General features: G+C 44.5%; 7 protein-coding genes across 9 annotated transcripts; 3 read left to right on the top strand and 4 right to left on the bottom strand.

The window, feature by feature from the left end:
- The first annotated feature begins 1,377 nt into the window (after positions 1 to 1,377).
- On the top strand, positions 1,378 to 9,864 carry LOC144125759 (zinc transporter ZIP1-like). Of its 2 annotated transcripts, none has more exons than XM_077659430.1 (4): positions 1,378 to 1,538; positions 1,919 to 2,145; positions 5,510 to 5,711; positions 6,309 to 9,864. In XM_077659430.1, the coding sequence occupies exons 2-4, from the start codon at positions 2,024 to 2,026 to the stop codon at positions 6,981 to 6,983; spliced, it is 999 nt and encodes a 332-aa protein (XP_077515556.1). In that variant the 5' UTR covers positions 1,378 to 1,538; positions 1,919 to 2,023; the 3' UTR covers positions 6,984 to 9,864. The 2 variants fall into 2 exon arrangements, with proteins under 2 accessions (XP_077515556.1, XP_077515557.1); XM_077659431.1 differs by having other exon boundaries at positions 1,379 to 1,722.
- Positions 9,865 to 14,450: 4,586 nt separating this feature from the next.
- On the bottom strand, positions 14,451 to 47,755 carry LOC144125758 (uncharacterized). Of its 2 annotated transcripts, none has more exons than XM_077659428.1 (6): positions 47,594 to 47,755; positions 33,996 to 34,385; positions 30,518 to 31,381; positions 25,624 to 25,774; positions 22,729 to 22,818; positions 14,451 to 14,748 (listed from the first exon to the last, which is right to left on the bottom strand). In XM_077659428.1, exons 2-6 carry the CDS (start codon positions 34,347 to 34,349, stop codon positions 14,546 to 14,548), a joined length of 1,662 nt encoding a protein of 553 aa, XP_077515554.1. In that variant the 5' UTR covers positions 34,350 to 34,385; positions 47,594 to 47,755; the 3' UTR covers positions 14,451 to 14,545. The 2 variants fall into 2 exon arrangements, with proteins under 2 accessions (XP_077515554.1, XP_077515555.1); XM_077659429.1 differs by having other exon boundaries at positions 30,518 to 31,375; positions 47,594 to 47,746.
- LOC144122831 (uncharacterized) lies at positions 19,582 to 21,375 on the bottom strand. The gene has a single exon (XM_077655825.1). It carries the CDS (start codon positions 21,373 to 21,375, stop codon positions 19,582 to 19,584), a length of 1,794 nt encoding a protein of 597 aa, XP_077511951.1.
- LOC144125757 (myotubularin-related protein 10-B) lies at positions 41,604 to 46,866 on the bottom strand. The gene has a single exon (XM_077659427.1). It carries the CDS (start codon positions 46,591 to 46,593, stop codon positions 44,422 to 44,424), a length of 2,172 nt encoding a protein of 723 aa, XP_077515553.1. The 5' UTR covers positions 46,594 to 46,866; the 3' UTR covers positions 41,604 to 44,421.
- A 417-nt stretch (positions 47,756 to 48,172) lies between the features above and the next one.
- IntS3 (integrator complex subunit 3) lies at positions 48,173 to 87,911 on the top strand. The gene is made up of 29 exons (XM_077659426.1): positions 48,173 to 48,335; positions 49,112 to 49,195; positions 49,296 to 49,379; positions 50,424 to 50,537; positions 52,898 to 52,982; positions 53,739 to 53,805; positions 54,970 to 55,111; positions 56,752 to 56,881; positions 57,355 to 57,500; positions 58,022 to 58,253; positions 59,455 to 59,534; positions 61,283 to 61,374; positions 61,473 to 61,567; positions 61,688 to 61,810; positions 63,289 to 63,424; positions 65,270 to 65,327; positions 66,154 to 66,257; positions 69,189 to 69,233; positions 70,096 to 70,315; positions 71,852 to 71,911; positions 72,086 to 72,154; positions 73,660 to 73,735; positions 74,156 to 74,269; positions 75,288 to 75,336; positions 77,174 to 77,338; positions 78,991 to 79,082; positions 81,651 to 81,723; positions 84,661 to 84,856; positions 86,739 to 87,911. The coding sequence occupies exons 1-29, from the start codon at positions 48,261 to 48,263 to the stop codon at positions 86,811 to 86,813; spliced, it is 3,081 nt and encodes a 1,026-aa protein (XP_077515552.1). The 5' UTR covers positions 48,173 to 48,260; the 3' UTR covers positions 86,814 to 87,911.
- A 1,542-nt stretch (positions 87,912 to 89,453) lies between these two features.
- Snx1 (sorting nexin 1) lies at positions 89,454 to 114,223 on the top strand. The gene is made up of 9 exons (XM_077659425.1): positions 89,454 to 89,595; positions 90,275 to 90,296; positions 91,701 to 91,909; positions 94,640 to 94,889; positions 95,779 to 96,053; positions 102,618 to 102,711; positions 103,304 to 103,533; positions 105,734 to 106,006; positions 113,730 to 114,223. Exons 1-9 carry the CDS (start codon positions 89,506 to 89,508, stop codon positions 113,778 to 113,780), a joined length of 1,494 nt encoding a protein of 497 aa, XP_077515551.1. The 5' UTR covers positions 89,454 to 89,505; the 3' UTR covers positions 113,781 to 114,223.
- On the bottom strand, positions 110,180 to 112,142 carry LOC144122830 (uncharacterized). The gene is made up of 3 exons (XM_077655824.1): positions 112,109 to 112,142; positions 110,709 to 110,924; positions 110,180 to 110,622 (listed from the first exon to the last, which is right to left on the bottom strand). The coding sequence occupies exons 1-3, from the start codon at positions 112,140 to 112,142 to the stop codon at positions 110,318 to 110,320; spliced, it is 555 nt and encodes a 184-aa protein (XP_077511950.1). The 3' UTR covers positions 110,180 to 110,317.
- Positions 114,224 to 118,658: the final 4,435 nt, after the last annotated feature.

Here is a 118,658-nt window from a genome sequence, read left to right as displayed (position 1 = left end):
TTCCTCCATAAAAACGCAGCCGCCGCGGTCGGGTTCGAACCCGGGAACTCCGGATCAGTAGTCGAGCGTCCTAACCACTGAGCCACCGCGGCGGAGCGAGCTACCGACTGCAGAACCACAACTTTTGGCCAAAAATTAATAAAAAACAAACGTTGTTCAATAATTAAGAATGCCTATAATTCAATATCTTGTCTATAAATCATAACAAACGAGCAGAAAAGCATGTAAGTGCAAAGTTTGCTCTAAATAAGCGATAGCTTGCTCTCCTATTGGTCAAGCATTGCAGACCACAAAAGCCAATATTTCGTGCTTAACAAACGCAGTTTTAAAAAGAAATATGTTTTAAAAAATTTTGTCGCTTCAACATTTTAAAAAGTTTTTCTACAGCATTTTGAAAAACAAAAACCTTTTATTGGCGTCGTGTGCTGTTGCGTTTTCGCTACTATAGGTTTGCACACTATTGTTACGCCGAAGTCGTCTGCGCGCGCAGCGCGCCATGGATACGGAATTGAAAATCTTAGTAATGACACTCTACGTTCTTGAAAAAAACCTACTGTCCCGCACCAAGTAGGTCATCGCCCCATGATGCTTTGCGCAACCAAGGAAGTTCAGGTGCAGCGCCGCCAGCTTTCCCTCTAGTTAATAATAAACTCTATGTATCGAAATTGATCAAAATACACCAATTTGAGGTGGCCGCGGCGGCTGCGTTCTTATGGAGGAAAAACGCTAAGGCTCCCGTGTGCTGTGCGATGTCAGTGCCCGTTAAAGATCCCCACGTGGTCGAAATTATTCCGGAGCCTGCCTTGCGCAGCCCCAGCCTCGGTGACCAACTCTGGTCCGTCCAGCAGGCCCGCGAGGCGACGGCGAGGCAACACCTCGACGTCCCCACGTCGGAGACCTAAGGCCCCGTCGGCGAAAGCTCTGCAAGACATTTAAATAAAGTTGTTACCAACCGAACCCTCCACTATGACACCTCTTTCTTCTTTCACTCCCTCCTTTATCCCTTCCCTTACGGCGCGGTTCAGGTGTCCGCTGATATATGAGACAGATACTGGGCCATTTCCTTTCCCCAAAAACCAATTATAGAGGTGGCCGAAATTCGCATGCATCACGATCTTCGTGAGCGTTGGCTTGAGAACGCTGATTGCGTGACGTCACGCTCTCTCTCGAGTTTTTTTCTCTTCGTGGATGGATGGATGGATGGTTGCTTAAATTAAATTTTTGGTTTTTGATTTGCAACTATTTGACAATATTACAGGGTTATTTTGTTTAAATAATAATACTTGAACGTCTAGCGAGTTATATTTCTATTTTTTGTTTGTAAGCTGCCGTCCCCACCGTTAACGCAGATTAACGTCGACGTCCAAAAACATCGTCTGCCTTCCGGGGCGGGCCATGAGTAGACGTTCGCTTCTTGCAAAATTGTCACCGTTAAGAAACAAGGAGTGATGACCCGAAGCGGTCCGACAACAACAAGTCTGCCATGGGACGGCGAGGAAGTTGCTGCTAGTGCGTCCTACGGTGTCGCGGGAAGTTGTGTACGCGAAAATTTTAACGTTTGCTACGTTATGCTTGCCCTGACTGGCGACGCGACTCCATGCAAACTGCGCTCCTCCGTCGCCGCGCTAACAGTGCTCAGCTGCTGCTTTGCGCCGACTAGTTTCACTGTTCGAAACATATGACCGTCATGCGATTCTCACTTACAAACGCATATTACACGAAGTGAGCTATCATTATGTTTCAAATGTTTTCACGTGTCATAGTTTTTGCGTTCAACAGCGCTTGTTTCTGACTGTTTCTGAGGTGACATATTACGCACACCACTTTGCTGCATTGTACGCGTCCGACGTTTCGTGTGCAGAAGCTTATCGATTAGTCACGCGCGCAAGGCATTCAGTGTCTTCATCTCTTCACACAGGTGGCAGATTTCGCGCTTGGTTGCAGTTCATAAGCGCGCCCATTTCCGAGTCCGTGTCGTCCTGGTCGGTCATTCGGAAGCCGCACTCCACTCCGGTTCGCAAAGATGGAACTTCGGCCGCTCAAGTATCTTATGGTCTTCGTGTTTTTCGCCTTTTCGGCGACAATGGTATTCCTACCTGTCAGCCTCTCCCACCGGATCCGTCACGTGCGAGACCCGAGGCGCAGGTGAGTCAAGTCGAGTGAGTCACATATACATCAAGAGAATAGCTGCACCTAATCACTGCCAACTGAATCTCGTCGCAAACAAACTTGCATGTTCAGCGCGCACACAACGCATGAACTTGCCTGTTGTTCGTGTGTAGGAAAAATGAAAGTGAAATCTGCATGTTGTGAGGTGCGTTCAAAACTATTCACATATGCGCAATAAGGATTTCGATTCTTGGGCTTCTCATCATAGGTGTGCTAGTTTAATAATGCAATAATATAATGCATTACTGATCAATTCAGGCAACATTATTCCTTCCGCATTACATTTAACATATGTTTGAAGTTGAACATTCTTCGTTTAAGGCGAGAAGAAAAACTACAAATAAAATGACTGAATGTTTTTATAGGCAAAACATATCTTGCGCGTCCCTGCTATTTAGATGTTTTTTACTTAAGAGTAGTAAGTTACAGCATGTCCTCAAACCGCCGGTCTGAAAGAGTTCCATGCTGTAACAGTGCTTTAAGCGAAGCAAATGAAAAAAAGCCTCTCTGCAGGAGCACACTAGTATATAACTGTGTTGTATTTTATTATGGTGCCTTTTATCAAAAGATGAGATTGAAGCATAGCTACATAGACTCCAGGATCCTCTGTGTACAGTTAAACTGAAGTTTCACTAGCGCCTCTTGAGAACTACGGCTTGTTGTAACATTGCTCCTCCAAAGGAAAGGAATTTGTGAGTTGATGCATTTGGCACTGCCGGAGCTGATGACCTAATTGAGCCACGTGTGGGAGAGAGTGTTGCCTTTGTCGTACAGGGTAAGCAACAAATGTCTTGTGTAAGATCTTGAGCATGACTGCAGAAGTTTTACATTTCTGTTTGCAACCACTGCAACTTGAAATATGAGTAAAGGAGTGTTGTTTCTACCATAATGGTGAGCGTGTCTCCTCACCCCTTCTGCCATTGAGTGTCAGCAAACAATGAACATAGGAAGAAAGACAACTGACTGGGCCAACAGCACTGGCATCATCTCTTCTTACTTCTCCCCCTTTTTCGGTTTGTTACCATCTGAGTGAGCGCTGCCGGCCCAAAATCTGCTGCACACTTTTTTTTGAGTATCGAGTATTGTTAAAATACATGATACACTAAAAATGTATTTCGATACCCATACACCAATACTTTCATTTCTGGCAGGTGATACCTAATACCGATACACAAAATGCATCGAAAAGTAGTATGGAAGATACATTTATCTTCAATACTGCCCATTCCTGCAATATAGTAGCTGTAATTTGTCAGTTTATAGTCATTAGCATTTGCAGTAAATGTAGTGCTTGTTGAGAACTGAAGTTCATCAGTTGTTCAAATGCTAGAAGTGGCTCATCTTCTCTTCACATGATGACATGGGCCAAATACAATATTTGGATAACAGCTCAGAAGAGATAAGCGACAAGTTAAGAATAAGATAACAGTACAGGTCTACTCCACCTTGGGGGATTCCCCTAAGCATTAGACCAATAGCATTCCCACTTCGAGTTGCTGATGAATTCGCTCTCGCCTTACCATCTTCTAACCTTTCTGGTTAGCTCGGTTGGTTGAGCGATTTTCTTGGACAGGCAGTGGTCCCGGATTTGTACCCCACACAAGGACAAATTTTTCTTGAGCTACAAAGTATCTGTGAAAGCTGTATAGCAATTGCTGCGCTTGAGTGGATACTAATGTGTAATTACTTCCTTGTTACAAATCTATTCCACCTTTTCGAGATTCCCCTAAACATTGGATCAACAAGGAATAAAGTTCGCCATTACAAGTAGAGCGCATCATGATGCAGCCTGAGGTGCTTCACATGCCTTGAGGAAAAATATTTCGTCTGTCGTGAACTTGCATTTCCTTCTGCTGTTTGCATGGGCATTAGGAACAAGTCATGTTTTGTCAAGTAAGTAGCAGTGTGGCTACTTGCAGCTTTTGTCAAGGCGGGCATCTCCTCCACATGCTGTCTGGGTGTTAGATTCTGAAGTTTACTTGTTCCTCACATGAATAAAAATGTAACAAAAAAAAATGAAGCTTCGCTACACTCCGAAAGCACACAGAATAAATACCATGTGTTAAAAGGGATCTCCAAAGGTGGAGCAGCAGCCGCTGCGGTGGCTTAGTAGTTATGGCACTCGGATGCTGACCAGAAAGATGTGTGTTTGATCTCAGCCGCGGCAGTTGAATTTCAATGGAGGTGAAATTCTAGAGGCTCGTGTACTGTGTGATATCAGTGCACATTAAAGAACTCCAGGTTGTCGAAATTTCAGAAGCCCTTCACTACGGCGTCCCTCATAACCTGAGTCGCTTCGGGACGAACCAAGGAGGAGTAGCTTTTCAGTAAGAGAATAATTATAATTTGATGCACAGTAGCTTGGTTTGGACTAGTTGGTAAATGTTTTTGAAAATAATTGTAATCTTTTGAAGAACTAAGTCAGCTTTGAGAAGCGCATTTTCCCCATGTAGGCAGGTCGATGTTAATTGTATTGTCTTGTTGTAACTTAAATGCATACTAGTGGCATTTGCTCAGGCAGCTAGCAGCCTGTAAGAGACTGTACTAGAACACCATTTGCAGGTAATGCTGCTGTAGTGTAAGAGCTTGGGCTCAGTAGCTAACATTACAAGTAAAACTATGTGACCAGTACAACATCAGCAACATCAGTTGAGCCAAATGTGTCTATGGATTGCATTGCTATGCATTGCGTGAGGCAGAGTAGCTGATTACCTATCCTCCATACTTGATTGCCCACTAATCAAACAGATGCAACTCTGTACTACAGCGGTTTCTCCATGTATGTTACAGCATAAAATGTTGTCACACTGCTCTAGGAATCTATTGGTTTGATTAACAAGACATGTATGCATGCATGCATACATGCATTCTGACATGGAAGACCAAAGCAAAGGTTGGGTCCCTAGGAATAACTGCAACGATAGAAAACAAATCTTACTGGCTGCAAAGGCTGCAGCATTGCCGCTGCTGACAAGTTATTCCAGTACAAGTAGCACTACGGTTATTCCTAGGGACCTATACTTTGCTATGGTTTGCCATATCAGAATTGTCTAAATTTTTGTGGGATAATTTTGCACTGTGACAAGACAGTTCCAAGGGGCATAGGCCGATGACTGTCTGATTTCAGTGATAAAGTGGAATAAATCTTACTGGTCAGAATAACATCTGAAAGTCTTTCTAGGGTTGCACAATTCGATCCTAATAAGGTATAGTCCAGTTGTACGTAAGTACTGTCTTATATAAACTTCAATTGCACAAACACAGACTACAGCCACCTATATAAAGTTCTGCTTCGCCTAATATAACTCTACATTATTTTCTTCACTGTTTGTTTTTCCAGGCGTGTTTATGAGACTGCAGTGTCTTTGGTAAGCTGCTTTGGTGGTGGAGTCTTTATTGCCACGTGCCTGCTCCACCTGCTTCCTGAAGCACGCACTCAGTATAACAAAGGCATCCTCGACCATTGGGGGACGGTTCCCGACTTCCCATTTATTGAGTTCCTTTGCATCGTAGGACTCCTTATCGTCCTTGTGATTGAGCAGGTAAGTGTTCAACCTGAACTTTCCCTCAAGCTTTCAGTAACCATTGACTGCTAATGAGCACCATGCAGTACTGTTCCAGTAAGTGACCATAATTTCAACGATCGCTGATTAAGGGTAGGTTTACGAAGCTACTCCAAATAAACCCCACCTTACACTAGGAACCATAATGCTGATAAATGTACGAGGGTCATTTGCTGTTTTTTGGGTGGAGAATGCTGCATGGTGATATCTCCAGACCGTGAAGAATGAATTGAGATAAGAAATATATGTGATGGTACATAAGGTTGAACATGCAGTGCAAGGACAGAAAGGAAACATAGCAAGCTCCACCCTAACCATGCCTTTTACATCACTAATGTGAGAAAATTGATGTGCGATTCGTGTCAGTGCACTGTTGGCATTTGGCACCTGTTAAGTGTATGCTTCAATCTTACAATGAAACGAGTGCTATTGCTATGGCACCCTGCAAAATTAGCCAGACCTATATTTACTGGGATTTGACACATAGTAAAAGTGTGTGAATGGATGCCTCATCTGGCAGCTGCCTTTGCAGCCAACAAGACTACTTGTAAGCTAAAACATTGCCTCACTTCACAGGTGACACTTTTCTGGAAGGAAGCCCATTCAAGGGCCTCTCCTGCATCTGATGCATCAACTCTATTTGGCTGGGATGCACCTGTTGCAAATTATGGCAGTGTAGAGCAGTCGGCCTCGAATGGTGACAGTCACGAGCATGATGTGACCGACGACCATGGTGAGGAAGACGAGGACATGGACGAACGTGCCATTCAGTCAATGCACGGTGACCCCAACTCCCACTCCAGCCTGCGGTCTGTAGTGCTCGTGCTGTCTCTCTCCCTGCATTCTGTGTTTGAAGGTGTCGCCATTGGCCTCCAGCCGAGTGTACAGTTGCTACTGCAGATCCTTGCAGCTGTGTCCATCCACAAGAGCATCCTGGCCTTCACCTTGGGGCTCAATTTGGCCCACAGTCGGCTTGGACGCTGTGGCATTGTTGTGAGTGGGCTGGCCTTTTCAGTCATGGCCCCGCTGGGCATGGTGTTTGCCATCGTGCTCATCCAGGAGGACAGCAGGGAGGCGGCACTTCTGAATGGTATCCTGCAGGGACTGGCATGTGGGACATTCCTCTATGTGACTTTCTTCGAGGTGCTGCCCCACGAAATGAGCCACACACGAAACAGGCTGTTTAAAGTCCTCTGCATTGTCTTGGGTGTTGGTGTTGTCACTGCATTGTTGTTGTGTTTCCCTCTCTGATGATGTCCTGTGGACAGTGCGCATCTTTGCGGAGGGCACGGCTGTTGCAGAGTGGCTATTAGCACGGTGCATTGCAGGTGCTTCCTCGGCCAGACTTTAGGGGCCAGCATTACTCCAGTGCTATCCTGCATTGCCACTACTATAGCTGCTTAGCAGTTACCCAATTCATAGTTAAGCACCTGTAAGCTACCCACAGATTTGCAGCTGCGTAGCAGACCGAACCGCATACTACCTGTATGTGTCAAAGAAGAGAAATGTTTGAACAGCTTGCACGTAATCTGAGCAAGATCAGTGTTGTGCAACTAAGGCTCAGAAATATGGGCTTTTTTGGCTGCTGCACAAGGCAGAGCTCTCCTCAGGTTAGGAGACTAGTTGGCATCAAGCAGTTAGCTGAACTTGAAAAATTTATCATGGATAAGCGTAGGTTAATGATGCAGTATATTTTAAGAAGCGAATCATTACCTCTTAAAATGTGCATGCTGGACTCATGTTTAATTCATATACTTTCTGGATAATATGCTTGACAATCAATGCAGCATCATGAACAATGGCATGGTTGGTTTGGGGAAACAGTGTTGATAGAAGCAGCTGTGGGTTTTTGTAAGTTCAGGTATATGGGCGATATGAGGGAATTCTTCATTGATTATCATTTTTCGCCATGTTGCATTGCACCATTATGTACCGTTTCACCACAACATTTTTACCATCCCATCTGTGCACCACCCCTGGCAACAGGGCAGAATGGAGCACTTTACTGTGATGCAAGCTCAGACAGCGTGGCAGTTGATGTTCTATCTAGCTGGCCAACCACTTTGCTATCATCAAGCCTAAGCTTCTGTTTGTTTGTATGTGCACCCCTAGTCAGAAATATGCAGGTTGTGAACACTTTCCTGCACTGTGATATTAGTGTCTTGTGTTTTTCTGCACCTGCTGTAGTCCAGCAACTCTTCCTCACCATGCTGAACATAACCGGGCATGCATGCTGATATGGATGCTCCAGCCCTGAGAAAGTTGTAATATAATTTTTTTTTTTATATGCGACTACGTGCACATACAATGGAACCTCAATTATATGACTTTCAGGCGACCGCATGAAACCTTGGTATAATCGAAAATCTCGCACAAGTTACGCATTCGCGTAATAATCGTGTCCGCTACTCTGGCTTTCAAAAATTAAAATCCTTCTCGCCACGCGTTATCAAAGAACCAATTTTCGTTCTGCAAGCATTAGTTCCGAGACCGCGTGCAGCGAGGCTTTTCGGCGTCGAAGAGACATCTTTAGACGAGGAGTGCATGCGCTCCCTGCCCTGCGCGTTAAGCAGACGTCACATGCAACTCGAAAACGACGCGCCAGAAATATGGTTGCTCTGACTTTTCGAAGACATTTTGCGGCGCACAGTACGACCGTGCCAGCAACATGTAGTTAATTCTGTTCAGACTTCCTCTAGACCGCTGTCATTCCATGCCAGCAGGCAGCAGTGTCTCTACTAAGAATTCGCATCATAAAGGAAAGAATAAAACACTATGGTCCGGCGCACTTTCAGCAGCTATGTGCGGCATGCCAAGTGACAGCGCGCCGCTCACTTCTGGTGTATTGCTAGGCCCAACGTGCTCCGCACAGAAGCTGCAACTGACAGCGCTTTCGAACCGCCAATGATCATAGAAGCGTCTAATGTTGTTGCCTGTACAATAACCTCATTTTGGTATAAATGTACGATTGAGTTCCCTAACGCCTTCGTCAGTGAAGCGTGCGGAAAAACGAGCCGTCTCGCACTGACGGCCATGGGTTGCACGTGCGGAGTCAGAGTCTGACCCGTTGGCAGAACCGTCATCACAGGCTGTCGTGCGCTGGAACCGGCTTTCTCATCCCGCACGGCTCTCGCCAGCCGTTGTACGAAGCGCGGCAGTGTCGCATCCCATGAAGTCTCGGGCTTGTATATTTTTTCGTCGTATAACCGAGGCTTTTAATGCATTATCCCTGTTGGAGATTCACCGGTCCTGCGCCAATTCGTCGTAACATGCGGGCCGTCGCATGAACGGGGGATGCATAATCTGGCTCGGTTCCATTATATACTTCAATGGCTTTCATTATCATAATCACTGACGTAACTGGTGCCTTCAGTCATCTCTGCTTCTTTTTCAGCCTTTTTTTTTTCTACCAATGATTAACACAAAATGAAATTAAAAAGCTGTCTTGCATAAAGTTGCTTGGGATAACAATACCAGCATGGGTATTGCTTCTGCACGATGCTCTGATAGCCCTGCCTGTCGAAATTAGGGCTAACTAAAAAAGTGTTGCATTACTTGTGTTAGCTATATTCAAAGTCTAGTTATTTTGTAGTGAACAGTCTGTATTGAGCAGTCTACAGTACTGACTGTACAGAGCCAAAATCACTTGGGCACTGCACCAACACGCAGTCAAGTTACACAACCTTCACGACATGTAAAATACCTGTTGGAATTTGCCTCTACAGTGAAAACCAAGGTTTACAAAAAACCAAGTGCTACAGTGAAAACCAAGGTTTACCTTTTGCCAATGAGAGTGCAGAGTGCTTTTAATTTTGCAATAATATGAGCTTTCCTTACCTCTAGAGCTGTACGTTTTTCTCTTACTTTGAGCAGAGGTTTTTTAACCAGTCATGTTGTCTACTGTTGTAGTAGTGTTGTAATGAAATTGCATGATTTTTTATTACTCTGGCACAATTGTAGTGTTTTACCATAAACTATACCAATGAACTTTTTTTCAACAAGTCTGTTTTGTATTTTGTTGCTTAGTTAGCTGAATGAGTTTCATGTGCAGACTTAATTCACATGGCAAAATGATTCTGTATTCAGTTTTTTGACAGTTGTCCTTTTAAACAAATAAACATTAAACTTGTTAGGTGCCGACTTTACTGCTGGACCTTCAGCTTCCACTTCCTTCTAATTGCTTTTAAGGACAACTCAATTGGAGTGCATTACACAGGCACTCCCTAGCTATGAGCAACAACTCAAGTCTTAAAAAAAAAAATTGCATAGTTAAGGAACCATACTAGTACTCATCTGTGTGGCTAGAACTTGTAAATTAGCAGAAATGTTTGAAATAAGACTGGTGACAGTCATAGAGTGAGCAACAAAAGAAAACATATGGTGTAGCACTAAGAAACTGAAAGAGGGCAGGCTGGGTTGAAGAACAAGAAGTTGGTAATATTTTACAAGCTAAGTTGAGGCCAGAAATATGTAGGACAGGGCCAGTACAATGCCCTGTCAACAGCTAACTGGTGGTCCATCTCTGGAGTGCGTGAGCAGATACCAAATTTGCTGCGATAGTGAATATGGCTAGCTCAAAGCAGGTAATTGAACCTCACTGGAGAGGCATTTGTACTGCAGTAAACTTAACTCCGATGACAGTGATGAATTTTACTACACAACAATGACTTCGGATATTCTGAAATGTTTTATCTCCCTGAACAGAAAGGGGGAGAAAAGCGATTTACTCATTTGCATAATAAATGATGCCATCAAGCAGTTTAGCAGTTTACGTTTTAAAGGTACACAGTGGTGAAGTGACCATCTGAATGATGTGAAGAAGTAGTGCTGTGCTTCTAAAAGGAAAGCACACTGCCTTCTAAACTCTACACTGTCTTGCTATGTGTCTAAACAGGAAACTGGAGCTGAGTTTAGGCTTGTGTACGTGTCCTATGCCCTGAGCTCCACCTGGAGATGCAGACTGATCAACTAGGTGCACCGACCAACACCAATTCAGTGGAAGAAAAACCACAGCTAATTCAGATGCTGCACATTTTATTTCCATGCACAGCACGTGGTTTGCTTGAGGTCAGCAAGTTTTGTGCGGAGATCTCAAGACACCATGAAAAAAAACAATTTACCTGGCACCCTCTGTACTGAAATTCTGAAAAGCTTTTTTCAGGCTAGAGCATTCACTTATTACAGTACAATTTGTGATGAGCAGACTGGCTGCCAAAATAATGTGCTAAGAAAGCTTGCCTTGCTAATGCTGTCGCCACATTAGCCATATCCATGATGCAAAATGCATAGTACTACTGCAAATGAGAGCACACTGCAAGCTGCGGCCGCAAGCCAATGCCACAAGCTACTGAACAGGGGCCATGATCACAGTATCATCCATTGGCCAAGCAATGGAACAGGAAGCAGGAACAAAAATACAGGTGAGTTATTTCATTGCCGCAGAAGCCAGACGGTCTGCTTGCTTTTTGGTGTTCAAACCGACAATGAAATAACAGGTCTCAAGCATTCACTTCCTTGGTGCAAACTTGAGTGCGCCTGCACTCTGCACTGCAGTGAGGGTCTGAGTTAGCTGATTTGCCGGCAGCACAAAGCACACTCCTCGCTTGTCTTACTAACATGCCACAGTATGGCATTGCTGTCATCAGCCTTAATGGATTAACATCTCTTTAGGGCTAGTTGGTGCATACTTGAATTGGTGAAAAAATAGTGCGAAACCATGCAAACCACAAGAAAGAATGCCTGTGTCTCGTCTTCGTTCTTTCTTGTGGTTTGCATGGTTTGGCGCTATTTTTTCACCAATTCAACCCTTTAAAGGGATGAATGTACAGCACATGCTGTTCAATTGCACATGTAATGCAGTTGCAAAGGTGTGCTGATGAAAACAGGTTGCCTGTTGGGATGGTATTGCTTTAGTAGCTTGATGCATATTTTCAAAGCAAGAGAGCTTGCTAGCAATATTTCTGGTCATCTTGGAAGGGGGAGCAAAAGTTTTCAGGGAAAAAGGAATTATGTACGTGGTATTTAAGTGCCATGGCATTAATAAGTACATTTACTGAATGTTACATGTACAGACAACCACCACTGGCCAGAAACTGCATGATGCAAACTTTTGTGAGTAATGAAGTAGTGAAAGAAGACTGGGGGAATGTAAAATTGTGCTTAATGATATTCATTAGTTACCCAGCAGGGATGGCATTATGCACGCCACATTTGCGTTTCGTTTCTACACAGTTACCCACTAATTGGACATAGAAACGAAATGCATAGAGTAAGAAAGCATGCCAAAATATGGAATTTCTTGTGCATGTACTATATATGACAGCATATTTCCATTACGAAGCCTGTGGAACTGTGAAGCTCGGACACACAGTCGTAAATACAAGTCCAGCAAATTTACACATCAATGAAAACCCACAATGGTATCTGTACAATCACATAGTGGCAAATAACAACCCAAACCGCTCTCAAACGACCACTGATTTATGTGCATTATTCAATGGCTACAGGAACCGCACATGCAGGTGAAAAGAAAACCTATAGCACCGTGCAATCGTTATGAAGAGCCAGGAGGGAATGAATGTCAGGCAAGTGTGTAGGTCGAAGTAAGGGCAGGAAGGAGCAGTACCATCACCTGCACGAGCATAGATTGCACTCACAAGCATGAGGACCAGTGCATTATGATGGTAGGGGATGAATCATTACGGTGCTTGGGTAACTGGGCAGCATGTCATCAGTACGTATCTAGTGCATGGCAAAGTAACATGCAAAAGAGCTCAAGTTCTAAAACATTTCATGCTTTATGGTTTTCTGTTCGCTGATAAAGCTATATAAAATAGAAATAATCTGCCAGATTTGGTGTCCAGTCCAGTTTTTGATGCCTGCCTTTAGCGGTCACACTCACACGTTTTGATCCATTGCCAACTCGTCAAAACTTGCTATTTTGCTCTATTAGTATGTTGTATCATTAAGCAGCATAAATATAGCTTCATATGAAATGTGGGCTCTGATCTAGATAAACAGCTCCACAGGACGGTTACATTGTGTAACGCGAGATTTTCATTTCGCGACATATCGAGGTAAAGAATTTAGAGTGATTTGCGGCCGTGGTAGCTGAAAGAATCTAACCCATAGCCATCTCTGAACTGGTACACGCAGGATCGGTGTGACAGAGCAGGGTGTGAGCATAAATAAGTCGCCGGAAAGGACTTGCCAACTTTCGCGCACGATTGTAGCTTCTCTGCTGTGGATAGGTGTATGTTAGCTCAGGTGTTTATGACAACACAATGCAGTGATTGAGTGAGTTGATGTGCTCTCCTCGAAAGGTGTTTCAGAGCCCCTTCATAGTACTATTTCCACCTGGTCTGTAGGCCTATGCGGCTGTACTTCCATTCAAAGGTTGCTTCAAGAGCCAAGCAGCTGAGGCAAGGTGTCACCTTTATTCGGAGCCTAATGCGCTACTAAGTGCTTTAACACAAAGGTGACTCGAACTGTACCTCCTGCATGCACATGCGCTGCAGTAGCTTTGCTGCTATATCCTTGTCAAGGAATTAAGACTAGAATGTCGGCCTACCACCAGTTGCTCATCCGCGGAAAGTGTCTTTGCAAGGAGCACCTGACAGCGCTGGAGAGCGTAGAATGTGGCTTGATGTGGTCTTCCATCCACAAGGGACTTTTTAAAGAAATAAGCACCACTTCTGTCTGACTGCATTTTTTGGCTGTAATAGGGCATGTCCACTCACTACAAACATCAGGTACAACAAACGCAATCAGCATGACTGTCAGGTTTGTTATAAGTGGGCTCGACCTAGATGTTCAGTCCCGAAGGTCAGCGCGTGCCATAGTTCTAGCTTCAAAGAAGCACACGAAAAACCAAAACAGCTAATCTGAGCGCAGCTCAGATTTCAAATTAGGAAGTACCGTAATTGTCGGCGAATATTTTTATCACACACGTGATTCTAATGGAAGGAGAAATGCAGTGAAACCAGCGTTCCAGTGACACCAATCTTGCCGTGAGAGGCAGTGCAAAACCCGAGCTATCGCACTTGAAAGCTGGCTATTTTCGTGGAGATTTCGGCGTTTTTTTTTATACCTACGGTCACAAAAATATTGCCCAGTCATTTCTGGACTGTTTTTGGAAAAAATTCTTCGAGATGTGATTAAAAAGACCTTACAGGCTTCCGGTATCCTCTCGGGGTTTTCTGCAATTCTATCCTCCCTTAAGGTTGCAATGCTGTGCCTGTGATAACCTGCTGTGTTGACCTGCTGCAATATTCCTGAGCTGCCCTATGTAACTTCGCACTGTCATTCGTTAGGCTCAGTGGTATCAATTTCATGTCGAAGGCCCAATGCCTGCTGCAGACAATTTGGTGGACAGTAGACAGCTGAAAATACAGCCATGGATAGTTTTAGATGGAGAAAATGATGTAGTACTACTCAAAAACTTGGAATGCATATGGTACATCCAGAACACTTTTATCAGACCACAGTGGTGGCTTAGTGGTGCTGCGTATCCAGTGCCGCTGGATGCGCACCGAATTGGTACAAGCTTTCTCCTGGTCTGGTGCTCAGCTTTCCTGGGGTGAAATGGTTAGAAAATGGGTCCTTGGCCCCACCTTGTCGAGACGAAAAACACATTGTGCCATCGCGCCATGTTTTGCGAAAGTCTAGAGAGAGATTGTCATCGCCACTCTACCAACTCTTTCAACGTACTTGGTCATGTTGAACCAATAATTTAAAACCAATTTATTTCCAAAGCTGGCAAAACACTTTACATAACTTTGTGGCTACCCTTTGTGGGCTTTGTCAAAGGAGCTTCAAAAGCTAACCACCTTTGCCTTCTTCCCATGGCTTTGTTGCCCCACGGATGCTATGTTTTCAGCATCAGCACTCTGGTCCACGCTGGCTATGTCAGCTGCAACCTCACTTTCCTCGTTGCCTTTGTTCTTTTTGTTTTTCTCCATTTCAGGACATTCTCTCTTGAAATGGTCAATAGCTCCACAAAAGTTGCAGTGACCTCCTGTATGAGACAAAGTAAAAGGGAAAAAAAAAGCATTTAATAGAATGCATGACCTCCTTTGTTCCTGCTCATGTGATTCATCATCCACTGCGTCTTATGTGTTGCAAGCCTTAATGAGTGCAAGCACTGTAATACATACCAGGTGTCCTAGCTAATTGTAACCAAGTTTTTAAAAAAGGCTGTTGCGGTTGAGTGAAACCAGTTGAGTGTTGTAGAGTCGTGTGGCCTACTCTGCAGTAACTTTTTTTTTTCATTCCGCAAAGGTACTTGATTAGTAAAGACTGATAGCGAAAATTTTAAATATTGGCTTAGGGAAAAAAAAAAATGTAGGCTCGGAAGTTGTAGATCGTCCTGAAAAAACAGCACTGAAATGTTTACAACAAGGTACCATTTATGTAAATTTTCTTACCAGCTTAAATGGAAAGCTGCATTGGGGACAGCGCTCCAGAGGTGAGCTGATTTTGTTCTCTGCAAGCAAGTCTTGGGGCTCTGAAGTAGAACCACTATCATGTAGTAGTTTTTGTATTTTGTGGCCTTGTATTTCGAGGCCAACAAAAAGATATACATAAATGGTACCCTGTTGTTAACATCTCGGTCTACAGTTTGTCAACACGATCTGCAACTTATAAATTGACACTTTTTTCCCCGATGCTAATATTTAAGAAGTTAGCTCTACTTAACTAACATTGTGGAATTAACAAAATGTTGCAGACTAGGCCACACAGCTCTCAACAGCACTCAGTTTGTTTCACTTGCCTAGGACACTCAATCATTTTAAAAGCTTGGTTACATTTTGCTGGGACATCTGGTATATGCACAAGGTTAACACTGGGAATCACAGCTGCCTTTGTTTTCTTTCTCTCAAAAATGGCATTAAAAGGTCTGGGATATGCCAAGAAAAGCCTCGTCTCTTGATCTTGTTTCATTTGCCTGCCATGGCAACACGAGTTTGAACGCCCAGAGTGCGCACAAACAAGAAAGCACTGCAGCACAGTTAGATATCGGAACTTGGTTCTCTTACTCTTCGAGACACTTAAACACGTTTTTTTTTTGTACTCACGTTTTCACGACCAGCCATAAGCAGGAGGGAATTAAAGGTGCACTAAAGAGGAATCTGAACTCATACTTTTACCACAGGAACTCAATGTACACAATCCGAGCATTCTTAGAAACTTCAAATTATTGTCGTGTGCGGCCGATTTCCCTAATTTAAATTGGGTTAAACGTCCCGGCTCCCGCCTTTTTTTGAACTCACCGCTGAAGGTAGGAGTCAACCAATGCGTGGCGCCAGTCCCGTGGCGGTCTGCCAATCTGCCATCGGCGGAGTGATACGTAAATCAAAGAGTCCATGCGTATTTTTATTTCCGTGGGCCTAATTTACAGCTATGTTGTCTGCGACTGAAACTATTTATTCACAGAAACCTAAAAACAAAACAAAAGCTAAAGCGAAGCCGCCACAGGACTGGCTGAAAGGCACTCCACGCGTTGGTTGACTCCTCCTACCTACAGCATTGAGTTCAAAAAAAGGCGGGAGTCGGAATGTTTAATCTGATTTAAATTAGGGAAATCGGCCGCACAGGACAATAATTCGAAGTTTCTAAGAATGCTCGGAACGCGTGCTCGGAACACTTGTGTATTACCGCGGTAAAAAGATGAGTTCAAATGCCACTTTAGTGCACCTTTAATATTACTCACACACATGAGGCGCCTACTAAAGAACCTTTACGACTGTGACTGCCACCTGACATGACCAGATATCTTATTTTAGACCTGAAACCTGCTCACATCTATTAATGCTAACTGCAACAAAAACAAAGATGATGCACAGTTGCTCAGTCATGCGCGCGAAAGCTTGCATGGCAGACAAGCATTTGTCTACAGGCTGGCTTGGCTACTGCTGCTATGTCACATTGTGGATGCTGCAGGCTACTGCTAAAGCACCGCTATTGAAAGATTCTACTCCTCATAAATCACATCACTAAAGCATCTACATAAAATATATTGTGACGCCCATGAAGAGGCGATGCTTGTTCTGCATGGTTGGCATCGGCGACTACGCAGAAGATAGAGAAAACGTTTTTCCGATTACTCATCAGCAAACCAGACAAGAAACACAATTATCTCCCCTCAAAATGAACAATTTCTACAGTGAGGTTCCACTTCAGCGAATTTTTTCTGAGTAAGCAGCACACTTTCTTTTTTTCGCATCCACATATGCCTATATCTTGTTAGGTTTCACCAAAAATAGCTGTCGAAGTCAGTTTGCACTTCCAGTAGCACAGCTAACACTCCCTGCGCAAACACAATGTGCAGACATGTGCGCATGTGCGCAGACGGTGCGCAACTTCCTGCAGCAGCTTTGCTGATGGCTAGGGCTCCGCGCTTTGCAAACCGCGTCATCGTGTGAGGCGGCTCTTGGCTTTTTCGCTCGCTTTGCTGATGAAGGCATAACAGAGATCTGTTCTGTGTTCATTTCAATCAGACATTATTGTATCGATGAAAACCAGTGAAAACGAAGTTTTATTATAAGCGGTGGCTAATTCCAAAGCTGAGGCTTAGTGCAGAGCACCTTACGCCTAGTGACACCTAGCAAGCGGCACGGTGGGCAGCACGTCGTTGCAAGAAGCCTGACGTGGTAGAGTGCACTCTAGTCTTGCTTTTGCGCCGCAGGTGAGCATCGTTTTAATGTGTTTTTTTTTAAACCTTTTGGGTGAAACTGTACACTGACTTTGTACAGGCATTGCTGCTAAATAGGAGTGTGACAGTGGTTCTAGGCAGTCTCAACAGAATGACACTTTGCCGGTAAGTTCGTACCATGCGTCGCAAACAAAGAATCGGAACAACCACATTTCTGGAACGCCATGTAAAGCATCGATTTCGTGGTTCATGTGACCCCCATACAACACGCTGTAGCGCAGGAGCGCCACCTCTACTCTTGGAGAAGAAATAAAAGTGAGATAAGCCTGCAATGAGGTCCGACAGGGGGAGCCACGGTCACCAACAACCCAATCTTGAATTTGACGGTTCCTTTTACTCCCATGGTGCAAAATATTAAACTTATTTTTGGAAATGTGGCGGAGTGCTTGAAGCACTCTGGCACGGGTTGGCCCCGTATTGCTCTACCACCGGCATCGGCCCGGGGCATAATAGCCCGTCTTTTCTTCCCATCTTTGCTCTCCTATCTTTCAACTCTCCTACTTTCAGCACGTGGCAGCGATTGTGGCTTAGCTTGAGCCAGTGGGCAGGCCCGTGCACTTTCCTTTTCATTCTTCCTAACAACAGCAGCAGCGACAGGAGGCAGTAGTCCCCGAGCTACAAGGGAGCGATGGCCCTACCCCTTTCTTCCCTAAGCTTGCCGTGGACCGTTGCAGTCAGCGTTGTGTTACAGGTGCCCACCAGAAGCCCTCACTGATCCGATGGTTCCCGGCCAAGGCAGTGTAGATACCCCACGCTCGGACCCGCAGACTTAGCGTTGCAGCACTGGTTGCACAACAGAGCCCTCGTTACTTCCACGACCTCCAATCAGCTCCCCTAATCGTTCGCGGTAGCGTTAGTAGTTTTCCCCCCTCTGTCGGACCCTCAAGCAGTTGATGGACTTTTAATCAGAAAGCCCTAGCTCTGTTCTCTGGGTTCCACACACCACCGTCGCAATCAAGAGTGCTCCCTACAACTCGCGACAACGCAGTGATGTGAGTGAATGTGTGCCTAGTCCACGCCAAAATGCCTCCAGGCAGCGCAGTCGTCACGTGCAGGCATCACTTTTCTTAGTATTCACAAAAGCGCACAAGAACACGCAAAAATGCTGACATTATTTACGGTGCATTGCCTTTCTCGCACACCTTACACTTGAAAAAACACTGCACCCTGCTTTATTAAACAAGTCAGTGAAATTAATGCAAAATTACAAACAGGGAGTTGAATTAAAAGATAAAGCTAGTCCAGGAAAAAAATTTTTAATCATGAAGTCGCAGTTCTAAAATCTTCAGGCGCCAATTCTAAATATGTCATTTAGTTTCATGTAAAGCAAGCCCTTGTGCACTTATGTAATACGTTATATGTTTTTTGTCAAAGGCTTGTAAGAAGTTTTACTGCAGGGAACTTGCTGAATTACATGCCATTGGTTTGTTCCGAGATCAAGGAATGCACTAAGGGCAAAATTATCATCCTGCCTATCATTGAAGCTAACTTATAGGGTGCTGAAGATGACACTTTATAAACGGGAAGAAAAGTTGGTATTTAAGGGGGGAGGTGGGGATCGGAGTCAATTTCCTTATTTTTTGTAGTAGAGCAACAAAATTTGGCATGGTTATTGGAAAGTGTGCAGAATGACTAAATACAAAGTTTCATTGATATATCTTGAGTAGTTTTGATATTACAAATTTTTATTTGCACTCAACTTGCAGAAAGCCTGGCATGACAAAAAAACATGGTAGAAGCCCACAGTTGCTTTTATATTTTAGCAAAATGAATAGTTCATGCAGTGACATTCTCCAAATAATTTTTAAACTCTTAATTTTTTTTACATAGGACAACATATCCATGTCTGAAAAATGAGGTCGTTATCAACGTGCTAATTTAGCTAAGCAGTAAAAAAATGAGATAGTTATTAAAAAATATAGGAATGTCACTGCACAGAGAATTTACTAAAAAATACAACGCAATAAACCTCATGCAAATCCGACAAGGCATAGTTGTTCTATGCTTTCTGCAAGCAGGACAGTCGGCTCAAAACTCACTTCTGAGAAAACTGGCTCTAAAGTTGCACAGCTGCCACATGTTCTTCAGAATGCCCCAGGGCTGTAATACTTGGTGTCTTTGCTTGCAGGGATCTTCTTATGCCTTTGCTCTTTCGTTTTTTTCTGCACTGCATGCTTTTCTTTTTCGTTGTTTGTCCTTCTCCTGAGCTCTCTCAAGGGCAAGGCTACCGGGTTTGATGCCCACAGACTTGCATACTTCAGTGTAGGCACGCAAGTTACCAAAGTTGTAGCGTGCAACTGCTTCATGGACTGCAGTCTCCACTGCAAACAATGAAGCATGCTGATCTTTTGAAATCATTGACCAGATGACAGAATGTAAGCTTTCTGCAGCATTCTGCGTCTTGTTGCCCTTGCAACGCTCCAGCAGTTGCGGGTCAGACAGGCATTGGTAGACAGGTAGCAATGCCTCTGCTACACGTCTTGGTAGCTTGTACTTATGCGGCGGTGGTGGCTCCATTTTGGCCTGTGCTAACCTATGTCTGCACCAACTGTCAGGGCCAGGTGGGCACAGCTCATGATGAGGCTCGTCATCTGTAGATGTCACATGGTACAATGTGGCCATCACGGCCCTTTGCATGTCACTGACTTCGGTGTTTCTGCGCAAGGCTAAACCATAGTAATTGGTCAGTTTTTTAATTAGGTCCTGCGTGAGTCCACCTTTCCCACCCAATGGCTCCCCTTTCTTTGCTCTTGCAACCAGTGTGCGGAGTGCAGCGCCCATCCTCTTCTGCACATGGTTTATGCAGTCCTCCTTAGTCAGGGGTATGAAGCCGTATACCTCATCTTTGCAGAGTGCAAGATATGTTCGGCTGTCACCATCACATATGACATTCGTGTAGCGAAGGCCACAGCTGCTGAAAGAACGCCTGAAAAGCATTAGTGCAGCTTCCACCTCCATCTGACCTGAGGCAACATCTGTGTTTTTCTGGCACTGATGCTGCTCAATCCAAGTGCCATAGCTAGGGTCACTCTCCGCTGGTTGCTGACAGCACCCTAGGCAGAAATTTGACAGTACGGTGCAATCCAGCACAAGCCCGGTATAAAATTCGATAATACATCCTACACCAATGTGAGAGCTGTGGCCTCGTGTAAGCCAAGTGCCATCATACACAACTGTTATGTTACTTGGGCTGGATGGTTGCATCTTGCTGTAGACGTCTTTTACAGCAAGTACAGCATCTGCAAAAATGTTTTGTGCAGCTTCCTCTGCTCCAGGTTTAAACAATTTTTTTAGGTGGCCCTGATAGGTTTTTTGATGCCGCCCACGATGTGAGACGTTCATTGTGGCCCAGAAGTCGTTCAGGGCAGTGGGCCCTTTTCCAATGGTCTTGATGGCTTGCATAGCTCTTATATTGACCTCAAAAGTCCTTCCTTCAGACTTCCTTTTTGATGACCAATGTGAAGCAATAGGGCCGCAAGCACCACAGGAAGGCACCAATTTTACTGCTAGGCCCAGTTTAGTCTCGTGCTTCACTGACAACCTCTTCTTAGAGCACTTTGGGCACAGTAAAGACCCTATTATCGAATTCATTACACTAGCTTGAATTAATGTGAATTCATCTTCATCTGGGGCCGATTCTTCCTCTGTCTGCCGCGCGAACCCGAACTTGCGCTCCGTTGACGACACCGCGCGAAGTGTAGCACGGACGCTGCACGCTTGCTTCTCAGCTGCTTCCAAGGTCACAAAACGTGGTTCCAGGTGCACCTGAACGGTGCGCTTCTGTTTTGGAAAAAGCTTGCTGTCATCCCGTTGAGCTGGCATCGCATCGTCACTCGCCACCGCAAAAACGGAACTTTGCCCAGGCCGGTGCTGCACTGCGATGTCACGGCTTGTGGACGGCGCCGGGACCCCAGATTCACAGCCGGTCATTGATTCCGAGGGCAGGTGCACCTGAACGGTGCGCTTCTGCTTACGGAAAACTTCACCGTCATCCCGTTGAACCGGCACCGCACCGGCACTCGCCGCCGCAAAAACGGAACTGTGCCCGGATCGGTACTGCACTGCGATGTCACGGCTTGTGGACGGCGCCGGGCCCACAGATTCACTGCCGGTTATTGATTCCGAGGGCAGGTGCACCTGAACGGTGTGCTTCTGCTTAGGCGAAACTTCGCCGTCATCCCGTTGAACCGACACCGCACCGCCACTCGCCGCCGCAAAAACGGAACTGTGTCCGGGTCGGTACTGCACTGCGATGTCATGGCTAGCGGACGGCGCCAGGCCCCCAGATTCACTGCTGGTCACTGATTCCAAGGGCAGGCTTGCTTCCGACGACACATCGGCGTGACTGGATATCGGAGCGGACCTCCGTTCGTGCGGTTCAGTTGCTGCTGGCCGCTTCTGTTTTGGAATAGGAGGCTTGCGCTTACGCTTCCCGTAAGCATACTTCGTCCTGTACTTCTGGCCCGTGCGACGCTCCATCGCGGGCTCACATACGAAACCACACGCAGCAGATGAGTTGACAAAAATGCAGAACGGACAGCACGAGTTGAATCGCAAACTATCGTTTTCGCGCAGCGCGCGCACAGCAGACAACCGGAGAAGCGGCATGCCTTTCGGCAGCCAATCGCAGGGCGCGCTGAGCACCACATGACTGGCGCGGCCAATCGGCGCCTAGCTGCGGCTTCGCGGGTGCCCTCGTATTTTTCACGTCTGTGCATTTATTTTTTATCGTAGATACGTGGTTCCACTGGGAGAAGAACCGCGGTGAAGCAAGCTTTCCAGTGACACCAAACTTGCCGTAGGCGGCGGTGAAGGTGCGGCGGTATCGCGCTCTGAAATCGGCCGTTTTTGCGCGGATTTTGGCCAGTTTTTTGTGACCCGCGGTCAAAAAAATATTTTTTAGGTACGCTTAGAGACTGTTTTCGGCGGAAAAAAATTTTTTTAGCTGTGATAGAAAAGGTAATGCAGAATCCGAATCTGCCGCTTTCCAAAAATCAATTTTTTCCGCGATTTTCGCGATCTGATCCTTGCGTCCCCCCATAAGAACACACACTATGACTACTTCTTTGGAATCAACCTTTCATGTCAACTGTGCAAGCACAATCCCTTAAAAACATAGTAAACCTATACATTGACATTGGCTGTAACCTCCAAGCATCTAGTACAACACACAGTATATATCCTAACTTGCAATAAATGTACTGGAGTGCACTTTGCACCAAGTTTTTAATGTGAACTAGAAGAAGAGAAGAGAAACAATGTCTCTAGATAATCGGTGCAAACCTTTTGGAAAGGCCCCTTTTTCGTTGCGTGGGCATTTTCGACTGAGGTGTCCCTGCTGCTTGCAGATGAAACACTTGGCAAATGGGAACTCTGTTGGAAAGGAACCATGAGAATTGAACGCTAGGGCTGGGACAAGAACACATCACTCTGGGTTATTAATAACAAAAAAAATCACTTGTATAGGTAACTTAAGAGTTTCATCATAAGTCCCTGACAAACATCAAAACAATATACCAGGCCAACGCAACTCAGTCAAGTAGTAGTTAAACATACCTCGGCAAAATCTCGAGTGCTCACTCGGGCTCACTCACAAAAGCTTGGTCAACCTACGGGCTCACTCAGACTCACATTCACAGAGGCTCGGGCTCACTTAAACTCATGAATTCAAACTCATTTAGGCTCGCAACTCGCTTGGGCTCACTCAGTCACGTCACCAGTCATCCAGGTTCAACCATACGTAGCGAATCACATCTCATTCAGACTCACAACTCATCTAGGCTCACTCATTCCAACTGGCGACTCATTCGGACTCTCTCATTTCGACTCATGACTCACCCAAGCTCACCTTGACTCAGGAATTCTATAAGCTCGCACATCAGGCAGCTGAATCGTTTTTACTTCGAATAGCCCTATTTCCATGCCTAAATGCCAACAAAGATGCTAAGGCAAAACTAAATTCCTCAACAGCGATAGCTGAGGCATTTAGTTTTGGGGATATTTTGAGGTAGAAAAGATACAGTGACCTCATATCGCACTGGTGTAGTGGTCAGGTGATGCACCCCTGCATTGGCAGGCGACCATAGGCTTATGCGATCCAGGTTGACCGCGACATAAAGTGACATCCACCCACCACCGGTGGGTGTATTACTGACTTCCATTACCCATCGGTGGTGGGTGGAAGACATTAACACATTAGCGCAAGCTAGAGACAGGCGCCTCACAGCTATCGCTGTAAAACACGGTGATGTGATGAGCTCTTAATTGCATCTAGCATGTAGCCAGACCTAGATGAGAGGCTGCTGCTCACGGGACGTAAAGATCTAAGGCCGCTGTATGCTTTCTGCAACCAATTAAAAATAACAAAGGAAGAACTAGAGCAACCACGATACAACAAGCCACAGCTAATATCCAACGAGACCAAGCGTACTGACTAATCAACTTTTCTCACCTTTAGTAATGTTCTCCAGCGCAGTAACAACAAAAATTACACACCACGAAGCAATGAAATTGCTATACGTCATCATCTCGACCAAAAGCACATTCAGTATTACAAATGCACAGAAAACTCGCATTTATCAACATTACAACTCGTGCCCAACCAGCATCATGGATTCATTTGAGATCATGGGACTGTTCGACCTCACATCAAGGACTTAAAAATTTGATTTGAACGCCAACACTCTACCGCACTGACCAGGAGGACTCGGTGGATGCCAACCTACTCTCACCACGACTCCGATCATGATCTGAATGTGAGCCCAGACTCAACGCTCAGATTTAAATCAGCATGCGAGTCAGAACTCGCTCACGACTCAGATCATGATCTGAATGTTAGTCTGAACTCACTCATGACTCAGATCATGAACTGAATGCGAGTCCGGACTCACTCACGACTCGGATCCTGGTCTGAAATGAGCCCGAGTGAGTGGACGTATGAAGCTGAAAGATGAAAAACGCCTCAGTTGAGGTTACAACCACAGTGTCTAACAAAACAACTGTTGTAATGCAACAATAAAAGCCAAAGTTCCAGTGGCTGAGAGCAGATTACAATTACAGAGTGAAAACAATGATGAAAAATGTTGAGCCTCCGCTACAGTCGCGTCTTGTACTAAACAGTGCAGCAGTGAATGGCCTTCCTTATTTGACAACCACTGTGTCTAACAAGGCAACCTTTGTCACGTTGCAATAAAAGGCGAAGTTTCAGTCGCTGAGAGCATATTATAATTGCAGAGTGACAACAATGATGGAAGATGTTGTCACTCTGACTTATGAGTTGCCAGCCATACAAGACATGCAAACAGTGCAAAAGGCATATTAGAAAATGAAACTGCTGCAAATAATACTCATTCGCACAGCTCAATGCAATACATGGAAGTGGGGCATTTATTAAATGGCTTGCCCCACTGCACTTTTGCATCAAGAATCCATCTTTACACAGGTCAGATGAACTGCCTCCTGTTTTACCAGTGAATATGTACTACAAACATAGAATATGACAGCTCATTATTTGTTACTTGAAAAAATGTGAGAAAATAAGTGCAGGTAAAATAAACAAGCCTCAGATGCATAGGTGTGCGGCCCCCCTCCCACATGTCATCTAAAGGGGGCACCAAGTCTGTCCATACGATTACTCAGCAGAACCTGTCCAGTCATTATTTATAGTGCAGTGTTATGGCCATGCATGTTTTTTTACCATTCTGGCTGCCGAGGACCCGTGATGTTGTGTTCCAAGAACTGTTTACTTGCCTCGTCACTTTCAGGCAATCTTTTCAGATTCTTTATCGCAGCTAACAAAAAACAGATGTGTCGTATATTTTCTGTGGTTTAGTGAGAATGGAAATTCCTTCGGAAGTGTTGCTACACTGATGCCTCAGCAGCAGAGGGACTACCTGTTACACGTGAAAGTAATAACTGCTGCTCAACAATATTTTATATATTTTGCAGTTCCATCAGATTGAACTAAATGTTTTATAGCCAGTCCTCACCTCTGCGCTGTGTTTTGACCAGTGGGCAGTGGGGGCCTCGGTGGGAGGGGGTTGGGGGAGGTGGGGTGTGCGCTGCGGTGAAACTTAGCTCCCCAATGGAGAACCTTGCATACACCTATGCTCAGATGTAGCTACTGAACCAGGCACTTGATTCTACTGCAGTGTATGCAAAGATCTATCATGCACATACCATTGTCTTTGCTCGTCTGAACACTGCAGACAGATGAGAAGTGCTCTGTTGACCCACACTTGAAGCAGATTCCAACAGCCTCGCTGGAGTCCTGAAGCATCTGAGGACAGTCAGACACCTTGTGGCCAGGCTGACGACACTTGAAGCATAGCTGCAAGAAAAAAAAAACACACTGGGGAAACATAAGCGATGATAGCAACAGAGGGCCTACTGCACTATCATCATCACCATCAGCCTGGCTACGACCACTGCAAGACAAAGGCCTCTTCCTTATCTCTCCAGTTATCGCTGTCCTGTGCCAGCTGCAGTCACCCTATCCCCACAAACTTCTTAATCTCATCCGCCCACCTAACTTTCTGTTGTCCCCTGCTATGCTTCCTTCCCTTGAAAGCCAGTCTGTACCCTCAAGGACCATCAGTTATCTTGCCTTCGTATGACCTGCCCTGCCCTAGCCCATTTCTTCCTCTTGATTTCGACTAGGATGTCATTAACCGGCATTTGTTCCCTCACCCGCTCTGCCCTCTTCCTGTGTCTTAATGTTACACCTATCATTTTTCTTTCCATAGCTCGCTGCGTTGTCCTTCTTAAGTTGAACTCTTTTTGTTACCCTCCACATTCCAGCCCCAAACGTAAGTACCGGTAAGATACAGCTGTTATATACTTTTCTTTTGAGGGATATTGGTAAACTGGCCGTTGCGGTGACTCAGTGGTTATAGTGCTCGGCTACTAACCCGAAAGAGACAGGTTCAATCCCGGCCGCGGCAATCGAATTTCTATGGAGGCGAAATTCTAGTGGTCCGTGTGCTATGCAATTTCAGCGCACGTTAAAGAACCGTAGATGGTCGAAATTTTCGAGGCCCTTCACTACGACATCCCTCATAGCCTGAGTCGCTTTGGGACGTTAAACGCCCATGAGCCATAAAATATTGGTAAACTGCAATTCATGACCCGAGAGAACCTGCCAAATTTGCTCCACCTCGTTCTTATACTTCTAGTTATTTCACTCTCATTACCCAGATCTGCGGTCACTACCTGCCCGAAGCAGACATATTCCCTTACCACTTGTAGCACTTCGCTAGCAATTGTAAACTACTTTTCCCTTCTGAGACTGTTGAACATTACTTTGGTTTTCTGCATATTAATTTTTATACCCACCGTTCTGTTCTGCCTCATTGATCATGTTTTGAAGTTAATATTTTGCAGTGATTTAGCAAGGCAATGTCATCAGCGAATCGCAGATTGCTAAGGTATTCTCCATTAACTATTATTCCCAACTGTTCCCAATCCAGGCTTTTGAAAATACCTCCTGAAAACAGGCGGCGAATAGCACTTGCGAGATCGTGTCTCCCTGCCTGACACCCTTTCTTATTGGAATTTTATTGCTGACTTTATGGAGGACTGTGGTAGCTGTACACCCGCTGTGTGTATCTTCTAGTATTTTTTATATTAGGCTCACTACACTCTGATTCCGCAATGCCTGCATGACTGCTGAAGTTTTGACTGAGTCAAATGCCTTTGCATGATCTATAAAGGCTATTATAGCAGTTGATTATATTCTGCACATTTTTCTATCACCCGATTGATAGTGTGAATATGATCAATTGTTAACAGATCACCTTTTATGAAAGCTTGCCTGATCATTTGGTTGATTGCAGCCTAAGGTTCTCCTGACTCTATTAGCGATCACCTTATTAAATACCTTATAGGAAACGGACAGTAAACTGATCAGTCTTAATTTTGCAAGTTCCTGAAATCTTCTTTCTTATGGATTAAGATGATGTCAGTGTTCTTCCAAGCTTCTGGTACGCTCAAGGTCATAAGGCATTGCTTATACAAGATGGCTGGTTTTTCTAGCACAATTTCCCCTCCGTCCTTCAACAGATCTGCTGTTAGCTGATCCCCACCAGCTGATTTTCCCCTTTGCATTGCTCCTAAAGCTTTCTTTACTTCTTCTTTCGTTGCTGGTGGAATGTCCCAGTGCTGTGTTCTACAGCCTCTCTCAACCTCCTGATTACACTGGTTACTGTATGGATTTGTGCAGAACTATTTGGCTACTTCAACTATTTTATTAATATTACTCATGACATTGCCCTCTGTTTCTTAAAGAATACATCTGGTTTTTGCCTATGCCTAGTTTCCCCTTCACCGCTTTTAGGCCACCTCAGTTCTTTAGAGCATGCTCAATTCTCTCCATATTAAACTTCCCTATAATAAGGGAGTAATTACTGACATCCACCCGGGCGCAGCCATACGGCTACAAAGGAAAGCTATACAGCTTTCTCAGAAACTTCGTAGTAAGAAAAAAATTTGTCCCGGTCCAGGGTTTGAACCATGGACCACCGGTTCACCGCAGCAGTCGCTCTACCAATAATAAGTAATAAGTTTGTAATAAGGAAGTAATTGCTCCCGTATTACAAATCCACTCTACCTTGGAGGATTCCCCTAAACATTTGACCTGCTGCTCTCTCTTCTCCATCTTTTTATCCCCTCACCCCTTTCCCCCCATGCTAGGTAGCAAACCGGCTAACCTCCCTGCCTTTCTTCCTCCTCCTCCCTATGTCTGTTACTTTGTGCCTTATTGATTAGCTTTGATAGCTCTGCTAGTTCTATTCTGCTGGTGGGGCTAGAGGCTTTCATGCTTTGGCACTTTTTAACAGATCTTTCGTCTCCTGAGAGAGCTTGCCGGTATCCTTTCTTACCATCCTACCGCCTACTTCTACTGCGCACTCCGTAATGATAGCTGTGATATTATCCCTCATTGCTTGAACACTAAGGTCATTTTCTTTGGTTAAAGCCAAATATCTGTTAGGCAATGATATCCTGATTTACCCTACTTTCCCCCTAACAGCTAAGTCGTTAATGGACTTCCTCCTCACTCCCTCATTAGAACAGGATTTGACGACCATGGTGTAGCACTTGGCCACAATCTCTTGCATGAACAAACCAATTAACCCTCGGCTCTCAGTCCCCAGTGGCTGCGGAGCAACTGACCAAGGTAGCGGTCAGACCTGTGACGCAGCAGAGGGTGCTAAGAATCTCTGGCTCTGGACAGGCCACCACTGGAAACTGAACCTGGCAACGTTTAAAGCTAGAACCTTATCTAGCAAGGCTAGTCTAGCAGTGCTGTTAAAAGGGCTAGCGGGAATTAAATGGGATGTCATAATGCTTAGTGAGGTTAGGAGGACAAACAAGGCGTATACGGTGTTAAAGGGCGGGCATGTACTATGCTATCGTGGATTTCAGATAGATGAGAACTAGGTGTGGGATTCCTCATAAATCAGGATATAGCTGGCAACATAGAGGAGTTCTACAGAATTAACGAGAGGGTGGCAGGTATCGTAATTAGGCTTAAAGGGGCTGCGAAACACTGCTCGAACGGATGCCGACTATACTTCAGATGGATTCTTTGTGACACAGATGCCGACTCAAAAAGAATTACAGGAATCGATGCATAGGAACGGGAGTTATCCAATGAAGATTTTAAAAATACAAGGAAACAAAATGCTGGCCTCAACTCGAATTTCGCGCGGCTTCCCATTCCCATTTCACTCTCCCAATGACAACCTGGGGTGGGACCAATCAAAACATGGGGGAAGGAAAATTGAATCAAAACATAAATCAAAACAACCTATCTGAGCACATCGAGCAGGTTTGCACACCATGGTTGCCTAATCGCTTTAACTCGTTCTTGCCAAGGCTGGTAGCGCCGTTTTCATGGTTACAACAACCACGTGAACGTCCAGCTGACCCAGCGATGCTTCATCGTCACATCGACGGCGCAGAAGGAAACAATGATCTATGACGTTCCCTGACTTATAGATCAGAACGCGATCCGAACTTGAGCTCGAGATACTGCGATAGAGTGACGGTCTGCACAAGATGCCTCGGAGTGACGGTCTGCGCAAGATGCTTCGGAGTGACAGTCTGCGCAAGATGCTAGATACATTTAGCATATTGCGTACCGCTACTACTTACCGCCTACCAAGGCTCGCCGCTAGGAATGCGCTGATTGGTCACGGCGAGTAAGGAGCGCGCGCTGTTGATGGGAACGTGGCGCCATCTGGCACCGCCACTCGGTGAACCTTCACAAGCTGACGAATGCGCACTGCTAAATGTGAAACGAATGGCTTTTTCCTTTGCATCCTTCTTTGGGACCAACACGAACGCTTGTAGAGTGCAATGGCTGAATCGGATTGATTCCGCAAAGCTGTTCTCAGATACATAGAGAGTAGCCAGAAGTGTTGTGTGCTAGGTCGAAGAATGTGTACAGAGAGGCCCAAAGTCCTTCGATGCAAAAGGTAGCCAGTACCTCTGGTGGTGTATTTTTACTTGCTTTACAGCGCTTTTATCTAAGGCAAGCAAGTTGGTCTTGTTGATGTTATATAAAACGCAAAAACTTGGCAAAACGTATCTCTATTTATTAAAACAATTTGCAGTATATTTACTGTTTGTCCAGTTGTCAAGCTCCCACCCAGTGATGTCATATCCACTGCTAAAAACCGCCATGTATGGAGAGAAATAGTTCACGGATCATGAATACCTTCTTCTGCAAGCGAGAAAACAGGAAATGTACGTGGATGAGCCCCAATGGTAAGACTAACAATGAAATAGACTTCATACTATGCGCTCACCCTGGCATTATACGGGATGTGGAAGTCCTCGGAAAAGTGTGTGGTAGCGATCACCGGATAGTAAGGTCTCAAATTATTCTAGGCTTAAAGACGGAACAGAAGAAACTAGTGTAGAGGAAGCCCAATGCACTATATGGCTTACTTATTTGTAGTTTTATCTAGCCAAAGCTCTAGTGCAAAACACTTGAGACACATATGTGCAAGTAGGTCCAATCGGATATGGCTGTCTCTAAGAGCCTGCCAGCTGTAGTAGTAGCTCTCACCTTGGCTAGTTGCCGGCGGAAAAGTAGCTCCTCCTTGCGGCGCATTTTGCGCACAGCCTCCTTGATCTGCTCACCGGCAAGGCCCTTCTTGCGCATCGCCTTTTTGGCCAAGTATATGCGCCGTTCGACCTTCTCAGGGAGAAGCAGCATGCCCTTGGCCTCCCGTTCCTGGCGCAGTCGCTGCAGTCTCTCTGCCTTGCCGCCGCCACCAACATGGGGACTAGTCCTAGGCTGTTTGGGTGCTGGCTGACCATCTCTGTCATCGTCATCATCCTGCTCTTCATCCCCATCCGCAAGCAAAGGATTCCCCTCCATAGGCACAATAGCAGCCTCCTTGGAAAGAGCTTTCCTTTTGACTGCCCTTGTTTTCTTGGAAGGAGTGCTTGTCATCTTTCCTTCTTTTTCATCAGGAGGCGCAAGCTCTTCTGTGGCTGATGCACCGGCGGTTCTTTTAGCGGCAGCCATCCGCTTCCTCTTCTTCAGCACCACGGCAGGGTACTGCTCCTCCTTTGTGCCATCATGTCCCGCATTTTCACCGGAGACAGAGGGTTGTTTTTCTGCAGCAGACAGAGCACTTTCCACAACACAAGCATTCTTCTTCATTTTAAGCAGCTGTGTCTTTGATTTCATGCTTGGCGATCCTCCTTTCACAGTTTTCTTAGACAACGCGCTACCTCTATGGCTTCCAGCATTTGCTGCAGTCATACTCTCTTTTGATACTGTGGCAGGTCCTCCTCGAGAAGCAACATCAGTGACCTCCTGTACCGCTGGAACATTTGTTTCCACTATTCTGCGTTTCTTCAGCACTGCTTCAAGTTTTTCCGCTTCTTTATCATCCACTGTGACGACACTCTTGCTCTTCACCTGCGTTAATTCCATGGAAACAACAGACCACATTTTTGGTAAAGCTTGTGATGCTCAATTTAGTGTGCAGCACTACTATGGCACTTGTATCACATTTTGCTGCCTACTTGTTTTTTGAGCGTCTCCTCATTCTATACTGCATATATTGCTGTATCAATCTTCAAAGTAGAGTTTTAATATAAAAGCTAATGATGTTAATTTGCAATACAGCTGCAGAATCATGTTCAATAAACTACAATGAAACCTCATTAATTCGAAGTCACTTGGTCCGCAAAAAGAGTTTGAATTGGTTTTCGAACTAATGAAAATGAACCACAGAAAAAAAATTTACCCAGGTAAAAAATTCATTGCGGAAACACGCTACCTCTTCTGGACGAACTTTGCGATTAACGTATATTGCGGCGTAAAAGTCTACCGTCCAGTACGTAGCCCATGCTAACCAAAAATAAAATCGACTTCAAATATGAGTTGAAGCATACCCCCCGTGTGTGTCATCCTGCTGCTGCAATTTTTTTAGTTTCCCGCGGAATGTCATCGCAGCGTGCGCGTAGCTCAAAACAAAAAAACGCGCAACGATGCAATCACAAGGACAGCGATCTGAAGCCAATAGAGATGAAAAGCAAAAACGGGATTCCACCCGGTCTCTACACTCACGTGCAGCCGGCTGACTAGTGACAAACTTAACTGCAAATGGTCCTGTAGTTTCAAATTCTGACGCAACGCAGTTCCTGGAGATTCTGGGAATCAGAAGTTAGCCCTCACACTACTTGCTGCTCGTCTGAGGAGGCGACCGCCAGCGCGAACGGGCCGGGTTAATGCCGTGCTATTTGAATTTTTTTCAGCGAAACCGATCTGCAAAAGAATCGGCTTATTTTGAGGCATGGAGCCTCATGAGCCCTGCCGGGAACGGGCACCGGCATGGGGTGTGTACTACATGGCGCTCGCCTAAAAACAGCAAATAGGCCAACCCCAAACTTTAGGATGGTCGTTATTAATATTTTTTTTTTGAAGAAAGGTCAACCTAACCCTCTAACCATGGCACACTACTCAAGGAAATGGCGGGCTCATAGCAAGGATTGTCGCATCCAGTGCTTAAAGCCTGGCTCCATCTAAGGGGGGGTCTCAAAGATTTGAGCACAGGTGGAGAGAGAAAGGGAGAAAGCGACTGGCAGCCTGTTTTACACATAGTTTTGTACAAAGGGGGGAAATCATTTTTAAAGGTCATTGTTTGCTCAATTTATGACACAAACCTGAAACAAGCGATTCCCGCACTCTACCAGAGTGCTCATTCTTGCTGTGTAGCCCTGGAGCTGAGTGGCCAGATGATAGATTCGTGGTTTGAGGGCACGAGTTTCCCTTTTTCCTCCAGCCTTTGTATAGTGCTCTCAGCTTTTTATTTTTCTCCGTCTCGGGTTTTAGAAAACATGTTAATGGTTCTTACTAAAAATCACGGAGAAATTTTCGAAACAATAAAGAAGAAATGTTCAGACTACCACTGACAAGAAGAATAAAAAATAAACGGCCAGGCTGGAGGACTGACGAGCATGCACACCACTGCCTACAGCGAAGCACTGAAAGCGTGTTGCTTTGTAACTGGTATCCACATCTGTGCTGCGGTGAAGCATGTCTTCCCGAGCATCAGAATTACTTCGAGCATCTTCGAGCTTCAGTATTACTAATCAGTAGAGCTCTGCAATGCCACCTCGCAGCTCCGAGGAGCCGTCGCTTCATCAGCTTGCGACAAGATCGAGATTGGACATTCTAGCAGAGCACCTCACATCTTCGAATTATTCGGTCAAATTTACATTAGAAATTACGAGGACGCAGAAATTCTTCTAATTATTCGGGATTTCGAATTATCGAGGTTTTGCTGCATGTTACAAATAGCATTACTCCTATACGGCCAACTCTCGAATCACTGCTGGTCTGCCTAAGAGGATCCCTTACACACAACAACGTAAGAATAATGCGGAACCTCTTTAAAATAGAAAGAGTCCATCTGCACAACACAGCAGAATCTCCATGATAAGAAATCAGTCGATATGAATTTTGGGATAATATGAATTCATTAAATTCCACGGCCGGAGTGTATTGTATGCAATGTGAAGAGCTGTGGATGTTTTAAAAACTCTTTTGTGCCACTATGGATGATAGAAAACGTGCCAGCTGTGACCGCAACCTTGAGCACTACATGTCGCTCGTACATCGCTGACGCCGCGATCGCTAGTCATGTGGTACACACCGTGAGCAGTGAGCAGTGGTGTGCCACCCTCACATCACCGATGCTGTGATCGCCAATCGTACCATACCCACCAGGAGCAGCGAGCGGCGGAGCACAGCCCGTACATCACCAATATCATGACCACCAGTTGCACTGTACGCACCGCGAGTAGCGAGCTGCGGCCACGCGGCCTTAAATAAATCCCATCAGACGTAAACAGATCTGTGTGACACAGAACGCGTCCCATGCTTTTGCATATGCATTTTGTTCCTTTTGGATGATATGAAATTTAGGACGATGATAAATATTTTTCGCGATCCCATGAGATTCGTATCATCGAGATTCTACTATATATAAATTACCAGTAACATACAACAGCTGAACAGGCTTTACCTGGAATAGAGCCTTATTCTTGAAGCAACGCTGCAACGCCTGGGCAACCAATTTTGTTACTGTTCTTTCTGTGCAAGCTTCACCACTGTCAGCTGTTCCAACAATGGCAGCATTTGTACTCATCACATTCTTCTTGATGGAAACAGCACTGTTGTCCTTGGCGAGCTTCCCAGCAGCGTCTGTCAGTCCCAAAGTTCCGGAACTACCCTGTGCATCACCTCGTTTTGTTGCACCTTCCTTTTGCTGCCGTTTCGCAGGTTGTTGCCGCTGGGCCACAAACTCGGACCATGTTGTGGCCTCCCCCGGCTGCCGCTCATGCTTGAGGATGCTCTTGCTTCGTGCCCAGCGAGTCATCGTGTCCTATAGCTTGATGCCAGGCAAAGAGCTCACCTGCAGAAATTGAATGGCAGCGTTATTATGTGGAAGAGTTAACCACCCTTTTAATATGCTGTGACACCTCAATTCATGCATAAATCATATCCGATCGTCAATCTTCTCGAATATCAAGTGCCATCACGTTATGTGCTTCATTTGGCTCAACTCAGCAAAAAGGTGCCCTCATCTGCAAGACAAGGAAAACCTCAACCAAACTTGTCACCTGTAAAAAGGGATGAAATGAAGGATGTGGTCCAAAGGACTGTAGTACTAATCCTCTGAATGCAGCTGGCCAAAGTAGCAGCAGTTTTAAGTCAAGTAAAAGCTGCAAAAGTTTTCACCAGGCTTTGCATCAAAGAAACAAAAAAAATTGGCAGTGGCTTAACTTGGCTAACCCTGGAATTCAGCAAAAAGCAAGCACGCTTGCTAAGCGTCTGGGGCTCATCCATGGCAGCTCTGCTACACGCTCGTGACAGCCATTCTATATATACCCACACGACCACGTGGCTATGACGTGGTATCACATGGTCTGACGACGACCCCATTGGATGTCATCACGTGGCTTCACATGACCCCATCCGATGTTCTTAAGGTCAAAGGTTAACCCAAAGGTCACCCAATGTCAAAAGTCAACTAAAGATCATGGGTCGAGGTCACGGGTTTGACACCATAATTGTACGACATATGGTCATACATGGCTAACGTGGTTGGGCTGAAGGTCGTTAAAGGTCATTCTCCGGCCTACACAACGACTGTTTTGCCTAGTGTAGAGAAGCTTTTCATTTCAAAATGATGCAATATTCACGGTATTGTTGCGTAAATCATTAAATTGAGGGAGTGCTAGCATGTAGTGCACGCTGGTGCCTGTGATCCTTATATCCATGATATGATGCAACTAATCTGTCATATTTACAGCGCTGAGTTCATGCTTATGGAAACTCGTACGCACCTTCCCTTTAAAAATATGACAGTATGATACCTGTCTGCACGTTCACTGGTGCACAGAATACTGACACATATGCTGTTCACATCACCTCTGCATCTCCACTGCAGTCTTCACAATGCAAGAGCATTAGCTTCTCGTTACCTCTTGTTTGACTCCATCTGCCTTTGGGCTGTCAACAGTAACACAAGCACATAAAATCTGGCTATGAGTATAACAAACTTTGCTGCTAACAAGAGTTACATTCGGTCAAAATGGAAATTAACTAAGTAGAGACGCTGGGGGCGTTGATGGATAAGCAGTGTAGTTGCGCAGTTTGCTTACATGCCTCTCCGGAACAGGAAGCACCGCCTCCTCACCACCTGTCAGCTATATTCACTATCATCAGTTGCTTAAACCAGTTACTTCGGTGGAGTAGCTTTATCAAGTGCAAAAAAGTATTGCTGCTACCAACACGCAGACCACGATGCCCCGCCCTCTCACTCATCCCAGCACGACAGCTCAACGATAGCATGTCAACCTAGTTTTTGAAGTAAACATCCACTTGCATTTTTGTCTGCCGAATGCCGGCTGTCTCATTTAACTTGTTATTTTTTTAAGGACAACAGCAATTTCTTCTACAAGCACAGTTCCAAGTACTGCTATCTGTATGTTAATTACTGGTTAATAAACCGTTCATACTGACAAACTACAATACAATCACTAAGTGACTTTTGAACGCAGGATTGCCACACGAAATCCCTTAAAAATGTCAGTAATTCATTCGTTGAAACTAATACTTGGAAAAAAAAAAGAAACAAGTTCTGAAATAAACATTGAGAAAAAAAAAGGCTGCAGAGTTAAATATAAACAAAAACTAATAAGTCCAATACCTATCTATATCAAAGAATCGGCACAATACACAGCATGAGGTCTTCACTTGTTTGGAATATGCTGGAGTGTCTTCAAAATGCAAACAGCATGGTTAAAACCCGACCATGGCGGCCGCGTTGTTTCGATGGAGGCGAGGAGGCCGAACGCAAAAGCCCCCTATTTGCTGTGGGATGTCAGTGCACATTAAAGATCCCCAGGTGGTCGAAATTATCCTGACCACTGGGCATCTCTTTCTTCCTTTCTTCTTCTTTCACTTCCTCCTTTATCCCTTCCCTTACAGAGGGTTGGGGTGTCCTATGCAAGATAATTACTGGGTCAATCCTCAAAACCAATTTTTTTATGGTGCAGAAAATAAAGCAGCAATATTTTGTGTCTTCAACACCAATTATGTTGCTTTTTGTAGTTTTTTTGGAAGACCTAAAGTACAACAATTTCAAGAATTCACACAGAAAATGAATATTTATATAAAAAAACAATAAGCACTCCTTCATGTACAAGCATCTCTTTTTGCCCTCATGGCTAACATCCCACTTGAAGGGGAGGAATGGCATTCTTTCAGGTGTATGGTTATTTAACTATCCAGTTCAGCATCAGACTGACGCACCTAAAGGGACACTGAGGACAAATTGAAGCCGTCCCGTATCAACAGGGTACCCTGCTCTAAAAACAAAGGGACTGCTCTCAATAGAAACTGAGTTTTTATAGGCTAGAAAAGAACACAGAATGAAATACAGTCACCACTGTCGGCCAATTTCCGAAGTAAGATACGAGCACTGACACCCAGAGGCTATGCTCCACCACTGCTCGCTTCAAAAACGGTGGCAACCAGCCCTTTGATATGGACGTCCCGAGTTTGAATTGATCAAGTGACAGGAATATTTTAATATTCAATTTTCTCAGTCTTTCACTGCCGCACAATGTCAACCATTTCTGGGTAAAATTAATGTGCCCACAGAAAAGGCCAGAGCATTAATTTACCCAGAACAATAGCTGCCTTTCTTCTTTCACTCCCTCCTTTATCCCTTCCCTTACCATGTCCGTCTATATGTGGGTATTTCCTTTCCCCAAAAACCAATTTTCACGAAGTTGTCCTCAATGTCCTTTTAATCTTGTACTTTGCATGTGTCGATATCAAAGAGCTGATGAGGCAAATTTCGCAACAACTATGCTGGCACAAAGTGCACTGTTTTTCCCTAGCGTATTTTAAAGACTGCCCTATCTTTTTATTATGGTGTTTCCATGACATGTCTTCCTCCAGCTTGTAATTGAGACAGCACAATCTATTAGACAAGCAAAAAGCTTACATTTATGATTCACAACAGCGCAGCAAACACGGAAAGAAAAGAGACTTTGAAATGACAGGCTCTGACTTGTCTAAGTCTCCCTTCTGTCTTTGCTTGCTGCGCTGCTGTGAATCGTGAATTATACCAACTCGCCCAGATTTCTTCTCTGATCAAAAAGCTTGGACCTCTCAGTGTTGGTCAGTACCACGTATATTTTGTCATGTGCCTCTTGCTCAGTAAAACAGCATACTTTGACATAAGAATCCTAATTAAAAGCAATGACATGGGGTGCACTTGTAGTTAAGCCATTCTCATTTTCAACAGTGCCATGAATAGCCGCTTTTGAACTCAAAGCTCCACAACCCAGTAGCAATGACAAAGGATGAGTAGAGTATGAAAGATACATTCCAGCCCACTTATAAATCCGACATCATGAGCACAGCATTCATTGTATTAAAAGTTCCTAGTATGTGGACTCCCAATATTGAAGCCAAAAATACATAGTCAGACCAAAGTAGCATTTTTTTTTCTTTAAAAAGTGAATTTTCCATCTCTGCTTCTTCAAAACAGGCTCTATTATGCCACTTTCCAAGCTCTCTAGCACAGTCATGTGCTCGTTGCCAAGACCTTTGCTGCAAGTCTGCTTTAGAGACACGAATCCCTAATTACAGTTAAAGTGTTCACAGCCTCCTTGTCCCTATCAGATTCCTAACAGCCAGGTGTGTGCTTGTATGTCACATACAAAGGCATTGTCAGTTCATTACTTCTGTGCTGTGCAACCATGGTGCGATGCTACAAATGCGCATGGGAAAACCATATGGGTTTTCGACTGTGCTGCCTGTCGTCACATGCTAGACGCAGTGTCGCTGCCCTACCATGTATTTTGCAGATAGCACCACCATCGTCCTTAACAAGGCCTACTGAAGTACAGACCTGCACAGATGGCACTGCTCCAGCGTGCACGTCCTAGTTCATGACTTTTGTCACTAGGATAGAAACACTACCGGCAGTATGGCCCTAATACATACCTGACAGGATAATGGCTTCCTCCATTATTTTATTTCAAAAATTTTATCGTTTGTCCATATGATGATCATCATCAGTTTATCTATGCTAGGTGTGATGGTGCCGATGAAATGTAAGGGTGCAGAAGGGGAGACGCTTTTTTTGCTGTCCAAGAGCGGAAACAATGTAATTGTGGCCGTTTTCACTGCTGATATTGAAACAGCACAGAAACACAAAGTAAATGTGCTTAAATGGCACATATGAAATAGCAGACAATGACCATAGCAGACGAACAGGGCAACCGAGCGCCCTTAACGGCCAAAAAGCTAACGAAAGTTGGCGCACGCTGATCCATAGGACCCCGCCATAAGTGCAGGTCTGTAGTTCAGTAGGTCTTGGCTCATAATAGGCGAGCGCATGCGATAGTAGCGCAAGCGACACGCGTCACTTAGCTGGTGGGGCCAGCAAGGCATACCATGTGACAATCCCTTTATTGTACTTGGACAACTGAGAGAAAATAACAGCTGCCGTAACACTAGATACAAAGAAACTTGGATCACTCCAACACCAAGAACTTACTCTATGAACCAGTCCTTAAGTTACAACCTTCCCCTCTTGCTAAACAAACTAATCCATGACAATTTTGATATTACCAGAAATTCAAAACACAATATCCGTGACTACTGCCGAGACAATTTCAATCTGTGAAAGAAGCAGACATGATTTTGCACATTTTGTATATTTTAGTGATGTAAAACATTTGCTATGAGTACATGTGTGTATTGCGACTTTCGTTTTGCATGTGTGTTCGCGCTTCGCGTAAATGTGGATTTGCATCGGATACCCATGACATTACTAATTGATGTAAATGATGTGACCATCGCCTTCCTTATGTACTCCCACTGTCTCAAGGAGTCGGGACCTCCAGTCAAGCTGTTACCACAGCTTTTAGTCCCGGCTCCTCCTTTGTAAGAAAGGAAAATAAACTTGAACTTGAACAGGTATTTAAATCACCAACTGTATGTAGCAGTTTCACTTTCAACACTGCCCTCGTCTTGAGCTCACTGTGCTCCTGTTTTTAAGGCGCTTTGCCCAAATGGCACACAAACACACACTGGCTGACCTTGTACACCTTGTAGCCCATTGACACACACGCGGCCGGCAATTATTTAGTTTCAACGCTGCCTTCTTTGTTGCATTTCCGGGTAGCCAGTTTCTTTCCGAGGTTACGTCAGAGAGGCTGGGCAGCACGCACTTCAGACTAACCGCTTGTGGGAAGCAAGATTTTTTTGACTGCAGAGGCAAGTTTACCGTGCCTACTCATTCGCTCTAATCGAGTGGCAGAGTCGCAGTCGTTCGTGGCATCCGACACATTGCCCTTGCCTTATACATATTTTGATGGTAGCACCACTATCATTCACAATAGGAGAATGTTCCTTCGTGTGCGTGCGTGCGTGGACTTAGCAGTAACTAAATGCCTCCTGTTACTGAAAATATTCTCTTTCCCCAGGCCATATAACTTTAAAATACACTGGATGGGTCACTTCATGGATTGCCGCATGCTGAATTTCTTAATCTTTTGCCGAGTTGTGTGCAATGAATTCTTTCTTTGTTGTCGTTGAAAATGTTTATTCTCCAAATTGAGTATGAACACTGTGGTTGGAGTTATATCTGGACTCCATCGACCGAAGCTGCTACGGCGGCAATTTCTATGCGCACTGATTGTTGCTAGTTGAATGATTTTTCACGTACTCATTCCTGCAATGTCTTACTACGCAAATTCTTTTAAGGTGATTGTTTCCGCATGCACTCACTTGTACAATGTCTTACTTCGAGAGACCACAATATATGTGAATAATTATATATAACAGTCATCTCGTCGTGGTCCTTCGCTTCAAAATGGCGCGCGTTTTCTTGGGGAGTGGATTCCGAGCATGCAGTTGCTGCCGCCGACAGTGCGTTAGAGCGCTCAGTTTCGTGTAATTTTTCATCTTCCGTCGTTTCGTCGTTTGTGCAGCACAACAAGCACATACGCTGCCGTCGGCCACTAAGTGGAGCAGCATCGTTACTCTCGTCTCTGTCCGCCGCACTCAGAACTGAGAGCGTACGCGCCCCGCGGCACGTAGGCAGCGTGCTCCTCAGCATCCCGCAAATGCAGCCGGGCCTGCATCATGCTCGCTAATTCGAACGCGGAGCAGCCACAGATACCTGCCGCGGTGGTGCCGAGTTGTTGCGGGCGCCACGCCATTTCATGAGCGCCGCGCATTGAAGATGTTGTGCATTCGGGTGCAGACAGGCTGGCACCTCGATCTTGCAATGAACGAAGCGCACTGTATTGCATGTCGCGACTAGTGTTAGCGCGTGCTACAACTAATTAGGGTCGGTTTATCTTTGGAGCGCTTTGGGTGACGCGCCTCAGCTCACCCGCGGCTTTGCATCACGCACGAAGCGGCTGGCACTGAGACAATTTAGTTGCCTGGAGCGTTTTGGTCGTTTAGATAAGGGACAAATTGTCTGCCCGGCACTCCGAAACAGGCGTGAGTAACAGCAGCTGTAGAATTGGGCCGGTAGTGTGTGTAGGGAGGTTGGAGGGAGGGGGCTAAAACTGTAGCCGTTATAACTCTCGTGATAAAGTTTTGCTCATTCTAACAGTGTCCATGATTGGGCATCAGGAAATAAAAAATGCAGTAACTGTCTCACTTCTCGGTGGACACCTTAACCACACCTTGAGGGAAAGGAGGAAGGTGGGAATGAAAGAGGAAATAGAGAGAGGTGCCACAGTCGAGGGCTCCAGAATAATTTCGAGCACCTGGGGACCTTTAATGTGCACCGACATCGCACAGCACATGGGTGCCTTTATCATTTAGCCTCCACTGAAACGTGGCCACAGCCGGGTCCTACCCGGGTACTCTGGCTCGGTAGCTGAGTGCCCAAACCATTGAGCCACCATGACGGGTACCAAATTAAAAAAAGGACACAAAAGACAAAGAAAAACACCTTTATCTTCATCTGGCTTTTGTGTCCCTCCATTCTCATTTGCTATTATTAATTAGCAAAATGGCACCAACTTGCTCAAGCTTTGGCACTTCTCACAAATGGAGTGGTGGCGATACAAAAAAGCAGGTAGTCTACAGGCTTCCCAATCACTTTAATTCATTCCAATGTCAGACACGCTAACGTCAGACAGGCCTATATGAAGACACCAATGCCCAGCAAGCACTATGACATTGCACTTTTAACCAATAAAAGCATTTTGTACCACTGCAGGTATTTTCAAAAAGGTGGTGCATGTCAAATATTCACCGCTCCATCGCCAAGCTTGCGTGCACAGTGTACTCAGCCTGTGTGTGACCGCAACACTATATATAATACTCTCTTTTCTTGTGTTTATCTTTTGTTTATGCAGCAAGCTAGCAACATGAGTGACATTTCAAGGCACCTGTTACACCTTTCAGCTAACTGCAAGCAATTCTGCAGCCAATGGATATGCATGGCTCCTAAGCTGCATTCCTGATGCATTGCATGAAGTCAGCATCACTGTCTTAGGCGCTTCAACTGCACAGGCCTTGTCTTCAACATATATGCCAGCCAGGTACTTTCAACTGCTGAGTGCAAACAAGATAACACACTGGAGATGTGACATGATGACAAGATTTGATTGATAGCATCTTGTTTGCAGATGCATTTAAATTTGAGAATAACTAAAAAATGCTGCACTTCAATTGTAGTTTGACCACAAGTTCCAGCCATGTAATCTATTTTCATTCACTATTCAGGGACGTAGTTTCACACTAATCAGAGCCTGGTTGATAGCTAACACTCAACATTTCAGAAGTAGTTCATCCCCCCCCCCCCCCCCTTCCCCAAGACCCTTCTTCCAGCTGTCCAAGGAAACCACATCCACTTATAAGCACGAAACCAGTGGTATCACAACAAAACTGCATTTTCCATGTGCAAATGCCATGCGTGACAAACGCTACATGAACATGCATGTCAGTATATCAAAAGCCAGTTTGTATCAAAGGGCTCTAAAAATGCAGTAGTTGCACGTCAAGAATGGAACAGCAGCCATGGTTTGGGTATAGACAACACCGCCATCTCTGATCACCTTTCATGTTCACAAGAACCCAAAATATCCATACAGCTCATTTCTATCAAGTACGACCAAGTCCGTACTTCAATAAAGAGGGTGGAGACACTACAGTCAATGCAAATCTCAATAAGCTAGAGAACTGCAAGTGCAGTCCAAGTCCAGTTTCCCAGTAACCACATGAAGCTATACCTACACATAGCCTGCAATGCAAGGTTTCTAAAAAAAAATACACATGTAGCAGATTTTTCACCAGACTGAAGCGGCTTAACAACATTGGCGAACAAGCACGCTGTGTAATATAACAAAAATCCTCCCAGGTTACTTGCACCAAAAAAAAACAAAGCAATACCGAAGTTGGTGCCTAACATACACCAGCAGGCCCTTATGTACCGATTATAAAGAAATTTTCTCCACCACTACATGAAAGGCCCAAAGCTTACTTTCTTCACAGTATACAGTGAATGGGTGGCAAGGTAACCAGCAGATATACGCAGACCGGTACTACAACGGGGGCTACGTTTGCTTTAACTTTTATCCCCAACTGCAATAACTTTCTCGGCTCTTTCTGACCTTTTATAGCCATTGCCAACAGACGTTACGCACAGTTCCACAAGCAGAGTTTTCCACAAACCTCAAGTGACGTGACCAAGAAGCCCGTCCACGAGCTTCATGCTATCACAAAATGCAAGCATGCAGTCTTTGACGGACCGTTACGAACTGTGTTCCATACTCAAGCCTCTGGCATTTATCCAGTAGCTTTCACTACTCTAGCGGTGAAAGGGTCATCATCTCAGTTCAGAAAACTATGGCATGTAGGGCAATTCCACTAGTAAAATTTTGAATAGGTGCACTGCAAGCTGTACAAAAAGAAAGGAAAGCCCCTTTTCTCATTTCTGCTTAGAAATAATCTCTTACATTGGAAAATTTCAAAAGAATTCTGAATTCCTGAAATCCCTGCTTTGTCTGGCCTCAGAAGCCTTGATATTATGAACACAAATTTTAGTGTTTACAAAGAAGAGAAGTCTGGATCAATCAAGGCTTCACAATAGGCTAACTTCAGCGACGCCATGTTAACTTCCAACGTAGCTGTGGTGCAGGCAGAAGGACTGTGTAGTACTGCTTTCAAATACTGACAAAATTCACTGCAGATGAGAAGCAGGCTTTTCGGAAAACACTGTCAGTGTACCTTCCTCATGAAAAAGACCAGCATGGCATAGAAACAACACTGAACAGAAAGACACATTCTTTATACATATTAACAGCCACAACATACTGCCACTGGCACACAAACAGGAGCTTGGACAATTTGTACAATAAGTTACCGGTATGTTCCTTCTAGGAACAACAATGCCCTCTGCTAAGCACACTCAACGAGTCAGGGGCCATGAAAACACTGTGAAAGAGGGGGGGAGCACAACTTGCATGCAGCCTCTAGTCAAAATTATAACGGAACAAAATCCCTGCCCAACACTCAACAAGAATCTAATACAACTTTTAATAGAAGAAGAGGGTGGGAAAAAAAAAAAAGGAAGCCTCTTGTTTGGCTGCTGAGCTGTCCATGAGCTGCTATCAGAATGCACTGCACCAGAAGGCTTGTGAAGTACAATACCACATATAAATTTTACAAATGTATGAATACTTCTCAAAGCAGTAATAAGCACCTTGAGCTATCGTCAGAATTTTTAGTTACAAACATTCCCATACAGCCAGAAAAGTAATTTATAAACCCCTGAGGTGGCTTGGATAGCATGGTGACTGTGGTTAGTGCTCATTAAGCATTAAAAAAAATGCAGCACACCCGTGCTTAAGCCCACCAACACTGAAATACCTAAGCAAAAAAAAAAATGTCACAACTTAGTCATCCAAATCTTTGTAGTCGTCATCCAGAAGTGGCGCTACTGAAGGCACATGGCAGCTTCCCCAGTCTACAGGGCCAGGAGGAGCAAAAGGAAATGAGGAAGTCACCAAGTGCTGACTGTCCATTCCTGCACTCGGTCGTGCAGAGTTGCGCTGGCTGATGGCAAAGAAGTACTCGTCTGAGGGCAGTCGCCGGTGTCGCAGTTGCACTGCCTCGCCACCATCACGTTCTTTCAGCAGTCGGATCTGGGTGGCTAAGAAATTGATGTCCCTTGCCACGCGAACATTGTGGAGAAAGAGCGTCGCCGGATCCCCATTGACCACTTCTGCTTTTGGAATCCAACGGTAGTAGCATTGAGTCCACACTGACAATGCCTTCACAGTGGGGTCAAGCATGAGAAGGTCTTCACAGAAAGACAGCACACCCCGATCACCAGCGCCCTCTTGCGAGCCCACACTGAGCAACTCCTTGGACCTCTGAAGAAGATGTAATGGATTTTTGAACAGTTCCAGGTCTTGGGGAGAGAGGCGAGACTGTGGGCCCATCCAATCCCACACATTGCGGTAGGGCTGCAGTTTCAACGCCTCCCATCGCTGCCGATTGTTCCCAAAGAGAAATGCATCGTAGATGCCCACATGCGTACAGTCCCAGAGGTTAGTCAAATAGGTCTCTGAAAACTCGAATGCCGCAGGAAACTGTGCGAGAAGCTGCCAGACACAATCAAGAAAGAACAAAAACACTGGCGCTGCCTCTGGCGATGCCCGTCCCTGGCCCAGGAGGTCTAAACGCTCTGGAAACGGATGGCCCGCTGCCACCCACTCTTTGTCGATCAAGGTCTGGAACCCCGCCTGTGTTCGGTAGTGAGGGTCGAGGAGAATCTGCACCAGGCTGACAACAACACAGGTCATGTCAGCGCCCGTCTGTTCGCGCACAAGGACGTGCTTCCTGCGTTCTGCCATCACCTTGGCGGTTGCAAGCGCGACCTTGAGGCAACCCGACACGCACTCCAGCCAGCGCGTCGACTCGAGCGCCGCGTAGAAGCGCGCCTCCTGCTCGAGAAACTCCGCTTCGTCGGTAGGCATGCAGAGCGCCTGCAGCTTGTGGAAGCTGGAGCCCACCTCGCGCACGATGGGGCATTCGAGGTCCAGATTCACCACGTGCACGTCGGCGCTCAGGCACTGCGCGAGCAGCTGTTGCCGGTCGCTCTCGGCAGACTCTGAGCCCGTGTCGGATGCCGCGCCGCGCACGAGCGCCGCCCCGCTCGGGTGGCTCCAGCACCAGGCGACGGCGCGTTTGTCGAAGAAGTGCTGCGCCATGTGCTCCAGCTTGCAGTCGACGAGGCGGCGCGGCACCGCGAAGCGGCCCGGCAGCGTGGCCGAGAAGCGGTACCGCTCGTTCAGCTCGGTCACTCGCCACAGCTTGGAGGCGGCGCAGCGCCGGAGCTCGGCGTCCCACTCGCGGCCGCTCTCGAAGGGCGGCTCGCGCTGGCCGATCGGAGCCCCGCGAGGACAGAACAGCTTGTCCAAGCTGGAGACGAACGCGTGGCGCGAAAGGAACTGCAGGACCTTGGCGCTGCACTGGTCGCTCTGGCAGAACTTGAAGGAGAAGGTGAAGATTCGCATGTCCTTGCAATGGACCTGCAGCACCTCGACGGACTGCGCAGCGGCCGCCTGTAGAGGCGACAGCCGCTTGCGGCGGCCCCCAGAGAGTTGAAACAGGGCTTCCACGTTAAGGAGACCGATGTCGTTTTCGCCCAACACGCGGTTCGCGAAGAGCGCGCGGGGCTTGCGCTCCCCGCTCGTGTCCATCGTGACGAAGCTCAGCTTGAAGTTGGTGCAGAAGAGCACGCCCGACACGCCGTTCCGTTGGTCGCTGAACGTGTTGAACTTGAGCACGTTGTCCACCTCGGTGACCACCACTTCGCCATCGCACAGAACGGGCTTCAGCGTCACGAGCGGGATTAAATCCGGCGGAGGCCCCGCGGCGGGTGGGCGTGCAGACGAGCGCTCTCCAACGCCGAGGTCTACGTACGAGACGAATGAACTGCCGGCGCGTTTCAGCCTCGTCTCGGAGCCCATGGCTTCTTGTTCCGGCGGCGCGTCGCTCACCTGCAGCACATTGCGCCGGGTGCCCAGCTTGAATGGGAAGGAGTCCGTCGATATCTGCATCCTGTTGTCGCCGGAGGCGTGCGATACACCGCACTACGCCGGGGCCACATCTAAGCCTACTCGACGGTAGTTGCGCGTAGCTTCTCTACGCGTGCCCAATCCCAGTGCGACGGAAGAGGCCGCTCGGGCTTACAGGGTGCCTGGACCCATCGTCCAGCCTGAAACCCGCCGAGCCCGTGGCCGTAAAACCGCACTTTGCTGGGACCGCCAAAGGCGCACAGAAACGGCTCGCAGACGCGCGTGACCCATCAGCCAAGGCGCGGCTGGCGCACCGGAGCCACCTACTTGTCATGTTTCAATCCACACCACAAAGCGCTGGCGGCGCTGGCTAGAGCGCTATCATCATCATCGGCAAAAGCCGCGATTTCAAACAGTCTTTGTTTAAGCTGCGCCAGTGCGCATATTGTGCATAACAGACTTCCACTCGCCAAGTCACAGCAGTGTAGCATGCACACGAACTGCAAAACACCTAAAAAACATCGCGCTAACAAATAAAGCTAACTGCCGCAATGAAGTGAATGCAGGTTAAAAAAAAAAAAAGACGATGGTGGTAGTGCGAAAAAATTCACACCTGCATGTTTAGATACACGCAACACCGTTTTTGTTTCGAGTAAGAAAATTACCCGTTCACTTATTTAGCAATATAAACACGTGTTTTTATCCCCTGTTTTAATGCCAGCTTTAAATGCCCTTCGCCTGCGCAAAAGAAAAAGCTTCGAGCGTCATGATGTCTGCTAAGTGCCGCATCAAATTGCCGTACGAAAACACTAGTTATAGTATGTGGTTTAGAAACTCTATGGTATGTGGTATGGCTTGCGGCTCTTGACATTTCGAAGAAACGCCGTAGTGGAGGGCACCGGATTAATTTCGACCACTGCACAGCATACGGACGCCTTTGCATTTCGCCTCCGTCGAAATCCCAGCTTACCGACATGAAACATTCAAAGACTTGCAAGACTGTGACTGCTGGCTTCCTTCATGTGAGACACAGATGACTTACGTTTGTCACATGCCTCCAAACGTCCTCGCAGCAGTCATCGCCGATAAGCACTCAAAACAACGAGCAGCACTACACAGGAGCATACAGGAGGTACTCAGCGAACACGTTGCCTCACAAACCAGCGCTAGCCAAACACTCTCCACCAGTGCTGTCTTCACACAAGCTTTTGCTGTTGGTGTTGTGCACCAAGATCAATCCAATCCAATCCAATTAAAAGTAGTTGTTTTTTCGAGTGAACTTTTTAATATATAACTGAAACAAAAATTTCGCCACGTATGACTTCAAAGATTATTTAAAAATGATCAAAATGCACCTCTTGATGGGCGTCTGTTAAGATAATGCGCGAAACCAACACACCTTGAATAAATACCAAATTAATCATACCAATTTAGACAAATTTTTGTGCACTTGCAAAATAAAAATAAACAATATTATGATGTGAAGCATTAAGAGCTTGGAAAAAAGCAAGAGATAAAGTATCTATATGTTTTAGCGGATGAACACGATGATTTGCCTTGCGCAAATAAAAAACACAAGTTGAGAAAATAGTTCGTAAGCTGCTCTCCTCGGTTGAAGTGTATCAGTCCGCGAATATGGCGCTGCCCTTATAGAGGGTAGGGTTTTGCGGTCGGCTGGATGACTCCAGTCCGTGTAATCCTGCCGTAGAATGGATTCAAATAAAGGGACGCCATCGAGGATATTCGCTCTTTCTCCGATAGAAGCTAAAGAAGAAATAGACGAGGTAACGGGGCTGGACTAGGTGCAATTTAATAAAGCATGTCTCCCACTTCCCCTGCATACGTGCACAAAGGCGCGAATTTTCGGTTCTATTCGCACGGTGTCGCCACTGTCGGATTTGGGTTTCACTTTTTTACGTTGCAAACTAGCCAACGATTTATTTAACTAAAGTTTGTCGTGATCTTTTCCAGCGCTAGTTGCACGCATGCTTCGGACGCGGGGCCGAGACCGAGCGAGCGTGCATGATCGCCGGGCTCGTCGCAGTAACGCTTGCCTCAGTCGCACTTTCACTTGCGCGCAACGTGCTCCGGGTGCGTGCGGTACTTATTCATGCAAGTTGCCGCCGTGACATTTTTCAGGGGGCTTGTTTGAACATTGCGACTGAAAGATAAACACTTGCCCGATAAGGCTGTAATAATGTGTCATTGCTCTAAGAGCACGGCCAATCAAATGACAGTTTTAGTTGTACCGGCACTCGCCTCGCTCTGCATGCTAGTCATGCTGTTTTCCTGCGTTTCGTTTTCTGCACTGCACCTCGGCTTGCAGCACCCTTCTGCTTTACTTAGGAGCTTTAATTCAGAGTTGGGCGTCATAAACCGGAGTGCGTGTCGCACATCCGCCACCTCGTCGCGCACGTTTTGTCATACTTTCAGTAGAGCAGAAATCAAACATTCACTGAAAAAACTTCGATCACCGCCATTTACTTTTGAGTATAGATAGGTTGGTGGGTACATACCAGCCAGTGTAGCTACTTCAGCGCAATGCGATCTCTTCTTACAGAAACTCGAGAGAACCTACACGTTTTTACAGTCCCTCATCAGTGGCGTTTCTGAAAAAGAGGCTCACGACGCTCTGAATGCAGCTGTAAGAAAATCTTTACCTTTCATTTAGTTTGTAGCATGCTCTGCTTCATGCTGTGTGGTCGGGTGCCTTTAAATAAAATGTCTACATTCGTCGATTAAAGGTGTGCAAGGGAGCACAAGTTCATGATGACATCTGCTGTGGTTTCCTGTATGGCATTCTCATCGACCCCACCAATGCATCAAGAGTGAGTGAATCTTGCAGGTGTAATTTTTGGTCCTGGGAGCTATGGCTTGCAGCTGCATAGCCCCAACTTAGCATATCTTGTTGAGAAAATGTAGCTTCTAAAAAGTGCTTTTCAGAAGTCATGTATGCATAAAATATATAATGTAGCTTTTAAAGAGCACATTACAGAAGTCATCTTGGCATAAAATGTTTTTGCTCGACATGATTGGGTGGATTTCATCGGCTTGTGAGATTTGACACAGTCTTCACTGCATTTCGCATACCTTGACAAGCATAATATCTTTCAAAGCAGTTTTTCACGATCTAGTTTTGCTTGTGAAGTTGTGCATTTCATAAGTGAGCAGGCCAATACAATACATTACCACTTTCACTTTGGAGCCTGGCAGTGTATGCTTTTCATGGGGTTTAAAAGAGTAAACATGTTTGGTGGGTTTAAACTTAAATTTTCGTACCATCTGTCACTTTCTTTGCACAGTATGCATCATTAGTTGCAGCTGAAATTTTGCTTATTTAGTATTATGATTTTTGGGTTTTACATGCCAAATAATACTGAGGGCTGTAAGGCATGCCGTCGTGGGACATTAATTTTTTTACCACCTTGGGTTATTTATTGTGAATGAAAATGTGGATTCATTGCCTTTTCTTCCATTTTTATGACATCAGAATGGGGTGCCGTGGCTAAAATCAAATTTACAAACTTTTGTGAAACAAATCTGCTGGGCCGCTGTGACGGGCTATGTGGGTATCATTTTTGCATTTTACTACCACTCAGTTTGGTGCATCTTTCATGTCCACACTTTCTAGTGCTCTCCCCGTACACTGGTTTAGTTTATTCTGTTGTGCTGCTTCAGTTTATTTTTTTTGGGGGGTAGGTAGCATATGGGAGAATCTGAAGATTAAAGCTATACAGTACGAGACTGTAGCTTTTTACTATCAGGCTAACAATGGTTTTGTTCTACTCACTTTAGTCCTGTTTGAATATCTGCAGCTTAGTGTTCTGGGTTTCATGGAACACGAGTTATGCTAATTCTACTCTCTTGTGCAGTACTATCGTGACATGACATTCACCGCACGAGATGGTCTGCAGCATTTCATCAACACCTTAAGCCTTCTCATTCTGGAGAAATATACCAAGCTCCTCGACTCCTGCCGATCTCAAGTGAGTGTTCATGAGGTTAACGCTCGCAAAAACTGTAAAAATTCTAGTATTTTTCAGACTTTGGTAGTTACCACAGTGATAACAATAAATGCATTATTCCAGCTCCTACAGAAAGATTGCTGGCTGCAGACTGGGTTGGGGTGCAGTTCACATTCTTCACTTGTGGTTGAGGTCATAGCCAAGTGTATACTATCAGCAACAAATGGAATGTGACTAAGATACTTATAATCCGAACACAAGAAACAAAAATATTAGCTAATAGAGAAGAAATACCGGCAGGGTGTGTTAACATTTCCACGGAGCGTCTTCACGCTATCGAATCAAAAAATCAAGTGCAAGAGTATTTAGTCTTCGTGATCTAAATCTTCTCGTTTTGCTGTTCTTGTTTCAGTTATCTTGTTGCGTTTCATTTGTTGCTGACAGTACATGTGTGAGCAAGCAAGGTGCACACATTGCATAATTTTGTTGCATGAAAAAAAAAAATCTTTTAACAGCCTTAGATAATAGCTCTCACAAGATGCTGGGGAACCCCACAGTTCATGGCTTCCATCCCTTCCTACCTGACTGGCATGCCAAAGGCAGCATGTGGAATAATAGTCCCTCACAAAGGACCGAAATATAATTTAGTGACTGGCTGTGTAGTGAAACAGTCTACTATAGGCAAATACTGTATGATCAGTCCCAAAATAAAGTGAATAGAAGAAAGGTAAGAGTTGAGGCATGAGTGGATTTAGGTGCTTGCGGAATCCAAAAAGATTTCCAAGTTCCTCTGTACATACTTTAGGACCCCTGATGTTGGTGCCCTCGCTGATGTATAACAACTATTACTACACAGAGCTGCTCCTGCGTTTTACGTATGGTTCTCTCAATGTCATGCCATACAAGTGGACTTGTGTTTGGCGATAAAATGCGAGGCACTTGTGATATTGTCTCTTTGCATAATTTGACCACTTATGTACTTATCAGGTATTCACTTAAGCTTCATTGTCAAAAAGAATTGACGCACCCACGCTGCAGTTTAGAAGTCACACCTGGCTTGGTTCGCTCAGCAATGCTTAAATATCAGCCAGAGAGATAAGGTCTGTGGAAACTGTATGGCTTCCAAATGCCAATGTGTCCTTTTTTAAGGAATGTTTACGCAACTATCAACAGGAGTAGGATGGTTGTTTTGAGTTTAAGTTGTTACAGGTTATGCTGTTAAAAGAGTTTTACCAGCAGAGTTATGAGGCAATGGTTTTCAGGCTGATTTCAATATTTTCATTTTCTGCTGAAGTCTTGCCCTTAAAAGATCTCTGAAATCCTTACACGTTGAATCTTTCTGACTGTTTTGCAGGTCTGTCGTTGCTCATTGTATATGTATTTCTACATTTGCACCTTCTCATGTTGCTACATACCATTATAACTAGAGCAGTTCTTATATTAGGCATTATGAATTAAGCTACATGGCAGAAGGGACGCTTGGATTGAAACTTCTTATTTGTTTTATTCTTCATTGGTTGCTGTTTTATAAGTGTCAATGGCGCTTATTAAGAGTACAACCTGAAGAAGAAGCAGTTGGCAACTACAGCCTACGGCATGCAGGGTGTTGCTTACTCTGCTAATCAATCACAGCAGTAAACAAAATCAGCATTTTTGTGTTTGAATGTATTGTTTTGAAGGTGCCAGCAGCACCAAATTCTTGCGTTTATCATTTCTTGTTGTGACGAGGTTTTTGTATATGTAACAAGGAAAGCTTCAAAGATGGACAATTTTTTTTTTTGCCGCCGGAGAACTTGATGTAGCAGGCTCAAATGTGGGAGGAGCTTCACTTTCTGATTAAAGGGGCACTAAAGACAGATTGAAGTTGATTTGTATGGATTGATTGCCATGTTGTAATCACAGAGAGACTACTCTTGCGCAAAATGGAGCTCTTATAAGCTAGAAAAGGCAAAAAAATTTAATGCAAGTGTCAACACTATCGGCCGATTCTAGAGGCGAACTACAGTGATGCAGGAACAGTTTTTTTGTGTGCAGATCCCTGAGGCTTGACTGCATCACCATCCATGCCCACGCAGTGATCAAAGAGTCCCTTTTCGGTCGTCACATCACAAGTTTGAATCGAGTGACGGGAAAAAAATTGTTCTTTTTTTCTCAATGATAAATTGGTCATTTGCTACCAAAAGAACATTAGCATAGCTAGAAAGATGCATAGAATTGATTTTTTCTAAGAACAAAAATTCGATGGTTTTTGTTCTCATTGTATCTGAATGTAATTTTGTTCTCATTGTATCTGATTGTAGTGCTGTGTTGTTGCATTTTTTTTTGTGCATGTCATCAAAGCAGCACATCAATTTTAATTTGTGTCTCCTGCTTTTTACCAGCTAATATGGCAAATAAAGGAGCTCATCAAGAATTCAGTGCCTGGAGTCGACAATCTTTGCCAAAGTCTTCTCAGGCAAATTGCAGGTATGTTTATAGACCTTCAGACCAACCAATGTGTCAATGTTGACAAATTGGCTCAATCCGATATGCACTGCACATTTTCCTACGTAGTTTCTTACAACTGAAAAATTCCATTCCAGCTGTGTTCTTGCTTTTTAATTTGAATTTAACAAAATTGTCGGAGTCACACAGCAAGTATTAATGACGATTTACAGGGCTTTTTTTTTTTTCTTGCTTAGAGAAGCAGAGTCATTGGATTAACACCTTGTTCTGATTTTTAACCTAGGGGTTAAAAAAGTTCTTTTTTCTTTTTGAGAAGGCTGATTTTAGTGAGATATGGTCTTTATTATGACTACTGACATACATTTCAGCTCATTCAGAACATAGACATTTAAGTGAAAATAATTGTTGCGCTGATTTGTGCAGTGGGCATAAGATCTTCAGAAGCATAAATTATACACCTCAGGGGCAAGCAGCATGCTTTTTGCATCTGTCTTCTGCATTTTTAGTTTCCCTGTTATCAAGACAAGTGCACAAATAATATTTATTTGTTGCAAATGTTGGACTGTGTGATTAGGCAACTTCTCACGGCATATATGCGTACCTTGCTAGTGTAAATGTAACTCCGTGGATGCTTTTGTGTTTGTTTTGCTGGGACCCAAAATGTTCATTTCTTTAATTCTTCATTATTTAGAGATATGCACTCTGAAGGTGGCAGACTGCTATAGATCTTTTTGAGGCTTTCAGTTATAAAGTTTTCTTTTCTCATCGTCCTTGTAGGTGGCGATGTGTCGCCCAAGAACATTTGGCTTGCAGAAGCCATGCTCGACATCTTTATCGAAAACAGGTACTGGGTGTCTTTTGTTCCTTACTGTGTTGCTTGCATTATTGCCACTTTTATCATTGAGCTGAACTTGTTCCCTATGCAGTACGCTCAGCTGTTACGGGGCACTGAACGGCACATTGAAGGAGGCTGTTGTAACAAGCAATAAAAAACAGTGCTGTCTTTATGGACCTCGGAGGGGGAGAAATGTGGAGGAGGGGAGGGCAGGGCTCATTGCCAACCTTTCCCTGAGGAGGGATGGCACCAGTTTTCCTCTACTGCAACCGTTGGGACGTTGTGGAGCTGTGAGCCTTGCCTCTCCTCTCTCACTCAAAAGAAACTTCACATTCACTGGCTGTTCTTTTTACAAATGCATTTTGCTGTGTCATAGGCTTACTGTTGCTGTTTCCTTTTTGTGAAGTCAGTTGGTTTCGTTTTTGTGAGGTTTAATGCACCAAGGCAACTCAGGCTATGGGGGACTTTGCAGTGGAGCGCTCTGGAGAATTTTGACCACGTGGGATTCTTTAGCATGTACAGTCGCGACAAAAAAAAGATTAGCACTGTGACGTGCCACCAGAGTTCCAGATGGCAATGCTCGGCACTGCGGTTACGAACGTGCCAATAAGAAAAGTGCCAGGCGTGTTTGTGAAGCACGGCGCTGCGCCAGCAGCATGGTACAATTCTCATCACTCTGGTGATGTCATTGTGCTAATCTTTTTTTGTCGCGACTGTAGAGGGGCCTCTAGCATTTCGCCTCCATCGAAATGCGACCACAGTGACCGGGATGGAACCTGCGTCTTTCAGGTCAGCGTTTGAGTCCCATAACCACTGAGCCACTGTGGCAGTTATTTCGGTAAAGATAACTGTATTAAGTAAATTATTTTAAGTACCACGGTAATGCACTTATTGCAGTTCGCAAGTGCTTACTTTAGATTATGTGCATTCTGCCTACGCTCCTTTCTCTCCTGTTGTATTGTTCAACAGTATGGACAGCACTTCATAGAGTGAATTTCGACCTTGCAAGCACAGCACAGTCCTTAAGACTTTATAAACCAATGATGTTGTTCCTGCCACAGTCGGAGATGCCCTGCTAGTTCTTAAAAACAAATGTAATATTGAGCAAGGCCATTCTGCCACTTAAACATGTTGTGACGCTCTGCACTGGCTTTTCTTTTTTTTTTCCTCCAGTGCGTGGCTGGCTTCTCAGCCCTTGCTGATCGCTACAGCTGTGTACACTTACCTGCGGCTCATTGTGGACCATGGAAGCTTGCCATTTCTGACTCTTCGGCAACGAGAAGTAGACTTCTGCATCTCTATGTTGCGAGAAAAGGTGAGAATGAGAACACTTGTGTGCCAGCTTTGTGATAAAGTGACTAAGGTTTTTGCTTTCTTGCTTTCCATGCATTTTCTGCTTTCTTGTTTCATATCTCTTGTTATATATCTCAAGTTATTGCCTGTCACTCTAGAACAGTTATATGGTTTTGCAAAGATGAGATCCGAGGACTTTAAAGGGACTATGCAATGAATAAAAAGTCGCTTGTAAATGTTTTCAATGCTTAGAAATGATGCTAAGAAGCATTCACACCAAGTATGAGTCTTCGGAACTGAGCCGGCAATTTATTATGAATTTTTAAAAACTATGTTTTTTAAAATTCGCGGGCCGATTGGTGTGCTCGTAGTGACCGGTTTTGAAACTAAATCGTGAAAAAAGACATCACTGTACCCATGATGTCGCCAGGCCACCACACGCTGTCATTCGCTGGAGCCACGGCAGCCACGACGTCACGGGCACACTTCCGGTAGCCGTGAAAATCGTCTGCTCGTGCCGCCGCACGACCCTCTCGGGCAAGCATGAGCCAGGGCATTGCCTTCGCGCATATGGTTTCAATTTTCCTCTGCCGCCTCCTTCTGTCGGGAGTTCCGGAGCCACTCGCAGTGGCTCGCCGAGTCGCTACTGTGGTCGCTGACGTTCAACCGGTACAGCGTGAACGCATAGGGCTCGATGCCCATCGTGGCCGTAAGAGCGAGCAGTCGCGTCTTGAGGTCAGGGTCCATTACTGCTAACTACAACAGACGACAAGCCAAGAAACCCGACGAGCGCCGCGATCACGCCGCCGACGCTGCTGCTGGGGTGCTAGGAGCGACAACTGGAAGTTGCAAAAGGAACGTCAGCGGATGACGTATTAATAGGCGGGGCCCGGTCCCAGAGCTGTTTTCTTTGTTTTTGTCTCATGCCCCGCGTGTACGAATTGAAGGGGGAGAGGGGGAGCGTAATTTTTAATCGTCTATATCTTCGTTGTTATTGATGCTAGCTTAAAAATTAATGCGTTGGGGTGACGAGTGATGAAATGTTTATCTCTCGTCTGCTTTACGTAATCTCAAGTAATTTATTGCATAGTCCCTTTAAGGGAATGCTACCTGCTGACAGTTAGCTTGCCTCTGCCCCAAAGCAGCATGCAGCACCTGTTTTCTTGCAGGGCATAATATAAACATAATGCTATGTTTGGGTTATGATCAATTAATGGCATTTGTGTTGTGGCAGCGCCTTGTTACTAAAATGATCAAATTGGAGACAATTGATGGAACATCTTGAAAGTGGTAGTATAGTGCCACACAAAAGATAGGCACAAAGGGAAAAAAACCACATGGCATTATTATGATTGAATTGAAGAGGAAGCATTCCTGCCTTACTACCTTTGAGGTTTAGCTACAAGATGGTCCAGTGTTTAGGGGAATCCCTGTGGGTGGCGCAGATTTGCAATAATTGATTAATTACTTATCAGCATCCACCCTAGCATAACCATACAGTTACTAAGGAAAGCTATGCAGCTTTCACAGAGATTTCACAGTTGAAGAAAAATTCGTCCTAGACCTTAGACCAAGACAAAATTTTTGAGCTTTTTTTCTTTTATGAAATTTGTTGTGCACTCTGATGCATTTAAAAAAGTGTCCCATGCTCTGCTGGTGCAGTTTACAGAGTGCGCAATGATTGGGCGGGACCTGATCCGGCTACTGCAGAATGTGGCACGGATATCGGAGTTCGAGAAGCTCTGGCGAGACCTGCTCTTCAATCCAACTTCGCTCTCACCGACATTTACAGGTGCCTGCTCACTTATATGTGGTGCTCGCAGAAGACGTGCTTCTTATTGCATGCTGTATTCAGAAAGCAAAGTGAAAGAAGGGGATAAAATATTGTTGCTGCAGAGCTTTCTGTTTATAAATTGGTACCAGCCAGTGACAAAGAAGTATTTCTGCCAGTAGGTTTTCACCTGAAGGTTGCACTCAATGCAAGTGAAGAAGTGAAGCACAAAGCTGGGAGGCAGTGTGGGCTGATATGCTAGTATTTTGTGTTAGGAACAAGCAAGTGGCTCGGAGTGCAGCACATCACCTGAAGAATAAGAAGTGTCCCATTTCATGCTAGATGAGTTTTCATCAAAGGGCAAGGGCACACATTTTTGTGTTCACCCTTTTAGGGTCTGGCTGTGTGCAGCAACTTTTATTTTGGAGAGAGTGGATCTACAGGGACAGATAAAATCCAAGTGCTTAAGTCAGCCAAAATTCTATGCTTTCTAGGGGTTCAGCAACTTCTAACACAGCGGACATCGCGGAGGTTTCTGCAGTGCCGGCTAACACCAGACATGGAACGCAAGATCTTGTTCCTTACATCACAGGTGAAGTTCGGGAACCAAAAACGTTACCAGGAATGGTTTCAGAGACAGGTGAGTAGTGGGTGGCGTTTCTCAGGTGCCTTGTTAAAGATGAGACAGGTGTGATCATGTGCCTCAGCTTGTTCTGCCAAAGAAGCAGTCATTAGCTCTTGACAAATGTCGTAGTGTCTGAGAGTTGTCACGATATCCTGGAGGCTGTCAGGTACTTTTTTTTTCACTTTTTTTCTTTGTTTGCTCAACATGCTTTGAAGGCCTTTGATAGAAAAAAGGTTACTGACAAGCAGAAGTCTTAAAAACCAGAGGATTGAAAAAAAGTATCATTGGTGGTAGCTGCTGGAGCAAAAAACCTATGCCACTCACCTCATTCCAGTTCTGAAAATAACTGAAAGCAAACTTTAGTTTTTCATGAGGAGAGCAATTTTTTCAGGCAACTTATTGAAAAGAAATGCACTTTACAAGGAGACTGACAGTAAGCGTCTTGTTAAGCTGTATTTCTAGACACGGGGAGTGTACAGGAGTGGCATGTGAAAGGCTAAATACCTCTTCCTTCTCCCGGTTTTGCCCATTCACAGTACCTGAGCACACCTGAGAGCCAGTCGCTACGCTGTGACCTGATCCGCTTCATCTGTGGGGTGATCCACCCTTCTAACGAGCTTCTTTGCTCGGACATCATCCCCCGATGGGCTGTGATTGGCTGGCTTCTCACCACGTGCACCTCCAATGTGGCTGCCTCCAACGCCAAGCTGGCCTTGTTTTACGACTGGCTGTTCTTCTCCCCCGACAGAGACAACATCATGAACATCGGTGAGTCCACGGGGAGGGCACACCTTTTGGACTTCCTTCTTATGGACATAGTTGTCCTTATAATCACTCCTAGCAGCTTGAAATAAACAACATATGCTGATGACGAAAATAAAATGGAGCAATGGGGGAACGAGTTGCACCTGCCGTGTCGAAAAATTTGAACAGAGTTTTTGAAGTGTCTTTAATAATACAATACAATCTCGATGATGCAAATGTCATGAGAAGGCGAAAAATTGAGATCATCTGAAACTTCATACCATCCAAAGTAAACGAAATCTGTATGTAGAAGACTCGAAAATGTATTCTCGCTGTTCTGCTTGCGGCTGATGGTCCATGCGGCCACAGCGCGCTAGTCGTAGTGCGTACAGCACCGCTGGCAATCGTGCAGTCAACGGTGTGCAGGACACGCGCCACCACTCACTTCTCACGGTGCGTACATATTAGTTGCTACCTGGTGTCCGTGATGTATTGGCAGTGCTTAATGCTTGAAGGTGCGGTCGCAGTTAGTGCGTTCGCATCATTCATAGTGGCATGGGAAAGCGTTCGGAACACTTGAAATTTTGTATATTGCACACAATGCACTTCAGCCAGCGAACTTCACGAATTCATTTCGTCCTAAAATTCATGTAAGCCGTGTTCGTTTTATCGTCACCTATTTATCGTGACATGATATTTGGCCAAATGCTAGACTCAGATGGACCAGTTTTACTTTGAGGGTAAGCTCTAGAGGTTCTGCTAGTGAATTCAATGGTTGTTTTGCAGCTTGAATAGACGCGGCCATTTAGTAATTCTCTAGCTGTGTCTGTTTGTTTTGGGGGGTTTTACATCTAATCTAATAAATTCTGTACTGCAGCACACCGTTCAACTTGCCAGAATGCATTTGATGGTTTTTGTAACACTAATACCAAGCTGGTATCTTTGATATTTCCACCTTCAGTGGGCACCGTTTTTTTTTTTGCTCTTGTCTTCAAGTATGGATGTTTCTTCATTGCTGCTGCTCCTAACTTGAGAAGATCCTGTATGAATTCCAGTTTTGTAATTTGCCTGTAAACTGCAGACAGTCGGTGGTGTAGTGAACAGGTTTCTGTACTGACTCATGTTGATTCAAGTTGATGGTGCTCAGCGTGGTGTTGGCAAACTTATCACTACCAGAATGAGAACTTTACACAGCTGCTGTTTGGCTTTCTGGTCTGATTTGCAGAGCCTGCCATTCTGGTCATGTACCATTCTATGCGTCCACATCCAGCCATCACAGCCACACTGCTAGATTTTCTCTGCAGGGTGAGCATGGGCTTTTGCCATAATGACTTGTAGCTTTTTTTGTTTTCCTGAGTGTTTGCGACAGATGCAGTAAAGGTTTGAAATCAAGTTGGCCTTGAAATGTGTAGAATGAGCCTAATGGGCAATGCTCAGAGCTTTCTAGTACAGTAAAAGCTTGTTAATTTAACCTTTGTTAATTTGGATAATTTGAGCTACCAGCTCGATCCCAGCCAATGCCCATGTAAGGCATTGCGCTATATGCTCGTTAATTCGGATGCTATGGTTCTCTTACCAGTTAACTCAAATGGGCTCCTGAAGCAAGGCCACGTCCAGTTATGACCGTCATGGGAAGAGATCGTCAAAATAGCCCTACTCAAAACCTGAATTCAGTGCTGCCAATTCACTCGCGGCCCATGCACCTCTGACAGTGACGTGCTACGGCAGACGTAACAATGAACAGATTGCTTAGTTTCAGTTTCACTTTTCTGATCTTCATGCCAGCCCGCACCAACAGCGGTTCGGATAGCCAGCATCAGCCAGCCAACTGACGTTTCGGGCGCTGATTGGTGCATCGCTGTTGTTTTCTACCCCCCCCCCCCCCCCTTTCCGAGCATTTTCCGCTGAGCATTTTCTTCGCTTCCGTCTTGTGTTTTTCTGTTCTTCCAGTCTGCCGAAACTGTGCGCCCGTCACGTGCCATTCGCAGTTCGTGCAGTAAAGCCTCCCCTCGTATGACGGTACTTGTGAGGAGTGTGACGTGGTAGTGAAGTTTCATCATGCTGTACCGTGAAGGATGCTGGGGAGGCCGTTGTGATTTTGTAGCAGGTCTGCTTAGACGCTTTCAACAGCATGCCCGCAGTAAAGCATTGATGGAAACGTGAGAAATAGTCATTGCTGCGCCTTTGTCATCTCAAAATCAGGCAACCATTGCCCAGTCTTTCACCAAATAAATAAACTGTGATGCAAGCTGTTCTTAACAGTTTTTTAGGGGTCATTCAGCAATAAAAATGGCTCTGACTCAACTCAGCTGAGCCAGGTACATGGAGCGAAAGGCAACCAAACCAGTGGCTGATGTTGACGCGGAGATGTTGGCAGCATCTGCTGCCCTTTTCTGCTTGAGATACTCTTATTGCCTGTGCCGCTGCTTCTGCAGACGTAACTCCCGTTCTTCATCGGTTTCATCAACTCGAAGAGCCCACTTTCGCGACTTGTTTCTAGCCAGCGCGGCTTCTTGACGCTGTCTGTCGTAGGGATTGCTAGAAGCAGCCCAGCACCTCTAGTTCTTAGTCGAAGAACTCGACCCGGTGACTGGTTCTGGTTCCACGACTGCAGTGCCTAGGCGGCAAGTGCTGGCCTTTATTCAGCAAGAGCGAATCACGTGGTTAGTCACGTGACACATCTGGCGAGAGCGAGTGGTCGGAGCAGCGGAACAAGTGGTAACAGCTCCGACAAGTCACGTGGTACAACGTCATGGCCACACCTGTGGCGAGCCTCCAGTTAGAGGTCAAATCCAAGCATCATTTGACCTTCAGCTTTGCAAGCTGGAAGTGGAGCTTTCGCTCCAAAAAATTCATCTGTTCTTTGAAGTTCGAATTAGTGAGCTTTTATTGTATTGATTAGCAGTATTGGTAAGCTTGATTACTTTGTTTTATTTTGTCTTCTTTTTTATATGCTACATTTATTTGCATTCACCTCTTAAATGGCCATTTTTAGTTTTAATTTGATAATGATCCTGCTCTTACAATATTCTTTTGTCGTCTGTTTTTGACAGATTATGTCAAACTTCTGCAAAAGTTTAGCAGCACAAGTGAAGCAAGGGATTTACACATCACTACGGCAGATTTTGGAGAAACGGGTTCTTGCGTAAGTTATCTGAGTGCAGCAGTTTCACTTGTCTCCTACCACAGAGCACTGAGATGAGGCGCTTACGCTACTTTTATATATGTTATTATTTCTTGCAGGTCATTATCTCCTCTCTTTGACAACCCTAAGCTTGACAAGGAACTTAGAACCATGATCAGGGAGCAGTTTGCCGAGTTTTGTTCTCCAGTTGAAGGTAAGTGTGTACATTGGTGATTGAACTCTGGTTGTGAAACCTACTCTTGCAGGAAGGGTACCTTGTGTGCAGCAGCTTCAATTACAGTGCTCTTATGCATGGAGTGGCTGTTATATGCAGGAAAAGTGGAAGACACGGTGCCCATGCCTCCAGGCGCAATGATACTGGATGGCAACCACAATTCGGTGATGAACTGTGAGAGTGAGGCCCAGTTCAGCGAAGACGAAGATGACATTCCACTTGGTAAGCATTTGCTTTGCCTTTGCAGGGTTCACAGCTTCAGACATCTTGTTATTTTGTTCCTGGGGTTATGCATTGTACTAACATTCGTTTCCTGGGAGAAAAATAACTCGCTCGTCTTACACAGTCACCATCAGTGAACATATGGGAGGTTTTATGATAGGAAACTTGAATCTTGGGACTCCTGTCAGCGTTGGGTATAATGGCTTTGCAGTAATTAAGGGCAGCAGTTTTGTAACAGTAGCTGGCTGCAACGAGATCATGTTCACCACTTGCAGTTGTGTTCTGACTTTGTGAATTTAATTTTACTTAGGATTTTGCTGTATTGTAAATATTGGAGAGACTGCAAATGAATAGCAATGAGTAGCTTATGGGAAGTTTGGCTAGTGTGGCTCTTTGAGCCATTTTATAGCCTGTTTAAGTGCTCCAGGTTTTAGATGTGTTTTCATCTTGACCAAAATGCACATCACTGCTAAGTTTTGCATGTGTTGAAATTGCTGCGCTATCTTGTAACTTGCGACATCTTCTGACTAGAGCTTTGTGATGGGGGTAAGTTGAGACAAAGTTCACATGTATATGAGACAAGTGACCCAGCAGGGGTAAAGTGGGTAGCTCCTGCTTCAACGGGCTTTGAGCCTGCAGTGTTTCTCGCTTAGGATTTGAGCTGAACTCAAACCCAAGACCCAAAGCTACCCTTAGGTGTCTACAAATGTGTTCCAGTGACCTATTTTTTGGAGTTTTCAAAGTGATTGGAACTGTATTCTGGTACTGCACATTACTCGCACTCTGCCAGTTTTCATCCGGGGCTGTTGTGTGCTCCTCTCTGAAATGCTTGCAAAAGTTTTTATCATGTCTGTTGCGTTAAGACCAGATAATTTTCTTCTTTATTATAACACTTTATAGCGGCAGCCTTATACGTTAGGTAGGGCAGCATGGTGTATGCCGATTGAGTTGAGTGTGGTGGGCATAATTTTTTTAGTGCTTTGTTATGCCAACCATCCATTGAGCACTTAATTGCTTTCATTCTCCCTTTAGACCTATTAGTCAACAGAGCTCCGTTTGGTGAAGGCTGCATTCATTGTGACCCAGTGCAGAAGTTGCAAGTAATTGTGCTTCACCAGTAACAACAGCAATAGAAGAAGTACAGCTGTTAAAATTTGCACGTGATGAAAATGTGAGATAGAGCACTAAGGAGGGACTCAAACACCCCTACTGCATTGTTGAGGTTTTATAGACTCGTTGAAGGTAAACTGAGAATGAACTGACCTCTTTATTTCTCTCATTTTAATCTAGCTCTTTGGACTTCTTGGCTGGTTTTTTATCTAGTATCTAGTGTGGAACATTGGTTGGCAACTCCATATTCTTTAAAAAGCTGCAGAAACTTGATTCTGCTGCAAAGGGCTTTCTTTTTTTGCTGTCACCCTATAGGAATGCTTGCAGCTTTGTGACATAGTTCAATTCTGTGGTTCACATTTGTGCAGGTAAGCTGAGGTCTAAGGACATCAAGTTCCAACCGATTCGGGAGCCCAGCAAAGCAGAGCAGATGGACATCTCTGAACACCTCAACCAGCTTAGTGGGGAGATCCGAAATAAAATATTGGACCTTCAGAAAGAAAAGTATGTATTTTTGACATCTGTACATTCCATATGGTGCCATGTAGCCACAGCAGTCAAGAAAGCATGATTTTTGTCTAACTTTCTTTGAAGATTGAGCTATAACAAGATGTTAGGTTTTAGACGTTGGGCTGCTCTGCTATATTTGTTTATCCATTACAGTAGTCCTTGTTATGAAGTATTTGGCCCGATTATAATTTGACAGATACGCACCGCTTTCTTCTCATAGCTCCCAGCTGGAAAACATAAAAGGCATAAAATGGCAGCTGTGAAATTGCAGAAAAGCAAAAAATTTGTCATCACAAATTATTACCTACAGTAGAATCTCAGTGATACGAATCTCACGGGGTCGCGAAAAAATTCGTATCATCCGAAATTTTTTATCATCCAAACAAAATTCATATGCAGAAGCATAGAAAATGCATGCATGCAGATCTGTTTACGGCTGACGGGATTTATTCACGGCCATGCGTGCGGTCACGCTACTCGCGATGCGTACCGCACGATTAGCGATCACGATTTCGGCTATGTGAGGGCTGGGCACCGCCGCTCACTGCTCGCGGTGCGTACCACGCGATTAGCGATCACGATTTTGGCGATGTGTGGAAGCCGCGCTTAGTGCTCGAGGTTGCGATCGTGGCTCGCGTGTTCGTATCATCCGATGTGGCGCGGGAGAGAGTTTGGAACATCCGGAATTTCGTACGTTGTGCACAATGTTCTCCGGCTGGGGAATTTTACGAATTCGTATCATCGCGAAATTCGTATCAACCGTGTTCGTATCACCGAGGTTCTACTGTATAATGAAAAGCTGGTGCCATAGGGCCTTATGGAGGCATGGTGTGAACAGGACCACACTATTCACACTATTTTCAGGATTGGGGTGAAAAGATTTCATCACTTTTCGTTTTTGTAGTTATCCTTAGGCTAAGTAATGGGGATCAATGAACTAGGCCTTTCCAAAAACACATGGCATCACTGTCTCCCGTGACAGGTTCTTTTGATGCAAGGGTATGCTAGTGCATATTTTTATTCTGCGTTTATTTAGTACCTTTCATGAGTAATTTTGTTGACTTTGACTGAAAGTTGCTGTGAGCACGAAATAGAGATGCTGGTCACTTTTTGCTTCACATTGCACGAAATAGAGATGCTGGTCACTTTGACTCTTTTAGGTACACATATTCCTAGTTTAATTGTCATGGGTTTCATTTGATTATTTAACAGAACTAGTGCTAATGCATTGTTAATATGTGTAAACCTGCAAAAGCACAACAAACCGCAAGGCTATAAATTAGTACTGTGTAGCATGACAAGCACTGCGCTTATGTTGGACAAGTGATACTTGACAGCACGTACTTGCCCTGACAGCACTGAAGAAGATTAATCAATAGCAGACGACAGAGAAGCCTGTGCACGCTCCATCCAAACTCGTCAGTGTTTTCTCTAGGAGTGCAAGTTTGTGGAAAGTTCATGGAACGCACTTCAAAAATCTTCAGGTTGACTATCCTGCGTTGCACATTGGTGAACAAATGGCAGTGCACACAGTGAATCTGAAGAAGACAGTGCTTAAAGTGCTTGCCAATGCTTGGCAGCTGTGCATGGTATCTTGCCAGGAGCCACATGAACATCCTCTGCGTCTTAATACATTAGAACTGCATCTGTATTTTCCTAATCAAAAATTGGCTGTTTCACCATTTCTTGATTACTCCGCATTGCTGTGATCAAGCTGACTTAACATTTTCAATAAGGGTTCATTAGCTGGAATTTTGCTTGACAGTTGTTTCTGTTGTCTTTGCATGTGCGAATAGTACCGTGTTGTTCTGCTAACTTGCATTTTCTCGGGTTCCACAGGAACAGCGAAGTGCAGTGTGAAATTGTTGAAGGCCTTCTGCAAGATATCCTGCGGGAGGTAAGCTGTTGGTTGGTTGTCGTTATATTTCACATTTTTTTCTACAGCCCAACAGTTATGTGTGCCTTGTAAAGCCATTGTTGCGTTTTACAAAGCAGTTTTATTGACCAATAATGGAAGCCTTTGCAAGGCTACTAATGACAGAAAGCACTGTGACTGTCCCCACAGCAGTATTATGGTTCTTGGCTATGACAAGACAGAAAGATGGGAGTCTAAAAAAGCCTGCCAATGGTATTGATGCCTGTGAAATGTCGCATTCAGAGACAACTGTTTCTGGTGGCTAATGTGCTGTTTGCCACTCTACAGAGTGGCTCTCTCTGCACAGTGGTGCATATGGCCCAAGTGCTAGTGTTGCACCTCTGCACACAGAGGGCGCCACCAATCTGTGATGCCAAGAATTGCCCATTTTTTGTTCTTTGTATTATACCTCCATCACAAATGCTAACGACGCCACACAGCTGGTAATAGTGTCCTTAACGGCTGTCACTGTAAAAGTGCCGGAGCGAGTGAAGGTGCAAGGCAGTATGAATACTTTTTCATAAAATGCATTGAGATTTTATGTGACATAGTGTTGTACTTTCTAGCTCTGCTGCAATGAATGCTGCTTCAGTTAAATTTTTGTTTCAGCGCAAAGAGTGACGCACAGAGCTTTGGCCATAGTGATAAACTTGGTACATGCTGTTTTGCACCAGCAAATTTTTTTTTCTGTGTTGGAAGTAAGGCGTGTGTGCAAAAGCAGCAAACACGTTGTTGTTACACATATTTCGAACAACAATACACATATGTTCTTGGATCCTTGATGCATCTGTGTCACTTGCTTCATTAGGAGGACTTTGACCAGGACACCGCAACTTCACTTGGCACCTGCCTTGCACAGATCCTGAACAGTGAATTCACGAGAAAGCTTTTTCCGCAGGAACTGGATGACGAGTGAGTTTTACATCTGTGCTAAGAAAGACATTCGGCATCCTTCTTGCACATGACTTCCATCTCTGTTCTGTCACGTGTTAAAGGGGCCCTGAAACTCCTTCTTAGGAGAGTATATAAACTCACTCAATCACTGCATTATGTTGTCATGAACACCTTAGCCAAATAATACAATTCTACATGCAGCAGATAACCCACAAATCGTGCGGAAAAGTTGGAAAGCCATTTCTGGAGATTCTTTTCATACTTGCGCCTTCTTCCATTTCACGCTTCTGCATAGGTCAGTTGAGAGATGGCTATTAGTTACATTCTTTCAACCATCATACAGCTACCGTAGCCGCGGCCAGTCAGCCATGTCGCTCCAGCTGGTCAGGAAGCTCCCCCCTACTCCCTCCTCAGGGGAATCCCCGCACGTGTCCGCAACAAGCAGTGGGGCCGAATGAATTGTGAGGCCAGCAGAGGAGCACTGACCTCTCAGCATGCAAAAAGTGATCGGAAGAGAAGGAAAGATACGAAAATGCTGAATTTCAATTTTTCGCTCCAGAAACTCCACTTCTAACAAACTCATTCAAAAAATTTTTGCTAGAGGATTTTGTGAAGCGGCATCCTTGAACATCCCAGGCATACTGAAACTTTAAATAGAGTCCCTTTCAGAGTCCCTTTAAGGTACAGCATTGTGTTCGTAATCACGTGACCAGCAGGTGTACTTTATAAGTACAGCGTCACCATTTCTTGCACATATGTGAACACATTTTCAGTGCCATTGCCATGGCAGTGCACTTTCCCGTTGTTCATTTCAGAAATTTCTAAAGAATCAATGCAGAGACAATAAGAAAAATGAAATAATGGTAATGCTGTGGACTGTTGTTTTAATTCGAACTTCCGATTAATCAGTATGATGCTTGAGTCTCGTCATCCACTAGTGCATTAAAAGGGCTTCCTTTAATTTGAACTTTGGCATAATTCAAAAAATTTTCTGTTCACTTTGAGTTCGAATTACAGAAGCAAATGGCACCACACTGTGCGACTTGGGTCAACAGCTTTTGCACCACTTGTTTTACAGTATAGGGCAGGGGTTCTCAAAGTGGGCTCCATGGAACTCCTGGATTCCTTGGAGTGCTTTTTGGGTTCCCCAGGCACCTGAATCCATGCGTGCCTCAGCCCAAATTTTTTTTTGAACACTTTGTTTTAAGATTAATCATATTGTAATTGCCCATGGCAGGGTACTTTACCATACAGCTGGTCATTATTCACTGAATTTGCGTATTTTTTTAAGGGCCATGTACCTGTGCGTTTTTTTACACGTATGTTGGGCAGGAAGGAATGTAAGCCAAGTCACACTGGGTTCCTTAGCACCTTTTGAAAGTCCTGAGGCTGTAAAGGTTAAGAACCCCTGATATAGAGCATCTATACTGAAGCACTAACCGCATGAGGCGATAACGCGCGGCGACATGCCACACAATGGTTTCACATGAACAGCTGTCACTCATTGTTTAGCTCAGGTTATGGGTTCGCAGAAAATTTGCCCATCATCTGGAAGCAGCTCACGAGACTAGTCAATTGCAGTGAAGCTTGTTTTTCTAGCCTGGTTTCGCCAAAAAAGCTGCCAACACTCACTTTGTCATGAGCCATGCATCGAACACTTCATTCATGAACACACACCGAAAGCCTGGTTGGAGTAGTGGAACAAGAGCAGGTGACTGAACATTGAAGTGACGGCAACTGAGAAATGCTGAAAACATGCCTCCTTACCGCGAAGTCTTGTTGCTTCATGGAAGTGTACTAAGTGACAGCAGTAACCAACAGCCGTCACCATCACATGGCGCGCTTTGCGATGAAACATCACCTGATGTGGTTACTGCTTAGTGCATGCATTGTTGCAGGCAAGACGGCTTTTATCATATAGGGAGGTGCACGTTACTTTGCTGGAAGTCTGTCTGGTTAGTGAACATGTACTCACCACTCAGAACATGTACAGTAGAACCCTGCTGTTACTTTTTCCAGAGAGCTGCGTTTTCCCAGCTGCTAAATAACCTTGAGCCAGTCCCATCCAAGCTCCCATACAAACCCATGCAATGCAGACCCGCCTGTTATGCCACAACTGTGGCAGTGTTTCTGCATGCTACGTCGCAGATGCCACTTCTCGATGGTGCTTTACCTCATACTGGCATTTTGAAGACAATGTTAGGTGTGTACAGAATGGCAACGCAGACAGACCAAAGCGGGATCTAAATTCCATTGGCAGCTTCCGGCACGTTGCACTGGACGTTGAGTGCATGGGCGGTGTGAGCCTTGTTGTGGCTCTTAGTGCAGTTCTATTGTCACCGTGGCTTGAGCGCAATGACTGAAGGCACGAAAACATAACTATGTCACGTGGGCAATGCAGTGCGAGATACAGTTGCGTGGGTTGGCTCTAAGGCACGTCCCTGTTATCCAGGGTTGCCTTGTCGCTTGCAACTTAAAAGCGTAATTTCTAGGTTCCATTTTACAGTTATTGTGTAAGTAAGATAAAGCGGCTGCTGTGAAAATGGCACAGAACCGTGTGCATGTGCTAAACTCTGTGCGTCCTTCCTCTTCGCAGCTACCTCCCTTCTACAGACAGCGGCTCTTACCAACAGTATGCCTTCGCAAGTTGTTTAGGACAGTCTGTGCATGCAAACGATCTTGAGAACCATAAAGCTTTGCAAATTCCGGAGAAGCATGCTGCCCTTACTAGAAGTAAAAAAAGAACGGCAAGCAACGATAGATACTGTAATATTTTTATGCATGCTTCCAGCCTACTACGTTTCCTGAATGGCAGGTTTTTTTTCCCATGGCCCCGTAATGTAACAATGGAGTTCTACTGTATATAGCATCTGTATTTTTTATGTGCTCCCATGGTTTTGCTATTATGAACTGCTGTAAGTTTTTTGACATTTATTTTTTTCCTTGCAGGTCTATTGAAGAGTCTCTGGGGACACCATTGTTTGTTATCTTCAGGTGACTCATGCATTTGTTTTTCGTTGACAAATAGTCATGAGATAAAGTTGTTTCGAGCAAAAATTAATGCGCTCATGGCTCATGGCATAGTAGCTGAACTAGTAGCTTATATGTAGATAGACGTTGCACACTTGTTCATTCACTTGTAGCCGTGACATAGAATTGTCAGGGGGAGAAGAAAAAACTTCGCTTGAACTTCAGCAGTCAAGGGAGCCATCAAACACCATGGTGTGATGCTGGTTCACAATTAGTATTTCTCTTTGCCACTATGTCATTCGTTGGTCGGAAGCCTTACTCTGCACAGAGGGACGCTTGTTCCTATGCTAACATACGCCTGTTGGGTTTCAAGAAGCTTTGTGTTAGCATTGCTATAAAATGTAGAGGTCTTTTTTGCTGCAGTACTGTGCTCTGCACATGTTACACTGGTCTTGCTGATTACTCAGTGACTTGGTACTACAATTCATAATCTTGATTACTCAAGAATCAAGGGCTTGATCTACTAAAAAAATTTGTTTCTTTCTTGTGATGTTAAAATTCTTCACAATCCTGCTTTTTTCATAGCCAATGGACATAAATGGGCTCTGACTGTAATAGCTTAAAGGAATACAAAGCTTAGAATCATATTTCTAGTGTATTTAATAACGTAAGTGAATGGGATGCGAAAGGAATGCACAACAGCAGTGCTACCAAGCAGCTCAACTTTGTGCTCTGTTCCATTGTCCTTGGTCACTTGTGTCTGGAGAGCCATGAAAATAATGTGAAAACACACTTGTACCTCAACAGCACGTTTCAGTGAATAATTTGAACCTGGCCATGCCGCAATGCAGCAACAGTGTTTTGATGCCGACATTTATATTTCCAGGAACCTTTGTCAGACGCCAGAGGAAGACCCCAGTAGGCAAGCCCAGCTCATGCTACTGTGGGAGCTTGGACAACACCAGCCTCGACTGGGTTACCGGTTATTGTACTTTTTGCGTGCCTCGGGCAGTGCCAATTCGGGCAGCACGTCAGGTTACACGTCGTACCGGGACTACGCCCGAAGCCACAATGCCCTATCCACTTGCCTCCTGCATGACCTCAAGGTTGGTTCTGTTCATGTCATTGGCCTTCATGTCATGTTCATGTCATGTCATACACCAAGCCTTCTCTTAGCACTTATTGCTGCTGCTAAATTAGATGTAGCACGTTATCCGTTTGTATTACTGGCATCAAGTGAAATGCTACACTCTGTGCAAATGCAAAAACACTGAAGTAACAAATGGAGAGAGCAGTTCTCTGTAATTTTTGAAAAGTGGTCATCTCACTTTAGAACTGTTTGTAAATTAAGCCTGCAAATGTATTCATTCTTCCTCAATTAAATCCTAACTTTGCTGTTTGCACTTGAAGTGTTCCTTTTACATTTCATTTGACGTCAGCAGTACCTTAGGGGGGCGCTTTTGCACCTGACAGCTCCTTGTTTTGGTTTGGTTTATGGGGGTTTGACATCCCAAAGTGACTTTGGCTATGAGGGATGCCGTAGTGGAGGGCTCTTGAAATTTCTACTGCCTGGGGTTCTTTAACATGCACTGACGTCATACAGTACCCGGGCCTCTAGATTTTCGCCTCCATCAAAATTCGACCGCCACAGCCGACATTTAACCCGCGTCTTTCGGGTCAACAGTCGAGTGCCATAGCCACTGAGCCACGCGGCGTCAGTAGCTCCTTGTTTCAACTGTGCATCGTGTTCGCCTTATTTGGCTCTTACAGGTAGCATTGTGTACTGCATTTTTTTTTATAGCAGAAGCATTAAATGGCTCATTAGTCAGAAAATCCTTTGTTCCGTCCACGAGAAACGAACCCAAAACTCATGTGACCAGCCTCATGATGTCATCGGCAGTGCCTACATTATCAGGAAAGAAAGAAAAATAATATTTCTTCAATAAATTTCTCATGAAGTGGGTTTTGAACCTAGGCTGGCACAAGCAGGTTAGCTCTGCTGGCCACTTCTTTACAGGACTGCATCATTACTGCAAGACAACACCCCGCACGCTAAACTGCCAGTCTCTCGCGCTGGGTTTGGATATCGCCGTCTTCATCAACTTCCATTCGGGAGGCACAAACAGATCAGCTTCGCTTGCCACTGCATTAGAGCAGTACACCATCGCCGCTGCTGAACACTACGTGTGCATGCTTTCGTATTCACAGCACGTAAATAGCCCTGCCTAAATTCTTTTTTACAGCATTACTGCAAAACGTACCCGAAGTTACACTAAGCTTGCACTAAGGTGCTTAAAACTGCTTTACAATTAATTTGTGAAGGTCTGTGGGGCTTGCAGTATGATGAGCCCTCTTAAAACCCAAAGGGCTCTTTGTATCTGTGCAAGTATGGCAAACATTGTGTTGATATTTGAATTCAACCAATTGGAGGAATCAGCAGGAATACATTTGCAACCTATAGTCTTCGAACTGCATACTTTTTCTTTTCTTTATGTGGTGCCATGTAATTAAAGGAATGCTTATGAAATTCCTATGTGCAGAGGTAAAACCATGCCAGATTCATGCAGCATTATGTATTGCTTGTTTTGCGAGAGATTTATGGCTGCTTGGTGCTAGCTTTTCCTGCGATTGATTTTTTGCAGCTCTGCCAGGACGATGACGTTCGGCTTTTTTGCTACCTGGTTCCTGAAATCTATACACAGGTATTTTCTGTCATTTGTATAATTTTCTCTAGATTATTTCCATAGAAAACAATTTTCTTTTGTCTTGTGATTTTGCAAGTAAGATTTAGATCCTAGACAGGGAGCTCCTCATGATGCAGGTCTCAGCACTGATGGCATCCAACTAATTATTTTTAATTTTATTGGATTTTTCAGTTTCCCAATGTTGCCATTGGTAATGCAGACATTCTCAACCTCATTGTGTCTTGCATCGATGCACTGCAGGTAAGATGTTCATTCTTACAAAATGCCTTGATTGTCCAGTTTGCAAGAAAATTGTAAATTTTGGGATGTGCACACTCAAGAGAGAATCTTCTAGTGCTGCACACCTTTTTGCACTGTGCTACCAAGATAGGTTTGTGGGCTAAACTTCTGCCCAGAATTTTTCATTTGTAATTATTACTGGGTACAGCATAATTTATTGTCAGCATCAGCGTCACGGCTACTGGTGTCGCCGGTGGAAAAATTCCTGCGCTTGGAAGGTGTTTGTTTGCATTAGTCGAACACCTTCCAAGCTCCAGAATTTCACCTCCGGCAACACCAGCAGCCAGGACGCTGACATGACGCCAAAGAACGTTGCCTTGTGGTTCGTATTTAATGGTGTTGCTTTCTAATGTACACATCTTAGAAGCACTTACTGCATTGGCAGAAAAAAAAAAAAAAGTTGTCATTTGATTGCTGTGAAAGCAGCAGCCTGCAGGGGGTTGTTAGTTTTCAAAAATTGCCAAGGAACCCTTCTTGTCTTGGCCCTCGTCCCTTCCCGCCTTACATGCATACAAAAAAGCACACAGATGTACAGCTCCCCACCCAAAATGTCCTAAACTAGTAATAATGACTGGCTGTAAGTGAAACAGTCTTCTATGAAGACATGTGAATTTAGGTGCTTGGGAAACCAGAAACCACATCAAGAACCCTGTTTGGGAACTTCTGTTCTTGACCACGTCAGTACGCTTATCTGTGCAACGGTTAAACTTCGTTGAACCTAGTTATTAGATGGTTAGCTGTGTAGTTATGATTGGTTTTGGTTTTAATTGAAATTAACTCATTAATGCTATTAATTCAGGTCACTAACTAGCACAGTGCATTCATACTTGACCTAAGCTTTCCAACGGTATATGACTGCGTGCTATATCGTGAAGTTTGGCTTTAATTGTAATTAATAAATTAGCACTAATTAATGCAGGTTGCTAACTAGCACAGTGCATTTACACACCTTGTCAGTGCGATTATCTGTGTGACATCAGATTAGCGCTGGCTGGAATTGGACCGACTTAAAAGTTTGTTTCATTTTGTCCAGGTCTGCTATCACAGCTAGTAGCCTGCTCTAAATGCTTTGCTAAGACGGATGAATGGGCTTGCGCAGACACGACAAGGACAAGGAAGGATGCGATGGCACGTATTCCTTCCTCGTGTCGTACAAGCGCTCATGCTGTCGTGTTCCTTCCTTGTTCTTGCCTTGTCTGCGCTGTTTTGTCCTGTCTAAAACCTTTCTTCTTTTTTCTTTCATATGGGTGTTTAGGATAAGCAGGCATTGTGGTTTCAACCTTCCAAAGCAAACATAGAGGAGAGGTTGAAATCAGGATCTAAAACTGATAGGATCCCTGAAGACGATTGTTCAGGAGTACAGCTCCTGTTCACATATGAATATTGTTGTAGCATGCATGCTTTGTAGTGCTGTTTCTTTTTGTATAAAAATGTAGTGTAACTTGGTGCCTTGCTTCTTGTTGCAGCTTCAAGACCTGGTTTGCCACATACTGCAAGGCAATATGGTGATGTTTCGGAAAGACTCGTTCATCTCCATACTGAGTAAGGAAGTGTGTTGTGACCATGTCATTTTGGTTCTTTATCATGTGTATTTACTTGTCCACACAGCTCGTTCAGGCAGTTTCATTCTATATGTGTGGCGGACCTGCCAGCTGTTTCCTCATGCAACGTATGTTGCAGTACATATCCTTTCTTTTGCTCTTAACTGCTCAGTAGTGCAAATGCAGTACTAATACCTAAGCCATTAAGCTTATGATATCAAATGCTATGCCAACTTTAAAACTGAAAGGTCTTTTATTTTCTTTATTGAGTCCTGTAAATTGTCAGCAGGATCTCTCTCTCACATTCTTTCTCATTTCTTTGCAGTTTCTTTTTGTCTTTTCCATCCAGGATATGTCAGAAGTAATGTCGTGACTTTGTTTAGTTCTTCTCTGACACGTATGTGTTATTGTCTGCTTTCAGATGCCAGCTTGGAGTGGGAAACGTTTGAACAGTTCTGCCTGTGGCAGCTGATAGCAGCCCATAACATCCCTGTGGACTATGTCCTCCCTATCTTGCCCAAACTGGAATTCCAAGGTGAGTACCTATTTGCAGTGTTGATATGAAGTAGAGCCACTTAAGTTCTTGCTTTTGAGTAGTGCTTTGCTTTCTAGAATTGCACTTACCCGGCCTCCTTTTTTTTTCCTTCTTGTTGAAATGCTGACCACTCATAATCTTACTGGCCCAGCATAGCATGAGTCATACTGCAGCTGTCTTCTAACTGTTGACTGCTTGCTCACATCTACTAGAGCGTGGTACAGTGACATAGAGAGATACCAGCAGACTTAAGGGCTAGCCAGCAAACTGGATTGCCAACCAAGTGTGTGTCATGTCCTTCCTGGAACGAGGAGCACAAGTGTACATGGTGCTTTTTGTTTAGTCTTAAAATGCTTCCGCTAAGGTGTCGTTAGGTCATCCACTCAAGTGCATTTCTGGAGTAGCTCCCTTTGCTAGGCTCCTGTTACCTTCACCATTACTCTGCTGTTGTCATTGCTTCTATCAGTCCAGAAGCATTCTAGTTTGCCTTTATTGTCACTTAGGCATCACTGCTTGAGTGTGATTTCTTTTTCGCTTTTGCCATCAGCAATCTACTTTCCTGTCATGCTTTTTCTCATAATACAGGAATGAGTCCAGCTCGCTTACATTTTACAAACTACTGTGGCAAACGCAGTGAACAAGCAGTTCAGTTTGTTCTAAAAGGAACCTAGTAAGCTGGAGGTACAGTCTTTATCAAAAGTTTAGAGCCCAGGAGGTTTGCTTCTAAGCCTTGTAGTGGGACTCCTGAAGCATTCATGGAAGTCCTGCCCATTGGAGGAGGCAGGACCAGAAATCTTCTTACCTTCAGGAAATTTGGAGCGCTGGAGATGCATTACGAACCACACATTTTGGCTCCAAACTTTTGACAAAGGCTGTACATGCTGCCTGCAGTGTATTAGCATCTGTCAGACATTTAGCAGCAACTGCATTTCCAGACACACTGCTTGCCGTAGAATTGCTGGCTTTGGATGCCAGTGGGTTCATTTTCTCATCAGCTGATTGTGTTAACATTTCGCAGCCCATGCAGAGGCCCTGACAAGCATTCTGCTGCTGTTGAAACAAGAAAGGTGAGTATTACATCACATCACATCACATCACATCACTTTATTTTCCTTAAGGACCCCTGATGGGGTGTTACAGGTAAGGGGTGGGTTTACATAGTGCAGGCATTCACAGTGGCTGAAAATGTTGATGGGCAGGTTGTGGCAGCAATATAATGGGGAAGGGCATTCCAGTTCGTTGCTGCTCGTAAAAAAAACGAGTTGGTTAGGAGAGTGGTATGCCAGAGCTCACTGTCACTGCCAGAGCTAAGTGTGGTCCACATGGGGAGTATTTGTGGGTGTTTCAGCGGCGTCGGTGGTGCTGGGGTGAAGTTTTGACTCTGGCAAGCCCATTTGCTCAACGGACTTTTAGCATAATGCATACAGAATAATGCATAATAATATCATCATATCTAGTGTTTTGCCGGATTCAAATATAAGATTAGCTACCCTGTTGAGAAACCCTTCAACGCACGTTGTACACAATTGTGTACATTGCAAACTCGCACCTTTTTCTCATAGTGTGCTCTAGCTAGCAAAAATTTTTTTCATTTCAGGTGCAGTTAGCATCCTTCTCTTGGAAGCTGGGCGCTTTTTTCTGCTAGCTGTTGAACACAGCAAAAAATAGTTCACAAAACATTGAGCTTGGTGGCTTGTTTTTCGTCATTTTCTTGCCAGCAGATTTTGTCACCAGTATTAATGAGTATTTTTTCTTTGGACTTCTTGCATCATGCACATCCTTAAGACGCAAAATTATTCCATAATCTCTAGGGTATTGATTTCAGAAATCCTGGTTTTTTATAATTAACTAGTAAATTAGCTTTCTTAATGCCTGGGTATGTTACTTAGATCGAAAAATCTTTCTTTTTAATCAAATTGGTAAATGGCACCTGAAAGAGTTAAGTAGTCTATGCTATCGAAAGCCATGACTCTGTGCATGATGAGTTGATTTTGTGGCTGAAGCATGAAGCACTGAATAAACTACTGCTCTGTAATGAGGGCATCATCACAACATAGATTGCAAAGCAAAACATCATACATTGCATGAGGTGCAAGATGCTAATAATGCCCTTTAACGTTTGACAGGAAGAACTTGTCATAGGAAGAGCTTGTCTCTCTGTGTTCTTGTTTTTTTATATATATTCTTTTCTGGGTAATCTATAAATTTCAAGAAGAAGCATGAAGTCACTAAGGTTTGTGTCTTCATAACTTCACAGTGATGTAAAAAAAGAAATCTTTAGTCATTGGTGCCACCTGATTGACATTTGGTATTTAATTTAACAGGGCATGAAAAATCAATGTTATTTGTTTTTTTAATTACCAGATGCATTACTAGTCTGCAGAGAGTTAACTTTCTGCCCCAGTTGCTGTCAACTTCATTTCCTGAGCATTGTTCATGGACCACAGACTTGTGGACATCTTCACCTGGTTTCTTGTGTGTGCGACAAGTTGCCTATATTTGAGTGGGCATTATTCATACAGGCTGAGCGCCTGTCAGTGCAGGCCCCACAAATTGGACAAAAATATATGTTTATTTTTTTGTATTTCTTGAGCACATGAGTAGAGTAATTCTCTTTTGTTCTTATTATTCTGTATTCCATCCCTTGAATTTTAAGTATTGAGTGGTTTCCTCTGCAGAAGAGGACATGTACCTACCGTTGGGAATTTCGAAAATTGTTAGTTTAAAGGAAAGTGTGAATGAACCGACGTCAGATTGCAAGATGTCAACTATATATATTTGGCATGTCAGGGCTTTGTGTGTCTCTTGATCTGATCAGGTTTGTTGGTTTTTCGCTGGAGGGAGAGCGTTGCATGCACTTCCAGATTTGACCCTACCTGTATTTTTTTGTCTGTTCATTCAAAGGCCTTCGATGGAGTTGCTCAAGCACATTCTCTGCCGAGATGTGAAGGGCAGCGACCTCTTTGTTGTCTCCATACTGAAGTACTGGACCCAGGAGCACGAGGTGCAGCTCTCGGAGCTAGTGGGATCCCTCTTCACCAAGTCAGGCTCGGCCGCCAAGCGGAAACGGTGCGTGGTGGGCTCCTCTTCGTTCCCCGCCCACTTTGAGCACCATGCATTGCACGTGCCATCTGCTCTAGTAGCTCAGCTTCTTCTGAATCTGAAACATCATACTCACTTTCTTTTTTGTGTGTGTGGTGTTGTAGCACTGTTGTATAGTGCAGTAGAATGCTGCCAGTAAAACTCAGGAAACCATGCGCAGGTACCGTGTGATTGCCAAAATTGTGTTTTGACTCTCATGCTTGCCTGGCGATGACAAAAATAAGCTGAGCTTGTAAATGGTTTATGGCTAATGATTTGATGAAGACGTTAATTAAGCTAAGGTTCCTAAGCAAACAGTGGGCCATATTATTCGCTAATGCGGAAGACTTATTTTGTCCTGTGCTATCGTTGAGTGCTTGAAAAATCTCTTTTCACCGCAAAGCTTTGTCATGCAGTTATCAGCAGCTAGTCATTTTATCAGTTTCTTTTCTCATGAATCCTTTATGGGGTGTTCTTGTGTGGTCCCAGCCAGAGTCGTGAACAGTAACTGGACGCTGAGCAGGTATGTTAACTCATTTGCTGGAGCAAGTTTATAGTTGGCTGTTATGACAGTTGTAATGATTAAACACGAGTTGATTACGGTTCATTATGGTCTGTGCTATAGTTGAAAGCTTAGAAAATTAGGCATGACATTTCCTGTTACTTCTACAACTAAAGACTACGATGCCAGCCCCCCTTTTCTTCTTCTCGTGTATTGTGAAAGTTGAGTTATTAGTCATGACTACCACATATAGAAAGGAAAAGCTTTTTTGTTGTTTTCAGGTCGTCTGCTGACATTCTATTGGAGACACTAAAAACTAAAAAGCTTGGAATCTAACTAATGTGCGAGATTTGTTTAAAACTTAATTTCAACAAGAGCAAAACTTTGCAGTTGCGTTTAGTTGAATGCCCAAATTCCAAGTCATGAGTGAACACCTAAAAACTGCTCTCGTTCTTTCTCATTCTCTTCTTTTTTCTCTTTTCTTTTCCCTCTGTGTCTTTTACTTTTCTTCCGAAGGTGCTCTCTGGTAATTACGTTTGATGCCTTAGAGCAGCAGTAGTCGTGAGCTGTAATGAATTTCAACACTGTGATCAGTCATAAGACACATGGAAATATCCAACATGTATGCTTCATAAGAGCTGTGGAGATTGCAGCGGTGTCACTGTGGTCAGTTATGCATATGCAACAAGTATATTTGGGGGCTGGAGGCGGTATACCATGGACGGATGCATGGTCACACTGCTGCAGTTGGCAAAGAACCAATCAGATCAAGGAAGCACCTGGTGACAGAGCTGACAGCTAGCATCATATTCTTGTCACTCCTTTATGGTACTAACTTTCACCTCAACATGTCTGTAGTTGCAGTCATGCAGTTAATGCATCATTGCACTGTGTCTGAGCCCTTTTAGGTTTCCCACCTCAAGTTCTTTTTGGCATAGATGTTCGATTTCTTTTCAGGTCTAGTATAATGCTATGATTCCATTTGGTGCCATTCATATTTGCATTTGCACAGAACTGACAGCACCTCTTAAATCGGTGATGCAGAAAATTTCTTCAGAATATTATCTGGAGGAAAGCTAGCATGAATAACCAGGTTTGGGAAATAAGCTATCTTCTCTGCCGGCTGCTGTTTTTGTAGGCAACCCCTGGCTGGCAAGAACCAGGGGCCTGCTCCAGAGCAGACACTAGCTCACTTGGACCAGTTGAGACAGCACTGCAAGCAGACGTCGTGTAAGCAGATCAACATAGCTTCGATTGTTTTCTCTTTTTTTTTTCTGCATTTTAATCTTCTGTAGAACAGTGGTGCCTTGGTATTTTGGATGTCTTTAATCGAATTGGTACAGTTTTTCTTACTGATGTAGTAGTTGCTTTCTGCTGACTGCCCACCTTCAGTTGTTTGGCTCAGAAAACTTCAGCTGCATTGCAAACTTGATTCTAGCTTTCTGAGTGCTTTATACAGCTCCTCTAGCTTGGTGTTAACATTTTGTAAAAAATATTCTTTCTGATGCATATTTTGCTTATCATATGCCTAAAATGTAGGGTTGTGCAGGTGTTGAAATTTTTGAATATGAATCGAATATCTGTTCAGTATTAAAAAAAGTCGGCAGAGGCACTTAAGACGGCTTACGTGTGAGAAGGCGTGGCCCGCCCGCTCAGTTTTTGAACGCATTTTCTATGCGCTGTGGCGCGATGTAACCCGATCCCATGCAGCTGGCAATTCTATCTCTGCATGGCGTAGCTCTCGCACCACTTCTTTTCTGTGCGCTAACTTTGCGAAGGCAATTGCTGCCGTACCTTGACACCGCTCCACCTTAAGGGTATGACATGATAGCTAATGGGTTGATGCCCATATATGCACAATTGGTCTTTCTCTAGTCAACATTCACAGATTCATGGCAGTCCTCATACCACTCCTGGTGCAGTCGTGCAGCGGTTAAGCGGTGTGCCACTGCCCTGGGATGGCAGGTGTTGCCACCGGTGGAATTTGTGCGATTCAGGTTGCTCTTCCCGAGCAACCTTGCGCAACCAATCATTAATCACCATTAACCAATCACCACCTGCCAGGTTGCATGAGGATGCCATCTTTAATGAGTATCATCGATTGTTATCAGACACACTCGCAGACGGGTTTTCGCTCAATGGGGCAAGTAAGCCCCCACTGTGGGCTTTCCGACATATCACATGTGACGTGAACAAGATCGACTTGCCGCTTTTAACAATCACGAGAAAGTGAACGATTTTTTAAGTGAGCGTCATAAAAAAAAAATGCAGGAAAAGGTAAATGGAAAATATTGTCCTTATATTTTCCAAAGTAGTGTGTGGTCTTTGGAACCGAAATAAACAAAACTAGACTTACTCAGCACCATACAAAAAAACACGGCATGTACTAAAATCGATACTGCTTGATAAGACAGCATAACTGTATGCAGTCTGTAAATTCTGCATGCAAAATCGGTAATAAAGTGAAATCTACGATTTTACACATGACAACCAAATAACAATAATGTTATGGGTAGTAAGACCTCATAATCTAGACTTCAAGGGACGGGATGAAATGTTTGCATTATCCGTAGCTCAAATTATAAAATGCTGCCCCCCCTCCATTGCAGAAAGCCCATGATGAGCATGCAGTTTTAGCATGCTGGAAGAACAGCGTGGCTTGAAGCGAGGGGACCGCACATTGGCATCGAAACGGCGCGGCTGCTTTTAAAGAGAAAAGATGACCAGTGACGCATCATTCGGTGTCTGAAAGTGGCGTGCAGCTGGGTTCGGCAAATGTGCAACGATAGTCGCCGCCATTGCGTGCTGGCAGTTTAGTTCAGAAACCGAAACTATGCAGCCACGCTATTTTTCAGCCTAGCAACACAAGCTCTCCTATCTTTGTCGTATATGCTGTAATGTGCACGCAAGAGATGTGATGGTTACAGTGTATCATGCAATGGGCAGGATTTTTACATGATCACTTGCTCTGCCAGTGACACCTTGATTCGGCCCTCCTTTGAGTTTTCCCGCTTGTCACAGGAGACCTAAAGGAGATGGCGGAGCTCATTCTAGAAGAATTGTGTTGGTGACAGAACGAGTGCTATGGGTGTGGGCAATATTTATTTAACATAATATTGAACATTGAAATAAAAAACCGCTCACTTTTTCATAAGCGGGTAGTCGATCGTGTTCACATCACATGTGACATGTCGGAAAACCCACTTTGGGTATTCCACATGAGGTCCAAGCCTAGCAATGTATGAATATGATCATTCCACGCAATCAACAGCAACGAAAGCGAGGAGGGCAGCTCAGTGCTATTTTCCTGACACTTCAAACTCTATCCTTGGATAATTTGTCTATATATTGTGGTTCTGCCCCATTTGGATTTATTAAAGTTGCCGCGGTCTTCATTCGCTGGCAAATATTTGGAAATTTTTGAATATCAATTTGTCACAATGAATATGAACCGAATAACAAAGATGTTTGATTTGTATTTGAAGTCTTGAATATTCATGCACCCCTAGTAAAATGGTTGGGCATTCTGTGAACCTTATAGCAATCTGTTGAGAAATTTGCTGAGCTTTCCAATGCCTTTGAGTGGCAGTTTTCTTCTGCTTTATTTGAATTTCAAAACTAGCTCATGCTTTTCACGCCCCAGGGTGTTGGTGCCTCGTTTGCAACAATCTTGTTGACCATGTTGTAGCAAAAGCATTTTGAAGCTAGGGATAAAAGGGCAGACATAAGAAGGCAAGGGTTGCATTTCCTTATAAAGATAGTGCTCTAGTGATTTTCGCTTTCTCTTTTTTCATGCAGTCTTTGGCCAGGGCGCCATTCAAGCGGCTCTTTTGCAAGTGCAAGCCACATCTTCTGAAGCGCAAAAGACAAAGTGAGTGAACATAGTAAATTTGTACACTGGTCATTGTTTTGTCATTTTTACAGTCGACATATATATATGAAGCTACTGTTATTTGTGATGAAGGTATTATTGGTGGGCACTGTAATTAATTTGCTCGAGTAGAATGGCAAGCTGGGCTAGTTGTGTCATTTTTGAAGGAAAAAAAACAGCGCAAACAAGGATGCAGGATGTAGAATGAGAAGCACACATCACATAATCTAAGGAATGGTGGCCACAGATACAACGTTAACGTGTTATGCTCAGCATTCTTAAAGCTACAGCACCTTTGTGCGATGATGGGGGAATTTGTCTATGACAGCAAAAAGGCACACCCCTTTAAATGCTTGGTACGGCACAGGTCAGGATTAGGGGAGTGTATGTGGTCAATCGTGTATCGGATTCCATTCACATGCCATAAGGTGTACATCGGAGAGATCGGACAGTGTTTCAATATCCGCCTGAAACAGCACAAAAAAGCATCATCAGACATGTCGAAACACTGCGCTGAGTGTGAGAAAAAGGGACTTAAACTGAAATTTTAAGAAACCATTGTTCTATACCCTACCGGCACTGTGACCGTGCACGAGAGAGATGGTGGAAGCTTTTTCGTCAGGAAAAAAAAAAAAAAGTCAACGGTCATGCCCTCAGTCACACTGTATGATACAGAAGCATGTTACCTGGGTAGCTCCTCATGTGTCACAGGTCGTTTTAAAGAACGTCATGGTTGAACTTACTTGATTGCCTCGTATGATTCCTGGACATGCGCCGTATTCTCAGGTGATATATGTTGATTCCTTCTGAATAAAATTTTAATTGCGAGGCCGCGCCTGTATTGTGTACTTCTTATTCTTCGTCCTGCATCCTTGTTTGGGATATGTTTTTTCCTTCAGAAATTCACGGTAGTTAAACCTGGATATAACCAAATTGAGAAAAGCCCACATTTCTTTATTGCACGCAGGTTTTAGTTGCATGCAGTTTTTGTGCAAAAACTCGAATTGACACTGCAGAACAGAAACAGATGCCATTTTTCTGAAAGCCAGGTCACTACCCTCTAGGTGTCCTCTGCAGTGCTTCGGCTATTTACTGGTTCTTTGTGTTTAAATATGTGAAATTTTTGTTCTGATGATCCCTACATACTAATTTGACTGTATAGTAAACAAATATGTTTGTTATAACATTTATCGGGATGTATGGAAGAAAGTAGAGAGCTATTTTTTAATGTTACTGCTTTTGAGCTTGAGTTTTGAAAAGTTTATGTCACAGGACATAAAACATCTTTTCTTTGCAAACATAGAAACCTGTGAATGCCCTTATAAATGCCACTGGGCTTATCAAGGGGGGTACTTTTATATTGGCACTATGTTCTGCAGCGTAAGGATATTGCCTCTGCACACTTCATAGCTTTGGAAGCATTGCAAGGAGCTACTGACATGGAGTATGTGAAACATTCTTCTTCGCTTCATGTCGCCGGTACTCTCTGCCCCCTCTGCTGCTTTCTCACGCCAGGATTGCGAGCGATCGACCAGTGGTGATGGGCCTGCTCTGCTCGCCCCATCTGTTCTCTGCTGCATCCACTACTTGTTTTGTGCTGTTTTTGAACATGAACTATTGTAGTGCGACTTGGTGTGACACTCAGAAAGCAAAAGCTGCAGTGACTGCTGCATTTGCCATAAAGGTGTCATTCGGCAAAATTTCAAGTAATGAAGCACCGTCTAATAGATACTGCTAAATCTGGGTGTAACGAACCTCCATGTAGTAAATTCCTTGATATTACACAGTTTTTCAATTGCCCAACGCTGTCCCTAAGCACATGTATTTGTAAACTCTGTAACGAAGGTGTTGCAGTGGTTGACCTTGATGTAATGACCCTGCTGTGCCAACTTTCTAGTAGCTACTGCTGCGTTACATGAAATTTGGCAGAGCCATACATGATGCTTAAACACAACTGCCCTGAGAGGAACATATGATCACAACAAGCGAATGCAGTTGATACAACATGCCATGCTCCAGCAGGATGAATGCCTCTATATGGCAAATGCAGCAGCCTGCGCAGCTTTCACTTTTGTGGTGTTACATCAAGTGCCACTGCATCAGTTTGTGTTGAAAAGTCGCACAAAACAGCACTAGCAAAGAGGGTATGAGAGGAGTGGGGATGGCAAAGCACCAGCAGCACAAGGTGGATACAAGAGCTATAGTTGGTTACCTAGGACATTGGCGGGTGGGCAGAATAACGGGGACATTTGGGAAAAGGAGGATGCTTCCCTGCCTCCCGCAATCTCCCCGTCCCAATTGTAGCGCCATCATGTGAGCTTCATCGGAGATGGTGGTGACTGCTGCTGCTGTTACATGATCATCGCGATCGTGAAATGTTTCTTCTTGTTTATGGCGTTGAATAATGGGTGAATCTTAGCTAAGCAATCACATCTGCGTTTATTTTTCATTTTGGTTTTTGTTCTGCATTGTCATTTTGAGTTTGTGCTCAAAAGCCACATGTAAAAGGTAAAACCTGCATGTAGTGAAAAATAGCGGACTTTTAATTTAGTTGCATCCAGGTTTAACTGCAGTTGGCATAGCAAGTTCGTTACTTTTAGGTCATTCGCCACAAAACTTTCATTACCTGGAGTTCACAAATACAGTCTTCAATGGGGGTGGCAGTGAGGAATGGAGAAATTTTTCAATATTAAGGAATTGGCTACATGGAGGTGCATTACATCCAGATTTAACTGTATGAAGTCTACTACATCCCAGACTTGGCATTATAAAATGTAGCAGCAACTTCTGTGTCATTGCCACATGCAAGCAGCGGTTTTTCTTTCCAGCTGCAACTTCTTTGTATTAACTGGACATAAAGCACTGAGGAAGCATGCTGTTGTGAGTGGCAACCTCACCTGTGTATCACTCGTGTGCCTGTTATAACCATGGTTTCAGGTACAGTGACCTTTTTGCCTTGGCGGACGATGCGGAGGAGATCAAGGCTCCACCTTCAACGCCTCCAAAGAGTTCATCATCACGTGGTGGAAGGGGGGGGAAAACAAGCAATGCTGCATCCTCCTCCCAGAAAGCAGCCACGTCTCGAGTAAAAGCAGTGTTGGCCGACTCTGACAGCAGCACTGAGAGTAGCGAGGTGAGTCTCATCTGTGACTGGAGAGGAAGGGAAAGGGCATGGCGAGTGTTCACTTCAGGCCCATCAGAGTGATAAGTCCCGTGCACCAAGAGGCCATATTTCAGAATGTTCTTTACCTGGTGCATACCTCTGTAACCATGTGCACATTGAACAGAACAGTGCAACTGATCAAGACAAAAGAAACTTACTGGTGGGCACACTTTTCTGTCAACATCAGATTGATGTCATCACTTCATCTAGTGCACCATCACTGCATCTTTTAGTGGGATGAAGTTGTGCTTCGAATTTCCTTTGAAGCACAGGTGGCTACCTTCATGCGAGTAATGAATGGCTCCCTTGTTGGCGTATCAATAAGAATGGCATTGTTTTTTCCAGTGCATAAATGACCACTTTCAAACCAAATTCTGGTTCAGCATATGCAATTGAACCTAGGAGTTGCACTGCATTGAATAAAACATGCCAAACAAATTCGATCACATACACAAGGGCATTTCGCTGCAGCAGTGGCACGTACAAGATGTAATTAACCCTTTCCAGTCATCCCGACAGCCGAAAAGTGTGCATTCATTCACTTGTCAGGCATGGCTCGACGCAGTGTTTTGCCTGCTATTTCTGTAGGAAAAATTGCGCGCAATCTGGTTGGAATCATTCTAGCCTTCAAATTGGCTATTTGGCTTTCCTCCCAAGGATAGCAGTACCATACTGATGCAGAAATATTTATTGATCACATGGTTATGAGGTCCTGAATTGGCACCAAAAAATTGCATCATGACTTCCATTCCACCAGGCGTATTGTATGGAAAGTTGTCTAATGACTGTAGAAATCGAAGATGACTTTAGTGATGAAGACAACCATGTGCCTTCTTCAAGGACTGCACACTGTATGCAGTGGTAGAACTATAAAAGGCAGCAGAAGGGAGGCTATTTTTTTGCAAGACAAGCAAGGGGAAGCCTGGCCTCCACCCAAGAGAGTATTTTGAGAGGTACCACGCTCTAAGAAAGTTCCGCTGAAGTCCTAGCGAAGCTGAAAACAAAAAATGCATTTAATAAGTGTTTATTACATCAAATCATGATGTTGCACTCTCTTTCTTTGCGAGGGGCTAGAAGGCTGTCTCTTGAGGCATAGTTTCGTTTTGGCACCTTCGGAGTTTGGTCTCATTGTAGTGGTTGCAATGCAGAAAAACCTATAGGCAAGAGCTAAGCAGCCAGCGTCTCACCAAGAATGCTACATTTGCTGTGGCATTCCATAGCCAGCGCTTTTCTTCAGGCATAGAAATTGAGAATGGAATGGTTTTCCTGCATGCATTGTAGCCCAAGCTACCTCTCCTTGTCCATTTTGCATGATATCTTGTTGCATTTTGCTAGCAGTGCGCTGTGCGATACCTCTCGGATGGCAAACTCTGTCATCATATTGCCGGTAATGTGGTATCTGTCCACTCTACGATGCTTCATGACAGCATTCAGTAAGCTCCTTTGTTATGCAAGGAATTAAATTGATATATCATACTGTTTTCATTGAGCACAAGTATGTTATGCAAAGAATTGTGCCTTGGTTAATAGTGCACTAAGTGAAGCTCATTATTGTAACAATTACATGAATCTCTCGCCCTCTCCATTGTTTGACGGGTAGGCCTTATGGGTTCTAAAAATTATGCTTATTGTGAGTAGTTAAAATCTGCGCATACATACATCTGTTTCATTTCATAGCTGTGCTTTATAAAAAGTGTTCATTTTTAATCTGAACTACCCATTTGCATGTTTTAAACTCTTCAAAAATATTTTGTCCGATTTGCAACTATAACCCTCTCGGTACTTTTAAGAGATTAGTGTTGTTGTGAATTCATCCATTATCTGTTGACTGCTGTCTTTTTGTCACTACCAGGATGAAGAAGCTGCCAAGCCGAAGCCACCGCGTAAGAAGAAGAAAACAGCCCTTGTTACATCGGATAGTGACTGAAACCTTAAGAGAGCTTCGTCCAAGCCCTTCCTCCTTTTATAAATATGTACACATCGGAGGCACCTGACAGCTGAACAGAGAAAGACGAATACGCCACAGTGCCAGGCAGAAAGTGCCAGAGAAGATGAACTCGTAAAAATGGTGGACCCATGTACAGTGTGAAGTGATTGGATTGATTTTATCAATGCAATGAATGGACTCATGCGCTCAACACTCGGTGCCACTGCACTGTTTCTGGGTGATATTGTGACGCTGTGAATGGCTATCACCATGCTGAGGAGTGTTTTGGACAAATTGTGTCTGATGTCTCCAGTTCCAACTCTTCTTGTTTTGTTTTTATTATTTTTTTGTAAAGTAAAGATGTTGAGATGCGGAGCATTTGATGTAAATAGCACAGTGTACAGCAACGTGACCAGGGACTCGCATGTGCAGGACAGTCCATCGTTAGCTGTTTTAAAAGAAATAAATCTTACAAGCTATTTATAACATATGGCTGGCTTGTTAATTGCTTGGTGTCTCTTGTCTTTATTTCTTTGGTGTCAACAATGCTTGCTATATAACATAGTACCAGGGAGTCTGTTTAGTTGTTCTCGTGCTTTCATGTTTCATGCCTACAGGAGTTAAATGAACCTTAGTGAGGGCGCCATGCCGCTTGGGGTATGTTCAGTTAGGACAGATGGATTACGAAGGCACTTTGCTGTCTGATATTGCAGTGGCATATACGTATTACGTATATGCTAGCTCGCACCTGTTGCCTCAATCCCTCATTCGTTTGTTTTCTTGCACCGACACGGAGGGCCGATATGTGGCACCGAGGTTACACATGCACTGCCAACAGCTCCGTCACACCTCTTCTGTTTTAAGTTAACACCAACATTGTGGATCCGTTTGATGGATCAATGTTTTTTTTAGGCACTGTTTTGTCTTTGGCTGCTTTATGACAGTTCTCAAGGGAATTGGTACAGAGTTTGCATGAAGTATTGATCTAGGACATTGTCTGGATGCTTGCCTTCATACCTGTGAAGCATTTTTAATGCTTTTGTGAACCGCTGACTGTTAAGCTTTGTATTTTTTTATTGAAAAAAATTATGGCCTGTAGTTTAGTTTCATCACTGATGAAAGCCAAGTGATCACTCTAATGCTTCAAGTTTATAATGCATTTAGTATTACATGTGAAATACAGCCACTGTTCAGATCATTTGAGTATGAACATTTAGCGCTCTGGCAAATAAGTTTCATGCTAGACCTATTGGAACACCAGGCCGGCATAAGCTGCAGTTACATGAATGCGACAGAAGTCGACTCCAGTCCCCTTTTTGAGGGAAAGAGCAGGTTTTGAGAAAGAAAGACGTGAATTGTCCTGTACTCTCCTCCTCGACGTTTTTGCACTCTCCGTCAAAAAGTGAGCTGGAGTCAACTTCTGTCGCATTCATGTAAATGCAGCTATAGAGAGTCTCCCATGTGCAGGTTGTTGCTAGTGTCATCAATTTCCTGCTGACTCATGTTTGTTTGTTGCATTCTGCACTATCCTCACAATTTCCATGATTCAGATAACAGCATGCTGTGGATGGCTGGTCACCATCATGAATTTGCCTAATATTTTATATGGATCAGCAATTATTATTGTCCAGAAAAAAACATAAGCACAAAAATTTCTGCTTCTATGCTTTCATGAAGTTTGCATAACAATATTTCCTTAACCGTAAAATATATTTCTAAGAATTTTATATTAGTAGATAAGTTTGTCTACAATGGAGCATTAAATGTTTGTGCTTATAGCTCATTTCTCCTTTTAGATAAAACCTCCTAATTTACCAATGCAGGTTTCCATGTGCCAGCTTTGCTATTTTTTGGAAAAAAGAAAACTTCGAAATTGCCAAAAATGACCGCGGGCATACTATGCTGCAAGCAAAAATGTGGTGTATAATTGTTTAAGCATCTCCTTGTATTCTTTTTCTAGTTATTCACTGCAACAGCTCAAATAAACAGCTGTGCATGTATGCCCCCGGGAGCCCACCCACTCGTGATTAAGATTTTTTAATACTTCAAAATATTTTTTACGGACAAAAATAATTGCAGATACCTTCTAGACATTGGGCAGTTCACTGCATGATATTTTTGAAGTCGCCCGAAAACAGTCGTCGAAAGTACAGCTGATGAGGGAAGGGTTGGCTCTGTAACGATGTAATTCGCGGCGCAAAATACACTTTGCAAAATTAAGTAAAAGTCCTTGTTGGCTTAGTCGCCCAGCAATGATCCGCCCGCATAATCGCCAAACAAAGCTCAAGATTGCTCACATGCATGTGAATGCTCTATTTTGCAGTATCAAAACTTTGTACTCGAAAGCTTGTGGCGTTTCTAACGTAATTTTTATTTTATTTACAAAACGTGGGTACACAGTGCGCAAGCACTCTGGCTGAAGTTTGTCTGGTTTCAGCAAGTCTAGGGTAAGTCTATTACGTAGTGCCGTTGTAATGTTGGTTACGTACTACCATGGAGGAAGGAAAGGAAATCCTCCATGCGTACTACGCAGCGGTGTGGTTTCTAGTTTCGTTTTTCGTGCGATACTGTTGGTTTTGTGCGTTTCTGCAACAATACCAGTAGGTGGCGTCACGGTGCTTTTGGTCGGCATTTTTTCCAATGAGCGAGCGCAGCGCCAGCGCCGCCGCAATTGGAATCTTGGACGCGAGACATGGCGGACCTGAAAGAGCCACCTCCATTACTCAGCGAAGGCGACCTAAATTCTAAGGAAGAGGATGACATGTTCACTTCTGCCGTCGAGGTAAGTCAACATTAAGCTGTCAGTTCTCCTTCCATTTTTGTATGCTTCATTATTTTGCGTTCCCTGCCCTGCGTGGACTGGCCTGAGGGGTGGTGGTGTCGATTGCGCGTAGTAAATAAGCAGTTAGTTTCATTTTCTGCACTGACCGGCTTTGATAGTTCCTTTACCGAATAGTCTTCAACGTTTGTTAAGCGCCGTTTCAACGTAGCAGGTCCTGTTTATTTTCACTGCAGGGTGCAACCGCAGTGACGCCGCTGCAAGTGCTTGCGGCTTCTCCGTGCTCGTGGCATGCATGCATCCCTCGTCGGTGGTGCTTTCCGATAGTGCCGGTGACTGAACTAACGTGGGCATGACCAGCAAATTCATAGCGTCTGTTTCTTCATGATTAAATGTTTCATGCCACGTGCTGCTTTTGTTTCTGTTAAGCGCTGGTTTGCGTGTTTCCGGTAAACTGGACGAGATAGAGGTGGGAGGCGCCGAGATCCGCCCCTTCGTGAGCGTTCCTTTTGTGAGCCCTGCTCTTCCGAAGTTTTGCTTGTGTGTTTTTTGCGTCTCTCTGCACGAATGCCGTATTGGAGCGCTTCGTTGTTGCTCATTGTTAGTATTCGCTGTATTGCTGAGGGGCGCCGGTGCACTTTCACTCTCAGCTCCAAACATTTTGTTCTTTTTTTTTTTACAGCATCACAAGAATCTGAGGGAGGGTAAGTGACCGAGGACATTCAGTTGCTGTCATGCTTTTATGTTTCATGCCCACTGGAGTTAGGTGAACCTTAGCGAGGGCGCTGTGCCTCTTGGGGTGCAGTACGTTCGGTTTGGACAGGTGGACAATGAAGGCACTTAGCTGTATGATATTGGAGTGGCATATACACACTACATATTTGCTAACTCACACCTGTTGCCTCAATCCGTCGTACGTGTTTTCATGCACCGACACGGGGGGCCCGTATGTGGCACCGAGCTTACACATGCACCGCTGTCACCCCTTTTCTGTTTTTAAGTTTGCACCAATGCTATGGATCCATTTCATGGATCAATATTTTTAGGTACATTTTTATCTTTGGCTGCTTTATGACAGTTTTCAAAGGCAATGGTACACAGTTTTCATGAAGTATTGATCTAGGAAACTGTTTTGCTGCTTGCCTTCATACCTGTGAAGCATTATTACTACTAAGTTATCAGTTAATACTAACTGCTCACGTTATTGCCTTTCTCAAGGTACACAGGGTGTTGTTCTGGCAAATGCGCAGCTGAATAGAATGGGATATTGCTACCTTTCGTTAAAGGCTGGTGCAAATTTGGTATCACTTTTTTATCATTGTTTTATTTCATATGCACAGGCATTGTTACATTCGTAGATCTAGAAGCATTGCCACTTTGTGGAGAACTAAAACATCCAGCATCTCTTCTCACTTACCTTTTCTCATGCTTGACATTATTGCGCATCATTGAGAAATGAGGTCTTCCAGCTCGATTGGACTCTGTGATGTTGTACAGTTCACCAGCATTTAAATTACATTTGCTGAGAACAGTCAGAAGTGCTACTTTGAAAGCTTGCATGCTGCGTTTGATTTGCATGCTGCATTTGTTTTTGTGCTATGCATGAGGAAATTGTGTGGTAGTTGTATGGCAATTGAGAAGCAATTTATGTCCTTATCCTGTGCCATATTGACAGTTGGAAAGCCACAGGGCAGCGATTTTTTGGCTGTTAAAGCAGCTGTGGAAGAATGGTGGTGCTGTGTTGGTTATTTAAGACCCTCTTTGTGATGTGATATGTTTTAATACAGACCTGTAGCTTATGTTAACCTATTAAAAATTACTGTGACACATTAAAAATGCACATTATTATGCTGTGGCATGTACTATAAATTTGTACTGTGCATTATTTTAAAGCACCATCCATACCCACCCAAGTTTTCCTGCATCATTGGCTCCATATGTTGCTCTGCTTTATCCATAGGTGATCTTATTCGTAGGTAACATTCAATTCAGTTCATGGTAATGACAGGCTCTTCTCTGTCGTGAGACCCAGTGTACACGTGAGAAGCATGGCTGTTATTTAAAACAGTTGTACTAAAGGGAGCATTATTTCCACAACCCGGTGCCAGGTTTAATGGAGGGGCCTGAAGAAGTGGAGGTAAACCTCGATGATGATGAGCCCCCCACTCAGGCAACTCTGCTGGGTTCAGCCAAGCTAGAGTTCCGAGGAGCCGAGGATGAAGTGCAACGAAGCAATCCTGAGCCAAATCCCCCAAGGCAGGCCACCACTCTTTTTTCCCCCGACGTCAGCACACTGAAGCCGGCCAAGGAAAAGGAGGTGACTATTCAGTTATGGGTGCTTATGTATGACTAGTCTTCCATGCCAACATAATTCTGCCTGAATTACCAGGCTTGTAGCCTGTTTAACTTTAGAACTTCATGGTGGAACTGTTGTGGGCACATGAGAATAGTAATTGAGAGCTGTGCTGTCGGACAGTTATGCTTAGTCAGTATTTGCAAGTGCTCTTAAAGAAGTGGACACCAAATTTTGATTGCATGCTTTCTACTTTGTAATGATGCATAAGGCTAACTATACATGGATCACTACATGGTATCCGCCTACGAATGCTAAATAATTTATAATTGAGTGTCATTTCACCTGTTCCAGTTCCAGCAGCAGAGTGATAACTTGCGTTAAAGGTCCATATAGGTCATGTGAGGCATGAAGAGAAACTGCAATGTAATCGCTGGGTCTTAACCGTCTCGATTCTGGCTCTCGAGGCAGGCCGACTTTAGCATTTTAGCAAATTAAAACGACGAAGCAGTGATTATATCAGTTCTTTTCATTCCTCACGTGACTTATACCCCTGCCACACGGCAAATCTAATGTCATTCCCATCGAATGACATTTGTTCGACTTAATGTCATTTATTCTGCGTGCTGCTACACGGCCAAAAGTAATGCCATTTGCAAATGATGGCGATTGCGATGGAGAAAAAGTGCAGCATAAAAACATTTCGATCTATGCTTCAATATGTTTCGAAAAGTATTGTTTTGCGAATGGAAACCGATTTCAAAATTTTAATCCTCGTTTCAATAACGCGTTGATCACTGCTATCCACCAGGAGTCCAAGCCAAGCCAAAGTTCAGCCAGCGGCGGCAGACAAACGGCGGACGTCACTACGTCGCTTTGTGCAATGGATTCGCGGCAGCAGAATGCGATCGCTGCGAGTCTATGCCGAGTCTGTCCACTGAGCTCGGTTTTTTGCTCCGCCCTCGGCCATCGCAGATCCAGCAAGAATAAATAACAAACTCCGAGCGCACAACTACCGCAGCAATTGACACAGCCAGCACTCCGGACTCCGGCAACACAACGCACGCGCCTGCCGCTGGCTCATGGGCTGGCTACGGCTGGCTTTGGGCCATGCTACACAAAAAAGCCAAAAAACATGCCTGCTCGTCCATTCCGGTTTTATTTTTTTTTGTGCTATTCGGTATTATTATATAAATAAATGAACGACCACAGAATTATACGGGCGTTGAAATATTATAATGCTTGTGTCGCGTTTGAAATTTATGTTCGGTGCATATTCTCACCAAGTCTCTGGTGTCGAGGGAACACATTAGCTCGGAGTTTGCTGGCGAATGAGTTCCCCAAACTCATTCGATACCTAATGTCGTTTTCATCGAATGTCATTATATTTTCTCGTGTGGCAGCAAACTAATGTCGTTTTGAACGAATGTCATTCGATGGAAATGACATTAAATTTGCCGTGTGGCAGGGGTATTATACTGGCCGAAGTCGTGCCACTTAGTCCCGACATTCATGTAAAATATGTGGGCCAACTGTATTCAACAAAATGTTTCATACATTTTGTGTCATACGGTTCAGCGTTTCGTGCTGCATAAACTTACTAGTTAAGTTAGAGCCTAGCTCGCGGCAGGGATTCGAACCGGTGACCTATGTACCCCCCAATTCCACATCTTTACGAATCTTCATATGGACACTGCTGCTCAACTGTTCGCTGCAGAGTGTTCAAGGTGGTGGCATACGATTTCACGTTTTGTTGCAGCATAATCTTACTAGATTGAAAACAAAACATTTTGACAGATTTACCTGTCTGGTTGGGTTTGAAGACTTATAAACTGCACATCTCCAACCAAAAATTTAACTTTAACCTAACGTTTTGAAGCCGACTCGGCTCCTTCATCAGGGGTGACTGAGGGCAGTAGCTAGCGTCTTAAGTATAGAAGGGGGGGGGGGGGTCATAGGAACGACAGCTGTGACGCAAAAGCCGCGGGGGAGGGGGGTTTAGGCTGCTAGTCCCCCGCGCCTTTCGCGTCACAGCTGTCGTTCCTTTGACCCCCTCCCCTCCATACTTAAGACGCTAGCTACTGCCCTCAGTCACCCCTGATGAAGGAGCCGAGTCGGCTTCGAAACGTTGGGTTAAAGTTAAATTTTTGTTTGGAGATGTGCAGTTTATTATAATCTTCCTAGTTAAGTTAGTCTAGCTCGCGGCAAGGATTCGAACCGGTGACCTATGTTAAGTGTGTTAACACTCGTTATTGCATCGCTGCCTCAGCGTCAGCTCATTTTTTATTAGAGGTACCACCGTGACAATTCGGGCTGAATCTGCCAAGGTGCTCATTGACTCAGCTCTGCAGTCTAAAGCATTGTTTTGAATGGGGAAATCCCCTTATTCCCTGGGGCATTTATGACGGCATTAAAAGCTCACTCCTGCTCACTGCTTGCATATCGATAGTCCACTTATGCCAAATAGCACACAAAAAGTCATACTGAGAGTGATAATACAACTGTATGCTCACACAGAGATTCTTGAGGTTCCTTATCTTCTTGCCTTGACATGATATCGGATTTTTTTGCATCTTCCTGCTGTGGTCTTAACAAATTTGATATAGTGACCATATTACTGCTTCACAAGCTTTCTTGTAACGAGATTTGTTCCATGGTACTGAATGTGCCTAGCTGTCTGTGTAAACCTTAAGAACATGATGAACAGACTGAAATTCTCACTTGTGTTTCTCTTTTGTCCCCTTGCATGTGCAGCAACAGAAGGCCTCTGAGGGGGAAGAGTTTGTGGAAATCAGCGTGCGGGAACCACAGAAAGTGGGCGAGGGCATGGCTGCCTACGTCACTTACCGAGTTGTGACACGGACCAACGCGCCGTATTTCCGCAAGACCCAGTTTTCAGTCAATCGACGCTTCAGTGACTTCCTTGGATTGCACGAAAAGCTGGTAGAAAAGCACTTGCACATGGGACGCATTGTTCCACCAGCCCCCGAGAAGAGTGTCCTAGGTGAGCTTAGGGGCAGTGATGGCAAAATGTCTTGTTAAGTAGCTATTTTTCAGTTTTTTGGCATACACTAGAGTAAAAAATTTGGTGGGCCCCAAAATGTCTAATACCATTTGCTACATGAAAACTTCAGTAAAGTTCATTACTTTTTAAAATGTTTGCTGTCTATGAGTCTCTAACTGCCCACATAATTCAATTTCAGGCATTTACTGTCAACCAGTTTACGTTTGTAATTACCTTTGAAATGTCTGCATACCTGGCTTTTCTTGTCATTTTACTTAAATTTAAGTCACAATAAAAATGTGTCACAGGAACTCGGTAACAAAAATTAATGCGTTTGTCACTTTTCATCACTGAGCCAGTATTGAAGACAGTTAGCAATTCCTTTTTAAGCATCACGCGATGTGGAATACTGTAAAACAGCTGCTTTTGATTATTATATTGCTTTTGTCTTCACCATGCTGACTAGTAAGCAGTTATTCGTATTAGATCTTTCTTTTATGTGGAAAATGGGCATCTTCTCCAGCCGAACCCAATATTCTGTTACAGCAATCAATACACAGTACATTTGATGCCAGATAGTAATTGCAGACATTTACGAAACATTGCTGCAAAAGGTTTGACCATTTCTTGCTGCTGTTCCATAGGTGATCACTTGTAGACAGCACTGATACTATCTTGTAGTAAACTAAAAACTTTGTATGCAAACAAGGCGCTGCTTTCCCACCTGCAGTGTTGCCTGAGGCTTTTTTTTTTTTTTTTGCATTGACAGGACTCGTGAGCCCTTTACAAGCTGCATTGGAACTGTAGAAAGCACTTGTCTCTTTTTCTCAGTGCTTGTGACTGCATAGGGGCTGTATTCAAACTACTCATCCCCAATCTCTTCCTTTAGGCATGACTAAAATAAAGATGTCCAAGGATGAGCAGGTGACATCGGAAGACTTTGTGGAGCGCCGCAGGGCCGCATTGGAGCGTTTTCTGCAACGAACAGCTGCGCACCCTTCGCTCAAGGTTGATCCGGATTTCAGAGAGTTTCTGGAGCAGGAAGCAGAGCTGCCTCGAGCTACCAACACATCATCCCTCAGTGGAGCTGGCATGTTTCGGCTCATCTCGCGAATGGGTGACTCCGTATCGAAGATCACCACCAAGATGGATGAAGCAGACCCGGTAAGGGGGTGTCCACTGCTAGTCTCACAGAAATGCTGATACTTTGAACTTCTTTGAAGCACTGCTAAACATTGCTTTCAAGGATTATAACACTTGGCTTGAGTTCAGTTGTCCATTTGTTCGTCTGTTTGCATGAATTTGTGTGCCACTGCTGTTTTGCAGTGGTTTTAAAGGGAGGATCATATAGAAGCGCCCTAAAAACGATGAATCGTTCTGATTGTGCCATCTAACGGCATTCACTGTACTGGTACCACCTATATGTCAAAGGTCAGTGTGGACTACTTCCTAAACTGGTGCCAAAGGTGATGCTGTTTCCTTCATTCGCACTAGGGGTTATCATTCTTCAGCGATTGTCCTGGGCTTAGAGAGGAATGAAGAGAACGCTCGTCCAGCTGGTTGAAGTTAACAGCACTGAAACCATCTTGGCTTTGTATTAGCTGATGACATGCATATTATTTCTTTGTTTGATGGCAGAAGAGGGCAACTTTCATGAACTGAAATGCTACAACACTGACGCAACAGACTAAGTGAATACAGTAGAATTTTATTCATACATTTTATAAAACATCCAGGTTAGAAGTGTATTATTTGGGATATTATAAGGTCCAAAACCATCCAGATATTGAGAAATGAGACGCAAGAACTATAAAGGCTCTTGTTGATACTTTCACATCATGTTAAGGCCAGTCAGTACTTGTTGGCGCAAGGTCTGAAGAATTTTGTAATGCTTGCTGACTTCTATTTGCGTTTTTGTTCTTGGCAAAAGATAAACTTCGTAACTTATCCATTCTGGCACGGATAAAGGTGAAAGTAGGCAGGATTCCTCCTATGTCGCCGTGGTTTTCAGGTGCTCCACCCCCATTGCATTTATTTGCTATGGAGAAACCACTGTTGAAGCTGATTCTAGCTTCGCTGCTTCTCGTTTCGCGTTCTCCGAGGCTAAGCCCATTTGTATGTTAAAGCACAGTTGCTAGTGTTGAATGCTTCTCCACATTGCACTGATGCACTGCAAAGAAGCCTCCCTGGCAGCTGCCTGCCGGTTGTCTTCTGTTGATGTCATGTTGCCCCCCCCCGGTTGAGCCCTCCTGTATGTTAGTGCACCCACTGTAGGTCACTAAACGTGTCACACAATCAGAATTTGGTGGGCGTACTTACCAGGAAGTTGTATTATCTGGGAGCATTTTAAACCACACAAAAAAATAACTTTATGGGGCACTTACTTGTAATGCTCGCACTTTTGAGACGTCTAAACCAGGAACGTGTAAGGAAGGTTCTACTCTATTTTGTAGCCACTGGTAATAAGCACCTGTCGTCTGGCCATGAGAGTCGGAATTAGAGTTAGATGGAAATACAAAACCATATGAGCCTTGACCGCAAAGAGGGGGCCATACTATAGGGGTTAAACGGTTCATATTACTTGTGATGTACACCCCTTATATTCATTGCCTCAAGGTACAAAACGTACCCTATGAAGGAGACTATTGTAAACCTACCGTTTAGTAGCTGGCGTATGTTCTGGGAGTATTGACTGGCATGGGGCGAGGTGGGCTTCTTGCTCACTCCGATTTAAATTTATCATCTGCAATATTTCTGAGCAGTGCATCTCCAGCATAATCGCTCTAGTACTGGTAAGAAGGGTGTGGCGGGGAAATGTGGTCTTGGTTTGCACAGTAGCGTGTGTATTTATGTTCATGCTGTTTTGTTCATGCTGAAATTTTGCTTGGAGATCATGCTTGATCAATGTTTGTAATCTTCATTCATAAATTCAATAGGAACAAATCACTGGGGCTAGAGGGGTTTCTAAACTCTGTCAAGACAAATACCTTGCAGGTTACTGTAGTTTGCCATACAACCTACTTACTGTGCCCTTAGGCCTATAAAATCCTTCGCGGTGGGAAGCAGATTACCTCTGTGTGCTGCTGTTTGTCTCAGTCGTCTTGTTGCCTCTTTCAATGCTGCCAGGTCTTGCTGGCCGAGCCTTCATTTGCTGTTCAGGTAAACCTCCTCTCAAATACGGACAAATGCCAGCACGCTACTTTTGGTTACCTTTGTTTTTTTCTGCACTCCTGTCTGCCTCACTGAACGTATTTGGCTTTTGTTTCACTTTTGTGAGAAGAATGCTGTTTCCTTGTCTTGGAGTGTTGCCTTGCTGTGTCAGCAGGAAGGCATCAGTTAACTTTGCATGTTGTAAAAGTGCCCACTTTTACTTTTACATGAAAGCTTTCAGAGTTATGTTTGCTCATGAATGTCTTTTGAATCTACAAAATAGGCCTGAGCAATTTTTTGCCGCTACCCCCTCCCCCGTCATATGCTGGGTAAACTTTAATCTGCATCAAGAATGCACAACATGCTCAGTTCGTGCGCAAGGTGCAAAAAATTCAGCCATTTTCGTTCAGCCAGTTTCCTTGAAAAGTAGTTTGTGTTTGTGATATTTTTTCGGCATTTTGAACGCAAATTTCACGTGCAGATTTCATGCTGCCGTGCTGGTTCCACCCTTGGCGATGGTATGGCAAAGAGTGGTATCCATGGAATCAGTGTTGTCAAGTGCTAACTGTTTCAGGGTCTAGCATAAATGTGTGCAATGAACCTAGGTGTATGCGAGTAGCTTTGGCAGGAGTAACCACAGTAGAGAGCGTTGCTTGTTTGGCACAAGTGAGGACAGTGTCTTTGCCGGGCACAAAACCTGTGCGAGTTTTAAGTGCTTTCAAGGCTAGATAAGAGTGGTATGGGAAAGCATACAGTCTTCATTAGTTGGCAGCTTTTCAATGCTCCAAGCTTAGACTCCTACGCCACCTGCACTAGTCTGTGCTAAATAAGGTTTGTTGCACCATCCTGATAAGAATGACAAAAACAGCGCCAGCATGTGCCATAGAGAATGTTTTTGGACAACGATAATGCCAGGCCATCTAGACAAGCCTAGAGAGAGGATGCACTTGGTACAGGCCATCACAGTGGAGCTGTTTCTTCACATTTTGCTTCACTTTAGAAGCCAGTGTATTGAACAAACTCTAGGTATAAAAAGCTTCGCCTTTAACAGGAAGCTCTAACCTAGTGTTTGGCGCATCATAGCCTCAATTGCTTTTGCGCCATTAAACTCAGTACAACTAATTAACATTTGCTTCACTTTCACTTTGACATTTTTACTTCATGCTGAGAATGTACAGCTTTCTTCTATTAATACTTTCTTCTATTGATAGTTTATTAATACTTTCTTCTATTGATAGTTTTTTCTATGTTCATTTCTGCTACATGACATGCTTGTGTGAAAAAACGAAGGCCAAGATAAACTCTACATCACCTTTAACTGCACATGGATATCATATATTTCACTTTCACTGGAAAAAAACGAAATTTCATGAATAAAAATATTTTGTACTCATGAAATAGGTAAAAAATATATACCCCTCCCCCTCTTTTTTTAAATCGGCCCCTTGAGCTGAGCGGAGGTTTCTTTTAATCTCAGCGCATCATAGTCTCACCATTGTGTGCTTCTTTCTTTGTTCTTAATTTCCTGCAAGCGCAGTTTACTTCTCCCGAGTTTGCAAATCTTTGTGGCTCTCATGATTGTCACTCTCATTCGGCACTCGCCATTGCTCTGCATGTGCAGATGATCCTGCAGTGGCTTTACATCCGCCGGAGCAACTGTCGACAAAAAGGAGCAGTTGCGGGAAGGGAGTACACGGGGAGTGGGCAAATCTGCAGCACGGATACGCTCCTGTGCTGTTCGTGCTTCAACCACTTTAATCCTACCTTAGTGTTGTCGATTATAATCCAGAAGCTCTGTCTTTTAAACCATAGGGGACTGTACTCAGTTTCATATGTAGCAGTGAATGCTGCCAAAGCTAGCGCTCCTGTTCGCACACTCCAAGTCCTGACCCAAAAAGTCATACAACCAAAGTGACCACAGGCATATTTCATTGCGACATATCCCAAGTACTGCGACTGGCACCTCCTGGTCTTCATTTCACCTCTTTTGACATTTTCGTCCTTCAACTCATCAAGACTTCGAGAAATAAGTTACATGTGGCAGTATGATACTCTGCTGGCCGGTTGAATCACTGTTACTCGATCCACACCTAAAATATGGTTTGCACTCGATGTAGATTACAACCAGAGAGAGGGCCCGAACACTGAGTGCCTCACAGTCTCAACAGTGATTTTCAATGCTACCACTTCGTTTTAGACCACTCTTTGTTTTCATCCAAACACTCACCGACGTTTCAAAAAGAACGAATGATATGTGGTGGAGTAATATGGTTTCATAGACTCATTGCTTCCACAGCATCTGCAGCATTGCATGCTATGTGTGTAACAGGGTATATAGGAAACAATAGGCGACATAACAAAAGCTCGTGCAGTGGCACCTCATACAGTGCTCCCGGCACGCTGTAGCTCGCAGTGTTGTTTTGTTTTGGTGCTTTCAATTGCACTCACTTGCCTTACTGCAGCAATGGAACTTCATCAAAAGCTGCAACAGAATTGGCACTGCCTGTAAGATCTTGATTGGTTGGCATAGTCGGAGCTTTGTGGAAGCTGCCAAACAAACTGGAGTGTGATAAAGCTTAGATGGGTATTACAGGCGCCGGCTCTGGCTGGTTGGTGTGCTCTAGTCGTTGAAATCAGACGGGATTCTTAAGCTCGGGCTCCATTCTCAAGCCATGCAACCCTGAGAAGCCAAGCAATAGGCCAGGCCTTGACTTGTGCTCATTTTGAGAAAACCTGTGGGTACCTGGCTGGCAGTGGGAATCTGAACTCGCCACCTGCTGAAGCAGAGGCAGGTGCTCCACCACGAGACTCGCGTGCTAAGCATGTCTTGAGGTGCGTACAGCCCCTGTAGTGTTCACTGCTCTTGATACTTGTGCAGTCAGGCCAGGATAAGCAGTGTCAAAATTTAAAATAGCTTCTTGCACTGCTTGCAACAGTTGGGTTCTACTGGATTGGGCTTTTATCCTAGCGCATACAAACGAGCTTAAAAATGCCCCCAGCTCTATGTGCTGGTACATGCTTTGCTGTTCCTGACGCATGGGAGTGCTGGCTGAGGACATAGGTTTAATGAGAACGCATGCACTGAAAATAAAGAAATAAGCCTCAGAATTGCAGCTATTGGCAGCATTTGTTAAGTAAAAGTGCATGCAAATTGTTTTGAATTTGATCTTTCCCAGACATGGGATTCCCTTGAGGCTGTTAGATGTTAGCCATAAGTTTCTTTAAATCATAAATACCTTTTTCAAAATTGGCTTCTTGATGGGCAAGCCACTTCTAGAAACTGAGTACAACTGCTCCAAAATGAATTTTTAGGGTCCTTCAAAAGTTGTTTCAAATTGTGGCTTGATGTTAGCACTACTGAAAGCTGGGTATCAGCACCAGAATTAAGTACAGTATGAGAGGCATGTATTCATCTCACAAATTTGACTGCTTCTGTGCCTACATCTCCTTTTTTTCTATCGCTCCCCTCTTTATTCCTCCTCCCTTCCCTTTTATTTCTGCTAGCTGCAGCTCAGGTGCTTCAGGCTTCAATCTGAGATACTGCGGCTAGCAACATCTTTTCCTTCCGTTCTTATTTTATTATGGATAAAACCACTAATAATAAACTTTAGGCGTGTGCAAATATTCCAAGTTTTGAATACGAATCAAATGTGTTTGATATTCTGTTTTTATCGAGAATTTGCAAATATTAAAAAATTCCAGAAAACTCTCAACGATCATATACGTTGCAAAATTTCATAAATTCGACTGTGGCAGAACTACAATATCTCGGCAAATTATACAATGATCAAGTTCCAGGTAAACAGTACAAAGGTCTTGCTTCCTTTTTTTTCCGTTGTTTTATTACGTGGACCAATCGCATTTCAATGCTGCTAGGCCTGACCTTGTGCAAAATTCAGCAGGTGGGCTTTCCCACGTATGCGAAAGTGCAGTTTTTTAACCTTCCGTAATACTACGTTACATACTTAATGCCCACACCTATGTCATTCATCCTGTCGCCCTCATAACTCTGAGCGTGACCTCCGCCATCACATTTTTGGTTAATTGTGATATGCTGGAAAGCCTACTTGTGGAATTTCACACAAAGCTCCCTAAGGGGCAAGTAGAGTTGTAACAGGGCAAGCGATGCTGTGAAAATCCCGTGCACCTCTTAAGTGGCTGTAACATCCAGCTTGATGACGATCGAAGGGCCCCTGTCACTAAAGGAATAATAGCTTGGCCACATAGACTATTGTCTCTAAATGTGCGAGCCAAGTCTCATGAACTCTTGGATCAATTTTGCTTTGACTGCAACCATTAAAAGTATTGTGAGCATTTTGAGTTTTTTTTTTTCAGGTGCTTATGTTGAAAACTGCTGTTGCATCGTTATCCATGCACAAGTTTCTGCACTCACCTTGGGCCAGCAGTGTGTTTTCTTGCTTGTGTAGAATATGAGCATGTATATGCTCGTGCACTGCTTAGTCTGGATTTTCTTTGTTTCTGTGATTTTAGTTGCGTCACTAAAAGTGTGTCTGCTTGTGTAGTCTTATCGCTTTTCTTATCAGTCTTATCACTATGTGCCACCTGTCTACTGTGCAGTGGTTTGAAGAGAAGCAGCAGCAGATTGACAACCTGGACATCCAGCTGAAGCGATTGCACGCCAGTGTGGAAAATATGGTGCAGCAGCGTAGAGGTAGTGCATTCTTTAACTTCTTCCCGCTCTGTGTGTTGATGCCAGGTCTGCAAGTACTGTCAGCTATATTTAACCTTGTTTGTCGTGAGGCATGGTTCATTCATGGGGGCAAACATACCGCACTGAAGGTTTGTACTATCGACTCTCAATGACGTGAAATCAGAGGGGGTAAAAATTTTGTTTAACTTAAGGGGAACCTTTCTAATAGACTTGATTTCGATGGAATCAAGCAGTCAGTTCGAACAAACAGAAGTTCGCGTTAAGTAAGTGTCAGTTAACGAGTTGACTGTACCAACAAGCAGAGCATGCTTGTGCCCCCCACCACTCGATGTGTAATGCAACAATTGAATGGCAGTTACAAAGCAAAACCACAGCATGGAAATCCTGTTCTGCTTTACCACATGGCATATCGTTAGGTGCGTACCTTCATCAGTCAGTACTGTGCTCCTTGTGGCATTATTTGACTGTCTAACCTCAGGCCAGTGGGGCGTTCCTGATTGTGTGCCTGTTTGCTCTTTGTGCTGCCAAGTTGTGGCTGATCCGAAGCAGCGTGGTTCCTGACAGATTGGCGCTCTCGTGCATGCCCCTGCAGAGCTGTCCCAGAGCACGGGGGCATTTGCCAAGAGTGCGGCCATGCTGGGCAACTGTGAGGAGCACACGGGCTTATCGCGGGCACTGTCCAAGCTGGCGGAGGTCGGCGAGCGGGTTGAGCAGCTGCAGGGGCGCCAGGCTAACCACGACTTTTACTGTCTGGCGGAACTGGTCAAGGACTACCTGGCCCTCGTTGGGGCCATCAAGGATGTCTTCCACCAGAGAGTAAAGGTGAGACTTCAAGCCTGAAGCCGGTGTGGGCAGAATGTCCGACGATGGTAGAACATTGAATGAGGTTTTTTTCATTGTACAGTAGACTCATTATTTCAAACTTCAGGGGACTAGAGATTTTAGTTTTAATTATCAGAAGCGCATCTTAATATGATCCAAAACTATGCTATTTGCTTTATGGATATTTATGCATACAAATAGTATTTTGGACCTATTTCTTTAAGCAAATGTAGCTAAAAGCTTTAGCACAACGTAAAATATGGGTGAAAGGCAGTGATGTGTTTACTCAAGTGCGGCTGAAAAAGTAATCAAAAATGCACTGGTTTTCCAATAGAGTAAAACCACATTGAGATCTCAAGGGACTGGAAAATAAGGGCCGAATATTTTTAGGTTGAATAGTTGAATGGCAATAAAAATACTTTCAGATACAATTTCACGCCGGATCAGATTTCATTGTTGAAATAATAGGCAATGGTTTTCTAAGTTAAGAGAAAACTACGCAGCCATGACAATTTTCCGCAGCTCCGTCATGGCGTATTACCTTCTTTTGGGAATATCAAAGCAGAACGGTTCCAGAATAGTAAGGCCTTTCGCGGCCTTCTTCACTGGTGCAACTCAGTAGCTGTGGAGTGGTGGGGTTTACAAGAAGGCTTCACCACAAAACGAGCAGCTCGTAACGAACGCGCATTATCAACGCACAACCCTACGTGGACAGAAGCAAGAGGAATGCACATTTGTGCCAGAATGGGGCTAAAAAGAAAACATATCAGTGACGCGCCAATTAGCATGCGAACCGGCGTGCAGCTGGGCTTGGCTCACTGAAGCTTAGCCGACAGCTGCAATCATCGCAGGCTGGTAGCGAAGCTCAGAAAACGAAACTACATGGCCACGGGACAACTCTTAACGACGCGGCCCCGCTTCGGACTGCGTCTGTGCTCACCAGTTGGAGTGGCCGAATTTTCAGCTAAGATTAGGCAACTTTAAAATGCATTGAAAATATAGCCAGCTAGCCAAAATTTTGTAATTCTTTGAATTATCCAAAAGTACAAATTATCAGTTTGAATTATCGCAAATTTACTATATGATTGACTTAAACCCTACACAGGAATACACTTGTTCAAGATTAAATGTAAATGTTCCATTTCAGAAGCTCTTTTGTTTGTAGTCCTTGTTAACCTTTTTTGCTGTGCATAACAACCAGTCTTAGTGCTTGCTGATTGACTTAGCACCATTGGTCTGTCAAGACTGAGAACTTGTCATTGTGCCTTAAGATTCACTGTTAGTCACTTTGCAAATGGCAGAAGTGGCCTGCTAATTAGTATCTGCTTGATCATGTTCCATTAGCAAGGCCAGTTGCATTTCTTTCATTGAAATAAATAGAAGCTCCAGCTTTCTTTATTAACAGGTGAGCATTTTTGAATAAAGGCTAAAGTTATTTATGGTGCACTGGCATTTTCATATCAGATAAGTAACTGTCAAGTAGTGTTCACCCCTCTTGCTACATTTTTTTCTCAGCGCTGTCATCTTTGAAAGACCCAGTCATACACCAGTATTCTCTGTGATCTGCAGCTTATGACGATTTGAGCTCAATATACTGTGCACTTTGTGCTCTGCTGCAAGTAATGATTAAGATAAAAGTTCAGAATTTTCTCTCTATCCTCTCCTATACGGTGCTGCTGCTAGCTCATGCAAGCTGCCATTGTTACACTGCTAGTGATATGAAGTGTTTGTTGCTCAGTGCCGAAAGACGAGGGCAGAGATGAGACAGCACAAGTGCTGAGTAAGGCATGTTGCTGGCCAAGTTGGTTAAGCATCTTTGAAACTTGGAAAGAATCCAACCTGGCACAAGTGCTATCAGCTCAAAATTTTTGCCTAAATTTATATTCTGCGGATAAAATTTTCAGTTAAACTGCACTTGTCTGGTCTTTTTCGGGTACGGATCCCAAGGTCGTGGGTTCGACCCTGGTCACGGTGGCCTTAATTCAATGCAAGCGAAATACAAGAGCACCCATAAGCTGTGTGATGTCGGTGCGCCTTGAAGAACCCGAGGTGGTCTAAATTAATCCGGAGCTTACAACTACGACATCCCTCTTTGTGTCCCTTTGGGATGTCAAACCTCTCAATTTTGTCTGGTCTCTTTGGCCCTTGCCTTTTTGCGCTGTGTGGACATAAGCGTATGCCAACTTATTTCTCTGCGCAGGTGTACCAGACTTGGCAGCATGCGCAGCAGATGCTGGCCCGCAAACGAGAGGCCAAGGCCAAGCTTGAGCTGGCGGCCAAGAGCGACAAGATTCCACAAGCACGTCAGGAGGTGCTCGAGTGGGAGGCTAAGGTGGAGCGCGGGCAGGAGGAGTTTGACAACGTGTCTCGGGTAATCCGCACAGAGATGGACCGTTTCGAGCTCAACCGCATCACTGACTTCCGCAACTCAGTTGTGCGCTACTTTGAGTTTCTGCTTGACACTCAACAGCAGGTAGGCTTTGTCCACAGGCATGAAGCCACTTGACTTGTGCAGTTGTGTACTGTAGGTCTTTTAAAACTGGAAGGGAGTTTTGGACGTGGCTACAGTCCAACCTTGTTTCGTACGCTGTTTCACATTTTCATTCATACTTTGATACATTTTTTTTTTTGCCAGTTGGAAATTCAGTAAATTCAGTTGTAAATTCAGCAGTTGTTGGCTTTGCTGAACGTGTCAAATTGTCGGCTTCGTTGAAAGAGTCAGATAGTGCATCCAGTTAAACCTGGTTATAACGAAGTCAAGAAAATTGAAATTTTTGTTAAATCTAGTTTTTGCATGAGTGCAGGATGGGAGCCAAAATGAAAAAACAATGTAGATGAAATGGCCTAGCAAACGTTGACAGTAAATGCCTGTTTCTCTAAGTCATATACATGGGAGGCATTTTGCAATCGTATTGATAACAAGAGTGCAACAGCAGCGATCACCTATCTCTGCCACGGATCACATGACTCTGCTACACGTGAGGTGGGGAGTAGGAAGCAGCTGCCGCTATCTGCGTGTCTGCCCATCTGTCGCTGCCCTCGGAAACGAACTCCTTGCATCGCGTTGCTGGTGCACTCTGCTATCCCTGCTTCTGCTGCATGGCGCTTGAATCGCATGAGCAACCAATTGGCAGTATGCGTGCGCACCACTCATCCCATGCCTTCCCTGCTACATCCTGTTCTGTGCTGGTTTTGGACATGAACTTTCGTTGTGCCACTTCGTGTAAGGCTAAAAAAAGCGAAGGCTGCGGAGACTGTTGTGTTTGCCGCGGAGAGGCGCTGATCACACTGGAGCACAACGTTTGTATCACCTGCGTATGCCCATTGCAGTCATAAACATTTGTCTCATGACTGCTAGTTTTATCATGAAATTTTCGTGTGATCGATCGAATTTCTAGTAACGCATCACAATTGAATGAATATTCGGCATGGTGAGTTCGTTATATTGAAGTTTACCATACTGGCATCTTCGATACCAGTACGGGGTTTGCAATTTACACACGGGTCGAGGGAATTAAAAATGCCTTAATATTCAAAAATTTCCTACATGAAGATCTGTTGCATCCAGGTTTAACAGTGTTCAAAAATATATGGAACGGGTTAAATACGACCTGAAGTTTTCGAATAACAGATGCAAAGTTTGAATCAGGCACACTACAGTTTTCTTCAAATAGCTGCTTCAAAAACATGCCCACTCTGACATTGGAGGGCATGCTGCAGTCGTCGTTCTACATGTCAGCGCCGCGACGTTGTTCATTTCGTGTGGCGGCGTTCATGATGCTCAAACATATGGTCTTCGATACTGGGCGAGGCAACAAGTTTCAGCCAGGCCTAGAAAACCCTACCTTCTTGCCTGCTATTGACGGCGATGGCTCTCAAATTTTGTACCTTTCAACTGAAATGTAGCGCTAGTTTGTTCGCCGTCATCTGGAGAAAAAAATATTTTTCTGAGGCACTTAGAAATATTAATATATGCTGATTTCATACTGCATGCCTCAATGCAGATCCCTGTTGAGTCTTTTGACAGCCACAGCTTTGACTCCACGAGTTTTAGTGCTGGCACAAGGTCTTCGCTGTTTTGTTTAAAAAAAATGGCTGGCGGTTTAGTACTGCTGAGCACAAAATATTGTGTGAAAGCAGTTTTTTGCAGGTGGACACCATCGCCACATACTTGAAAGTGTGATTGAGGTGTCCACTGACCTAGCGTGCCAGTTATGCGAGTCTTGTTCATTGTCTATACCAATTTACCCAATGCACGCCGGTGGCTTATGCTCCAGTGACGATTTTCTGCAGCAGTGTTGTCCACAGAAAAGTGTATTGCTCTAGTTCTATGTTTCTGCCACAACGTTGTCTACGCCAACGCACGCAGCACACATCTCTTTTCATTACTGCCACATAGCTGAAAGCGCGAATATTAGTTTGATAGTAGTATTAATGAAGAAGACTACTATGTGCAATGCGCAGCGCGAGAGTGTGTTGCAGTTTAGCGCGAGGCACGTTCGGCTGCAATGATAGCCTAGTGCTCTCGCACAGTGGCCAGCAAAACTGATCTGTTCGCAGTGCCGCAGCTTCTAATCTCAGTTGTTAATTTATTTGATTTAGTTTTATTTATTTTTTCCAGTTGGCACAAACATCACGAGACCTTGCTTGGGGTTTACCCATTGGAATAGTGCTTTCACACTAATATTGATTTTATACAAATATTTGCGCAAGTAGCCAATATTCTTACAATTATTCAATTTGATTTATAGCCAAACTATTTACATCTGATTCATTACTGAAAGAAGGCTATGTATTCAATTCAGTTTCGAAAAAGTCCGATTCGCACATTCCTAAGATCTTGTTTCTGGTCTCTTTTCTCTACCTTTATTTTTCCTTGCTTCATTTTGGCGCTCTATATTTTTGTTAAAAGTGTATACTGTAGAACCTTGTTTATTCGAAGCCTGTCAAATTGCGTAAAACATTCGAATTATCCAAAATGCAAAGTGCTTAATGTTGTTCAGTGTCTAGCAAAACTTAATAGTCGTTACCATTGCACTTGACAAAGCTGTGCTTGACGTTTAACAATAGCTGTGCTTTATGTTTAACAATTCTTCTCACAGCGGGAGCCTGTTCGAACTCATGGTTGGTGTGTCACTGCCAATTGCCTGAAATTCAGTGACTCCAGTTTCTATGTCTACAGAACATAGTCGCAGATCTCTCTCGGTGTAACTCAATAACTAGCAAAGCTTTTTACTGTTCACCAGCACTTTCCAGTCGGACATTCTCGACGTGCCGAGGGCGACAGCCAAAGTCGGATACGTCAGGTTAGCAGTGCAATGCAGCTCTAAGACGCATGTGCTGAAGGGAAGCTGTCTTTTTAAAAAGAACGATGGGAAAAACACGTGCGCAGTCTGTTTGGATAATCTGGGCATCATGCAGTGTATTTCATTCGAGTTTGGCGCGGCATACACAAAATAGAAACTATGCTTTGATTTGGTGCTGGTGCAGTCTGAGCACATCTGTTGCCACTGAAAGCTGGTCGGGCATCTGGGAACTACAGGGTGTCGCTTTGTGCAGTGTGATGTCATCATGCTGCATGCCAAGTTGAAGTGCTGCCACTGTCTGTGCAATGGTGCATAAAGCATTGAAGAGTTTGATTGAACGTCGTGCTGCTTAAAAAGGCTCTGAAAGGGGCTCTAATAAAGTTGCAATATGCCTGTAATGTTAAAGGACGCCGCTTCACGAATTTCCTCCAGCAAGAGTGCCGCCACGGTGGCTCAATGGTTATGGCGCTCTGATGCTGACCCAAAAGACGCGGTTCAATCCCGGTCGTGGCGGTTGAATTTCGATGGAGGCAAAATTCTAGAGGCCCGTGTACTGTGCGATGTCAGTGCATGTCAAGGAACCCCAGGTGGTCGATTTTTTCCGGAGCCCTTCACTCTGGTGTCCCTCATAGCCTGAGTCACTTTGGGACATTAAATACCCATTATCCACTATCCATCCTCCAGCAAGAATTTTTTAGGTACTTTGTGGTCTAAATTTGAATGCCAGCATGTTTGCCTGTTTCCCTCTCTTCTCGTCGCTTTTTGCCCGCTGAAAGGTTAACGTTCCTCCGCCGGCACCACTGCCGGGGGCAGAGTTACCTGGCCCGCTGTAGCTACACTACTTGTTGGCCGTGACCTATAGTCATCTCTGAACTGGTATACACATGAGCGGTGCAAGCATGAAAAAGTTGCCGAAAAGGGCTCGCCAACTTTCGCGCATGATTGTGGGTTCTCTGCTGCATGTAGGAGTGTATGTTTGGCTCAGGTGTTCATGACTACGCAATGCAGTAATTCAGCGAGTTGATGCGCTGTCCTCGGAAGGTGTGTCAGAGCCCCTTTAATGTAAACTCGCACGCCACCGCTAAGTTAGCAGTCGAACTTAGATGTTCCCGCTTTTACGGCGAACTCGCCGTTCTTGCATAGCACCCCAGGTCTTTGATTTAACCAGGCCGCTACGAGCTTCCAGTTCGAATCTTATTACTATAAAATTTGCATTAAAAAATATGGAACAATAGAAATCTTGTGAATTATCTGGGATTTCAATTCAGCAGAGATCAAATTATTGATGTTTCATTGCATATGAGACTGATACAGTCGAACCTCGATGTAATGAACAGCGCGGTGATCGCAAAATAGTTTGATATAGCCAGAATTCGATATATAAAATCACATAGAAAATGCGTCAAAAACGAGTACAAATCAATCAATGAACCAATCGTGGCACAATAGATATTCACTTGAAGCTTGAAACAAAGTATTTATTTCTTTGGCTGCAAGTGCTGTAGCAGCGTAGCCTGCTTCATATTGGCAACAGCGTGCCTAACCACAGTGTCCTCAACATAGTCTAAACGATCCACAAGTGATAGTCCGGTGCCTTCTATTGCGCCGCAGTAGCGGTGTACAAGGGCCACAGCAGCTACAGCCTCAGTTGCAGTCGGAAGCGGGGCAGCATCATCGCTTGTGGAATCAACCTCGGCAGCATCTTCGTTTGGCCGCTGAGCAGTAACTTCCGCTGCGATATCCACGTCTGTGAACTCCGCCACTGTTCCAATGCTGTCGGCACCTCCACTTCGTTTGGCCGCTGAGCAGTAACTTCCGCTGCGATATCCACGTCTGTGAACTCCGCCACTGTTCCAATGCTGTCGGCACCTCCAGCAAAGTCGTCAATGCATGTGCTCAGTGGCTCAGCACTGACAATGCGCTCAAACTGGCTCCAGGCTTCTTCGAGCTGGCATTCTTCCACTGTGCCGTCCAACGCTGATTCTTCGGATGCTTCCTCGGAAGCTTCTTCAACGCGGCTCGCGAAACCCGTAGAGCGCTCAAAGTGCTCCTTGGTATGTCGGAAGCTTCGGCGACGCTCGACGACTTTTTGTCATTCTCAACGCGTTGGATTACTTCCAATTTCGCGGCAAATGTCAGGGACGTCCGCTTTGGTGCGTCTACAGCCATCACAACACCAACCACGCCACAACAGGCCTAAGCGATAGGATAAAAAACCACCTAAGCGATCACACCAACCACACACGAACACATGATGATAACTGGCGTAGCACAAGTGGTGGCGCCGAGTTGGTGCGGCAAATGCAATGTGACGCTGACGTTGTCCTATGACATCAAACTAGCCAAGCCGCCGCGTGCGTACACCGCTATGCTCCAGTCATTGTGTTGTGAATTTTTCCTCTTGTCCCTCGTCTGTGCTTTACTGGTTTTAAGAGCGTTAGCTCTTACTCGTCACGTTTCGAGATTTCGTGCGGTCTGCTACTACCCTGAGATCAAAGCGCCATCTGTGGCAACAACTAGAAAATGGCACAGCTGGAACTCAGACTTTTAGCACCATCTACAATAGCATTGTAGAAACAGCCACCTGCCGCTTGCCAATGGTGACGACATGGTCCAATATGGTGGATAGAGGTGGAACTATGCGAGTATGACATCAGGGAACGAAATCGCCGTATGGTTTCACTTTCTCGAATCCAAGATGGCGGCCATTAAAAGTGGTTGTGCCCTCCCATCTCTTTCCCCCTCCCCCCAAAAATATAGCGGACAAGACCTCTATATGAGATACATTTGTTCCGTTAGATATACTTGGACAACAGGGGCACCCCTCTGGGGACAGTTGTGTACCGAATTTGGTAGGCAAATAACTCTATGGGTTGTGGTATGGAAATAAAACCACAATTAAATAATAGGTTAACATTGTATACATGCAATTACTAATTGAAGTGTTACCGTATCGCACCACAAGCCGAATTCTAGGCCAACCTTACCCCCCAAACGAAGCAAATTCCATTCAGGGGGTGTATATTGAGGGGGTGTGACTCGACAAGGGGCGCGTTATTCTTCACTTTTTTCGTCTAGTAAACCAACAGCTAATGTCATTACTTAGTCTTCCAGACGGTAACGGCCTTTTTTTTTTTTTCGCCTATCAAATGGAGTCTTCGGCGCAATCGTTGTGTGAAGCTATCGTGCACAGCAGTTGGGAACGCTCATCGCCGCCCCTATCTTCGAGAGTGTTGCGGGAAAGCTCGCCTCCTGTTAACAGAGCGCACGTGGTCTGGGTTGGCAGAGTTCGATTATATCCATTGTACCTCCGGCCCCATTCGAAATAAAAAAAAAATTAAAATGCATGCGATTTTTCACGTGATATAGAAAGTGTTCAATATATCTAGGTTTGACTGTACTGCTAGCAGCCTCTCTTGACCACTTTACACATTTTTTTTAGTCGGTGGGTGCAGTAATCTTGTGGGTGCTGTATTTCTTCCATAGTGCACAGAGCTGTCTAACACATTCTTATTTAGGGAAATTTTCTGCGGTGGAAAATATTTATTTCGCAAATTCAGCGTAAAGAATCACAATACTCTGCAGGAATCTTAATACACATAAAATAAATAAGCCGCCGCGGTGGCTGAGTGGTTATGGCACTCGGCTGCTGGCCCGAAAGACGCGGATTCGATCCCGGCCGTGGTGGTCGAATTTTTCGACGGAGGCGAAATTCTAGAGGCCCATGTACTGTGCGATGTCAGTGCACGTTAAAGAACCCCAGGTGGTCGAAATTTCCGGAGCCCTTCACTATGGCGTCTCTCATAGCCTGAGTCGCTTTGGGACGTTAAAACCCCATAAACCAAAACATTAAATAAATATGCAAGTTTCAAGCATCAGTTAATGCTTGGGATTTGCTTTTCTTGAAGGATGGCGCTTGTTTGATACAATATCTCCACAGTGACTGAATAATAATTGATAATGGCCCATGGCACAGTCCCACACTTGCTTGGTGGCCACACCTGCAAGTGAGACACCAAAGACTGGCACTTGTCTACTGCTCCCTTTTGTTGCTCAACAGCCCAATACAGCATTAAGAGGAAGCCTCCAGAATGCTTGCTGGGCATTAGTTAGAACTGTTCTTGCTTCTACAATAAATATTACTTTCGAAAAGCACCAGTACGACTGGTACGACCGACTCAATTGAAGGGTATGAATGCGTCACCAGAGTTCCTGTGCCTGATGGGCCTCATTTCGTGCTCAAATGGTTGGGGGAACAAGCATGTCAATTCATCAGAACATTTTTATGACCAAATTATAGCTTCCAGGAGAATTCAGATGAATAAATTAGTTATCATTCTATCATTCTTGCTGATGTTCGCAACGTCCAGAAAGATAGTGTGGCTGTCAACGTCCTGTCGTCAGTGTTTTTTCTTCTCTTGTCTTCATCCGTTTCCGCGCTGGTCATTTCGAATCACGTCCCACCAACTTTCCGAACAGGCACTTTTGATAATTAACACGCAATTCTGGAAAAAATGCTAAAATCTACGATTGCAGAATTGTAAGAAACTACGGGCTGTAACTTATCTAATACACAATTGTTATTCGTTTATTGGCTACTGCAGCATGAGCTCAGGATGCATAGGTATATTCGTTGACTAAATCGGTATTCAGGCTAAAGGTGGCATTTATTGTCTGTTTTCAGTTCCTGGAGTTGCTGCGAAAATAGACCTCCATAGTGTGAATTCACTTTCCATTCGCGTATAATCTGTCTTGCATGTGTGTATCCCCCATGCAGTACTGTGCGCTAAATGTGTGTTCAGATCACCTTTTAAGCATTGATATCAGTGCACAAGACTGAATGAACTGTAAGTGGTAATTTTGTCTTTTTCTTTTTTCCACCTTTTTCAGTTGATCAAGTACTGGGAAACCTTCCTGCCTGAAGCAAAGGCCATTGCGTGATGACCAAGAGGACAGCTGACCTCACATTCCAATGCACAGTTTTTGCGGTGCTCAAAGCACGGTCCTCTTCATGGAGCTGTAAATGTTTTTTTTTTTTTTGTATTTGAGAGGTACACTAAAACCTGCCGAATTGGAGTTTACTTGTTTGCACCTTGTTCCGCACCCGCACTGTTTGCGCAGGCCACGTTTATACGGATATTCAGAGTGACATAAAGAGGACAATGTGAAAACGATGGCAAAGTGATGAATGGGCTGTCTAGGTAAGCTGCACGAGGAGTACTGTAGGTTCTGCTTCTTTGCAGTGTGTGCTTGATGTCTGCAAGCTCTTTACTATAAAGAAAAGTGAGTGTTAATAAAGAGTACATAAACCTTCCATTAAAGAATTTGTTACTGGAGGTTTTGTAATTTATTACTCCTGAAATAAAGGCTATTCACATCTCGCACTCGTTTTTTCAGTGCTAGGCCTTGTACATATACGGAATGCTAAGCTCTGCCAATGCAACAATGGTGAATTAATATTTTTTATATGCCATTTCCTCTTTTTGTGCTTGTTGGGAGTTGCTCTTGTAGCACCAGGCAAAGCCACTTAAACCAGTGAAAAAAAAGTTTCGTCATATGTACTGACTTGAACGGTTTCGTAGTCAAATGAGCATTGATGTGTGTATTAACCATGACCAGGTGCCGCTCGAAAAAAAAAAAATCATTTCGTTCATATCGGCGAGCACTTTGCGCGTGAACGGCGGTGGATATCCGGCCGCAAACCGGAGCCTGCACTACGCCCACAGTTGAAAAGCTAGGCTGCTAGGCTTCTAAGGCCAGCGCCTTCATTTTGGAGCGCAGCTCTTAAGCGCCTCATCGTGGGTTGAGCCACGTCGCCGCAGTCTAACTGTGCTAAACCGTAAATAAAAAAACATTGCCACGACTGAGATTTGAACCCGCCGCGCCACGAACAGATACAGATGAGCTTCGCCGGCCACGCACGAGAGCACTATGCTTTTGCTGCAGCCGATCATACCGAGTGTTTGTTTGTTGTTTTCCTAGCATAGTCTGTGTTCAGCAATACTGCTATCGAACTAATATACACATTCTCGCTCACTGTGCATTCCACGTAGTAGATTCCAACTAATATCATCGAAGTGACGACCTGTCCATTTTTCTACCTGGACCCAATCAGAAAGTCACTTTCGATCAAGAGGGCTTTAGCCAATACCCCTATATGCACCGCCCTGATCGGACTGCTTTGGCTTCCGTTGCAGCAAATGGGAACTGTGTCTCGGTATCCGTGAGCAGCGCGATATGATAGTCTGTGTGCTCTATGGCCATTCTCCCGGTTTGAAACACATTGCCAGAGCAAACGATACGGTCTGTTCAGCAAGAGCCGCAATGCGAGCACGTTATTGTGGTGATGTCGGGCCGTCGCCATTTTGCCATAATCTTTATTTGCACATACAAAGAAGGAAAAAGAAAAGGAAAAGTATGTGAAGCAGCGTGCAAGGCTGAGCCGAAAGGCAAAAACCCATGCGCAGTGTGTCGGTCAGCCTGCTGCTTCCATAAACTGACAAACACACACTCGCACGTCTCTGGTCAGCTTAAACCTTATGAGGACCTCTTCGGAACTTTCAAGATGGGTGTTGCACAATAAGGGGAACGATGGAGTAAGTTCATTGATGTGTGAAAAAGTACGGAGAGATGCATTGGCATATAGTGCATGGTAGCTACTGAGGAGGTTGTATATAGCTTAGGGTATGTACGGGTTTGCCCTGAGGGGAGGGGGTAATGAAAAAAATTGGCGGTGGTTTAGCTCTGGTTAAACCTGGAGTGACGTGATGGCTACAGCTGGCCGAGTGGAACTTGGTCATGTGACGAACTATGTGATCAGCCACGGCGCCGCGCCGCCGCCAGCTGCTCCGCAACACGTGGCGGTGCAGCCCTTGGCTCGTTCAGCCAACGTTGGCGGCGATGATGGCTCCGAGAGTCGCCGCGTTGCGCCGGTCGACCTTCAAGAGGCGCAACTCCTTGGTGGCCTCCCAAATCATTCCAAACACCCACGGTCCACCACACCGCCGTAATTTCTTCTGGCGGTGCGGTGGCGCGTTGTCGCCTGCCAAAAGCCGGCCGCGGTTGGCTTTGCGCTTGCCCCTCATAAGGCACTCGTCCACTTGCACCACATCGCCAGGTCCACCCATGGGGTGGCTGCTCTGACAGCTCAGCACAGCAGACCTCGCGAACGTAGTTTGTCCAGTCGGTGCAGGCCTGCTTAGATATCGCTGTTTTGCATCTCTCTGGCGACCGTCATGGATATCTCCTTCGCCATGCAAAAGGTGAGGTACAGCACAGCTGACCTCGGCAGCTTCACGTTGGGGCGGCCTGGGAGTCCTTGCGGGCAAAGAAGCTCGCCGAAGCGCCTCCACTCGCTCGCAGAGCAGCACTCCCTCGCAACGCAGCGGTGCCGTGCAGTTGCAACAGTTGTTTGCGGCATCTGTTGCTCCGGAACTGCGCCCGCTTCCCCTTAGATGAGACGCGGTAGAAGGTTAACTTCCCCCACGCAGTCTGTCTTGTTGTCATTGAAACTGTTGAATGCGCTAGGCCTACTTCGACCTCTGTACTGTCGACTCGATCGTTCGGCACAGAACTTTCGTCGTTCTCGGTACAGACAACTGGAGCAGGGGGTCTCTTGAGGTTATTAATCAAGGACGTTTTTCTCTTCTTGCCGAACTTCTGCCGCGAATGAAACTTGCACGCTGGACCAGGCATCGCTGTGCGTACTCGCCTCGGATCAACACAAAGAAAGCGCCGCGTGGCCGCGTCTCCCCACGGCTTGGCCGCGCAGAGCAGATGATGCTGGCCAGCTCCACCAATCGGAAGGCGACCTGCTGTCATAGGCGCCCAAGCAGCCAGTAGGCTCGTGAAAGGCACCTTTCTTTTTGTTATTTGCTAGGCAACCAATGGATGAAAGGAAGCAGCAGTGGCAGGAAATTGAAGACGAAAGACGGCCTTCATTTCAAACGAGACCAAGATGGCTGCGGTGCCGCGCATGATACGGGAGCTATGCGGCGCGGAACACAGCCGTTTCGGAGCCGATTTCAGCGCAAATTCGGGCGACGTAGATTATGTAAATTTACATTATGAATAAAATACTGATCTAAGAGGTGAGAAACTTGGCAGATAGGTAGATAGATGGCCGCTGATTTCGAAAATGCCGAAAAAAGGACCCGTGTCCCCCCTTAATGCCGTTTGGCGATTGCCAGTGGCCAGCATCACACATGCGGCGAGGACGTTCAGTTTTGAAAGGATTCACTTTTTGAGTACCTTCGATGCGTGGTGAACTCCATGTCAACGTTGACGTTGCACACAATCTGCAGCTTGACAGCAAGGCCATATTCACATTCATCTTATTATTTTCACAACTCCAGAGCAGGGTCTGCACTTCACGAGCTCGAGCAGAGCGTTCACTGAATTCAAACACTCGCACTGCACAATGTGACTTCGTTCATGGTTAACTGCGGCGTCGTTGCTGTCAGCAAAAAGCTCCTTCCGATTTTTGCTGCCGTTGCCGAAAGCTTCTCTACCATGTCGGCTGTTAGGTCTGACTTGGATCCTGCGGTGAGGCGGTGCGCGGTTTGAAGTTTTCGTTCAACGAACTCTTCACCTTCTTCCCAAACTGATGTCGGGTGCAAAATCTTACCAACAGGTGATACTTCGCGTACTGCGCCGGTGTCAACACGATAGCGTGCATAGAATAGGAGCTGCGCGCTGCGGAAAAAGTGCTGTTTTGATGTCAATTTCTAATCAAATTCAGTCGTCATGGACGGTATAAATTGGTACTGTGTGAAAACTAATCTTAGAAGCATGAAACTCTGCAGACTGGTTAAGAATAGGCAGCAGATTTCGAAAATTTTCAAAAAATTATTTTCTTGCCATTTTTTTGTTTACCTCTGAGACCAGTGTCCCCCCTTGAACCACTTGAAACTGTTGGCAGTGTTGCAGATCGGAGCCATTTTAAAGCGCGTGATACGTCGAACCGCAGCATTGCGCGTCATCGGGCTGGTGCAGATCAGTAGGCCTATGATTTTTTTTCTTAAGGCCCTTTGCCACTTCACATTCCTAACATAGAGAAAGGTATTATTAAAAAGCGGATGCTCCCTTAGGGCCCAGGGGCCCTATTGACTAGCTTGCCAAGCAGATGGAAGAGAAACTGGGGACAGCTTTTGATTCCGGTTTCAGGCGCTCACAACTTGTATGCTAGCATGCACTGCACCCTGCCGCAGCCTTAATGGCGCGATTTCTGTTCTGTACGGTCTCTTATCTTTGTTTCTTTTTCTGTCTAGGAGAATTAAAATAATTTGATTCAGAGTGCTCTTGACGCGTCATCAACGCAGCTGCGCCACAGCCTTTGTCAAAACAGTGGCATTCCATAATAAGGCACCAGGTGCTCTGTGTAATGAACATTTATTTTGCTCCATATAAACACAAACAAGCCGATACAGTTGGCGTTGCTATTTAACACAACATTAAGGATGGACACTAGTCTTACAGCTATTGTTTTTTTGACAGATTTTAATGAATGAATACTTAATTTTTTTATGCTTTCAAATATGCACTACTAATTAGCAACCAATGTCCATTGTTTGAGGCCCAGATGGCAAAATAATAACTTTGTCAAAAATTAATTGCAAGGCATGGTTAGATAGCCAGAAGAGTAAATTATGAAATGTTGAGAGCAGATTTTTGATATGTGTATTAATCTTTTTACAGCCTTCTGAACTTCAGCATACAAGATGTGTGTAACCAAGTAACAGCAAATTAATCAAAACAAAGGTAAAATGAAAACTGCTCCCAACATTTCGTACTGCAAAAGTTTCAGCTCTGTTACTTGGT

Source organism: Amblyomma americanum, chromosome 3 (assembly GCF_052857255.1).
Source record: "Amblyomma americanum isolate KBUSLIRL-KWMA chromosome 3, ASM5285725v1, whole genome shotgun sequence".
Lineage (NCBI taxonomy): Eukaryota > Metazoa > Arthropoda > Arachnida > Ixodida > Ixodidae > Amblyomma > Amblyomma americanum.
This window is presented reverse-complemented; position numbering and strand designations above follow the sequence as displayed.

What these genes read in the sequence shown, in the direction of transcription:
- LOC144125757 (XM_077659427.1), bottom strand. Translation starts at nt 46,593, where the DNA reads ATGCAGATATCGACGGACTCCTTCCCATTCAAGCTGGGCACCCGGCGC.
- Snx1 (XM_077659425.1), top strand. Translation starts at nt 89,506, where the DNA reads ATGGCGGACCTGAAAGAGCCACCTCCATTACTCAGCGAAGGCGACCTA. An exon ending in TCACAAGAATCTGAGGGAGG is followed by an intron (nt 90,297 to 91,700) that starts GTAAGTGACCGA and finishes ACCCGGTGCCAG; the next exon opens with GTTTAATGGAGGGGCCTGAA. An exon ending in TCTTCCACCAGAGAGTAAAG is followed by an intron (nt 103,534 to 105,733) that starts GTGAGACTTCAA and finishes TTCTCTGCGCAG; the next exon opens with GTGTACCAGACTTGGCAGCA.
- LOC144125758 (XM_077659428.1), bottom strand. Translation starts at nt 34,349, where the DNA reads ATGACTCGCTGGGCACGAAGCAAGAGCATCCTCAAGCATGAGCGGCAG. An exon ending in AGAATAAGGCTCTATTCCAG is followed by an intron (nt 31,382 to 33,995) that starts GTAAAGCCTGTT and finishes GAATTAACGCAG; the next exon opens with GTGAAGAGCAAGAGTGTCGT. An exon ending in TCCGCCGGCAACTAGCCAAG is followed by an intron (nt 25,775 to 30,517) that starts GTGAGAGCTACT and finishes TTTTTCTTGCAG; the next exon opens with CTATGCTTCAAGTGTCGTCA.
- LOC144122830 (XM_077655824.1), bottom strand. Translation starts at nt 112,142, where the DNA reads ATGGATATAATCGAACTCTGCCAACCCAGACCAC. An exon ending in ACTCTGCCAACCCAGACCAC is followed by an intron (nt 110,925 to 112,108) that starts GTGCGCTCTGTT and finishes AATGACAAAAAG; the next exon opens with TCGTCGAGCGTCGCCGAAGC. An exon ending in CATTGACGACTTTGCTGGAG is followed by an intron (nt 110,623 to 110,708) that starts GTGCCGACAGCA and finishes AACGAAGTGGAG; the next exon opens with GTGCCGACAGCATTGGAACA.
- LOC144125759 (XM_077659430.1), top strand. Translation starts at nt 2,024, where the DNA reads ATGGAACTTCGGCCGCTCAAGTATCTTATGGTCTTCGTGTTTTTCGCC. An exon ending in GTGCGAGACCCGAGGCGCAG is followed by an intron (nt 2,146 to 5,509) that starts GTGAGTCAAGTC and finishes TTGTTTTTCCAG; the next exon opens with GCGTGTTTATGAGACTGCAG. An exon ending in TCGTCCTTGTGATTGAGCAG is followed by an intron (nt 5,712 to 6,308) that starts GTAAGTGTTCAA and finishes CTCACTTCACAG; the next exon opens with GTGACACTTTTCTGGAAGGA.
- IntS3 (XM_077659426.1), top strand. Translation starts at nt 48,261, where the DNA reads ATGGATTCAAATAAAGGGACGCCATCGAGGATATTCGCTCTTTCTCCG. An exon ending in TGCAAGATATCCTGCGGGAG is followed by an intron (nt 65,328 to 66,153) that starts GTAAGCTGTTGG and finishes TTGCTTCATTAG; the next exon opens with GAGGACTTTGACCAGGACAC. An exon ending in CCGCAGGAACTGGATGACGA is followed by an intron (nt 66,258 to 69,188) that starts GTGAGTTTTACA and finishes TTTTCCTTGCAG; the next exon opens with GTCTATTGAAGAGTCTCTGG.
- LOC144122831 (XM_077655825.1), bottom strand. Translation starts at nt 21,375, where the DNA reads ATGACCGGCTGTGAATCTGGGGTCCCGGCGCCGTCCACAAGCCGTGAC.